We start from the raw sequence: 124453 nt of genomic DNA, 5'->3' as shown, positions 1-124453 counted from the left end.
CTTATGGTCTTAGAGTTTCACTATAAATAATAGAATCATAGAATACCAGGTAGGAAGGGACCACAAGGATCATCTGATCCACTCTTTCTTGGCAAAAGCACGTTCCAGACAAGATGGCCCAGCAACCCATCCATCTGAACCTTAAAAGTGTCCAATGTTGGGGAATCCACCACTTCTCTGGAGAGATTATTCCAATGGCAGATTGTTCTCGTTGTGAAAAATTTCCCTCTTGTGTCCAACTGGAATGTCCCCAGGAATAATTTGTGCCCATTGCCCCTCATCTTTTCCATGTGACTCCTTGTAAAAAGGGAGTCTCCATCTTCTTTGTAGCCACCCTTTAAATACTGGAACAAAGTTATGAGGTCTTCCCTAAGCCTTCTTTACTCAAGGCTTAACAAGCCCAGTCTTCTCAGCCTTTCCTCATATTGCAGCTTCCCATTCCTTTGATCATCTTTGTGGCCCTTCTCTGGACATTCTCCACCCTGTCCACATATTTTTTGTATAGCAGGGACCAAAACCGAGCACTGTGTTCCAGGTGTGGCCTGGTGAGCACTGAGTAGAGCAGCATAATGACTCCTTTGTCTTTGCTGGTGATGCCCTTGCTAATGCAGCCCAGCATCCCCTCAGCCTTTTTTGCCACAGCAGCAGAGTGTTCACTCTTGTTGAGCTTATTGTCCACCCGGACCCCCAGGTTCATCAGCATGCAGGAATTATTAAGAACTGGAAGAGCTCTTCTCCACCTATGTCTTGCTCCATTTACCTCAATCAGTTTCTGCTGCAGCTGGCTATGCACCAGATTCAGGCAAAAATACAGAAGATTGTTTGCAGTCATACAGGGTCAGATTTCCTGTTCCACCTGTAACGCTAAGCCTCAGGAATCCTGTTTGGAAAGTGCTGCTAAAACTCCAATCCAGTGGGCTTCTGTCGGAAAGAAAGGTGACATCGAGTTGAACACTGCGTGGAGCCAAATTTATTCCTGGTTAAACACAGGGCATGCCAGGGAAACTAAAGCCAAATGTTTGGTCCGTTTAAAGTCACCAGGTATCTCTAGCTGTTCTTAAAAGGTGCCCTTAATGATGCTCATTAGATTATTAGAGAGGAACTTGCAAGAATTCACGTCACTGCTGAGTTTGCAGACTCATATCAGCGTGGCATTGCCAAGGTTTGCTCCAGAGCCAGGCTGGCTCCCTTTGCAGGATAGCTGGAGTAGTTTCATTGGCAAACGTCCTCTCTAAACAGCATTGATAGTGAGCGTGTTCTCGTGATGGCATATGCAACTCCTTTTGCTACTAGTGGGCTAAGAAACGGCCATTACTTTCAGGTACAACACATAAAGTAACAACTGCATTCATGACCCTTAACCTTATAAAAGCACTTAAGGATTTGTTTCGTATGAATATGATTTTAAGGTGCTCAGCAACTCTGGGAGTAGCTGACTATGCAATACACTGCGGAATATGTGATCGGTGAGAGTTGAAGTTAAAATTGTTCACAGATCCTAAATTCCTTCCCAGATTCTTTTCTTCATTGTTTGCATGCTGCTTTACTTAATTGGAGCAGATCTGCATGCTGATCAGCGCTGCTATGGGCACAGTTCACTAACCACAGCGTTTCCCAAGAGTTTCGTGACTTTATCTCTGCCAGGCTGATGTTTTACTAGCCAAATACTTGTCTGCCACACTTAGGAAGCCTTCAGTGAAGATGATATAAGCTTTGCAGGTGTAGATGAAAGCTGAATTGAATTTGACTTTTAGTTATTCCTTGTTGGGCAGGACTGACATGACTGATACGCTGAGGGGGGAAAATATTGGGGAAAAAAAGAAACCTGTTAAGTTTCCTTCCAGTCAATCCCAGCACTTGAACCCGTGCTGTCTGCCTTTACAGAAACCAGCTGCAGTAGGCTGGGAAACGCTGTCTCTCACATTGCCCAGGGCATAGCTTTGATCAAACAACCTCAGCTTGTCTTTCACAAAGCTTTCTTCATGCACCTGATATGGGATCCTGCCTGAGATAATGAATCATGATGCATTTAAAAAAAAATTAAAGGATTCATGTCAAACTCTGCCTCTAATCCAAACCAGCGCCTTGGTCATTTGTCCCATGTGCAGTGTGACAGGACAGCGGCAATCCCGGGTGTCCGCTCGTGGGCTGAGCACCCGCAAATGTAGGTCACTGCCATCTGAGAGGCAGAATCAATATTTCAGGGTGCATTGCACCCTCTAGCTTACGAGTTTGATTGAAGGGGCAGGAGAGCTAAAATTAATTTTTAAACAACCTGACTGGAGGGCAAAATCATCTTGATTAAATCTCATTTACTCTTCCTCTGATCCAGCAGGCAGATGGTGCTTCCCTCCTGCACTTTGAAGAGGTGAACCCAGAAAGGCTTCCAGGGAAAGCAGATCTGAGACTGTCAGAGCTCACTTTCAAGCAGGTTTCCACTGCAGAGATCACTGACATTGCCTGTCTGCCCACAGACCAGAGAATTTGAAGATGACAGGCACAAGCAGAGGAACATGCTCCCAACCCTATCCTTCCATGGTAAAATAAGGGAGTCATATCTTTTGGAAAATTTTTGGTTTTTTCCCTTTATGCTTGTGCTGCTATGTATTTGCTGAGTTTTGAGCACAATTGCCTATACCCCGGGCTGGCTTTCTCAAGAGGACGTGCTGGGAAAGGTCCGCAGGGCAGGGGGCTCACACAACGCTGGCAGCACCTGGCAGGTGTATGCACCCACAGCACCGCTTTGCATTTGGCTTTGGCTATGGTTCATATTTCAGGTTTTGCTCTCTGGTGAGTAAGCTAGAAATAGGTTGGTTGTGTGGGTTTTTTGGTGTTTGTGGTTTTTGTTTCGTTTTGTTTGTTTGTTTGTTTAAAAAAGCTGTGGCTTTCTTCTCTTACTTGCCTCTACAGAACTGGAATTCCAGGGGGGCGGAGTGCAAATGCAACTGTTAGGAGACTGTGATAAAAAAGGTAAAGATTTGCTTTTCTCAGAAAACAGCTTAGTTCTGCCCACCCCTTTCAGCTTAAACATTTGTTCTGTGTTGCAAACACAGCTGGCAGCTTGGCTTCCTCAAACGCCGTGTCCTCCAGACCCCAGGGTAGGAGTGGGGCAGAGGCCAGCAGCAATAGCAGGGTGTCCTTCTGCAGGGCTTCTGGGCCAGAAGAGCTTGCCAATGCTCCCTGCCTCTCTGCTGAGGCCCCTGCTGTGGTGGAGATGCCGGAGGAAGAAGGAACACATTAGTCCCTGCCTCACACTGGCAAGGTGAGGCTGAAAGGGCAGCCGCACATCAGAGGAGAGCCAGGCGAGCAGAGCAGCAGAGACAGGGAAGGGCAGGTGGAGGGAAGCCGGAATGCTTCCCCTCAGGGGCAGCAGCAACTTTCTTTTGAAGACCTGAAGCAACGCATCTTTGAAGTTAGTTTCAAGCTGAGTACGTAAGAGCTCTGGGGGTGTTCACATAGCAGAGATGCCTGGCAGTAGTTTCAGGGGTTGTGCAAGGGCTGCCATGAAGCCAACCAAGAATGAGACTACGGAGCCGCTCCCCAGCTGGAGCAGAGCAGTGGGACTGCCAGCCAGGACTGGCTCCCTAACCAGCTGCAAGGGTGAGGTGGAGCAGCCAGAGAACCACTCCTCCCACTGCAGAGGGACCTTGTTCCCACAGCAAAAGAGCCTGCCCACCGCCAGGGGAGTTGCTGTCCACCTCTAGCAAATCATTAGAGCCTCAGGCCCCTGGAACATGGGACGTTAGCCAGCATTGTAAGGGCCCAAGACAGTTTAAATGTTGCTTTTTTAACCCATCTGTAGAACATCTTTAAACCCTTGCTCTTTATGGAACACCAGATGTCTGCGGGAACCTCTGGCCACGTCCAGCCATGAGCATGGGAACGCCCTTCTGGCATGCTATGGTTTCTGTGCCTGGACAGGAGCACTTCCACCATCCTCCCGTAGCGCTAGAACACACTTATCCCAGGCCACCCACCTGGGACCCGTGATAAGCAGGATGAGTATGTGGGGCACAGGGACAGACTGGAAGGGCCACCTGCGCTTTGTGTGTGGCATATGCTGACACGAGTACCCACAGCAGCCAGATCCCCATCTCCCTGAGGATGAGGATCTGTCTCCAGAGCAGGGGAAAAGCCAAACTGGGTGTCTGTTGTGTGGGTGAGACACAAAGCAGTGTGTGAAAGCTGTTGGCAGACCACCAGCCAGCTCACGTGGATGTGGAATTACTCTTTATTTTCATTATAATCCAAATTTTTGAGAGCTGTTGTTATGCCTCATGTGGATTCACCACCACTCAACGTTACCAGCACTGAGTTACACCCACATAGATTTTTGGGTATCTCCCCTGATGATTATCAAACATGTGTCCTGAATGCAATGGCAAGACCAGAATGTTCCTAAACTGCTGGTGGCTGCAGCCCGGGGAATACATGGGTGAAGTTTTATGTTGTTTGTGGCACACAGTCCTCCTTCTGCGTCAGATAGACACCGCCTTGATGATACGGCAGTCAAGGCATGTCACATATATTGCGTAAATAAACATGGAAAATGTGTTTTCTGAGGAGCACTACTGCACGTGCCACAGCCAGCTGGACCTACCAGTTACGGAACATGATGGAATGTTTTCCTGCCGGTTGTTACCCAGAGATATTTCAATACCATTTCCCTGGCGATTCAAAACCTGTTTCTTCATGCTTCAAAACTACATGCTATGTGTTGGGACACTTGCAGAATCTGTTTCCAGTGACAGAATTCAAACATTTCTGATGCTTACATGAAGAAGAATGGATAAGGTTTCATGTTTGCTAACACCACACCTCAAACAGCTGTGCTTAAAAATAGTGATATATTTGCAAAACAACAAATATTGGATTCTTGTTATCTTTGTGTTCCTGATTTATGAGTCTTTAGGATATGGCCACTCTAAATTTTCCTATTTTCTTTGCAAATAGGACTGCTGGATACTTTCTTATTTAGAAATCAGGAAGGATTTTACTCCTGCATAATTATGGGTGTACAGAAGCTCAGGCATTATGGAAAACATCAAATCCTTGAAATTCTTAATCAAATTAAAAAAACTGACAACACCGATGCTTTATTAAATTAAAAAAAAAAATCTTTTATCTTTATGTCATCTAACAAAAATATTTTATACATACATATATATATATGGAAAATGTCAGTCCTCTCAGAAAAGATTTCACAAGATTTTATTAGTAAATAAAAAGGGAGGGTGGGGTGAAGGGGGGAGTGTATCATGGTACATTCATCATAGTATTTGCTACCCAAAAATCAATTTATAAAACATGTTGGGTAACAGTATATGGTTCAGGTTGCCCTGGTGAAAGTAACACAGGTTAAAGTTCAGATTCATTTGAAAGAGCAAGAACCACAGGTTAAAAGAAACACTATGAGTAGCAGTTCAGTTAGAAAACATACAGGAAGGCCAGACCACTTCATTGAATATTCTAGAGAATTATAGATAATTATCCTAAAGACTGAACACTGAATTAGATAGTGGTGGATATTAATGTGTATTAGTATGCATCTGGATTCAGGGTCTACAGGCTTTAGGGACAAGTCTTTGATTATTCTTGTTGCCTCCCACCTTAGGGATTCCGGGGAAAAGGCAGCAGAGAAGTTTTTATGGCAAATCCTGTCTTTCTAATGCAATGGCTGCCCACATCATTGCCTGGCCAAGGCAAGACAGGAACTGCCTCCTAAACTGAAAGCTTAAATACTTTCAGTTTCTACTCAGCTTCAGACCAAACTTTCCATGGATCTCAAGTTGTCTTGCTGGGTGAATGAGCTGCTGCACTGAATTTAGTCAATGTCTGAGTGGTTTACTTGGAGTTTGAAAGACAGTTCAGAAGCTGCATGGACAAGTACCCATAGTGGACAATTTTACAAAAATTTGCCTGTAGGGGAAGTTTCCTGTAATCCCAGTTATTCACTACGTGGCTTGGACTTTGGTATGTGAAGGTTTTATTTATCACTTTCATTATCACTTTTCATTGCAAAGTACAGGCCACTAGTACCACTTGGCTGCTTGTATTATATAACCCAGGAGCACATTGCACAAGGACACAAAAATATCTTGGTCTCTTCTAAACATCACTGGGAGTTTTGGCCTGATGGTATCTCATGGCAGAGAGCTTCACAGTTCAGTTGGACATGTTTCCCGTTTCCAGGCCTGTGAATACATCCTGCACTTTGGCTTGAACAAAAAGGGAAGCAAGACTTTGTCTCACAATTCACTGAGCGGTAACAAATGGTCACTGTTTGAGCAGGTAAATAGGTTATTCAGAGCACAAAAACTGACTTAAGGTCTTCAATCTGAAAACTTCAACTCCAGTAGTGAAAGATAGTGTAGTTGAAATCAGTTTGGAAATCCGATGTGTACAGCCCTGAGCTTTCTTCATGTCCTGCCCCCACCTACCACCTGAGCTAATAGCGACATGGGTAGCAGGCTGGATTTACTGTGTTTTGCTTTGTCAGCAAGGAGCACAAATAATAGTAACCGGAACAAGTTCTCAGACAGATTTCTAAATCACTACTGTGTCAGCCTAACTGGGAAATTTGAGCAGGTCTATGCAGAAATAAGTAAACAGAAACACGAAGTATCAACATATATTCCATATATATTTTAGTTGTGTGCCTAGAACAATAATCAGTTACCTCTTATTTTGGCTTGAGCAAGAGCATTGATTTCCACTCTACCAGCGTGCTCTGCTACCGAGCATTTCAGTCAATGATTTGTTCTTTGCTTTAGTTTTCATAGCATCATCATTTAAAAATCACCTTGCATGTTGAAGCCTTCAGGATGCCTTCATGAAAGACTTCTGTAACAGAACAATATAAGGGCGAAACTGAAATACAGTGATGGCTCAAAATCTGCAAGATGGGTACTTTCCTTGCCCAAGCGTGAAAAGAAGGATTTATTAGATGCCTCCTGAAAATGGTTGACAGTGAATATCTCTATCTGCATTAATGTAATTCTCATTTGTGAACTTCAATGTTATTGTGTTTGCTATAAGGAGGGGCTATGGTGGGTTAATTCAAGAGCTATGGCTACTGTCAATGTTGCAGGAGGTACGATATGTCGCTTTTTAAAGTCCTAAACCGAGACAGTTTTCCACACAGGCCTCCGGACCGTGGGTTTGGGAGCTGTGCTTGGGAAACAGCACCTCTCAAGCCATTGCTCAAGCCACTGAGAACCAACTTGTCCAAGGCGTGCCTTATACACACCCTGTTCTGCTATATAATTCATGGTAATTATATGCTCGCTGAAAACAGAACAAAACTATAACTAGGAACAAATAGACAGTCTGGGAAAAAAATCTTTGATCTGTAACAGTTTTTAAATAGATGCCATTTGTTTGCTCCTGCAAAAGCTGTCCTTAAAGCACAGCTGGACTCCCGTTTCTTGCCTGTAACAAGCCTCACCCTTGACAAACTTTCCTGAGAGTGGGCACAGTGTCAGCATGTGGGAGGAGAAAGAGGTCCCTGGGGAAACCTAGACCTCCCAAACTGGAATTAACACAACTACATTTTTAAAGAGTTGGGGGTTTGCTTCCCTAGACCCTGGCAACATCTCTGGTTTGACGTGTGGAGCAAGCAGGTGAAGGAGGCTTGAACACCTGCCAAGCAGAGCTGAGCGAGGCTTGATCTCTCCTTGCACTGGTGTAAAGGGAGCCCGACAGCATTCAGTGTGAAGGACAGGGTTGGTGACTTCTGCTTCATTCTAAAACAAAAAGCCAAGGTGCCAGAGTGAGGAGGGCAGAGCAGGAAGCCCTTGGTGCCAGCAGGTATCTTACCTGCTGCTGGGTGCCACAAACACACAGCTACACACTCTCTTCCTTGCATGAGGCCATAAATCTGACCTTTAGGCAGTTGCCAGAGTCTCTTATTCTTCCTGGTTTAGTCATAGTGAAGTATAAATTTGCTTTGAATTGCTGGGTTTGGTTTTATTTCTCAGGAGTTTGTTTCCTAAGGAGAAAAACGATGGACTCATAGCTCTCCCAGTTAGAAGTACACAGGCTATTTAATTTACTGAAGTTGCAATACTGTCTTTTTAATAATTATTGTCTACTAATTAGTTAATTACACTGTTACTAGTGTAGCTATGAATAGATGTTAAACTCTATTGCCGAGTGTGATGACAGAATTAAACCCGCACGCAACGAGATAACACTCCCTACAGACTCTCCCACACTCCTCACAGTTGTTACTGCAGAAAAGATGCAAAACCAAAGTAAGCCTTTTCCAAAGCATTTCATATAATGACATCATACTGAAATCATACCCCTTCAGGAGGTCCGATGGCACTGGCTGGTGACGCACAAACAGTGCATCCGCAGCCAGGGCGGTGCGTGTTCCGTGGGCTCGGCGCGGCAGGAGTGTTCCTTCAGCAGTCCCCAGCCCAGCTGGGGATGTTCAGCTCTGCACAGCTCCTGGATCACTGCAGTGCCAGCTCTTGGGAGTCCCTTTGCATGTCCTGTGTGTGTGTCCATGGAGGGAGCAGTGCATCCTTGGGGAATGCGGTACAGCATACCAGGCTGATGGTTCCCATGAACCAGAAACTGACGCACACAGCTATAGGTGTAGGTCCTGTGTATCCATACTCAGATGTACACGTATTCATGCACTGTCATGTTTTCACTTCAGAGCAATGGGATCTTGATATAACGAGGTTGTCTTTCATATGATAGCACACATATACTTTCAAGAAACTGGGAGGAGAAAGTTCCTTTGCTTGCTGAGGTCCGTAGGTGCTGCAGATGAGACTCAGATCCCAAGACCCAGAGAGCAGAAGCTGTACAGCAATTTTACATCTCCACCACAAAGCAGATTAGATCAGTTCAGTGGGATGGGGAGCCAGCATGGTTGCAGGTGTTCTGAATCAGAGTTTTTTGTCAGTCTCCAGGTTGTTGACCCATGCAGCCCTGGCAGGAGCCAGTCACGGTCCTGCCATGTCCCTGGCAGACGAGAGCAGCAGCAGGCCCCAGGCCATAGCCTTTGCAGCTGCACCGGTGACAGTCTGCACCCCTGGAGATTTAAGGTGAACTAAAAACCTGCAGTAACGTGGCCTTTGAAGCATTAGTGCACACCAACCACGTATCACACAGAGGTACTGTGGTCATCTTATTGGTACCCACACTTTGTACCACACTTATTCAACAGCCTGTGCGTATATTCACGTATATGTACTCATACAGGAAAATACTGCTGTCTTTTCAAGGTAAAGGGCATAAATGAGTAAGAATAAGTCAAGATCCTACTCACTAAAAAAAAACCCAACCAACCAAATAAAAACACACAAAAGCCAACCAACCAAAAACCTCACAACCCACCACTATGAAAAAAAGTAACAAAAAACCAAGAACAACAACAACCAAACAACAAAACATTCCTACAAAGAAAAACATCCCGAACAAATCACCAGATGTTTTAGAACGAAAAATAATATTCCAAGTAGGAAATGGTCATTAGGCGGTGGCAATAGTTGAAACAGTGAAGCTACAAATACAATATGGCAAGAAACAGCTGCAGCTAACCCAGAACATTTCAGTTGAAGAATATGCTTTGTGAAGACTGTTTGGCTGGGTAAAAATCTAGAAGGACTATAAAGGACAGAAATAAAATGGTCTATGGGCTAAACTATGTTTTGCAAATCAGAGGATGCAGAAGGAATTTGAATAGCTGAATTTCATCATCTTCCAGTTGGAAGAGTGGTGCAATGGCACTTAGTGCCATGATCTAGTAAGTGGACTGGAGTTGGACCAAGGGCTGGACTTGATGATCTCCGAGGTCTTTTCCAACCCAGTCGATTCTGTGATTCTGTGATTCTGTAATGCTGAGTAATTTCAAGGGGAGAATAAATAATTCCATTATTAGAGAAATTTGACATAGTCATGGTAGCATGGTGTCACAGAAGATCACTAAGGGAACTCACAAATTTAAATGGAGTAAGACATTTAAAGGACATTTTACTATGCACATCTATATGTAAATTAACCCACATAACCAATGCTACATGTATCTTCAAGTCTGAAGCTATTTAAATAAAACATAACGATAGCTGATGCAGAGTCATTCTAAGTTGATTTACCTGTTTCTTGCCTTCTTTTGAAATTTTAATTACATCATGACAGAAAACTCAATTCTGTGAGACAAAGTGGAAGACTTTGAAAACCAAAAATGTAAACACTAATATAATGTGGACTGATAATCAGAAAAGAACAAAGCTAGTGGATTTAAAATAGAGGATTTAAACCATAAATGCTTTCACATTTGTAAGAAAAACTTGAAAAATTTATGTGAGTGTAGAATCTGAAGGTAAATGCTATGAATCCCCATTTTTAAAAGTGCAAGCATTTGAAGTTTTGTCGTCTTCTTTCTTAGGCCTGCCCTATAAGAGGGATTAACTTTCACTCCAGTGACAGCAGTGAGACTTATCTGTGAAGCACAAAACTCCACTGGGTGACTAAGGGTAGCAGAATCTGGCCTGGGTGAATCAGACAAATAACCATAATTATGTTAACTAGGTGCCTAAGGCATTAATCTTAGTGTGCACAGAACTCTGATAGATGTTGAGCTCTAGATGAACCAGCTGCTCTCCCTGGGAGCTGGGATGCTCCTTGCTGCTAAGGATTACTTCCTCTGTGGCTGGATAAATTGTAGGAAAACACTAAAATAAAGACAACCAGAAGACAGAGCATATGGAGACACTTCAGCATCAACAAGTAGCATTTAGCACTAGGTGGTGCTCTTTTCTCTACTAAATTACTATTCAATGGCTGCAAGAGGAATGTTGTTTTTTTCCCCAAAGACACTGTGCCCCATTTGTTACTGTAGGACTTCACCCAAAGAACAGAAAACTCAAAAACAAAAACGTAAAGCCAAGCAGAATGCTTTCCTGTGTTGATTAATCATAGTTCATAAGCCCAGAGATACATACTGGATCATGCAGCCCCCTTCTGCGAGTGCTCACTGCCATTGCTCATGGTCCTTTTTTTCCCAGTATTATTTGCAGTGTCATTGTGATGAGGGATTTCTTACATCCCTAAAGAGATTCTCTTGGATCTGCACACAGGTCACTGTAATGAAATTTATTTTTGAGATCTGTCATGTTTCCTTTACTTTTATATTCTTCCCAATCACAGACTGTTCCATCCTAAGTCATTCTTCATTTATTCCCTCCATGTATTTATGTTCTTTTGTTATGCGTTCTGTGGCTGTCAGGGATACATATATATATTTAATGAGCTATTTTAAGTCTTTTCATTTGTATCAGTCTATCAGTCATAACAAGCCTTCCTCATACCTGTTATCTTTCTACAATGTCAAATTCATCAATGCTTTTATTAGCAGAGCCTCATAAGAATCCTTGCTAAGATTTAGTTTTCCATGAAAAGCCAGACAATGAGATAATAACTTTAATAGTTATGAGAAGATCTAGAATAATCTCCTAACATGAAATGACTCAGTGATAACAAGTGGTAAATGAAATTCAGAGCACAAAAATAGAGGAGAAAATGGTCTTTCATTTTGTGGGGGAAAAAAAAAATCATTATTATCATAGAGGAAGGAGATGTTAGGTGGTGTATGACAAAAGTCAGCTCAGTGCCTGTCAAGCAGACAAACACAATCTCAGGAAAAATGGGAATAATGGAGAACATCCTTGTGCTATGGTAAGAATCCATGGTGCAGCCTAATCTTGAGTGCAGCTTCCAGTCCAGCCGCCTGATCTCAGGCAAGAGGTAACGTAGGTGGAAGAGGCTCAGAGAACAGCCATACAAGTGCTCAGAAGTGGTATGAGGAGAAATCAGATGGAGTTAGAGCCTTCAGCTGGAAAAAGAGACAGCTGCACACTCATGGTTAGTTTGCTGTCCACTCTTCCTTTCTGTTTCACCCCTGAAATTAAGGAATACCTGTTTTCATGTAATTTTTTTTTTTTTTTTTGAGGGTGAGCTCTTTTGGTGCTATCCCAAACAATTATCAGACTCACACTGTAGTAACATAATCTTCCGTCTTCCTCCATCTCTATTTCTCTGGGGCTCGGTGAATGGCTGGTTAAAGCCAATTCCTTTTTGTTCTTTATAACTGCATTCCAAGTCCACCATGCTGGTCACTGACCCCATTGGTGTCAGCAGCACCACTTCATCCATCAGAGCACTAAAAAAGGCCCTGCCGGGTCAGACCAACCGCCACAAATGCTATTGCTGCCCAGTGTCCACGGTGGCACTGGGCTAGCTGCATGGGTGCTGGCCATCTGCTCTGATCAAGCCATGGGTTTGGAAGGTCCCAGCAAACCCTGCAAAGTTCTCCAGGCTCCCAGCACAGCGTCATCTGAGACAGGGCAGGCAAATCCAGATAGCAAAGCCTGAGGAGTGATGATAGGAGATGCTGTTTGAAGAGAGCATGCATACTTGGACTCTTCCTCTTGTCCAGGCTCCTAAGATCACAGTCATTGGAACTGCCTGTTCCGTTTACTATCTGTTAATAGAAGCATTGTTCACAAATCTCATCTAACCCCTTTTTATGCTTGCTAATAGCCTATTTCCCCAACATCCTGTGGCAATGAACTCTGGAAGTTCATTACTTGCTGTGCAAAGTGCTCTTTCATTTCAGAAGCAAACTGTATCTATCCCCCTGTCTATAAATGCAAATTTATATAAGATTCAGCCTGCCACTGTTCTGAGTATTATCCTTTGGTCTAAGTGTTCCCAAGTGATCCATGCACAATAAGTGTTAGGAAAATTACTTCAAATAAGTATTAAGGAAAACAATGCTCAGTTTGTTGCATTTTTCCAGGGGAAGGTGAGAAATGGTTGTTTAGCCATGGCTGCTGCCCGAATAAGTGAACGCCTCTTCTCCACCTACACGTGGCCCAGCACAGACCTACAATCACATGTTTTCTTGTGAAAAGGGGAGGTGAGGCTTGCAGCCTGCTACTGCTGCCATGGTACAGCCTGTGGTACAGCAGTGGTCCTGCTGCAAATCCTGTTTGGGAACTCCCGCTTCTTGCTTCTCCCACCTGATTGTATCACCATTTTGACTACCCTTTTTTTTTTTTTAATGGGTCCGTGTGACAGTGCCAAGTCAGGCTGCACACATAGAGAGTAAAGCAACTTGTACTGTGCTTAATCTACAGCTGTCATCCCTTAATTTATAAATGCCTTGATGCTATCAAAATACTCAGTTTTGTCTTGCAAGGCCTGCCCAACCCTCTGCTACGCAGATGACTCTCCACCCACTTGCTCTTCCCCAGGCACCGGTGCTGCCTGTGGCTTGTGGTCCCAGTATTGTTTAGGTAATTAGTCATGTCTTCACCCAACTTCCATCCTTATTTTTTTGTTATTACTATTTATTGTTTTCATTGCGGTAATGCCTAAGGATGCCAATTAGGAAATAGGATTTAATTGTAAAAAACTGTACAACAAGCCCTAATCCCAAGAACTCACCATCTGGGGCTTAGGCACACCGTAAACAAGTGGGAGGAAGCCTCAGAGAACAACAGAAGAGGACAAGGTTTTTACACAGAATAATCACAAAGCTGGTCACCAACTAACCTCTACTAATAGTCATTAGCAGGCTCTGCAAGGAAACAGAAAATTTCCTCACCTCATTGGAACTAATTTAATCCGAGTATTTTACCAGAGATGGTGGAGTTAAATTACATTTCATCTGGAATGTGCTAGGGTTTTGATGCTTATTGTTTAAACATGTAAACTCACTTTTTTCTGTCTTATCTAGGATAGATCGGCAGGGCTGCCCACGGGCGGCTGCTGATGTTGTGCTCAGCACATACACACAGGACTCCCGCCATTCAGTACCTTCCACAAGGCTGCACCACAAATTGGAAACATGGTGGTGATGGGGAAAGGGTGAAGGACAGAGGAAAGATGAGGATACTATTAGGAAGGACATGATGAAAAATCCATCATGTTGGGTAACTGCATCTTTAAGGCAAAATTTGTATTGTGCAACTGTGACACATTCAAGTCTGAACAGCTGGTTCTGGTGAGAGGCAGCAGAAATAAATTTCCCGTGCAGCTTTTGTTTTAATAATTCATCTCATTAAGGTGTGGTCTAATGGTGTTTGCACAGGGAGTCAGCACTAATACTGGTTCTGACAGCCATTTTTTCTACAGGCATCTGCAAATCTCATATCCTTCTTGCCTCAGTTTCCTAGTACGAGAAAGGGGAAGAGCTGTACTTGCATTGGTTCAGATCTGTAGAACAGTTGGCCTACTACTCTGTTCCTTGGGAGATAATTTGTAGTCTTTTGCAATAGGACGCTACACATTCAATCATCCTGATCTAGTAGCATTCTGGGTTTATTTCGAGGCATTAGTGAATCAGGCCCAAGGACCATGTTTAGAAACACAAGTTTCTGACCCATGGGACAGAGCCCTTTGCAAAAAACTACAGGACCTTGCTACACCTCAGGAGATGTTTAATAACCTAATGCCACTATGAGGTCTTATCCTGCTAAGACTTATTTTCTTCTTACTCTGCTAGATTTGAATAGTATTATCATAAATGATTAAGCTAAATTATGCTATTTTAAAGATCACTTCCCACCCCTCATCTCAATTTTTTGTATTCTTCCTGTAATACCTGAAGGCACTTCCAGTTGACAGAGTGAATTTGCAAGATTTTGCTGCAGAACAGCTGACCACGACTTTCAGTTAACTGACAAGTTCTTAAAACACAGTGACATAAAAAGCATGTTCATCCTTAGTGTAAATCCACTGATTTGAGTCTTGAGTCTGTTGAGATCATATACGGGAGGTTTTTCCCTGAGATTTTTAGCCCCGTTCTCTTTCTTACACTTTCTTCTAGTCTAGCAGTGCTGGTTTGGTGGGGATCTAATATACACGTGTACTACATGTGATCTAATGCAATGTGTATATTTAAATCAAAATATTTATCTTGATATAATCATCTTAGTGTAGACAGTAGTTATAGTAATACAAACTACAGCAGTCCTTAGGCCCAGGAAAAAAAGAAGTGTATGGGTATAAGCACATTTTTGTCATATAACACAAAAGCTCTGAGCTGCCAGGAGCAGAGGAAAACTGTACCGCTTTGTTAACAGTGGTATAGTTAACACAGTACAATTTTTGTGAGTAAAAAGAATTAGTACATAAAGAAATTGTCTATTTTTTCATCAAGTGTAGTGATGTATCTAGCAGCTCTATTGCTGTTGAATCCTCTGCTCAGTTTCAGATACAATCCCTTAGTCATGTGGCTTTTTCTACTATATTTTCTCCTTTACTTCATTTTCTGGAGGGTGGATGGAAAAGTCCCATGTCCTTTCTTCTCACTTTGCAGGTGCCTGATGCTGCTTTTCCTCCTATGCTCACCAGAAAGGACCCTGCAGAACTGTTGCTTGGCTTTGACTCCAGAGATCCCTCTTCCTTCTCCACCCTGTCCTTTCTCTACCGTCTTTTCTTCACACTCATCTGTATTAAACTGGCTTGTTTCCTTTCCTTATCTGGTGTTATTCTGACTATATAAACCTCATCTCGCACTCCTTTCTTCCTTTTCAACTTTAAATTATCTTCTCCCATCCCATCACAAGCCAAGCGGTTATTTCCTTCAGCAGCCTGCTTTCTTATCCACAGTTACTGGAAGCAATGGCTCCCCTGTTGTACTTTTTATCCTGCCAGTTTAGAGTAGCTTAACACTTTTCTTTCCTCATTGTTATTTAATCAAAAGTCTCAGTGAGTGTTGGGAAGAAAATGGAAAGCATGTGAAATGTCTTTTATAAGCCTGACTGGTTTCCAAGACCTGCAGTTAGAAAAGAGAAGCCAGCCAGAGAAGAAAAAAACTACTTCTAGAAAGTCCTTAAAAATCAAGATGCAACTGGTTTTAGAAGTTTAGTTCAGTGTGTAGTGAAGATTTTTCAAAAGATGACTATGGAAAAGCCTTAGGTTCATGTAAGCCCAAAGCATTTATACAGAAAATGCAAACAGAAGTTTCACTTTGCCGAGTAGAAACCGTGTAACCTGTATACATTAGTGTTGAAGAGTTTAGTGTTCATTAGATAAAATGCAGTGATTATTGCTGATGAGTGAATGTCGCTGACTTGATTTCCATCAACAACAGCTCATGAAACCACAGGAGTCCAGTTACCCTTCCTGTGTCAGAAGATACTGGAATACAAGGAGTTATTGGATCACAGAGATCATGGAATTATGACAGACATGGACAAGGGAAAAACTATAGGGAAAATCTGTGATTACTTACATGAGCAAAAATCTCCATATTTTTCAAACTGTTTATTCAGTAACTAGGAGTTAATAATGATCTCCCATACCACCTGAATATTTAGTATTTCTCTGTCTGTATACAAAAGAATATCTACCTTCAATAGCAGAAGGCTGGATGCTTAACTTGGCAAAAACCCACTGATTTTGCTTGTAGCATTCTACCAGTCATGGTGCAATCAGTCTCATTGGTACAGATTAATCAGAAATTAGTGATATCATATATTATCATCTGCCTCAATAAAATGGTGTCACCTTCACTACTCAGCAGAAAAAGCACTAGAGAACATCACAACTGTATAATGAATGTCAGGTTGTTACCTGATGAGGTTTTGTACAGTGAAATCTTAAATAAAAGATCGTTAGCAAAACATGTTAACTAACAAGTTGAACCGTTGATTAAATTGGCTTATTTAGCACTGGTAAGTTATCACAAAGAAAAAAAGTAAGTAAGGGCTCTACTATTTTAAGTGGTCCATTTTAACTAAAAAAATAATTTCAAACCCAACTTGTAGAGCATAAGCATGGCCTGAACAACTTGTCTGCAAACATACAAATGTCAAAATGCAGGTTCTGACTCCTAAGTGGAGTCAGCTTGGCTCACTCAGGTTGCGTACAGCTCTGATTTTAGGCAGCTTCTGATGCTTAAAGGAACTCTAAGAGCATCTTTGAATCTGTGCAGGTTGTGCATGTGTCTGTGTGTCACTCAGAGCCCCCACCCTTCCAAATGCAGGTCTTTGGTTGCCCCAGTGGATGAAGCTTGTAGTGCTGAGTCATTTGGCAGGAGAATGGAGGAGGTGAAAGTGTAACAGCCGGCACCTGGGACGACTGCCAGGCAGGGATGTTCCCAGCCATCCTCCCCGAACAGTGAGCAGGCACCACGGTGGTAAAGCCCACTCCAATCTCCAGTGTTGCGGTTTGTTGCCTCTCAGACAATGTCTGCAGCTGATCAGGGGTGGCCAGAGGCAGCTGGTACCTGTGGATTTGGAGCCACACCAGGTAATCTACTGCAGGTCCTACCTGTAGGCACGCTGACCGAGAAGCATGAGGAGAGGGGACCTTCCAGGAAACATCACTCATTAGCTGTGAGGTTGGACAAATCCATTAAATGTTACCGTACAGCTTTATTAAAGATAAACAAGACGTCGGCCGTATGGTTATGTACTTAGACAATGAAAGAAAGGGAGCGATTGTGCCCTTATTTATTCAAGTTGAATGAATAGAATGCTGGAGAGCAAAGGTCAACCACATTACAAGAAATGAAAAGCAGGAGAAATTATTAAAGTTTCCTAGGGCAGCCATGTTAACAGTACAGCAGACTGCTCCTTTATATTGGATGAGCTGGGAATAAATCAAGAAAAAATGGTTTATTTTAGCAAAAGGATTGTATGCTTTCTGGAAATGGGGAACACAGAGAAAAATCTGTCATTAAAGATGCCTATGTCTTTTTCCTGTTTTACATCTGCATGATCACCAATCAGGCAATTTGCATGACACATGGCATGAAATGTGACTTTCCATATCAATTTCAGAGGAGTCTGGCACTGAAGTGAAATATTTGGGATAGAAGATACCTATGTAATACTGTAGTATTTAAGACCAAAACTTATGACTTCCTGTTTAGTCCCAATGTGAATAACAAATCTTTGTCATTAAGGTCCCAAACCTGTAAATACCAACCCATTTGTATAAATAACATCAAGCTCACGGCAGCTTCTGCCAGAGATTTTAGTCTGCTAACTCCATTTTCAACATGTAGGAGAGAGGGCTGGATGTCGTCAGGCTGAGAAAAAATGTCTAGGGGCACACGAGGGCAGAAGAGGAACAGCCCTGGCAAGATCTAGATCATGATTTTGGCTCTGAGCAGCTGGGACTGAGCGAGTCGCAGGTCCTACGGCTGCTGCTCCCCGCTGGGTTTACAGCACAGCTCCCATCTGAACTGGAGGCACTGACTGAGCAGGGTTTCATACGCATACTCAGGGTGATGTGGGTGAGCTTTGCTGTACTGCAGCCTGCCCAGCAAAAGATGCCGTGTGAGATAAATGCAGATACTGCCAGGGTACGAATTTGGCTGGAGTGCATTTGTTACATTAACCTTGTAGCTTTGACAGCTGAAAAAAAAAAAAAAAAAAGGTATTCGATACTTTTGGATAAGAAAGTATCAAAGTTACTAAACATATTACAGCAAAAAACATACTGACCTTTGCATTTTCCATATTTGCTCTTAGCTTTGTTGTTAGCTTGATTTGTAAATGAATTATGATAACCAATTTGGCATAAGATAACACTGGCATAAGATTTCACTCACCATGAATGGACTACAGGTATTTTTAAATAACTCAGTACAATAGAGACAGATGTATGACCCAGTCGCGGGTGTTCAGCCCCACTAGCTGGAAATGCCTTGAACTATGAGCCTTCAATCACTTTCATTTTGAGGCTATTTCACATGAATGCTAACATACTTCACCCGCAAGAGCTTTTTATCGGCTGTCTTGCTCATTCTATAAAACATGGCGGAAAAAAAGGAAAAGAAAGCACCTGGACGACAGCATTAAATAGAGGATAGCGAGCTGGGAAGCCCAGGAAAATGTAGACTTTGCTCTGCCTGTAGGAGGTTTCCTTGTTGACTTCAGACCGAGCTATCTGGCTACCAGGCGGGCCATTTTCCAGCAACAATCCAATTTCTTAATGAAGAAACAGAAAAAGGTGAGAAAATAACTACAAGAAACAAGCAGAGTATCAATAATACAGTCATTTTCTTCTGAGAAGAAGAGATTTGTCTTCAGAGAGAGGCAGGGCAGTGGCTGGAGGCCCCATCCTGCCAGCAGAACTCACCTGCCCATCTCTGACAGAGGCTGGGGCCTGGGTGTGAACAGCCTTCACTATCAGAAGCAAAACAACTTGAACTGCAAGTTTTTTAGCATATCATTACAAATGCAAACCCAGGCCTATTCTGACGGAAAATCTTCCTTAGGAATGTGAATTGTTTTGGGCAAAATAACCGGGCTTGTTTCCTGGCAGGGATATTATTTGCATCAAAAATTAATGTCATCCACCCACTCAGTTTCCAACTAAAAATCAGGCATTTCATTAGCGAAGTCAGAACAGTGATGCCTGGCTGGAGCAGTTAGGGCAAACAAACCTGCTGAGTACAGCCTGAAAAATGGAAGAACTGCGTGATCCTGCAGGTGTGAGGGTCCTGACACCGCCAGGGCCAGGGGAGGAGGAAGGAGGAATGAGGACATCCCATTCTTGCTCAGGAGAGGGAAACAGGTGGATGAGCAAAAACCCTGCCCTGACAGGGGGTTAAGCTGCTCTTTCTCGGCAGGGAGGTCTGGAAGGCTGGATGCAGAGGCTTTGTGTCTGGCTGCGCATGTGTGCGTGCAAGAGCCATGTGTGTTGATAGCACAAGTGGAGCATTGTGGGGGGAAGAGCTGTGTGTGTGGAGCACTGCATGAGTGTCGTGTGTGTGGGGAAAGAACTGCCTGTAAACCAGACACTGCAAATGGTGCTGTGTGTGCCCACAGCTGTCAGCGTTTAGGTGTGTAAGAGGCATGTGTGGGGCTGTGGCTGAGTGCACATGTGAGGAGACCTGTGCGGGAATGGTAACACCACACGTGTGTGTGGATGGCAATGCCACACGTGTGTGTGGAAGGCAGCACCACAGGTGTGTGGAAAGGCCTGCGTGAGGAGGGGAGCGTGCAAGGTGTGGGAGAAGGGCTGTGTGTGAGGAGTGTGTGTTCAAAGATTGTAGTCCTGAAATGAGAGTTGGTCTCTTCTCCCAAGTAGCAAATGATAGGACAAGAGGAAATGGCCTCAAGTTGCGCCAGGGGAGGTTCAGATTGGATATTAGGAAAAATTTCTTCACGGAAAGGGTTGTCAGACATTGAAATAGGCTGACCAGGGAGGTGGTGGACTCACCATCCCTGAAGGTATTTAAAAGGTGTTTAGACGAGGTTCTTAGGGACATGGTTTAGTCCTAGAGTCAGGTCACGGTTGGAGTCGGTGATCCTGAGGGTCTTTTCCAACTGAAATGATTCTATGAACAAATAAGAGGTCTGTGCGTGAAGGAGGTGTGTGAGGGGGATGAGTGTGTCTGTGCAGACGGGTGTAGCAGAGAGGGGTGTGCGTGGAGCTGTGTCAGGGAGCCCTGTGCCCGTGTGTGAGCCGAGGCCCGTGAAGCGGGCGCTGCGGCGGCGGCCCGGGGCGGGCCCTGCTGACGCATTGCGGCTGCAGCGGGCGCGGGGCGGCCGGGGCGGGGGACCGGACCGCGGAGGGGCGGGGGCCCAGGCCCATCCCTCCGCCCGCCGGCGGGCTGACTGACAGCGCTCTCCGACCAGGCACTGGCAGGGCCGGGGCGGGGCGAGGCGGGGGGTGGAGGAGGAGGAGGAGGAGCAGCGGCGCGAACAGCCTTGCGCTGCCGCGGCCCCTACCTATTCATTCAGGCACCTAAAATGGCTGGAGAGAGGAGGCGGCGGAGCAGGTGAGGGGGGAGCCGCAGCAGTGCCCCCTCCTCCTCCCGGCGGGCCCGTCCTCGGCCCGGCAGCGTTCCTGGCAAGCTCGCGGCCGCCCCTCGCCTGCCCCCCGGCACCATGTCGGCCGGCCAGGACGAGAGCTCGGTGCGGGTGGCGGTCAGGTAAGCGGAGGCATCGCCTCTCCTGGGGACTGGGGGGCCGGCGGCCGTGGGGAGCGCACCCGCGGGCCCTCACGCCGCGGGTGACCGCGGCCGGCAGTGCCCGTGGGCTCGCTGCGCCGGAGCGGGCTGCGCGCTCCCCGCCCGTGGGAAGCGGCATCGCCGCGCAGGCACAGCAGCGAGGGACAGTAAGAGTGGATCCGCTCGGCTCCTGCTGAGCCTCTTTTTCCTTACAGCACTGGGAAACAGCGAAAGGAGGGGCGGGGGGGAAAGAAACCCAAACGTTCTGAGGTCTTTCTCAGTCATTTCTCTCTAGTTTTCAGCAATGACCCTAAAAATATTCCGACTAATTATAGCCCGGTGCTGCAAGTGCTTACTCATGGAAGTAAAGAAGTCCCTGGGCTGTAGCGATGCGTTTGCATCACGGAGCTTTGCCAGAGCGGAGCCCGGCAGACCGATATTTTTAGAAAGATAAAGGCTTTTATCCCAGGCAGGCTGTGTCTCACCTTACGCACCGGGGGGAATGGATGGAGTTCCATGAGGCTGCTCACAGTAAATAGGAATACGTAAATATAGAAGTCATAATGGGAGTGGAGCAGAAATAATTTTAAAACATCAGCCAATTCAAATTACTCTTTTATCAGAGATCAAAATCTGTTGTTCATCGGTGAACTCTTGGCTCTTCTCAGTTTTCCATGTGAAGATATAATATTATTGTTTGATGAACTTCCAGATTAGCCCACGGATGCCTTGATTTTTGAGATGTCTTTTACATAATCCAGACATGAGAAATATATATATATATATATGTGTGCATATATATGTCCATATGAGTGTGTCAGTATGTGGGTTTTAATTGCGATACTGAATTATGATTTATTTCTTTCTTTTAAAGAAGTTTCTTTATATGCTGATGTGCTTCGAGTGATATACTACAATAAATAAGACCTTAGGGCAGGGTCTGTGTCTGCCAGTGCGTCCTTGGAGCCGCTACATATATCTCACTTTCTCAGATAATTCCAGTGTTGTGCAGGAAGACAAAGAGAGCGGATCACTTTTTCTCTAAAGGATGTAGGAATAAGCTATGTTACTGTGTGGTGTTGTTGGTATGTGCATGTGGGGGGGAAGAGTTCAATAACATTTTCAGTAAACAGAGGAACAACGCCCCTGCATGATAACATGGAGTGTATCCTGCAGTTGCTCATTGAAGTCTGCTCAATGATTATGATAGCATTTTCTATGGGCAGAGATACTTTTGTGAGTGTTGTTATCTGTTGAAGCATTTTTCAGGGAGGTATTATTCCAAAGCATAATTAGGCTGTGTTTTTAAAAAGGAAAATATGAGGTAGGTGTGATCCTAAAAATAGGGTGTGTTACAGGTTTACAGACTGTTCTGTCATTTGAAGAAAATATTAAATATGTTCTGAGCCAAAAATAATAGTTATGTAGAAGTTCATATATAAATACAGAGGTTTGTTGCAGCTGGGAATTAACACTTATTGGTGCAAATATGTTTATAGTTTGTGGTAGTATGTTTATAGTGTGTGGTAGATTAGAAATAATATATGGCAAATAATTAGTAAAAGTGTATTAAAATAATCCAGTTGTAGCTCTTGAAAACAAATCGCTAATGTTACAAGGCACATTTCTGTAATGTAGCTGTCTAACTAACACCTTAGTGCAGTTCACTAGACATGAAGGGTTGCATCTTTCCTTCTGTCTGCTTTCTTCCTTTTGGCAGATTACTATTCATGTTCAGAATTTCTCCCTCTCTGCTTAGCAATCATGAAGAAAAGCATGCACTATTTTTTCTTCCCTACCAGTAGCTCTTCGTAGGTGATTTTCTATTATTTCTGGTTGCACAGCCCTATTTTTTTTTTTTTTTTTTGCACAGTCCTATAATTCAACTGGTGTGGGAACTCGCTGTGTATCAGTGCCATCCTGTACCGTGCATTATGAATATTACATTGTGTTCTTGTTGGGTTTGTCCTTCAGCTCTTTTTGGGAACTAGAGCTTAGTTCAATGATGATCTCCAGTGTTGAGATGAATTAGTTGTTGTTTTCGTCTGTGCTTCCTGAACAAGGCTTGCTCTACGCCAGGACCAGTTTTTAGTTTGCAACCCCTGTGACAGTAACTGAAGTAAGATACTGCAAAGGCATGTTGGGCTGAATTTACTGCAAAGCTGAATTTGTTCAAACTTTAAACATAGGTTATGCAATAGACATCCCTGAAATTGTTTAGCAAATTGTTTTTCCAGAACCTGGTTATCTCATTTAATTGTGTACAACTGGATTAAAAGAATACTTCATTCTATCCAATTAGCACCACCTTTAAGCTATCATCTTGTAGGCTAATTGCTCCCCATTTTCTTCTGTGTAATAATGGGTTTTGAACGATTAGCTAAATACTCCAGTTTAGTGAAGTATGAAAGCTGAAAATAGTTTGGCAGGTAATCCAGTAGCTAATGTTAAATTCCTCAATTAAGAAAAAAATTCTTTCTCTATTGTCAACCACCACTGAAAGACCTGTGGAATTGCGATTTTGATGATGATGTGCAACTTCAACAAAGAACTTTGCTCTCTGTATGACTGTGTACACTGTGTGGTTTTAGATGGAATCAAAGAGCCTCTATGATAGTTATCTAATCAAGATGAGGATTTTTTAAGTTTGAAATTGCCATCTTGCTTCTATAAATGTCTTTTCAGCATATGAAAACTTACCATTTCATAGCATACTCAGAAAAAGTTATAGTTCATGTTTCTGGAACCAAGACCACAAAAAGGATATAGGTTATACTTTCTAGTTTCCTAGCTCTTGTGTGTTTTCCTACGTTAATGGTGTCTGCAGCCAGAATACAACGTGTAGGCTTCCTGCATGCTGGATAGATAAAGTTCTCACCTAAGACAGAGACCCTCAACAGCCAGTGGTCTGTGTCAGTATTGTGTTTTAGAGAGTCGTTGTATGAGCTATCCTGAGACTGGATGGGGTCGCTGCAGTCAGAGCCCAGAACCACTAGGTCACATTTACACTTTTACCAACTAGACCTGAGCTATCATCAGAATTGAAATGACTCCAACAGGAGAGCTGACAGTTAGCGCTTGTCCTCATTCCATATGGCCTGGAGCCATAGGTTAGGACATCCAAGCAGTGATGAGGAAAGTTGAACTTGGGTCTGCTGCATTTTTGGATACCTGCTAAACAAGGGAACTCTTGGAGAACAATCATATTTGGATGGAGCTCAGCAGAAGGCTTTCATGGGGGACTGCTATCTGATAGAGCATGGAATGATGTCTGTTGTTTGGATCCTGTTATGGAGGAGACATAACAATGCAGAACATTGAAGTAAACACCTGTCCAAAGGAGGAAGATGGCCTTGATTCACTCTGAGTCAGTGGAGGCCCCAGACATATAGATTATAAGATTCAGTGTTGATGTATAATATCGCCTTTTAAAATGCTATGTCAAAACAGAAATAATGAAGAACAATGTGAAAAGATGAATAGCTGTGGAAGCTGACCAATAGTCAAGAAAAGCAAGATGGTCACTGTCCTGGTTTTGTTAAAAAACAAGTTTCTCTTTTAGTGAATTTGCCTGTCAGCTAAAGCCTTCATATTAGCTGCATTTTCCTGGAGAACCCGATACATGTTTTGGTAAACGCAGCAATGGAATGCAAATTTATTGATAAGCACGGATGGACATCTCGCAAGAGGGGCAACAAGAAACTGGTGACCAAGAAACTGACCAACTGTGTATAACATTCCATTCATGTGAATACTTCATATAAAAGTGGGAGATCACGAGGATCTCATCCCTTTTTCCTTTTCCCTTCTGCTTATGGCCGACATTAGGAGAGGACCTTACTGGTTGTCCCTGCGAACTGAGGCCTAGCGACAGACTGAATCCAGCTCCGGTTGGCTGCAGAGTCTAATCCAGGACTTTGGGTGCTGGCTCTGCACTTGCTGAGACATTCAAGATTGGTTTTGTATATTTTGTATTATTTTCTCTATTCTTATTAGTAGCATTAGTAAAACAGTTTTGATTTTTCCAACTCTCTTCTCTCTGTCCTCCTTTTCCTCCTGATCGCCTGTCCTGAGTGGGAAGGGGGAGAGGGAGGGGCAAAAGGGGGAAGTGGGGGTGAGAGGAGGTTAACAATACGTCTGCCAGGGTTTTTGTTGTCACCCCGCAATCTTAACCCTCGACAGTCACTCAGACAGGCTTGGGTGGGACCTTGGGTGGACTGGACAATAGTAGGACATGAAGTGTCAGTGGAGAAGCTAAAGGAAGTTGGGGTTTGGTATTGGGCACGTTGGCATTGTGAAAGATGGAGCCCAGCTGAAACTGTGTTAGGGCAGGGGTGTCAGGCTTGTTTTCACTGGGGGGTCACATCAGCCTCACGGTTTCCTTCAAAGGTCCAAATCTAATTTTAAGACTGTAAAATATCATCCCCTACTCCTACATTTATACAATCAGTGAGGTGTAAAGAACAGAGCTGTGAAAGTTTCCACTTTTCATCATTCTTGGTGTGTTTGTGTGTATGTACCTTCTTCCCCGCTTGGGCAACAGTACCTGACTGCTGCTTCAGCTACCATGATTGGCATCTGCTCTGGGTCTCATCCCTTAAGCAGAGATTGGGGGTGTTGCTGCCTTCCTCTTCACACGAGCAGACATGTTGTGGGGTCTGGCCACCTTCCCTGAATCTTCTAAAGAATTTGCCTCTCATACCCACCTGGGGCATATGTGATATGTTGTGACACTGCTTCACAAAGGTGAAATGATGATGTTTGCCAAGCATGGAAATTACTCATGCAAAATGTAACACATCTATTGGGAAAGTTTTTCTAATAACAGCAGGAGTAATAAGTGTAGCTGGTGAATTAAAACCACCCAGCTTCTGTTTCTGGTATTCCGAAAGGGAGATGAAGTACTCTAAAATATGTATTGATTACAGATTCAATTTAGGAACAGAGATTTTTGCAACTGATCAAGCTGCTTGGGGCATGAAATAAGGATACAGTGTTAACTTTTTATAAGGCAAATGGGTTATGTTAATCACTTGTAACCTTAGCTTTCTGCTGCATAAGTGTGTTGTGGGAACATTGGGTTTCTTCTTCTCATACCCCCAGTTCTTGAAATATGTGATCAGTCGGACCTCTTCTGCGTTGTTTTCTCCTTTGCTAGTTCTGTGTGTTATTTCTCCCATAATCTGCTGTTGGTTGTTGTTGTGCCTCCTGCTACCTTTTAATCTTTTGCGTTCCTTTTTTTAAAATTATTTTTATTTTATTATATTTTTCTAATAGCTTTTACACTGAAGTTCTCCTCCTCTGTGCTAGATCCAGTTGCTGTTAAATACACTAGGAAAGAAGCAATTGAGTGGAAGGAACCTTTTTGATAGACATGTTTCAAAGCACTTTGGCTATAGAAATGTATTTTCTTTTTTGTGCTGCAGTTCTGCAGATGGTTACAGCTGTGTTTAAGCTTCCTACCATGAATAGATCCTCAAATGTCAGATTAGTGGCCACGTATGCTGTGGTATATATCCTAAGCTCTAGACGGCAGCGATGCTCATTTCATGCTTCCCATACAGTGCTAAGCATTCTCATAAATCATTCGGTAAGTAGATAGGCAACAGTAATAGATCATAGTATTATCCACTTGCGCCTTAAAAGTAACTAGTTTTCCTTTTATTAGACAACAGTTATAACCTGTCTGTGATTGTGTGAAGCTCTGAAAGTTTGTTTGTTTGTTTGTTTTTTGGGGGGGGAAATGTCTCAGAGTAACTGTTTAATGAAGTTCAGCAGTCTATCAGTATGCCTTACCAAAGACAAAATAATTTCTTCAGCAGTATTACATAGTAAATTTTTGGGACATGTCTGATGTTGGGAAATACCTCTTTTGGAAAGAGAGTCTGTTAATGGAAAGCTACAAAAGAGATCTTGTTTTTGGAAAGCTCATATTTCATATATTTTGTTAGTTTTTATGTTTCTCTTTGCTCCCTGACTTAAACAAACATTCCCTTGTCCTTCAGTGAAACTTTACCCCATCCATATGTTTTGCATTTTAGCTGAAAAAGAGACACAACACCATCTGCTGCTGAATTAATTCTGGTTTCGTCATCTCTGACTTGATCATCTGTAACTGATATTGCTTGGGGCAGGCTGAAATCTGTGATCTTGCTTTCTAGGAAATAAACTTCCCTTTCTGCCACTCCTGATGTAAACACAAATTCATTCTTTGATGGAGGTGAAATAAATCCTAGTCGGATATTTCCCATCCTTGATGGATGTGTATTGAATTTAGGAAGAAGAAAAAGCAACAAGTGCTATGCACAAGTGGTCTGTTCATGGTTGTGGATGAGTTATATTTTTAACCTGGCATTTCCCAAAGTTTGTAGAAGACTTGGGAGTTTGCTTTGAAAATCCGTCCAATTAGTCTCCAATCTCCATTTAGTGGTATTTTCTTTACTACTTAAAGCTCTATGAAGGCTTAGGTTTGATATTGTTGACCTAGACATTCCTTTATTACAGAACTGAGAGCTTCACATTTTCAGTTTTTCTGTGTGATTTCTGCAAATTCTTCTATAGTAGTTGAATGGCCCTTGTGCTTGGGATCAAGGGAGCCTTGCTCCCTCCCTCTGCTTGTCCTTTATTTGCTTTACGTGCTTTATAGATTGCCCCTGCTGCCCACTCAGAGGTGGCTGCTGAAATTCTTGCTTTCATGTTCTGTTGCCTGATTACTGCTGGGGAAATAAAGCCACTTTAGGTGCCTTTTTTTTTTTTTTTTACTGTTAAAGGAAAAGATTCAGTGTCCTGCTGTACCTGTGGCTGTCGGAACAGAGAATTTTTTTTGTTGTGCTAATATGATTGCCATGTAAGATACTTGCAAGAAGTTAAAAGTATGATTTGAACTGGCAAAAAAGAAATTTAATTAGAAATCAAACTAGATCTGAACAAGTTCAGCAGGAGTAACTTCGTGAGCTGCTCCTTTTTCTTGTGCTTTCTTTTTTGTCTCTTATAAAATTATTTTAAGTATTTGGTAATTTTCTTCCTGTCCTTCCTCCTTTTTTGTAGTTCCCCATGTTTATTTCCAGCTTTCCTTGGTGAAACTTTTCTGGAATAAATAAGTCTGTTCCAGTGTGACTAAAGGGAGAAATGCAGCCTAATTTTTCAAACATGTTCTCTTGTTTGATGTGTTTGCCATAGCAACAAGACACAAATGGAGAACAGTGAAAGGATTTCAAGATCACTGTCACAATGAGTTTGATGCACAGAAAAGGTCTTTTCAATATGTATTTTAAAATGTGAAAAACCGCTGATTCAGAGTTAATGATTAATTAGCAGAAAATATTGATTGAATAGACCCTGTATGGAAATAAGGAGTGAGGAGGGAGTACCATCTGGTCCTTTTGATAGTATCCTCAACAGGTTTGGTAAAGTTTGCCACTGCTTTAATAATTATTTTTTGTTTAAATAACTCTTTTTTTAATCAACTGAGAAATGCTAGGCTTGCTGTTTGGGACAATATCCTTTAAGCATTATTAGGTCTTTAAATGAACCTGTTTTTTGTGGAGTTTCAACACAGAAAACTGAGAGCAACAAAACCTTAGTGCAAGGTTATGATATTATTGTTTTACTATATATAGCAATTGAAGTTGAATAGTGCTTTTCCATTGTTTGATTTTAAAATGGATCAAAGGATTTGTTGTCAAGGTAATTTTGGTGTCTCACTGGTGGTTCTTGCATTTGTGCTGTTACAGGAACTCTGCATAGTTCAGTTGCTTAGCCAATAGCTCTTTGCATGACATTTTAGATTAAATGTAGTTTTTCAATGCTTGGTCTTAAATACTCCAGATTTTTTTATATGATTTCTCTTGCATACTGTAGCTTTGAAGGACACTTACTTTCCCTTTTGTTTATATTCAACATAGTTGATCCTTTAAAAACATAAACAAAACATGATTTTAAAGATGGAGAAGAGTTGAAGGACTGTAGCATTCTGTAGCATGATGGCTCAACTATCACAGCCGAACACATGGAAGGTTGTAGCTAATAGGACGAGACAGAAAATGTTTCTCTTTTGTGAGGCATCTCAAAATCTGACACTTTCTTTTCTGCCCTTCTTTTTTGGTAATGGAAGAGTTTGATCAAACAGGCTTCTCTGTTTGTCTGGTCTAATTTCATTTGGGGTTTTAATCAAAGGTCTTGCACATCTTGGGTCAATGCTTCAAGCACTTACTTGCTTATTGTCTTTAAGTCTATGTATTTTTTTGTTATTTTCATTGACTTTTATATTTCTTTCATTCTGTATATTTCTAGCCATGTTAGTTGTATTTTGCTTAATACTGCTAAAATGAAGTTAAGGGGTCGTCTTAAGCTGATAAGCTATGTAGCTGTGGAGTATTAAAGTCAAGAGATTATACTGAAGTATGTGAGTTGTTAGCAATGTTGATTAAAAGGTTTTGCAAGTCATCAGTAATAGTTTAAAACATACAAGAAATAGTATCCTCTAGAAATGCATTGCAAATAATGAAATATAGTCCTGCATAGTGTGGAGTCACTCAGCAAGCCTGCTAAGAAATGTCCCATGTACAGTATAACCCTTAGTATTGTATAGAGTGTAGGAACCCAGGTAAGCCACTTTCTTTGAGGCATTTGATACCATGTCGCCTGTGAGACTGGAGTAAAGCCGTAGGGAGGTAGACTGACTTAAGTAAGATGTCTGTTTATATAACTTGTTCAAAATATTGAAAGTGAAGTTACTTACCTAATTAAATTTGTTTTTCAAAGCCAGTAATTCTTAGCATTCATTTTGGTGGACAGTCCCATGCTAAGGGGAAGAAATAATTAGGAGATGAGTCCTGAGACTTTTTATGATGCTCTGACTAGCTTGTTATCTCAAGATCTTGGAGTTGCTGACCTCTCCCTCAGTAGTACTGATTACATATATATGCCAACTGCAGCAGTGCCTCTGTCTTAGTTTGTGTTTGACTGTGTACTAGGACAGAATCTTTGTGTCCCCATCTCCACCCTTATGAGCGTATGAGAGGGCTATGAGTGTAGGTAGTGACTCTCTTCTCTGTCTTTGTTTTCCTGCTTTTCCCTCCCCATACCCCACTGGCACTTAGTGTGTTGTCATCTCAGAATTGTACCATAAGCTCTTCGGGACAAAGATGTAGCTTCAAAGCGTAATAAATGCTTATGGTGTGAGATAAATAATACATGATGTAGAATCATGAGAAAAGCAGCTTCTACTAAACACCTGAGTTAGTCATTAACTTCTATGAAGTATTACAATTAAAAACTCTGTTTTGCTAAAGCATGTATATGAATTTGTTTCTCCCTCCCCCCTCCCACTTGTTTCTATGTGAAGAGGGAAAAAAAAATGCTTCTACCAGACACTTTGATCTGTAGGAAATAGCTGACTACTTCTGGTGATGTGTGGTGTTTGGTTTTGTTTTTTGTTTTTTTTTAAGCCTGCTAAGCAAACCATACATTGCTTCAGTTTTCACTCCACATAAGCTGTCTGGGTAAGGTTTATTTCAATCCCTGGTCTTGAATGCCTTCCTTTTGAAGTCTGGTCTTTAGTTTTAAGTATGTATGAAATCATTATATTTAGACTTTGTCTCTGTAATGTGATGCCTTTGATTTTTATTTATTTTTTTAAAGACAACTTATCTATGCATGTTATTTTGCAAATTGGGATATTAATACCCTTTAAAAATCACCTTTTTTGTTTTTTTTTCTGGTTACAGTTATATCATGCATGTGAATAACTGGTATATTTGGGAAAGGTTGATTTGTTTTATAAGCAAACTGTTCAAAACACGTTGAAGATTATAAAAATATCTTCATGCTGGATTAAGGGGGAGTAAATATCTGAATATATATTTTCTAGACATGATGGAGATGAGAAGGTTTCTACTTCTAATGGTGTTTGAAAAGGTAGTAGGTCAGAGAGAGGGCCACCTGTTCCATCTATATCACTTAGAGTGAGGCTTATGCTTTTGTCTAATCTGATCAACCAACCCATCACTCAGGAACAATAAAATTGCCATTTTGATCTTCGCTAGCAGAACTTTGAGATCAGTGAAAGCGGATTGATGTTTAGTCAGCTCTACAAGTGAGATCTGAGATAGGGCTGAACTGCTGTTGAGTGGTAAGCTGTTTGACAATTAAACATCAATGTAATTAAATGTCCTCTTATTTTTTTTCTTTTCTACTCCCAAAAGCTTCAGAATTTTTTCATGTATGTTTCTTTTTCTTACCCATGTAACCCCCAAAAGTGACCTACATTGGCCAGTCATCTAGCTGGACCACTGTCTTGGTTCTGCCTTTTAAACCATCACTGTAGTTATACTTTATCACAGAATCATAGAATGTCCTGAGTTGGAAGGGACCCACAAGGATCATTAAGTCCAACTCCTGTCCCTGCATGTGACAACCCCACAGTTCACACCATGTGTCTGAGGGTGTTGTCCAGTCTCTTCTTGAACACTGTCAGGCCTGGGGCTGTGACACCTCCCTGGGGAACCTGTTCCAGTGCTCCAGCACCCTCTGGGGGAAGAACCTTTTCCTAATGTTCAACCTAAACCACGTTGTATGGGAATGTAGAGCAAGAATGGCGAGGGGTTAGTTAAATGTAAATACGCTCAAGTGACTTGCACCTGTCTGTAGAAAAAGCACGTACATCACACTAATCGTTTTACTGACCTTGTGTGCTTGATGAGTAGAACCTCTGTGTTAGATAACATAGGCCTGTGAGAAACTCTAGGCACCTTATCACTATGTCTGAGATTCCTGCTGTGTTGTGAGAAAGAGTGGGAGGCTGCACCTGCCTGAAACCTTGAAATACAGGCGAGCTCAGCAGGCCCAGTGATCTTCCAGCTGGGCTGAACTGACCAGTGCTTGCACCCCCGCTTGTGTCACCTCTGCCTGGGAGCTTAGGTGCAACTTCAGAGATCCCCCAGTAGAGAGGTAACTAAAATAAAACTTGCTCTTTGCAATGCATTCATGGCCTCTGGCTCTCCTTGTGACGTGTCTGCATATGTGTACGCACACGTCTTCCTGCCATTCCCTTGGGTTCTGTCATAGGTTACCAAACAGAAGAGCTCAGTGCCAGCCCCTCCTTCTCTTGTGAGGAGGCTGTAACCGTGATGAGGTCTCCCCTCAGTCTCCTCCATGCTGAACAAACCAAGTGACTTTAGCTGCTCCCCATATGGCTTCCTCTTCAAACCCTTCACCAACTTCGTAGCCCTGTTCTGGACACTCTCCAGCAGCTTTATATCCTTTTTATTCTGTGGCGCCTGGAACTGCACCCAGTGCTGCAGGTGAGGCCGCACCAGTGCAGAGCAGAGCCGGACAATCCCCTCCCTGCCTGGCTGGCAATGCTGTGCTGGATGCACCCAGGACACGGTTGGCCCTCTTGGCTGCCAGGGCCACTGTTGGTTCATTATTATTGTTTGCAAAGCTTTTGGGGGACAGATGGAATTTTCATTGTTCTCTAAATGTCAACAAGTAAAGCCTCTGTAGGCCCCTGAGAGGAATAAACATTGTACAGCTGAGAGCTTCAAATGAAAGTGCTTTGCTCTGTGCTTGCAGCCCTGACAGCAGGGCTGGCCTCTGCCAGGCCAATGCTTCTGGTGATGTTTAACTCTCCTGACTGCTGAATGCCGAGATGTTGCTTTGGGAAGAAGGGACTTGCATAAAATTGTGTTGGCCTACATTTTGGATGATAGATAACTGAAAATAAAGGGCCAGTGCACTCTCTACTGCTGCTGTAGGCAAGAATTCAAGTGATTATGAATAATGCATTAAAAAAACATGAAACCGTAGTGTTGTATAGTGGCAAAAGAAGAAAATTAGTATACATAGAAACTGGAGCTTTATGTAAGGTGCAAAGTAATTCATACCTTTTTCTCAGTACTGCTTATCTCTTGGCTGATGTCTAGTATTTGGTTTTGGGTGCTGCAGATCAAGAAAAATGCGGACTGAGAGGAATTGAAAAGAGGAGGGAAATGACTGTCTAGGAAACATGACCAGTTCCATAGTGTGACAGATGAGGAGTGAAGATTGCTGAGAGATGTCTTGAAATAACTGGAATAAAATACAAAGTAGACCCTTCTACTTTGTATTTGATTAATACATTTTTCTTCCTGTTCAAGGCAAAGTGGATACAAGGTAATAGGCTTAAATTACAGTAAGAAAAGTAACAGATAAGGAGGTCTGGGTGGATGTTCTAGAATGATTTTTCTGTGGAGATGTGGAATTGCCTATATAGGAGACTTTTAAAAACTGTTCAAACTATTTGGAATGTTTTGGATGTAGTCAACATTACCTTGGTCCGGAAAGTAGGGTGGGTGAATAAACTCTATGACCTTTCCAGCCCTTTTCCATAGCAATTATCTGTAATTCTGTGAAGCTGCATGTTGAGTGCCAGGACCTGAATTCAGCATGGCTGAATGATCCCATTCAGATGTCAGAATACGTTTACAGGGGTGTGACGATGTCCACATGAACAATAAAGCCTTACAGATTTGGAAGGGTAAGCTTAGACTAATTCAAGTTTGAAGGGACCTTAGGAGGTTATCTGATGCAACCTCCTGCTCAGTGTAGGGTCAAAACTAAATTCAGGCAAGGTTGCTCAAGGCCGCATCAAGTTAGGTCTTGGAAAAAAAGTTTGAGGATGGAGGTTCCTCAGTCTCTCTGAGCAACCAATACTTGACTGTCCTAATGGGCAATTTTTCCTTATGCCAAGTTGGAAAGTTTCTGGCTTTAGTTTACCTTTTGTTTTCTCGATGTGAATCTCGGTAACAAGCTTGGCTCAGTCTTCTTGGCAATCTTCTGTTTTGGCAGATGGCAGGCAAGACCTAAAAACCAGGAAGATATTTAAGAGCTCCATGCCTGTGATCTGTTGGAAAGGGTGAGATATGGGTGACAGATGTAGCACAGGGGTGCGGTCACTTTTCTGGATGAATTCTGAATACTGTAGATCAGATTCTTGGAGGAATGGCAGTCACCCAGTGGTGCTGGTGGTATGGCTGCTATGAGGAGGTAATATGTTGTAAGCATACAGAGCATGAAGTACTGAAGACTTTTGCATGGTTCCTATATTATTTCTGTCTTAAAGTCTATCCCTTCCCCTTGTCCAACCCTCCCTGGCCTGTTTTGAAGACTATTTCATGGCAGATGTGATGTGTTTGCTGTGAAAGCATTTTTGAGTGTGATTCAGTGATGGGTAACAATCCACTTTCCTCTTCTCCCAGTGGGAATATGTGGTGGTTGCCTTCTGCCTGCAGTTCCTCTGCCACAGTTCAAACTCGCTTATTCTTTTGACCAAGCTGACTAATGAGAATAGTTAACCTCCATCACTGTTAATGTTTCTTTGCTTTTCAGATGTTCATACTCTCCTCAGCCATCTCATACATTAATTGTGTTTGTTTCCCCTTTCTCCTCCCCCCATGAAAGTTCATGTTTCTTTCTTTCAGTTCTTCAGGCTTGTTCAAACAATACCTTCTGTAAGTCAGAAAGAAATGCATACAATAGTTGATGGTTTATCACATGAAGCATGTGATAATCTTGTGAATACAACCCAGAGCATCAGTTACTTATCTTGGAACAGTTTCTTATGACTCTTCGGAAATAAATTATAATTTGTGCATTATCAGGTTTTGTCTTGCCTATGAAAAATTGATTTTAAAATTTGATTTATTTGGGTTTGTGTGTTCATATAATGTGTGTGGAACACAGGGCAAAGTTAACATTCAGCTTGGTTTGTATTGTTGGATGTCTGCCTGGTATCTGTGTAAGAGTTGTCTGGTTGAAGTTCAATCTGTTTAAAACAGTAGAATGTATTGGTAGACTGACTAAAGTGCTCTGAAGCTCATGATATCTGCATCTCCTGAGGATATATGCTTTTGATAGTCATATTGCAGCTAAGAAATGCTACCAGCTTCCAAGTTTTATCAGATATGTCAGGGAAATTTGATTAATTGTAGTCTATTGGGATGACTGACTGCCTTTTTATATGTATATTCTGTAATTCATACTTGCATTTTTCAATTTAGTATTAAACTTCTTTTGGCCAAGGCTATATGTCTAACTGAGGGATATCCAGTGGTGCAGATCATGTGTAATGTACTGTGCTGTTCTAGTGACACTTGTTCTCCTGTTTTGCTGCCCCCTTGGTGCAAAGGGGGATGGTCACTCCAGTACACAGTGTGTGTCAGAGGTCCTCTCCTTTGCTCAGAAGTTACATGAATTGGCACTGTGTTATTTTTCCATTCTGAAAATAACAAATAAATGGTAAGATCCTGACTGTTAACCCACTTTCTTCTCAAAAGAGCAACAGCACTACAATTTGAATTTAGTGTATTAATGCATTACATGTTTTGGTGATAGTAACTGTGTTTCAAATACTAAATTTGTAAACTTGTTTTTCTTGAGTCACTCTTGCTGTTTTCTATAGGGTGTAATGTTTTGGGTTTGGTTCTTCCTTGCCAGCTAATAATGCATTTGTCATTTAGTTGCCTCGTCATTTCTGCAAGATCTGCCTCCAGCTTATGAATGTCAGATCCTTTAGAATGGTTCTGGGGGTATCATTCAAATATTCAAAACCAGTCCATTTAAAGCATGATTTTAAGTTATGTTGTAACCCGAGGTTTCAGGTATTAATACATTCAACACATTGTAAGACTTTTTCTCTCTGAGTTACTTTACTTTTAAAGTGCAATATAACTATTAGATTGTTGAGGCTTATTTTCCTGTTTGTCTTTTGAGGCTGAAAGCTCCATCTCTGGAGATGTTATAGTTGGATGAGGGGAAACACCAGAAGGCAAACAGCTAGACTGAAACAAAGACATGAATCTATTAACATGTGAACACTAGTGCTGGTTGATGTAAAGTGATACTGGATAGATAACTTATCAGGCACTTCTGGGAGAAATAACCGAAAGATTTTTGTGTTTAAGGGATCTCTCTCTGCTGCAGCCATTACCAGTACTGGGGGTTCTTTGGCTATAGTGCTGCCAGTCAGGGTGGGTGGTGCCATATACCCTATACACCATATGCATGGTGCCATGTACACCAGTTCTGTGTGCCAATATGAGCAAATGCCCAGTTAGGGGACACTACAGTGGCCATCTTGCTTCCAAAGTTGGTAGCATTTAAATAATCTGTGTGACTTGTATTAGTTGTGGTATTGGGGTTTTTTTTGTTTGGTGTTTATTTTATTTTTTTTCCTTCAGTGCAGGGCTAAGCTACAAAGTCATGGACATCTGATGCTGTTTATAGGGTCAGCTCTGGTGCTGGAGTATCAATGATCCCATCTTCTGAGTATTCATTCAGTATTTAATGTGCTGGGGAGACTCCTGTTGCTTATTGATTGAGGTGCAATTGGAGCACAAAGGTAGGGGGTATATTCAATGAATTTAGAAAGAGCTGAAAAGATTTGTTCCCAGAGGAAACGGACTTTCAAAGCTCTCCCTTTCTTCCCCCACAGCTAGGTAGGAATGGCAAGAGTGTGTAGAACTGGGGACTTTCCAGTTTTATTATGGATTTTGAAAGGTTCAGGAACAGCCAGAGCTTTTTTCCTTTCTTCCAATTCACAAATATTTCTGGATATCCTTATTATGTATATATTGGACTTGTTCAGTCCAGTGTGCTTGTGACTGCTGCGAAAATCAGAGCTAGAGAATGCACAAGGACCTTTCTTATGTGGGATGTAGGTATATTTTTAAAAGGAAAACCAATTTTTTTTTTTTTGGTAAAGTTTTTCTCACTGGAGTCCTGGTCTAGTTTGTTTACTTTAAATTGTTAGCTATGGTAGGTGAAAAAGGACTTAAGAGTATCAGATTTTACTGTTTCTAAGGAACCCCATGGTTCCGGCTAGAATTGCAAGAAGTACTGAATTTGGCGGTTCCTGCTGTGACAGCAGGTTTTAGGTGGAGTGTCACTGCTGTACTATTTTCCAACTGCTGAGTCTTTGTGTTGCTCCATTTTCGCTGCCTTTGCAAGACCCCTCTGCCAACACTGCTGCTGTAGATTAGAGGTCAACAACCTAAATGTGCTGCTTTGCTGCGGCTGCCCGGGAACACAGGGCTGAACCCTTGTTACTTGGAGCTGAAAACTGTGGTACCTCCAGATTAGCATGATGATGGGTAGAATAGGAAAGATGCAAGAGCTTGTGTTCATTTTTGATCCATTTTGATGCTGATAAGATTATCTGACATTGTATAATACCAGCCAACTGGATTTAACTGAGAATCCAATTATGTATTTAGTTAAAAACATGATTGTATGTGAAGTGCAACAAGTCCTGACCTCAAACTTCAGGAGGCAACGAAATCTTGTCCTTCCATTAGTTCCAGGTAATCCAGCTCTCTGCCCTGAATCTGTTGCTCACTTATTGCTTCAATTTGCCTTGCTCCCATTCATCAGTCACTATTTCTTAATTCAGTGGACTTAGAAATGGTTAACTCTGGTAATACAGTTGGGAAATAAGCTATTTGTAGTTTCCTACAGGCCCTGCTAATTATTCATGTGATGAAGCTTACATAAGGGCTGCATTGCAGTTACACTTCATTTGATGACAGAACTCTGTACTTCTGTGTAAACAAAAGTCAAGTGATAAGGCATGGGCAAGCAAAGTCTAGTGGTAACTAAGGAGGAAACAAACTTTTCTGGGAGGATATTAAGGTGGTACTATCTGCTTAATTGTCATATTTCTTTTTAAAAAAAGAGAAAAAAACCTGTCCATATCTTATTTAAAAAGAAAAAAAAAAGAACTGAAAGAGCCTTCATTGCTATCATTATTCATTGCTTTAGCATTTCTTCAGATTCAGTGGTGAAAGCAGTTTAATCATACAATTAAAATTTTATGTAGTGTAAGTTAGCTAAATATTAAAATTTAAAACAATGCAGTGATTTTTCTCTTTAGCTTTGACACTGAAATTGTAAGAGCAGACTATTGTAGAAGAATTCTAAGTACTTATTTTGGGGAAATCTGGGAGTTCTAGGAAAAAAGTGTTAATCTACTAGTACACTCTTTTAAGACCTTGTTTAATACTTCATGGCAATTTCTGTAGAACACCTGTTACCTTAAGATGTTTTGTCTAAATATTCAACTTTACTTTTAAAATATCTGTTATCTTAGCATCTGCTGGAGTAAAGAGCCTTCTACATCTTATCCCCATCCCCCAAATGTTATTTGTAGTGCTAAAGGAAGTTATTTTAAATGGAAACAAGGTTGGCCAAAACACTAGAGGTTTGTTATAGTGGTATGTTTTTTTTGTTGTTGTTTTTGGTTTTTTTTTGTCTTTTGTTTTGAGTTTGACTGTGAAAGCAGGGGCAGTATGTGGCTGAACCCAAGTGCAGCCATGGACTGAAAGTTGTGTGTGTGTCTGGGTGTGGGAGGCAGCTGCCTGATTCACAGCAGTAGATGAAGGAAAGTTTGTAGCTTGTGTTAACATGCGGTCTTCTGACTTCTTGGTGCTGGTGAGGAAACAGTCTAAACAGCTTTAATCATAGAATCATTTTGGTTGGAAAAGACCTTTAAGATCACCAAGTCCAACCATTCACCTAGCGCTGTCAAGTCCACCACTAAACCATGTCCCTAAGCAACCACATCTTAAACACCTCCAGGGATGGTGACTCAACCACTTCCCTGGGCAGCCTGTTCCAGTGCCTGACATCCCTTTCCATGGAGAATTTTTTCCTAATATTCAATCTAAACCTCCCCTGGTGCAACTTGAGGCTACTTTCCTCTCATCCTATTGCTTGTTACTCGGGAAAAGAGACCAACACCCACCATGCTACACCCTCCTTTCAGGTAGTTGTAGACAGAGATAAGGTCTCCCGTCAGCCTCCTGTTCTCCAGGCTGAACAGCCCCAGTTCCCTCAGCTGTTCCTCATCAGACTTGTGCTCCAGGCCCCTCAGCAGCTTCGTCACCCTTCTCTGAACTCGCTCTGGTTGTGAATTAACATGTAGATATATTTGTCTGTAGCTTTTAATAAATGTATGACCCCTTATGAAAGCTTTAAATAAGCCTCAGTGTAAGACTTTCCCTAGCCTTTGGGCACTACCAGTATGCCATTACTCCATTATTTTGTGTGAACTCACACTTTTCCATTTCCAGCAAAGTTTTTGTTAGCTTAGGTATGGATCCTGGAAACCTTGTGTGCACCTTCCTTTGTGCACAGTCCTGTTGGGTGTTAGGTCTCATTTCAACCAAAGGAACTCTTGTCTGATGTTAAGTACTCAGAGGGATGAGATATTTGGTTGCAAGTTTTGTGGCAGGGACCACGGCCATTTCAGTTGGTTTCATCATAGTCCTGATAAGTGAACAGTTACTGTAAGCTTAAATTTCTAAGTAAATTTGAAACTGTTTATTTTATATAACAATAGTAATTGTTTTGAAAGCATCTGTGCTACCTGCAGTGCGTGAGGGACTACAAACTCTAAAGCAGACAAACCACAAGTGATTTGCATTGATGATTTCTGAGAGCAGCTGGGAAGCGCCAGACTTAGAAGTATTATGTGCCAAGAAGAGCTGATTTAATTCAGTCAATACAAAGAAATGGGATTTGACCCTGAAGAAGCTTGTCAGGACAGACTTTTCTTTCTGTCCCCAAGGAGCTGCAGCCAAGGGTTCAGCAGGCAGAAGTGATCCCTGGATCAGGTGTTGCTGCTCTGTGTGCGCTGGAGCTGAGGGAGCCTGGCAGAGCCGGGCCAGCCTGGCAGCTGCGCCCGGCGGGGAGGATTGTTCCAGAAACCGGGGCAGAGTCGCCTCTGCCTGTAATGTACAATTGAGAGAACTGCTTCTCATTTGTATGAGCTACCTTGCTGCGTGATTTATCATTTTTTAAAGTGACTTGGCATTAATGGTTTTGGAGATCTGGTTGGATTTGTAATCTAATCAGGGAACCTGAGCCCTAATGAAAAATTAAGGCTACAGTTAAAAGCTGGAGCAGAAAGTATTTAGCCTCACTGTTATGCCATCTTAGATATTAGTTGTTTAAAGCAGATACAAGTAGCAAGGAAGTAGCTAGTTCTGTCTAGATTTTATTCACAGTGTGCATGTCATGAGGTAACTATGTAGCTGACTTGTCAATGTGTAGGTTTACATCGTGGTGCATTACCAGGGTGCACTTACTTAATGGATGTGCTCTCTCCTGGAGCTAAAATGTTGTTGAAATGTACTAGTATTATTTTTAGTAGTGATAATTCCAAACTGTAGGCTTGCTAGTTCAATGAGGTATGCATGCTGGTAGCAATTAAACAAGGAGAATGACTCTATTTCCACAATGATTTCCACACTGAATTTGTTCAACTTAGCCAACAAGGACTTTGTACCTGTCTGGAGTGGGAGCTCAACTGTTAGAAAAATCAAGCAGCCTCTTCTATTTTACATGCTATTGAAAGTCAAGAATGTGAAATTAACCTATATTTTCCTGATGAGGCAGCAGAGCCCCTTTCGCTTTCTGTTAGGTTAAAATCTCCAGTGATATGTTGGATATTATAGTCAAGTTATTTGGGTAGCTTTAACTCTTAATGGAGAATTAGCAGAAGTAATACTGAAACCTCATGTCTTCAACTTTAGTCAGGTGATAAGCATCAGTCATTACATTTTTAAACGTTTTCTTTGACTTAAGGCATTCTCTAATATGTTTCTCCATCACTGAACAGAAGATGTTGTCTAGTGGAAGTGGGGAAATTTAATGCCTTAGGCAACATGGAAGAAGCCATAGTGGCTGCAGCTTTTTGCCTAATGTAGATATCTTTGCCCAAATCAAATAAATTGAAATATTCCAATTATTCATGTTTAGAAAAAGTTTCTGGTTTATCAGCCAGAAAGTTTTTTTCTATGCAGTATCCACATTTAGGCACAGGTTTTCATTTTAATAAAATTCCTGACTTTCTTCCAGAACTGTTTTATATAAAAAAGCTTAGGATCATGCTGGTTTCTTGCCTTTATTTCGGGTAATACATTCTGAGTGTGCACTACAGGTGTTTACTTCTGTGAGAAGTGAAGGTGTATAAGCGAAGAGAATTATACTTGTCTATGAGAAGCTACTGCCTTGCAATTATGTAGTTCCATGGATAGATGTGACTGGAAGAAAGGCTGAGGATGTGAAATGGTGGCAGCTCAGCCCTCGATGCAGATGTTGCTGCTGTGGAGAGTTCTCTTCCTGCTGGCCTTGGAATGTGACTTTGTGAGTGGAAATTGGCTTTCCTGTGAACTTCCATATTCCAGTGGATTTCTTGCATAGTTGGTGTTGAGCAAGGCCCTTTATAGCAATACCAACTGCAAATTTGTTTCCCTAGTCAGCTGTGACCAGCCCCTTTATTTTGACTTCTTGTTAATTAAGCTCCAATTATTTCAGCTTTCCACTGGTGTTTCTGTATAAATGCTAAATATTCTCTCATTAACATAAAAAAAAAAAATCCTGTCATTTTCCACCATATCTGAAAAAAAAAAAATCAACCTTCAGTTAGAAAAAAGCAGATTATAGCCTGTAGGTTACCCAAGTTTTGCACCTGGTTGAAAATTTGTGGGCAACATAGACCAAGAGACTTGCAAAATATTTCAGCTGTGGGGGGGGTCTGGAAAATGGAGGAAGGGGGTGGGGGGATGCTCAGGGACTGTCAGTTTATATTTGCCTGAAATGCTGCTTGAAACAAAAGAGCATCCAGCATTGTACTGAGCAATCATTTCAGAATGTGACTCAGTGTGGAAAAATGCTACCTCCTGAATTTCTAGCATAGTTTCCTGAATTGCCTTGACTTAACTAACTTTTTGGGGGGCCTTCTTTTAAAGCGTCATGTGAAGCCAGCAAAGGAGAGAGGTGGCCAAGTCTTCACAGGGCAGCTGAATACGGAGTCGCTGCATAGGAACAGAAGGGTGGAAAAATTAAGCTTTAATTTTTGATGCTGTTGCTGCTAATGTGGATGTTTTTGTAGCCTTGCAAATAGGATGAATAGACATGAAGGAAAGAATTAAAATTGCAGATTGGCATTTAGACATGTAAAAATGTGTAGCTGAACCAGAAGGACTGAAAAAGGTGGATAACATTGTTCATTTCTGTTTTGCGAGTTCTAGAATAAAACAGTACTAAATAAAGCAAGTGGGTTATTTTTCCTTACTGCACAGTTATGATTTACCAGCTCAGAGCTTTCAGTCGCTGCTTAAACAGTCTACCTTCTGTTTTGAGACAGAGCAACTTCTGTTCATTAGAAATAGTCAACAATAAATATGAAGAAATTTTCTGCAGTTTGCTTTGGAACTTGGTGGATCGGGTGTTATGGATACAACGCTGCCTTTTTTTTTTTTTCTTTTATAAGAAGTGGCAAGAAAGTCACACGGTGGTTTTTGTTCCAAGAATGTCGCACTGAAAATGCAGAGAGTGAAGGCACTATTCAGAGCACATTATTGAAACTGTTTTTTAGCTGTCTTGTCCAGTTGTGAAGTATCTGCTTGTTATTTTAGTAGTGTTAGCTAAGCAGTCATCTCAGTAATGAATAATGACAAGTTGTAATTTTCTTTTAACTGACCTGATCCTTCTTTTCTTTTGTTGTATTATTTAATGTAATTACTTGGGAAGTGGCTTGTAGCTTTAGCTATAATAAGTAAGTTGGTAACTTTATTCTGAGTTAAATGAGGTTGGTTAAAAGTAATTCTTGGACCTGTGGCTCATGAGTATAAAACAACCAACCGCCCTAGACTTGAGAATATATAACTGGGAAGATAAATTCTCTGTAGGAAGGTAAAACAAATGAAAACAATTTTCAGAGCTACAGTAATCTTGGTGTGAATGTGTAGTGTTTTCTGGGCTATAGCTCTGAGGGCTGGGAGAATAGATGTGTGTATGTGGGTAGGGCAGCGTGAGGGTGTTGGTGAAAAGGGAAACTGGGTAAGAAAGGCAATAATTAAGTGTTCCTTTGCTGAAGACATAGGAAATACTTTTAAATTTGTTTAAATGTAATAACCTAGTTTTTCAAAAGGGGTTATTTTGAAGAAGTAGTGGACTTCTGGCATACATACATTTAACTGTTAAGAGGAAGAAATTGGATGAAGCCTACTGTTGGTATGACTGACAGGTGTTTGGGGTTTTTTGGTCATCTGGACAATCTTACATTTTTTTCTCTCATATTTTAATGTAAAAAAAAAAAGTTTTCCTGTAGTGAATAAACCTTGTTTTGTTTGCTTATTTCTGAATATACTTGTGGCACTTGTTCTTGATTTCCATAAAGGAGCTGGAAACTAGAAATGTGAGAAATCCTGAATGTGTATACTTAAAATATTTTATTTTATTGTGTGGAATGATTTTGTTTTAAAGTTATTCCTTTGACAGGTAAAAAAAAAAAAAAAAAGCAATGGTGGGGGTGTGCAGAAATAACGTCATTGCTTTACAAATAGGAGTGCTGAGTTTTTGAACCAGAAAGCCACTGTCAATTCTATGTCTAATTGAAAATACTGTGTGGGCATTATTAGTTCGTTCATCGGTGTACTGTGTTGCTGTGGGCAATGTTTTTGAAACCAGCTGTCTTACAAAGCTGTTTTTAGTAAAGTTTGACTCTGGTAATTATACAGTAGTTACAAGCGTGCTTTATAAAGAGTTGACACCATCCATGTTCGTGTTGTGAGTGGTGTACCTTTTATGGGCTTGGTGTGTTTGGATGTGTTAGGCTGAGTGGGCTGTGGCTCAGAGGATATACCTGAACGATCCCCAAATTCCCGAAATCTATATGTGACTGAGTTTAGGTTTGCAGGCACTCGGACTGTGTGGTTTGTGTGGTGGTTGTGTGTAGTTCATGTTTGTTTGGTTTTTTATGTTATTCTGTAGCTTGATAAAGCAGCAGTGACCACAATGTATTTCTGAGGAGGGGGGTGTGTGCATAGCCTATGTTCACCACATTGCTTTTGACAGTACTGTCTTATCTCAGTTGAATTCTTGCACTCTAAAATTTCTGGAAACAAAGTGTATGTAAAATATCAGCAGCATTTGCTACCATGACTCATTGCTACGCTGCTGGGCTGTGCCCTCTTCAAGTTTTCCCTAAACTCACTTTTGATTAAGTTATGTATAATGACATTTGTTTAGCAGGTTTAATCTCTGTTAAGTGTTCAGCCGTATAGCAGGAGGATACCACAGAGAGTGTACACCTTTTCTTGATTCTGCCCTAATTACATAATTAATACCAGACTCTGGTAAGCTTTACCAGCAGCATGACTCAGTCACTCCTCATAGTTACGCGCTCCAGAGCAGGAATGATGAGTGCTGCTAACTTACATGTTAAAGCTAAATTTTGGAGGAAAAAAACCCGTAATTTGCAAAAGAAATATAGAGTGTGATGCTCTTTCTTTCATATATGCTTTCTTCATGAAGCCTTTTCCAAAAAAAGATACACTTGGTTACCTAATCGACCCCTTTGTATCTATGTCTGCGGTAGTTGTAGAGGGTGGTCCAGGGACACACCAGAGACCTTTCTTTCTTCTTTCCTTTTTGAATTTGTGACGTCTTTGTTCTTTAAGCACTGTGACCATCATTTGTTATTTCCATACATTTTTCATAAGCTTTACTAGTCTTTGGTATTGTCAGTGCTAGTAATTGATGTGAAACACCACCAGTGAAATGAAGATGGCATTTAACTCTTCTGTGCATGAGCAAGTGCACTCATGAGACACAGATTTCATGTGCAGTTTAAGGCAGTTCTTCTCACCTTGATTTGTTTTTTGGATATTTGGCTTGGTATATAACTATATGCAGAGCACAACCATCAAACTGCAGACTTCTTGCTGGTTGAACCCTTTGGGAAACTACAGCTTTGGTGACTTGGAGCAGTCATCCTAACCCAGAGCCACACATGGCTCTGCTTCCTTGTGGTAAACTTCTTGGTTACATATTTCCCTTGTTCCTGCATTTCCTTTGGCTCTGAAGACACGTATTTGATTTATGGCAGGCCTTTTGGAGATGTTAGGTTTTTCAGACCACCTGGGGCAGGGACTTGCCCTTCCTGCCTGAACTAGGCATTTGGGATGTCTCTGCTGTTCTACAGACTGAGGGCTGATGTCCAAAAGTGCAGTGTAAGCGGACAAACAAACTGAAATTATACATAGGGTTTTCTAAAAGACTAGAAGCTACCTCTCAAAATAAAAACTGGAATGAGTTAGCAGCTTCTGGAGTTCCTTTTTGCTCCTTTTTTAGAAGGTGAAAAAGATTCCCATGGATTATATTTTCAGGGTTGATTCTTACAGGACGAGTAGCCTGTGAGTGACTTGAATATTTCAGGTTATGTCCACACATTTTGTATAACATGGTGTCCAGACCTTGAGCTAATGCCAACCACGCTAGTAGTACAGCTGAGCACTGTGTTCAACTGTGCTGTAACAGCAGAGATACTTCCTCATACCTCTTACTCTCTAAAATTACTTTTTTGTGCTCCTTAATGAGGAGAGGCAGCTTCTCCAGACTAATTGGCTACCTGGAGATTAGATGTCTGCAGTCGCTTTCCACACCAAAGTATGTTTGACCATGATTACTGGGACTGAGGTCTATATTCTGCAACTTTATTGCATGATACAGATGTGCCTACATTCCTGTATTGTATGAGATTAATTTTGAACTTTAATTTTAGGAATGCATAGCTCCATGTTTCAAATATTTCAAGTCTTAATTTGTAAATTAAACTTTGCTGCATTTGTTTAGATCTCATTTTCTCCAAGATATTATTGTTATTTCTCTTCTAGCTTTGAGAGTGGGGAGACATAACATTAAATGTTCATAAACAAGGCAAGTAGCATAGTAGAACAATTTTTAAAAATCTGTTTGCCTTAGAAATGTCACTTCCAATATCGGTTTAGCTCTAATCAAATTGCACTTGGATTTGGAGACGTGCCAGTTCTCTGCTTGGCAGGCACCTGGAAGCTTATGGCAGTGCTGCTTTTCCATCGCAGCTGACCTTGTCTTGAACTAGAAATAATCAAGGCCTGTACAAATCCTGCAACACAGTGCCCCCTTTTCTCTCTCAAAAGCCAAATTGTTTTTCAAAACTGGGTTTCTTCACTCACTGGAAAGTAAATTAGTCCAGGAGAAATTGCAAGGAAGAGGTTTGAATGAAAGCATGTGTTCATGTTATAAAGAAAGATGTTGGAGGTCTGTTAGATCTACTGGAGGGTCTGTTAGCCATTCTCTGGGAGGTGGGGATGGGAAGGGAGCGTGTGGGGCAGCAGGAGGTCTGTGTGAGGACAGACTTGGGTCTTTCCCCTCCCTGTGTTTTCTTGGCAAAAACACAGGACTCTGCCTGTCAGTGTGAAGATGCCATCTGCGTTGCACAGCCTGCCAGACTGTTACAGAATTGCACAAGAATTAATCTGAAATCATACTGTGAAACTGTTTTCTGGCTAGCTGTGGCAGCTGCCCAGGGATGTGGTTATAATACGGTATGTCGGGAACCAAGGGAAAGCAGCAGCCTGCAGAACCGCCTCAGCCTGGCACTGTGAATGTAATCCCCAATGCGAACAGTTAATGGGTACATGAGCTCCTGAAAAGGGTAATTGTTTTATGAAATCAAATTAGTGTTAAAAAAAAAAGGTAGCTGAAGAGGTAGAGGTTGACTGTAGAGGAGAACTGGACAAATCTAATTACACCAGTAATACATTTCCTCAACTTAATTTAATTCCAGTTTTCCATTTGCTGTCTTCTCATTATGAGCAAACTGGAAGTGACTGCAGCACTGAAAAAAAATATTCTGCATGTGTATTTTGAATAGGGTGGGATTTTTTTGCTTGCGGTAAAATAAGTTAGCTATTGAAATGTAATATCTTGGAGCCCATTTGGTAATTTAGTGGCTGATGTTGCTGGATAGCCAGCTATGGGCTTAATAGTTATATTTAATGGCTACACATGGACCGAAGGGGTGCTAATACCATTTTATCAGTATCTTAATAGGACTTAATAGTAAAATCTGGACCACATGTATCCTGATGTAGTTTCTGCCACAGTCCTTAATAATTTTTTATGCCCAGCTCCTGGGGAGTTTTATTCTTTGGTGCTGCTAAACTTGCGCTGAGATACCTACCTGGTGCTACTGAAAGTTTCCTGATGTCTAAAGGCAAGCACTGGTACATGTGCAAAACATCTGCCTCACTTGCCCAGGGAGCTGGTGTAAGTTTAGGCCGAGTAACACCTGGAGTCTGCCTGGTTTCTGTGGGCTCTGGGCCCACACAACACCTGCTGGCAGTGCTGAGCTTGGCCTAAACCATGGCAGCCATGGCAACTTCAGAGAAACATTGATGGGATCGGTGCCCAAGTCTTGCATAAGGGCGATTGAGTTACAGTTGCAGCAAGCTGGTGCTGCTTACCCTGGCTGGGTGACTGGTGTGTGCCCCTGCTTCTCAGCACCGAAGCAGGTTCATGGGATGGGAGCTGACTTGTGGTGGGAGGAAAGACTTGGCAACATGCTGGGTGGCCAGTTGCCACAGGTTGACTGCTGGGCAGCATCTCGTGTAACTGCTATAACCTGAATATCTGTAATTGCATGTCCTTTTCAGATCTTAATGCAAGTGACTGGTACCGTTAACATAAAATTATACCATTAACTGATACCGCTGAATACTAGTGTGCATCTAAAAATAGAGTTAGTCTTTCTGCAGAAGTGGCACTGTTGTACCCTGAATATGTCTTACACTTTCTTTGCTTTTGTTTATACAGGTGGTTTTTATTCCATTATTTATTCAGTCACTGAAGTATTTTATGAAGGCTTGGGTTTTCTCTGCCATAGTAGGCCTTTGAAACAAATGGAATCCACACTGAAGGCCATTAAGGGCTACCAATAAAACAGTATATTTATGACTTGCTCAGAGGCAACTGCCTAGCTGGCTCTTTAAATGAAAAGCAGAAGACAAATAGACTTTACCTGTAGTTTATCATAGAAGTGTAGGGGGTTATTTCTTTACTAACCTTAGGAAAGAGTAGCATGTGGTATTATTTGTAGACATTGGATTTTGTGTCATTCTGAAGTGGAGTTAAAAAAAAAAAAATAAAAATTGAGATTTCTTCAAAAGGAGTTGGGCTGGAAGGTGTAGTACTTTTACACTTTTTATGAACTCTAGGTACGTGCATGTGTTTTTGGAGGAAAAAGCAGAGTGAAAGCATACTGAAACTGTTCTCAGACTTCTGATGCTTGTTTCACTGGCCACCAAAAACCTCTTTGAAAATGTTGAGAGCAGCATTGCAGAACTACATCTGTACTAAACGTACTGAATGGTAACTCACCAAATATGAACATTTTGTTACCTGTCAGTGTTATTTACCACCACAGACCGTGTTGCCCCAGGCAGCGGAGGTGCGGGGGCCATTGTGCTGAGATGTGCTGGCAACCGAACAAACTCTTAATGGGTGACGGTTGCTGGCAGGAGCCACCAGGTTTGTTCCTGTGTCCTTATTGCTGTATTAACAAGACGTAGACCTGACGTTTGTCATATGCCAGCTTTTTTCATATCCCCAAACCTCATTGAGAAGTAAAGAATTAACATACTGATCAGCTAGTTCAGATAAATGCATACAGATACTATAGTTATGGTCTCATTTGGAGGTGCTGATAGTGATAGAAGCAAGCAAGCTTCCAATGTGTGCTAGCAAAAGTACTGAAAAGTTTATGCAAACAGTATTTAAATCTGTTTAGCTTTCTTTATTCTCTACTTGTTGTGAAGGAGTGTGTTTGGGAATGGTTTCATAGAATCACAGAATGTCCTGAGTTGGAAGGGACCTACAAGGATCATTGAGTCCAGCTCCTGTCCCTGCATATGACAACCCCACAGTTCACACCATGTGTCTGAGGGTGTTGTCCAGTCTCTTCTTGAACACTGTCAGGCCTGGGGCTGTGACACCTCCCTAGGGAGCCTGTTCCAGTGCTCCAGCACTCTCTTTGGGAAGAACCTTTTCCTAATGTCCAACCTAAACCTCCCCTGGCATATCTTCTTGCTGTTCCCTTGGGTTCTGTCATTGGTCACCAGAGAGAAGAGATCAGCACCAGCCCCTCCTTCTCCCCTTGTGAGGAAGCTGTAGCCACAGTGAGGTCTCCCCTCAGTCTCCTCTTCTCCAGGCTGAACAAACCAAGTGATTTTTAGCTGTTCCCCTTATGGCTTCCCCTCTAAACCTTTCACCAACTTCTTAGCCCTGTTCTGGACACTCTCCAGCAGCTTTATATCCTTTTTATTCTGTGGTGCCTGGAACTGCACCCAGTGCTGCAGGTGAGGCTGCACCAGTGCGGAGCAGAGCGGGACAATCCCCTCCTTGCCTGACTGGCAATGCTGTGCTGGATGCACCCAGGACACCGTTGACCCTCTTGGCTGCCAGGGCCACTGTTGGCTCATGTTCAACTTGCCGTTGACCAGAACCTGCAGATCCCTCTCCACAGAGCTGCTTTCCAGCATTGTGTTTCCCAGTCTGTATGTACAGCCAGGGTTGCAGTGTCCCAGCTGCAAAATCCAGCACTTGCCTTATTGAACTGCATACAGCAATTGGTGATTGTAAATGTAATGGAATAGAATGGAGAGGGAATTGTTTTGTTTGTTTCTCAGTGTATGTTGCCTGCTATATTTCATTAAATGTTTTAGTAAGTGCTCTTGGACTTAATATTTCACATACCCACATGTGAAACTTAATTGTGTGAAATTTAATAACATTTGTAAGAGAGGAGTAATGGAGCATCTTGGGTTTACAGGTTAACTTGTTTCAAGAACTGTACGTGGTTTGAGTGATGTTTGAACTTATGCTTTTCTGAGCAAGGTGAAAAAAAGTGCTTTCCTCACAGCAGAGTTTTTAATGAAAAACAACTTTTTATTTTTTCCAACACACAACTTCTGGCTAATTATTGCTATCTGAAAGATTAATCTGTGATTATTTTTTTAAAAAATTGTTTCCTCTTTTCTTTCTGTAAAACAAGAACAGAATAACTCAATGCTCTGCCCTTTATAGGTCACTATTAGAAATTCTTGTTTGCTTATTGCTGTTCTGAATGGGTGCTGAGAAGGTAAATGTGATGATTACCCTGTGTTAGAGTAGTATTTGCAATGCTTCACATGGAGAAGCAAAATTTAAAAAAACACTGGTCTCATTTTATTTAGTATATGAAATGGAATTAATGGATGGTTTGATCATAGATGTGTTGAGATTTCTGGGGAAAAATTAGGTAATGGGGAGGTTTTTAAATGAACAGACACAGATAAATTTTTTCACTAGCTGAAAGGAAATGTGTGTATGTATATCTGTATCCTTATATATCCATATATATATATAAATAACATATATTTAAATCCCAGGGACAATTTTCCACCCCTAGAAATAAACTAAGATAGGACGCTTTTCAAAGGGATACTATGATATTATCTAGTTTAAACAGGAATAAGTTCTAGGAAGTTTGATGTCTTGCAGAACACAAGGTATTGACCTGATGATTGCTGTAGTCCTGCACTATATTTTCTGAGTCTGTTCTAGCTGACAATATTTTTAGCAGAGACATTGTGCACCTATTGTACTGAGAGATTAGTCCCAGTAAAATACAGTGCATTACTGTGCCATCACTGGCTATTTTAGCTTTTCCTAATTAGACAGCTTGTCCTAGTGCGCTGAGACAGAATAGATTTAGGGGATTAAGTTCCACGTGTGTGGCCTGGAGGCTCTGCAAAGTGCATGTAAACAAAGGTTGGGTGTGTTCGCTTTGGAGTGGAGGAGCGGGAAGGATTCAAGGCCTAATGCTGTTTGGGAAGTTGCCACATCTAAAGAGATGTGATTGGAAATAGGTAGAACACACATGATTGTATACAATTAATAGAGCAGCCTGAAAACCAGATGAGCTAGAGCCATGTAGAAGACAAAACGGGTGAAGTCAAGTTGGTCTAGGAAAAAGAAACCAACCCAGTGGCAGACTGCCAGGTGGGTAACTGGGCAAGGAGAGATGACCAAAATGAACTCTTTCACATTCTAAGGCATGGGCAATGCCTGCTTTGCTGGCAAAAGTGGCCACATTAAGTCATGAGGGAAAGGTTTTGCTGTAAGCAGAAGAAGAAAATCACTTTGTCATTTGACGTGTGGGGTGGGGGAGGAAGTGTTCCTATAGCCAGTGCTGGAACAGGAGCAGACTTGCACAGGGACCGCAACTTGCTGGACCTCACATTCAGTGTGGATGATAATATATTTTGACAGCCATGAAGTTCAAGTAATCCACTCACACTGTTCAGAAGTGGCCAGAGATTGGGTTGAAGGCATTTATTACTTACTCCTTAAGGTCATCACATTAGTTTGGGCCTAAACTTATCAAGAGAACTGTATGGATTTCAGGGCATGAACTGTCCCTTGAGCGACCTCAGATTGGGTGATGAAGATCTCCTGTCTGCATATAATTTTTAGTTGTCAACTTTCATTGTATAAGTCATTGCTAAAAGCCTTTCAGAACTGGGGGGAAGTTTGGTTTTTGGGTTGCACAAAAGGTTATTTGATTTTGAAAATGTTTTCTATCTTGATTTTTAAGAAAAGATCTTTCTAGTCTTCCTTGTACTAGAAAACAATGCGAGCAGTACCTCTGGAGCTTTAGAAGCCCTCAGAGTTCATGCTTGTAAGAACAATTGATTGCCTTTGTGCTGTCTGCACTGGATTAGTGAAAGAATGAGAGTGCTTAGTCTTAAGAAGGAGCTTGGCCTCTGATTTCATGGCATTAATCTAAAGCAGTAAAATAAGGTACCAAGTTTGTATTTCCCAAATATTAAGTGTTACAGGCAGCATGCTACAATATTTTATTTGCTCAGCTTTTCCAGTTGTGTGGAGTTCTTTTAGGATAGGCGTATGATTGATTTTTGAAGACTTTTTTTCTCTGTCTGGAAATAACAGCTATTTTATTATAAAGTGTTGTTTGGTCTGGAATAAAATAAACTTCTTACAAGTTTAGGTATGTGTTTGTCAGGTTTTGTGTCTAGTGGGCACAGGTACTAGTGGATCAAATTGTTAGTGAGGAAGCTATGTAACTCCTGAATTATTTTTAGCATTCTTATTTAAGGAAAAAAAAACCCTCATGATAATTATTGTTATTAGAGAGAAAAATCTGTAACCTATATTATGCATTCCATGTTGTTAAATGCAAATACTGTTTGTAGAGTATTTGTACCTATTTTGCATATCATATGATCATTCCTTTTATTGATAGTTTTCAAAAGTTTTCTGCAGAAAACCTTACAAATAGAAAGATACATTGTGCTCTGTGTGATTATTTTTTTTTTTACAGTACATTTTTTAACTTGAACAAAACTATATGTGTGCTGATATAATTTGAATTAATCTGCAGCAGTCCGCTCAGAGTTGTTGGAGATGAGCTCTCTGAAGCATTGGCATGGCCGCCCTAGACCTGTAGGTGGTTTTGGGTCCTTATGTTCCCATTAGATTTTGGAACAGGTTTGATGTCTGGAGAGGAGTGTTTTTGGCTTAGTTTCCTATGAAAGGAGTGTAATTTGTGCACACTGAAACTGCTCTCTGATCCAAACCAACATGTGATAAATGGAGATGTTGGGGGAATTTGCTTTAGAACAGCGCAGCTACTCCAAACCGAACACTAATGTAGACATTGCCCTTAAACCATGGAGTATGAAATGACTATGTGCCTTTAAAATGTTCTCTGTATATACAAATCTTTGACTTTGACACTGTAACATAAAGTAGCTATACCAAGGTAAATATAGGTGCTTGAAGTTTTATATAAATGGAGAATTTATATAAAATATTCCATGACTCTGTGTGTAGCTCTACTGCTGATTTTATCACCTTTATATATGACCTTACTTGTCCCCTGTCTTTTAAACTTTAATTGGTGCTGCTTTGAGAACTTGGAAACACTTAAAAAAAAAAAATAGTAATTTTGTAAACAAATTATTAGTTAAAGTTTTTCTTCCTGATAGTTAACCATTAAACCAATTGAATCACAAACTTCCATGATATTATTTAGTCACTGAGCTAGTACAAGAATTCAGTTTTTACAAGACTGCAAGAGTATGAAGAATGCAGAGTAATTAATAGAATGGTAGAATATAAGAAGTCTAAGATGGTTGTGTTGTACAAAGTAGTTTTTCAGAAACTGAACAAACTGAAATAAAAGCTGGAATTTGTCTCAGTGGGGAAATAATGAGGAATGAGACACTCTTACCTTTAGGATTTGTTAGGAACAGGTGTGTGTGTGTGGTGTGGTGTTTTTTTGTTTTTGTTTTTTCTCCACTCTTTTTCTCTGAAGATCAATCACTTTGCTGAAATCAACATTTCACAGGAATGTTCTGTCTGTGTCAAAGCTCCTTTCCTCTAGAAGGAAAAGCAGCAATGTGAGTATTCTCCTTCTTCTTGTAGCAAGGAGGCTTTCATTTAAGATGGCATGTAGGCTTTGGAGGTCTTTGGTCCCAAATTACTACATAAACTATGCTGCATTTTTTCATATTTGTTACAATCAAAAAAATACAATGAAAACAAAGAAATCTGATAAAATTGAAAAGCATGATTTCAAGGTCAGAACTAGATCGTGCAAGTTAGTCATTAATAATGCATAGTGTACATACAGAAACACTTTTCTAGGGAGGTAATCACCTTGAAATTGGAAGGTGACCCTTCAGGGAAGAGAAGATGATCTGCATGAGCATCTGTGTGAGTGGGTTCTGATGCCATCAGTACTGTGCCTCAGACTGCTGCTTCCTGGCTTGATGCAAAATTCTCATTTTTCAGCCACTAAGGAGTCCTTTTCACATCTCTTATTTACATTGTTTGTATGCTCCTGTTTCTGATAATAATTTCTAATAGTTCTTTTTGTCTCTTCTGAAACAGAATTAGACCACAGCTAGCCAAAGAGAAGATCGAAGGATGCCATATTTGTACATCTGTCACACCTGGTGAACCTCAAGTGTTCTTGGGAAAAGATAAGGCCTTCACTTTCGATTATGTCTTTAACATTGACTCGCAGCAAGAAGAGATCTATGTACAGTGTATAGAAAAACTGATTGAAGGTTGCTTTGAAGGCTATAATGCCACAGTCTTTGCTTATGGCCAAGTAAGTTTTACAATTTTATTTTGAAGTATTTCTTTCAGAATAAACAATTTCTTGTAACTAGTCTTTCTCTTAAATTTCAGAATGCGTAAACGTGGTTTTTAGTGTCTTTGTTTTATTTTAAATGACATATCCTATAGGAGACTGTTTAGGAGTTTGTATAGATTCTGTGCAGAATGGCCATTGAAACACAGAGGATGTATATAGGCCGTAGCTCTGAATTAATAGTAATGTTGAAAATAGCATGAGTCCGTGTAATTCCTGAATTCACCCCAATGCAGCAGTACGAATTAGTGACTTCACTGGTTGATATATAGAGAGAGGTTGTACTGAGATTTCTTTCTGAGCAATTGTCAATCCCTCTGCATTTTCGCACGCTTTTTGGGAAGAGGAACTTTAAAAAATAGATCCTAGGGAACTTCAGGCCACATTGTTTTTTTGTGGGCAAACTGTAGAGATCAGATTCCAAAGTCAGAACTTCTCGTAGAGGACACACCTTCTCAGTACACTGGGCACAAATTGAAGTTCTCAAAGCTGAAATATCATTGAGCACAATGTAGAGAATATATTATGGTCTTCTGAATATTCCTTCAGGAATTGAGAAGAATTTGGTTTTGGATGGTGAATTTCACCACTGTTAAACAAGGTATCTCAAGTTAACTAGGTGAAGTCTAGTCCTAGTGAAACAATGCAGTTTGCAGATCCAGTTTACTAGATTATGTTCAGCTCTGTGATACTATCTTCATCTTAGGCTTGACCCACTAATTAAGTGAAAACACAACACTTATACAGCTTATATAGGACTTCACATTTAATTATTTTCTTAGTGAAGGTACAGCTTGTATTCCTCGGTGCTGTTTGTAAGCTGAGAACAATGGCAATATTGTACCTGAAATATTCAGACATCGTAATTAAGGGAATCATTTGATCTGCTTCAGTAAAGAATTGCAAATGCTGCTCCTACCACCAAAATATATCCTTTAATTAACAGTCTGGGTTAAAAACATTAGCTATTCTTTTGACCTCAGAGATGATAGCTCAAGGCTGATGTAAGCAGCTTAGTGGAATTTTGCAGGGGAAAGGTTATGAAAGATTGAACCGGTCCCTGCCTGCTTGCATGTGATCTGTGGATAAACAGCAGTTTGTCCAGCTTCTACTGTTTTATCTATTTTTCAAAATGACCTGTTGTTGTGCATGTTAATAGTGTAAAGATCACAGACTGACTTAGTAGTTGCTATATCTAGGACTAGGGTTTACAAACTGCATTTATCTGTGATGATTTGGTACTATTAATGTGTTCTAGTGACTAGTCCTTTCTCAATTTAGACAGGTGCTGGCAAAACATACACCATGGGCACTGGATTTGATGTCAACATAACAGAGGAGGAACAAGGCATTATATCACGTGCTGTTAAGCATCTCTTCAGATGTATCGAAGAAAAAAAACAAGCTGCTATTAAACAAGGACTTCCACCTCCAGATTTTAAAGTGAATGCACAGTTCTTAGAGGTAAATATGATCTGTGTTTGTGTGTGTAACTTAATGAGGTTTTTTAGAAAGAAAATTAAAGTGTTGTTTTTTCTTCTGCTACTTTTACATTCTTTTCCCACAAGATGTTTTGAATTAATCTTCAAGATTTCAAAAGGAAATTTCATGGAGTTTGCTTCACCTCTACAATTTATGAAAAACAGCCTTTTTATCTTATTCCAATTATTTTAGTAGTTCCCTTTACAGGGTTATTTTGAAGTGTAGAAGTAGGTTTTTAGTCATCATTTGTCTCTTTCTGCAGCACATATTTGCTCACAGAGCCTGTTGCTCTTGCCTGTTTGAAATTCTTTACAAAACCTTTTAGTAAAAAACAATTAAAAAAAATCAATTGTACTTTTTGCCTTTGAATTGTGACTGTACTTCACCTGCTGTTGTCACTTTGAAAGCTGAAGAAATCTATGGCAAAATCTGTTCAGGAGACTTGTTCTGTTCTTTTCATCAAAGGAGAAACCTAGTATAAAAATAGTTTTCTGTGGTCCCCAGTGGTTTAGGATCGAGCTTCTGTGTCACTATTCCCTCTTTCATTAGACCCAGAGAAAACCTGTGGAAGTGCTATGGAAAAACTGTTCCCTTTGTGTTTTGTAGACACAGCTACTGGTCAGAGAGGCCAGAAGATCTTTGATCTTTCTGATCTGCTGCAACTGTTGGTTTAAATCTTGCAGCTTTTATGTTGTGTCTGCTGCCCATGGAATTGTGTTTTTTTTTTTTTTTAAATGGATTGATTTGGGTGTGACATGTTTACATTTGCCACCAAGATGCAAAATCTGATGCTTTAAACACAAGAAGAGGAAGAATCAATTTAAGGAAGAGCAGGTGTAAATGTGTGTTACTTAGTTCAGTATTTGTGACTTTACCTACTTTGTGGGGAGAAAGCTCCGCTTTTATATGACCCAAGAGAAAAGCTGTTGGTTTCATTACTGCTGAAGTAAACTGAGTCCTATAGTCATATGTTCCTATAATTGTTTTAAAGTTTAACAGGCTGTCAGTAGTTTTGCACTGGTTTAGGTTTGTCGCTGCTTTTGGTTGCTCTGGCTAATGTTTGCCTAGAGAGAGCCTGGGCCTGAGTGTGTTACGTGGGAATGCCGGAGTCTTCTGTTCTCTCTGAACATGGAGAGCTGCAGCTCCTGTTCTGCTTAGGCAGCTGCAACAGTAGGAGTGTAAGGAGTAGTAGCCAGTGTAGCTTCTGAATTCCTCGTGGTTTTTTGACACGACATTACAAATGTGACTGTGAGAGTCTCAAAATACAGTGCAGTAATTGAACATTACAGTGATAATATGTGGAATCACAGCCATTATGACGTATTTCAGATGAAATGTACATCCTAAAACCTCTCATCTAATTTAGAGAAAGGTTGTTACATGTATAACAGCTTCTCCCTTAACAAAATGTCACTTTTTAAAAATTATACTGAGGCTAAATAGGAGCTTTCCCAGAAAGAGCTTTTTCTGATTAGTTATGTATCATACACTCCTGTGTCAGAAAGTATCCTCTTCCTCTCTTCCTCCCATCCTATCTACCATTAGGGCTGGATTACATAAATAATAATTTAGTCATTGAACAAGCTGAAGCAACATTTTATTTTGGAATAACTTTGAAGTCCGACAGCTGGATAACTATTGGGAACAGTGACTTCTGTTGGCTACTTGCTTGGTTTTCTTAGTTTGCACTTTGTCTCTCTTAACTCCTTGCTTTCCTGCTGGCTTCTCCAAAAGACAGGCATATACAGTCCTATGCAATTGCAGGGGCATTATCAGGATCCTCTCTAAATTGTGGCATCAGTTTGTTTGCACATAGCAAGGTAAAGCATTAGTGAGAAGGCTCCTACTTAGTGTATTTATGCCTAATAATTAAATTTACACATGCAATAATTAAGTTTAACATGCAAGGTTTTAAAGGCATCACATTCGCAAATGGTGAGCCTTTTCTTCTCAGGGATGGATTTTTACTTGTGAGAGGAGAAAACCTGTAGCTTTTGGTGTATGAGAAAGTACATTGGGTGAATACAGATCTGTTGCAGTGGTTCTTTGGCTTTTACCTAGAGACTTTGATCAGGGATTTGATCAGTCTGGCCTAAGCTCTGCTAAAGTGAATTGGCATAAGCAAACTGAAGACACTGGGATGCTGTCTTTTCTGCCATTGTGTGCTTTTTTGGTTGTTGTGTGGTGGTTTTTTTTGTTTTTTTTTTTTTTTTTTTTGGTTGGTTGGTCTTTTTTTTTGGTTGGTTTACCCTGATATCTTCAGTTGCATCTAAATATCTTTCCTATAACTTAGAACATTCCTATGAAGTGATAATCCATCTTCTCTAACACTGGTAACTACATAATAATTTCTGATGTCTTTGCTGGTTCTGGTATAATTTATTGACCTAACAGGCTGATGTGCTTAATGACACTGGGTTGAAAGACCACTAAATGTACATGTACTTGCCTTCAGGACACCCAGGGAAACATGCAGTAAACATTAAGCAGCCTGAAACATGTAGTAAATAGTTGCTGTTACTCATATGATTGTGCCTGAAAGTTATAACTCAATCTGGGGCACCAAAGCGTAGGTAATGTACACAGGAAAGTACAAAAGCCCTGCTCAAGAAACCATGACATTATTTTTGGCCTCCTGGTTGGTGTCTTTAATAAGCAGCTTGCACAGAAGCTATTATATGTTAAATTCCTTCCAGGGGAGGAACAGTTTATCTAAATGAAAGAGAGATGTAGGATTATGAAGGTGTGAGAGAGGAGATGAGAAAAGGTGTGATGGCAGGGAGAGCAAGTGGAGTGAGCTTGAAGTTTTTGGAGGAGAGTGCAGCCAGCTGAATCAACAAAGCAAAGTCAAACCTGAGGACAGCAGGTGCCTGCTGCAGAAACCACTGCTGCCCTCGTTCTGTGGGCATCCAGTGCCACCCGTCGCCTGGTACCACCAAAGAATTTTCTCCCAAATCTGATGATGTGGAGGATGTTGCTGCTTCTCTGGGTGGCATAATAGCAAAGCGGGCAGATGGCTGCTCTGTCTATCATCCTATTGTCCTTGTAAGTTTGGATTCTTCACAGTATCCTTTTTTGAGAGCCTTGGCATTTGCATTTTTAGAATCTTTTGTATGTGCTGTGCACAAATTTATTAGTAATTGGAGGAATTCCTAAAGTAATATATATTTTTTCTTTTTTTTTCTCCTCAGCTTTACAATGAAGAAATTCTTGATTTGTTTGATACCACACGTGATATTGATGCAAAGAATAAAAAATCAAATATTAAAATACATGAAGATTCGGCAGGAGGAATTTATACAGTGGGAGTTACAACCCGAACTGTGAATGGAGAATCAGAGGTGATAACTGGAAACAAATTGCTCTGTAGCATACCAAGTGCTTTCCACAAATGTTGTCTGTTTTGATATGCAGTTAGAAATAGAGGTTATGCTTGCTAACGTCTGCATCTCAGACAATTTAGGTATAAAGTTTAGTTGAAATGTTTTTCTTTGATTTCTGTACACTTGAAACTGATAAATGTCTGATGGTGAGTGTGCACCACTTCCACTTAGTGCTAGAAATACACTTTTGTTAATAGTGTAGTTCTGCTGGGAGAAAAAATTTTGGCATGTGTAAATCTAATCTCCCAAATCTTATGTTATTTTTCCTGTGCCAGGAAAGCTTTGCACGATGATTGATGTGATATAAATTGCTCTTCGTGAGTGTGCATCGCAAATACGAATAAAAATTTTATCGTACTGTTATTTTTGATCAAAAAGTGCGAAAGTTGTCCATTTTTGCCACAGGTGAATGGAAGGAAGATTGCTGTGTTACTACCAGGGAAGAATAAGAAGAGCAGTACATAGATTGAAGTGTTTTCTTTCAGAAACCACAAAACCCCCCAACTTTTAGTTTGCTTATTTAAGAGTCTTTGTGCTTTTGACATATAGGAACAGAAATCATAGCAAATGGAAAAAACTTATTGGTTTGGGTATAAACAAGTGTTATAGGAACACTTTTTATTTAAACTTCAAGCAATACAGTGTACTTCTTGTCTGTTTTCTAGATGATGCAGTGCTTGAAGCTGGGGGCTTTGTCTCGAACCACTGCCAGCACTCAGATGAATGTTCAGAGCTCACGGTCACACGCCATCTTTACTATACACTTGTGTCAAACCAGAGTCTGTCCTCCATTTAACACCGTATGTATCTTGACTGTTATTAAACTTCACATTAGTAACTGTTTTTCAAAATGTGAATATTGTTTTGGCAGCCACTGCTGTCTGAATTGCACTTAAAGATGCTACAGTCATCATCGTGCTTGATGAATTTGCTAAGCATTATAATAATTTGATTTAATCTGTGCATGTGTAACCATCCTCTAACCAGAGGCAACAATAAACTGCAGTCTCTTACATTAATCTGCCCATTCTCCTCTAGCATTTTCTTCAGTATTTTGTTGCAACGTACACAAGCAAGAAAGTTAAAATATAATTTTTCTTTAATTGGGAAAATGTTTTTCAGTGTCTTAGTAGTTAGTGGGTTTAAGATTGCAGTCAACTAACTGACAGTGCTTGTGTATTCCAGATTAAGTGCTTATGTCCAACAAGGAGCAAGTAGAAAAGCATTAGATTCTGAAATTTAGTGTATTTATTTCAAGTGGATATATATTTGGGATTCAGATGTGTTGGTAGGTCTATCCACATAACCCAAAGTCTAAACTATGAATATAGATGAAGCTGTTCTGTAGAAGATTTTTTTCATGTGAATGTTGCTGTTAGTTGTTAGGTGCTGCTGATGTATCTTGTAAAGAGGAGAGTTCTGAATAAATGTCTACTACCCAAAACTACAGTAGCTTCAGGGGGACTTGATTTGGTTATTCTAAAGGCATTGAAATTAAGTATTTCAGTGAAGTTCTAAGTAGCTGGTTAGCATTTTCACATAGATATCACATTTGTAAGTGTGTGGAACAGTGAATTGGATTTGTAGTGCTGCTTTTTTTTAACGCTACAAATAATCATTTTCAGGCAAAAAGAGAGTTGTTCTCTCGTCCTTTGTAGTATGTAGACCTGCTTTATGCACCTGTTTTAACGCTTCTTCCTGCTTTCCATGCTGAAACTGCAGACCTGGTGGTGTGGGCAGTGTTCTGTCTTCTCACTCGGGAAGGACTGGCATTCTATCCAAAGCCCAGACAGGGCACTTCGGTCACTGCATGGTGACACTGTCCCCTCGGATGTTTTGTTTAATACTATCTGTGTAGCTGGGGAGTGAGAGCTCATCCAGGGGCCTTGTTTCCCACAGGCTGCCAGCCCAGCAACCCACCACGCTGGTGCCCTTGTGGCCTTCCCCGCCTACTGAGCCACCCACTCTTGCCTGGTTTCTAACAGAAGTTTCTGTTAGAGAAACAGGTGGCTACTTTCTGCCCTGTGTCAAAACATGTTTTGTTATTTTTTTTTTTTGAGTTATGAGCAAGATAATTTGACTGTCTGGAGCAGGACATTGCTAGATTCTGAATCTGTAGGCAGCACCCTCTCCTCTCCCTGCAGTGTTTGGGAGAGCAGAGATTAGACCTGACACTGGCTTCTGAACGCTCCTGGAATGTAAATTAATATGAACTCTTATTGGGTGACCAGGAGAGGTGCAGCTCAAGTTTCTGTCGTTGGTGCTGTCTGGTAGACAACAGTTTTGGGAGGCCTTTGTTACCAGGGCGACGCAACGGCAGGGATGAGGTGACTCTGTGCTGGTCTCTCCCTGCTGGCCCTGGGCTGGGCAGCCAGCCAGGGCTGCAGTGCATGGACACGCTGCTCCTTGTGCTGCACTGCTCAGGAGATTCTGTACATATATTTGGTTTACTAAATAAGCAAGAGAGAAAGAAGGATGCATTAATCATTGCTTTGAGGCCTAGGAAAGAGGGTGTGATCCACCAGCAGCATAAATGTCAAAATAGCTGAAAAGGTGTGATAGTCCAATCTGGAAGTGGCACAATTCCTGTTGTCCTCTGAAAATGCTACACAAGGAGATTGCTTAAGAGGTTTGGTCTGCAGCCACACACATTACCCCTTGCACTAGTGAGGGAGCTGTGGGCTAGCTGACTAAGGACATAAACATCGTTGCCACAGAATATTTGAGGGTTTCTTTTAAAGACAAACAAACCAATCTGTGGTTACTGTAATAGAAGATTCCTATAATAACAAAGCCTGTAGACTGGGCTGTGTGAATATAAGTCCAGTATACACTTGCTAGATGCCTATTACATGCTGCCATGGCAAGCAGCAAGAAATTGCCCTGCGATGTTTATTTTAGTAGAAATGTCTGGAACTGAGTGATTTCAAGATTTTCTCTCATTCAGCATTGCTTTTGTGGCAACAGGTCTAACCACACAGAGTAAAATAAATCTCCACAGCATGTGGTACAGCTACAGTAATTGACAGAGAAAAAAACCTTGGTATTATCTAATGAGAAAGGATAGTTTTACTGCTGTGCTTTGGGATGTGAAGTGGAAGAGGCTGAGACTATGGAACCTGCCCAGGAACACACTGCACTACAGGCAGGTGCCCCACACTGGTGGAACTGTGTGTCAGGTGCCAGTCATGGCAGCTTACCTGGGGGGTTGAGGGGAGAAAGGAACCTCTTCTTCCTCCAGCAGTTCTTGTGCTCTCCTTATCTCCTGCTCGAGTCAGAAGTGCTGGTGTGATACTTGTTTCTGGGGAAACTGACTTAAAAAATTAATTTCTAAAATAAAGCTGAAGAGTTGTGCCACAGAGAAGCTGATGATAGGGATTAGAGAGGTATAAAATCAGAATATCTCTTGAGTTATTTGGCAGGCTTATGAACTTGTAATTTAGGAGGGAAACGCTCATTGTTTTCTAAAAAAAAATCTATTTCCTTTGTCAACTGATTTAAGACTTGCATTCCAGGTGAGGTACAAATTTCATTGCCCAGCTTGCTGCCCTGAAAGAATTGTAGCCCATATTTAGAAGTAATTTGTACGTTGCTATTCATGTGCATCTATAGCTGGGTCTTAAAGAACTATGTGTTAGTGGATATGACTAAAATGGAGAGATGTTTTTGAGAGATACTGATCTTGTTATAAGAGAATCAGTAAATAAGGAAGGAAACGGACATGACAAATAGGTAGTCTTGTAAATAATTGTTGATTGAACTTTACAGTAGAAATGTTAATGTGAAAGATCTTACCAAGCTTTATGGGTTCTTTTTTAATTTCAGGATAATGCCACTGATAACAGGATAATATCTGAATCTTCTGAGATGAATGAATTTGAAACTCTTACTGCCAAGTTCCATTTTGTTGATCTAGCGGGATCTGAAAGATTAAAGCGAACAGGAGCTACAGGAGAAAGGGCGAAAGAGGGCATTTCCATCAACTGTGGACTAGTAAGACACTACGATTTGTTTCCATTGGCTGTTGGTACCATCTTCTCTTTCTTTTTTGAATCACTTTGTTTTCAGGAATCCCTAAGGAGAAATGCATCATGTGCAGAACAAGGACTGTAGTACAAGATATAACAGCATATATTGGTGATTACTGGGTTATGACTTGCTAACATTTTCTTGGTTGTACCTAGACCTTAACTAGCAAATGATGGTACTTATAACTGTCATGAAATACGGAGTAAATAACTTCTAAAAGATATTGCAGAGCAGGGGTGACAAAGTCATTTTCACTGGGGGCCACCTCAGCCTTGCAGCTGCCTTCAAGGGCCGAAGGTAATTTTCGGGCTGTATCAATGCAGGAGTTTGCCAATGAGTTTGACACCACTGTTGTAGAGGCTTCGTTTTTATTTTCATTTTAACTTTGTCAAGACAATGGGAGAACATTACAACCAGTTTGCAATGAGTATTGGCATGTAAAAAGTGGACAATGAATTAGAAATGAAATTTTTAACTTATAGTGGTCACTTTTTTTGCTTGTGTACTGGCACTGTATGCGGGGTTTTTTTGATAATGAATCATATTACATTTTGTAATTTAATTATGACTACAGTGAAAAGTAGAGCTAGTGATTATCTATGGAGATTGTAGTTTCGTGCCTTGATTTTGAGCTACTTGGCTGTGTAGTGGTTCTGTGCAATTTTCTTTTAAAGATTCAAAAATACTGTTCGTTTTATATATGAAAACATGGCTTTTCCTCTGGTCTAGTTTGTCGTACCAGAGAGGTGTTTTGCATCTAAACGTTCTTAGTGATTCTTTTGTTATCACAATGGTGATTCCGTAGATGTAAGAAAGAGAAGGAGAATTTAGTTCATCTTCATCATTGATGTAAGCGTAGAGCCAACAGAAGCTTGGGGGTTTAGATGAGACAGATGTGTCCTTAACAAACAGGATACAAAATGCAGGAAGATGAAAATCAGTGTGATAAAATTAATATTTTTATATGATCACAAAACTTTCATTTACAGTAAATTCCAGCCCAGCTTTGGGAAACAGATTGAAGATGACTTAAACGTGATAAAACATTCACAGAATGTGGTGCGTGTGCAGTTCTTCTACTGCTGGATGCAGTAAGACCATTTTCAAGGCTAAGAACACGATGTGCAGGGTGCCATCTAGAGGAACATTCTTTAATTTGGCATGTGAATAATCTGATTAAAGTACATGCAGTTGCACACTAAAACTAATTTTACAGCTTAATGCTAGGTTGTTTATAAGCAGGAATTAGACCTTTTCTTAGCAATGAAGGAGGATAGCCATAGACTACATAATTTCAAGCATTAAATGCTTAAATCTTTGTCAGGCATTCCTTATTTCATGTCTGTAGAGGTAGTAAATTCTACTTTCTTTTCATATTAATACCCTATATCTTATTCTAAATCTAGTATAAAGCAGATTGATAAAATCAATTTTTAAAAGAAAATAGCTAGTGCTTGAGGTAGAGATCAGCTTTAATAATTATTGAAAGTAAATGTCTTTTACATTAAGTATCTCTAACTTAAGTTTGTGACTGACATATCAATAGACAGTGCACACAAATTGTGCTAAGCACTTAGCAGTTGAAGATACCAGACTGCAAGTCATCTGATTCACTGTTGGTAGCAAGGAAGTTTATAGATATCTACTGCATAAATGTAACAATATTTAGAATTTTTTTATTATGTTAACTTTCATGAGCATATTCATTTATTCAGAATATGCAGACCTCAGTTTGTAGCTTTTTTTGAAAGTAAAACTACTCAGGAACCAATTTTAACTTGTGTGTTACATGATTTGGTGTTTTATAGCTGGCACTTGGCAATGTAATAAGTGCACTGGGAGATAAAAGTAAGAAGGCAACTCATGTACCATACAGAGATTCAAAGCTTACAAGGCTACTTCAAGACTCTCTTGGAGGAAACAGGTATGAAAACTGAAATGTTTTGTGTTTTTCATTGTAAATGAACATGAATGAGTACGTACTCTTCAGAAAGTACACTAAACATTAAACAGTGGTAAAAATAGCCACTTTTTTTTGGAGGGAGGTTCCAAATATAAATGACTGTCAAGATAGAAAACACTGGCAATGCAGGGTGAAGATTTTAAAGAGGCTTTTTGCATCGTTCTTTTCAGTTCTATTGTAGCTTTACTAGACATGAGGCTTCGAGTTACTTAGAAGTTACCATTTCCAGGACAAGTCCTTTCCATGAAGACATCTTTAGATTTTAAACAGCATAAATGGTAAATTTTGTTATTGTGTTATAGCCTTATTAATTACAGCATAGTTTAAACCTGTGATGAGTTCTTCTTTTGGACATTTATTTTTTGTTACTTTTTTTTTTTATGGTACTTAATTCTTTGCTCTGACCATCATGCACAGGAGCTTGGAGTCAGGTTCCTGCAGACACTGCCATGTTTTTGTAAAGGCTGTAATCTCAGGGTATTGTGCATGTGTCCAGTTATCTCATGTTGGGTTAGAGCCTAATAAAAACAAACTGTGGTATCACCAGAATTGTTTGTATGAAACTGTTCTGTATACCTACTGCACAGGCAAGAAATGGAGACTTTAGCCTCCAGAAGCTTTGTGTAAGCAAACATTAAGAAATGTATTAAAATAATACAAATTTTGTAGTTTTAATGTTAACATGTACAAATACAAAAGAGAGTGTAGCAATGTGTGCTTTAGCAAGGTAGCATTCTTATCACTCTTTAGTCCAATGCAGCTGACTGCTATTTCTGGAGGGCAGGAAGATTTCTGGGCATTTCAGAAAGGAATAGGGAAATGTGGAAGAGAATTCTTAAATTGTTGCTCTGCTCTTCAGAGATAGAACTTGAGCAACACCTGCAGCACCACAGTGCAAGGAAATGCAAAGAGCCGGACAGCACAACTAAAGTAAAGACTAGAATTTTCAGAAGTGCTTAAGGGAGGAAGAAGCTCAATTATGAAAAATAATCAGCAGAAATCAATAAAATAGCTCTTCTAAGCTCATACTAAAAATAACTATACATAGCATTTCTTGACTAAGTTTTATATCAAATACAATAGGTAATGAGCATTTTTTTTTAAACCACTTCTAAAATTACATATTTGTCGAAGAATTGTTTTGGCTCTAAAATGTTTTCCTGTCTTATAGCTTTGCTGCTCCCTCTGCTGTTCATAAGGAGAAATCACATAGTTTAGTGTACGATGTACAGAGAGCAAATGCTGTCCCAGAGCATTTGCATGGATATTCAGATATTCTTTCTGTCCGTTTTTGACTTATGTTGAATTTGTGGATACCCTCTGCCACCATCTATATTTATTTATGTGATATGCATGCTAATACTTGTCAAGTTAGAAGTTTGCTTTAAGGAAGCATTATACACATCAACATGATTTGAATGTTTTCTTATCCATGCTTTGGCAACCAAAAGCTGTGGAAAAACTAAATTTTAATAAACATGCTGCTTTTCTTCTGGCAAATTATTAGATTTCTGTCAACCTGTTATCTTAGCCTTCCCAATTCTACTCTAGGTATTACAGTCTGCATTATTGTTTCGCTTTTGCAAATAATCAAAAAAGATTTACTTGTGGTGATTCAGGTTGGATTGCAGTGAGTCCTGATTTAATGATGATGAAATCATTGTATTATTGTACTATTGTCACTGTAATCTTGACTTAAAATATAATGCTATAACAGTTATGAAGCAGCATTTAAATATTGTTTCTTGAATTATTTGAATAAGAATACGAAGTATTGGTGGTTTTGGAAAGGATTTTGTCTCAGTCTGAAATTATGGAAGGTGAAAATTGGAATCTGGTCTGCCTAATGCAGATATTGCTCCATTGCCCTGGAGACAGTGCGCTCTTCCTAATGCAACCACCTAAGCTTTCATAGAATTACAGAGTTGTGTATGTTGGAAAAGACCTTCAAGATCATCAAGGCCAACCATTAGCACTGCCGAGTCCACCACTAAACTATGTCCCTGAGCACCACGTCTATGTCTAATGGTGACTCAGTCACTTCCCTGGGCAGCCTGTTCCAATACCTGACAACCCTTTCCCTGAAAGTTTTTCCTAATATCCAATCTAAACCTGCCCTGGTGCAACTTGAGGTCATTTCCACATGGCGTTTAGGGATGTGGTTTAGTGGTGGACTTGGAAGTGCTAGGTTAATGGTTGGACTTGATGATTTAAGGTCTTTTCAAACCAAAATGATTCTGAGATTCTCATAGGAGATCAGGTTGGTCAAGCAGGACCTGCCTTTCATAAGCACATGCTGACCGGGCCTGATCACCTGGTTGTCCTGTACATGCCACATGAGGGCACTCAAGATGCTCTGCTCTGTAACGTTCCCTGCACTGAGGTCAGGCTGACAGGCCTGTAATTCCCCAGATCCTCCTTCCAGCCCTTCTTGTAGGTACCTGTCACATTTGCAAACCTCCAGTCAGCTGGAACCTCCCTGGTTAGCCAGGACAACTGATAAATGATGGAAAGTGGTTTGGTGATCATCTCTGCCAGCTCTCTCAGAACCCTTGGGGGATCCCATCTAGCTCCGTAGGTTTGTGGGTGTCTAAGTGGTGTGGCAGGTCATTGACTCTTTCCCCTTGGATTATGGGGGCTTCATTCTACTCCTAATCCCTGTCTTCCAGCTCAGGGGGCTGGCTACCTGGAGCACAACTGTCCTTACTATTAAAGACTGAAGCGGAGAAGGCATTAAATACCTTGGCCTTTCCCTCATCCTTCGTCACTGTTTCACCCTACATCCAATAAAGGATGGAGATTCTCCTTAGTCCTCTTTTTGTTGCTAATGTACTTATAGAAACATTTATTTTATTGCCTTTTACGACAGTAGCCAGATTAAGTTCTGGTTGGGCTTTGGTCCTTCTGATTTTCTCTCTGCGTAACATCATGACATCCTTGTAGGCCTTCTGAGTTGCCTACCCCTTCTTCCAATGGTCTCTCCTTTTTTTTCCTGAGTTCTGGCCAAAACTCCCTGTTTAGCCAGGTCAGTCATTTTCCCCACTGGCTTGTTTTTTCAGCACATGGGGACAGCCTGCTGCTATGTCTTTAAGATTTCCTTCTTGAAGAACAACCAGCCTTCCTGGACTCCTTTGCCCTTCAGAGCTGCCTCCCAAGGGACTCTGTCAATCAGCATCCTAAACAGACCAAAGTCTGCCCTCTGGAACTCCAATGGCAATGCTGCTGATCCCCTTCCTGACTTCTCTGAGAATCGAAAACTCTTATTTCACAATCGCTATGCCCAAGACAGCTTCCAATCGTTCAAATGCAACAGAGAAGCAAATTTCTCTAAAGCCTGGTGAAGAGGATTCAGTCCATCAAATGTAGATGTTTTCCCCATCTGTTGAGGTGTCATGTAGGCACCTTCAGAGTGTGCTCTGGAGCTGGAACTCTGGTTCTGACCCTTTTAGGTTGTTCTCATATGATGTGAAATGAGAGTGTGCTCCAGGGAATGAGGGAGGGGACCATGGTTCCTCCATCTGCCTGTTAGATAATGAAACCACGTGGCTAGAATGCAGAATTTTTTGCCTTTTACTGCTTTTGTGCCATTGTTTTTTTGCTGGTCTGTCTGCTCAATAATTCATTTGGAGCAGGGAATTTTTTCCCCTGCATATCCTATGATGGGATGGCTAGAGGGTGTTGTAAGAACCTGAAAAGAAGATGGTGTTCATAGTCCTCCCATGCCGAGAGCTCAGGTCCTGCTGCTTTTTGTGTAAGTGCTGTAAGCAGTGGTGGTATGAAACATGGAATAAATAGTTATAGCCAGGTGCACTAAAACTAAGTACCAGCTTTTGGGCTTCTGTTGGGGAACAGAAGATAATTTGCAGTGGAGAACTCAGACAGTTTCAACCTCGGTAGAACCTGAGGTAGGCACTGGGTACCGTAGGCACTTGTGTACATGCATGGATGAGCATTCAGGCAACTTTCAGATTAAGTAGGTAGGAATTAATGAGAGCAGTCAGTCCTGACTACTGTGTGATCCAAATTGCTGTCTAGGACTTCAGGTTGATCTTGAGGACTTGAACTTCAGTTTACCTATGATTACGCAAGCTAAATATAATTTGAAAAGCATTCTAGGAATGCCAGTTAATTGCTTTTATAATTTTGCATGCAGAACAATTAATGGTCTGGTATCTCCTATGCTATGGCAATACAAGATGTAACAATGCTGAATGTTGTGATTGACAGTCTTCTACTGTGAATTAGAGGAATATTTTCACAAATGTTATGAAGTCACTATTCTTGTGTCACCTTCTACCTGAAAACCTGTTAGCTTCTCTCTACTCCTTTTGTTCTTGATGTGTAATGCTGACCTATGTTTGTAACTTGCAGTCAAACACTCATGATAGCATGTGTGAGCCCTTCAGATCGAGACTTCATGGAAACCTTGAACACATTAAAGTACGCCAATCGAGCACGGAACATCAAGAACAAGGTGATGGTTAACCAGGATAGGGCTAGTCAACAAATAAATGCTTTGCGCAGTGAGATTGCACGGCTACAGATGGAACTCATGGAATACAAAACAGTAAGTTTATCCCCTTAGGACTTCTGCTTTAAAATGCTTGTGGTTCTACAGTTTGTTTTTTTGTCTGCTTCCACTTTGTACAGTAAAAAAATCTGAATAGCAACCCTAACTTAAACAACACCTCCAATTCCAGTGATTACCGAACGTTTTTAGATAACTTAGATTGTATCCCTAGAGAAAAGTGACGTCAACAGGTGCTGCATGCTAACTGCTTTTTGTAAGGCAAAAATTGACTTTGTCATGCTCAGCAATGTGAAATAGTCACTTCCAAAGCCAAAATGACCACAATTTAGATTGGTACATAAATGGATGTGAACAGTAATTGTGTATGGCTTTTAAAGACTTAGCAGGCAGCTAAAACATTTTGTGTTTTAAAAATAGATTGGAAATTATATAAGCTGAATACTCATACAACACAATGCCCATTTCTTCCTGAAATTAAAAAAAAAAAAAATGTTTTCAGCAATAAATGTGGCTACCAAAGTGTCCTCCTACATTGTTATCCTTGAGATAGTATCCTAATTTGATAAAGGATTCTCTTTCCGTTTCTTAACATCTTCAAGAGCTTGTATTTCAGACTAAGATGGAATTATACAGGACTCAAATCCTAAAGTGTTGGCCAGACATCAATGATTTGAAAACTATCTATTTATCCATGGTTTTTAAACTTTTTGAGAGAAGATTGTCTCTTGCTCTGAGTGTCTATGTGGAATATAAATTAACCTGTGAATTGCCTTTGCCAATTTGAACATTTTTCATGTGTAGGTCAGCCTTTGTTAGTAATAAAATGCATTTACTTTCTTAAGGGTAAAAGGATTATAGATGAAGAAGGTGTTGAAAGCATCAATGACATGTTTCATGAAAATGCAATGCTGCAAACAGAAAACAATAACCTGCGTGTTAGAATTAAAGCAATGCAAGAGACTGTGGATGCACTGAGAGCCAGAATAACGCAACTTATGAGTGATCAGGCCAACCAAGTGCTGGCCAGAGCAGGTATGTGGCGGGTGCGTTGTGCTTGTGCATAAACTGCTTAGTAAATTCATGAACTTCAATTGGTTCTGTGTTCTTTCTTCGTGGGTCCTTTGGGATGAACTGATGCCTTTGTAACAGTAGTGTGGGACCTGCTTGGGCAGGCATAGGCTCCCATCTGCAGAATTGTATTAATAGAAATAGTTTGGTACCCTGGTCTGACCGTGTATTTAGGACTACGAACAGCATGAAATGTGAAGTAATACTTTTGGATAGCAATTACTCGTATGCTGAGCTATACATGGGCTTAGTTATTTTGCTTAGGGTGAGGACATAGACACAGATAAGTGAATGTTGGCTTGCTTTTCACCTCATAGAATAACTGACCAATTGACTTACCATGACTTCATTGTTCTCTTGTGCACACTGTTTGATTTATGGTACGTGCATTGTTAAAAGTTGCTAACATGGAAAACAAATGTACTAGAAAAAGTTATGTATAATAATCCTGACCATATGGCAAGAGGAATCAAACTTAATGCAGCTTAAGGAAGAAATATATTTTATAAATCAGATAAAATCAAAACCTGTGGCCTATATGACTGTTTCTCTTTGCTGGTACCTTGTAACTGTATTCAGATATTTATACTGTTATTGTCCTTTCTCAATCTTTCTCTTCTGTCTACCTTCCCTTTCTTCTTTGTCCATCAAGGAGAAGGAAATGAAGAAATTAGCAACATGATTCATAATTATATCAAAGAAATTGAAGACCTCAGGTACTTGCATGATATGTATTTGAACATGTTTATTAAACAAACAAACAAAACTTAGTGTTTGAAAGTAAATACTTCAGCTGTTTTCCTGTGTGGGGATGAATTTAGAACAATGGTCTTTCAGTTTCTAAGACCAACTGGTGTTGCTCTTGGCCACAGAAAACTGAGATGTTAAAGATTAAGGTGACATTAAAAATGAAAGAAAGATGTTACCTAAATAAAAATGGTGACTTGATATCGTTACACAAAGGGCAGCAAAACATGGAACAACTGTTTTGTTATCTTTGTAACCTTGTATATAAATGATAGTGCTGAGAAAGTACTTGCTACTTTTTTTTTTTTAAGCACTAAATTGTATCTCTCTTCCTTTCAAATTAAAAAAAAAAATTAAATATTTTAGGTATTTTTATTTCTCTATTTCTTGGGGATGTATCATGCAACAAATATTATCTGGCCTATTCCAAGTTAGTGTTAGAGCTACGTATTACTGTAGCTTTTGTATAATGTGTATATACATACAGCCTATGCAGATATTTATCTGTACGTATGTCTGTGTGTATTTATACAGCCATTAGCATTTCTATATATCCTGTCTCGGGAATACAATATACGTACAGTATACATAACCGTTGTGTAAAATGGTCTCATCAAGGAGTTTACTGCACTTGTATTTTGTAAGACACCAACTTGGTTTGCAGTTTCTTTTTAAACTGAAGTTAATGCATTGCAGTTATAGATGCTAAAGAGTATTTATCTCGTACATTAGCAGTACTTGTGATTTGTGGTCTGCAATTTTTTTCCCCCTTTTTTTTAAAAGAGCAAAATTATTAGAAAGTGAAGCAGTGAATGAAAATCTTCGACGCAACTTGTCAAGAGCTTCAACAAGATCCACATACTTTGGTGGACCATCAGCATTTTCAGCTTCTATGCTTTCTTCAGAGAAAGAGACATTGGAAATCCTAGATATAGCCAAGAAGGATCTAGAAAAGCTGAAAAAAAAAGAAAGGAAAAAGAAAAAGAGGTGGTGTATGAATTTTAATGCTACTGTTTTTTCTTTCTTAGTAAAGAGATCTATTTTTTTAACCACTGAGAATTTAAAATTAATTTGTTATTGCTGTGTGGGTTTGGATCCTAAGCTGCTGTTTCTTCAAACCCTTTTACAAACTGAAATGTTTTGCATCTTTTCTTCCAGTGAAATACGCAGTATTTGTAATGTCTCTGTAATGATTTTTTCTATATAACTATGCCCAATGGTAAAAGCACAGGTGTCCATAAACTTTGATTTTTTTTTTTTTTTTTAAATTTAAAATGCATCTGAAATTCAACAGAAGTTTTCAAAGCCAAAAATTATAAACTTTTATCTACCGTATGTCAAAACTGAAGCAGCTTTCTGAAGAAAAGATATTCTGAATAGCTGGGATTTCTTTGGTAGCCCTTGGAATGGCTTCTTTTCTTTATCTTCCTGCTTTTATGAATGTTTTTAATTTTATGTTTCCTAATTCTCTGCAACATCATGCTTTACTGTTTTTTGCTGTCCAACTTCTCATCTACTAAAATACTCATAGACATGGATATAAATGCCTGTTCAGACAGCAGTTAGTCCAGCAAGGATCTATTTGTGTACTCTGAGGCTGATTGTGTTAGTTACTTTCCATACTTCTATTACTCCTTCTATTAATGCTCCTTCAGACTTTTTCTACAAGTTAAAACTGAAGTAGTATAAGCCTGTAATATAGTAGGAGTATAAACTGGATATGAGTTAGTGATATCTGCAATTTGAGGTCCTATATCTATAAACCCATTCACCACACAAATGTCTGATGCTTGCAGAGAACACTTGCTGTAGTAGCAACTGGAGTCTTCCTTTGTGTATGATTTTTCAGGAAGCTCTTGTACTTTTATGGGTATTTTGATAGATTTTTGCCTCATGTTTATAGGAACTTGAGGGGATGATGGAAATATTAAATGAAATCAGCAGAATGTTCTGACCTCTCTTCAGCTGGACATCTGAATATGTTCTTTAGCTGTAAATGCAAGAACAAAGAGACTTGGTTTTGTATAATGTTTCAACACATTTTAAATTCAAGCAGGCATTTAAATACAACCTTAGATAGAGCCCCGTTCGTTAGGTTGGGGCCTGAGTATTAGGTAGCAGACAAGATTGTGACCACGAAACAGCTAAAGGTTACTAGATATATTGAGTAATGTCTTTTATTGTAGGAGATGATGACTTTAAAAATGTAGTAAGTAAAACACATGCTTGGTCATTTTGTTCTTTCTTTTCTGAAAGAAACTTCTGTGTCCAATCACACTTGCTTACACCAGGACTGTAATCTTATGAGTGGGATATCTGAGTGGTCTGACCTAGAAGTAGGGACTAACTTATCACAAACTATTTTTGAGCTCAGTTTTCTGTAAAATTAGAGGCCGTATAAAAATTTAAGTTGGAAGAGACCTCTTGGTTGTCCAGCCTCCATCTTAAAGCAGGTCTTGTGTTCTTTAGAATGGGATCATACTCTTCAAAGTGCTGGTAAGGTTTGAATCTATCTGCTGGCCCATCTGTAGACTGCTTTGTAATAAATATTTATAAATTTCTGAGGTGCATATATTAGGAGAAAAATTCCTTAGAATTCAAGAAATGTTAGAATTTGAAGGATTATGTGTAGAACCTCTCATACCTGTCACCTACAGAGTGCTTCTATCTAATTAATGAAATGCAAAGCCTGTGTACGTGATATAGCACTGTGAATTTTTATTCTATGGAAATTTCAGGAATTGGCAATGGGTATTCTAATATAATATATTGCAAAGGGATGATTCACCCTGTTGGTAGGAATTCTTTGCTCTACTTCTGTCTTCGACAGGCATTTAGCTGCTTTTACTGTGCTATTTCTTTTTAGGGTGCTGTTCTTTTAGACTTGTTTAACTAGCCTTTTCCTATTAAAATGGGATTGGTAAGCCTAGTTACTAGTTCTGCTCCATCTGCACAGTTCTTGATCTGGTTTTTTCCTGGTTGCGGGTCAGTATGATGAAAGGTGCATAATTTCAAATGCAGGCAACTTATCTAAATAGTTGTGAGCTAGCCTGAAGATCTAAGAGCCAGTTTCTGAATGAGCAGCAGGTATGTACTGTTATATATCTGTAGCCTTTAATAAGCATCTGTCATAAAGTTTATCAGAAACAGTTTACACAGCAGTAATGTTTTTCCTGCTGAAATACTGACATGCTTGATTGGAGTGTCCCACAGTGTGACCTACTCACCAGAAGCCCCACGGCAAACCTCCCATGTCCTTTCCAATTGTTTGTCAGCCTTATATACCTGGTAGCCTTTTTTAACTGTTATCTTTTGATTTCCCTGACCTTTGTTAAACTAAATTAGTGTTAAAATTACATGGGGTTCAGCATGTTAGGTCCTAGCTGATACTGAAAGAGGATGACAGGCAGTATAAGGTCAAAAGGCAGCAAAAGCTCTTGCTCAAAACTTTCTCATAACGCGAACATTAGGAATTTCAGCAGTTGTTGAAATTTAAACCATCTCTACACTTGTATATGTCATGCAGAAAGTTATTTACTGATACATCCACATTTGTTCAACAGGAAAAAGCGCAAGTAAAAATACTAACACTTTATCCATCTCATTGCTTCTGATGCATATTTTTGTTCATTTATTAAAAAATAACAAGCAATCATTGGCATGTACTTTTTTGAATCCCATAAAAATAAACTGGTTTTTGCTTTTTATTTAAAAACAACCAACAAAACCCCAAACCAAAAAATAAATGCAGTTTAAAGATTTTTGTATTAATTATATTCAGAATATATGTTTTAGAATATTAGTATATAAAACGTTCTCATTACTGTTTTCTATTACAATATGTTATCAGCATATATAATAGTAGTGCATTGGTTTTTTCTGATGTATTCCTGAGGATCTCTAACTTTGGTTCAATGGCAGTACTTGCAATTTTTGGTACGTTACCTGCCAATTTTAAGTAGCAAAAGAGAGAGCTTTTTCTAGAACTAAGAGATTTTTTGAACCTGTATTAGAAATAATTCCCAAAGTGAAATATATTTTCTATATTTAAAACTTCTTCCTTAATGTAAATTGAATATACAATACTTGACAGTGACAGATTAGTTAACCTACAAATGCTGCTTCTTTGTTTTCTGTTTACTTTCCAACTGTGCAAAATGTATTGCCTTTTTACTACTCGTTGTCTCTTGATGGTATCTTTTAAAATTTCATTTTAAACTCCACAAGCTCATATATATCATTTTTTTTACCTTCTTATCACTTTTGCTTTTCACTGTCTGGTTTGTCCTTCATTGGCTTGGCCTTCCAATACTGTACCTCGTGCTTTTGAAGGCTACAGAAACTTGAGGAAAGCAGTCAAGAAGAAAGAAGGTTGGAATATTTCCCAGGTTTTTAATTACCTGTCATTTCAATTAACTGGTTGTCATACATGAAAAGAAGTTGGGCAGATCCATAGGTACTTCAAGAGTAGCTAATTTGACATTTCAAACTTTCCTGTGTTTTGACTTTGCACAAGTGTTTTAACTGGAAGAAGCCTCTGTTGTGGGATTGAGGTTGACTCTGGGATTGCAGAGTGTTGAGCAGGCATTTGTGGGGAGGTGGTGCATTTGGGAATTGCAGTAGAATTTCTTTCTTGCATGGCCTGTATGGCATGAAAGGCAGGAGGAAGGCACTGTAGCTCATATGGTATGAAAGGTATAGCAGGCAATATACAACAATAATAATTTTGGCATGTGAGATCAAGAAGGTCTTGATCCTTCACACCTCAGCTAAGTCTGCTGCTTTTATTTCTGAAAGTGTGACTGAAGCCACTCCTTCCATTCAACTTCAGCCAAAGCACTTGTTAGTCAGAGAGAGCAGTGAAGTTGAGGGCTCTTAAAAATGAAATATACTGTCCTTGAAAATGAAAGTAACAGCTGTTATGTTTCAGCTGTCTGCTTTGATACCCACTGACTTCATGCAGATGATGTGAATCCACAGCTTGGTAGCACACAAATTAAGCAGTGCTGTTCTGCCTGGGAGAGCTACTGGCTCTCCTTCCTCCTGTCTCTCCCCTTTATTAGGCAGAACAAAATGCTCTGTGGTGGTGAACTGTATGCTGTGTGCAGGCAGAGGGGAACTGGGGATTTGCCTCAATCTGCATGAAGATTGCAGCTAAGATCTGCTATCTTTTAAGCTTATTAACCAACATAAAAAAGAACCTGTTGTGGGCTGAGACAAAAGTCTGTGGAAATGAGATTGTGTGGCTCAGCGTTCCCTATGGACATTTGTTTTCTGTACAAATCTGGTTATTAGGCTTTTTACTTCCAGCCTCCCTGGCTGTTGTGTGGATTCAGATGGTCTAAGCAAAAGGTGTTTTTTTAGGTGTCACTTACCAAATTACTGAACGTTTCTTGTCACTGCACTGGGTATTGGTTTTATCTAAGAGCTGGACCTTCAGTCTGAGCTCCTTTTGGTGTCAGTGGAGGAAGAGGTGCATTTCTAGTTGCCCTGCCTGATCAGGGACAGCATGTAAATTGCCAGACTTTTACATTGCTGAAATTTGGTGAGGTGGATTCCACATCACGCAATCATAACCACGTTTTTTCATGATTACCCTCTATAGTGTCTAGCCCTGTTTTATCATGATTTCCCATCTGTAGCAGATGGTTCGGGTTTTGTACATGTAGCGCTAAAGGGACTGACATTTGGTCTGTGACTATTTGCAGAATGCCATTTATTTTTGAATTTTGTATTTGCATGTGATATCTCAAATGTGCACTTAAAAAAATGTTAAAACTCCTCCTAATGGCTAAATCACCAAACCTTTAAAACAATACAAAACAAAACCCTGCTGTAATTTCTATAAGCCATCACTACAGTTCAGGTTGCCAAGAAAGGAAAGAATATAGAGATGCTTGACTTTCAAATAAGTTTTCAGCCATAGTCTGGGGGAAAAAAAAATCAGCATGAAAACATACTAAAAAGAAATCTTAGTAGATGGGAAAAGTTTATTTTTGAGACAGACAGTCCTATTGCAAAAAATCAGTATTTCTTGATGGCCTTTGTTGTATCATTGCCTATTTTGAGCATTCCCTTGACGTCAAAGTAAATAACTGATCAAAAGAGTAGATATATTATGATAAATTAGGATAATGTTTAACACTTATACGTTTTCATATTATTGTAAGCACAGTAGACAGGCTCTGTTATAGGTTGGCAGTGTAGTAATACATGTAATGTATGTTGTACTTACACAAGATGTTCTTCACTTGTTTTGTAAAAGCCGTTCTGGGTACACTGCAACTTCCATGCAAAATGAATACTGCTGTAGTTTATGAAGATGTGTATACTAATTGTCCCAGTCATGCAGTATGCCTTAATCCAATGTGCTAATCATCAATATTATTTTGCAAGCTAAGATTAAGAGTAATTAAGTATTGTCTTACTATCTGTGGGAGTTTGGAAGTTGTGTTTTACCCATGCCCAACACTCGTGCCTTTGTCTAACTGCACTTTGGTTTTCATCTTTATTTGGAATTACAATTTATTGGTTTGGGGGATGGGAACCGCATGCCATTTCAGTTTGTGAATATTTTGTGTCTGTGCCTCTTCTGCTAGTGTTAAAGAGGATAACACAGATAACGAGCAGGAGAAGAGAGATGAAAAAGGCTCTTCGGAGAGAGAGAATAATGAATTGGAAGCAGTAAGTATTTAGAAGTGCTTGGTTTATTTGTTCATTGCCTGTTCAAAGATTTACAAGGTTACAGGAGGGAAATTAGGAATGGGTCAGGTGGATGCTGTGGCTTCACAGTGATAGTCACAAGTGATTAGGGGCTGGAAAAATGTGGGTGTGCTTCAACATCTTTCTGTTCCGTACGTTTTGTAGGAGGAAATTCAGGAAGCAAGTGATCGTGAGGATGAAGAAGAGGAAGATGATGAGGATGAAGATGACATGGAAGTTGTTGAAAGCTCAGATGAATCGGATTCTGACTCTGATGAAAAAGGTGATGTCAGTGCAATATTTTGTAGTATTTTGCAAGTACTATCTGTTGTTCCTTGGGTTTTGGTAGGCAAGATAGCATGCTGTCAACCCACTGTCCATAATTCTCTGTGGATTGTATGTCTAGTTGTAGTGCTGAGACATGTAATATACACTGAACAAGTGTTCCTGTACTGGCTTTAAAATTGACCAGAGGCCACTGGGTGTTTGATAACACGTTTCTTCCTTAGTTATAATTTCCAAAGTGTAAGGTTTAAGTACTGGGCTATTTTTATGTCCTAGGACTAATTGTCAAGGTGATAATGTTATCACAGCTGTCTTACATGTGATCTGCAAATTAGAATCACTGGAGTCAGCGGCAGCATCACCAGCAATTCCCTGAGTTGGGCCGAATAGACAGACTGAGTCAGCTGCTTCTCTTGTTTGTGAGTCACACAAACTATTAGCAGGAGTTGCAGGCCCTAAACGGAAAAATCTTCAACTGACATCTTTATTGTGGAGCACATAATCTTAAACCAGAAAAAGACCTAATTGACTAAGCAAATTAATTAAACTTTTATAAATTTGCGTGGGTTAGTAGTTTTTCCTTTTTCTTCCTACTTTTCTCATGCTCTTCACCATTCTACTTCCACGATCAAGGTGGATCCTCTCTTCTCAGAATTTTGCCTGTATTTCTTTAAGAACCAGAGGAAAGAAAGTCTCCCCTTGGAGTCTGCCAGCAATCAAATTTTCCTTTTATAATCTGCTGGATTTATGAATGGCAGTTGTTCTTCAGCCCTGAAATGTGACTAAAGTCTCATAGCCTGTGCAGCTTTTGCATGGTCAGATTGCTGATGCTGAGATTTAAATGTGGGGAATTACAATGTATGGGCAGCTGGGATCCAATGAGTGGTATCTTTCTCTACCTCTTTCCCGGTTCTAGGATGGGGAGAGTGTTTAAGGAGGAGGCTTTATCATGAATATCAGAGAATAGTTCCATTTGCTGCATTGTGCTTTGTGTAGAATTCTCTGATGCATAATTTCCATGTCAGAAAATTACCCTAACATTGCAGGGGGTATCTATAGTTATGTGAATCTCACTGTTACTTTAACAGAAGTCTTAGTTTTTAATCACTCAAATATTTTTATTTTAGAAAATTATCAAGCTGACTTGGCGAATATCACCTGTGAAATAGCTATCAAGCAGAAACTGATAGATGAGCTAGAGAACAGCCAGCGAAGGTTGCAAACACTGAAAAGACAATATGAAGAGAAACTGATGATGCTACAACATAAGATTCGAGACACTCAGCTTGAAAGAGATCAGGTTCTTCAAAACTTGGGTAAGAAGCACAAAATAATTTAAACCTAGATGGTTGTGTAAGATATTAAGATTGAATTGTTTGTTAATTCATTTTGTTTTTTCAAATGTGGTAAAAAGTTGCAGAGAACAGTTTGTAGTCGCAATGCCAGTGAATCATATTTCACTCATTCTAGTTTCTACCAGAACTGACAGTGTTTTTTTTTTTTTTTTTTAAAAAAGATACTGCTACTACTGGGTATTTCATGAATAAACATTTATTTTCAAAGTTCTAGGAGCTTTCATTTTAACATACTCCTTGAGATAGTTCCTGAATTAAAAGTACTTTACTATTCCTCCCTCTCTCCTTTCTTTTGATTTGCATAAAAATAAGAACCAGGATCAGTGACCTTGCAGAGATGTTTTACTGACCAAGCGGCTTTGACTCTGCCATTGTACTGAGATGAAAAACTGACTCTGGCTCGTGGAATCCTAAGCCATAAATAGTTGAACTTTGGGAGAGTACTGCGGGAAGTGTTTTGTTTGTTTGTTTCTTTTTAAAAATATATAGGCCTTATATACTTTAGATGCTTTTACTGTTCCCTTATTCTTTCTTAGACCTTCCCTTTTGACCAGTGCCAGAAAAGGGATACTAGGCTTGATGGCTCTTGAGACTGTTGCTACGATCTTGTGCACATGTGTGTTGCCAAGCATGTGTGTATCTGTGTCTTCAGGTACTCAGATATTTGCTGTCTAGTGCAAAGAAATCAGAAGCAAAGTATTAATACTTGATCTGTTATCCATAAAGTCATACAAGGTGGAAAGCTCAAAGCAGTGCAGGTGACAGGAGCTACTGACAAATTAAATTTTTCAAAGATTTTGCAGACATTGCTGAAAGCAGAGGAAGCAGTCGTTTGCTGTGGCTGCCAAAGTAAAAATATCCTGAACAAAAGAACTCCCTTTTGCTCTAGGTTCTGTGGAGACCTATTCAGAAGAAAAGGCAAAAAAAATCAAATCAGAATATGAAAAGAAACTTCAAACTATGAATAAAGAACTGCAGAGACTTCAAACAGCACAAAAGGAACATGCAAGATTGCTTAAAAATCAGTCTCAATATGAAAAACAACTGAAGAAATTGCAGCAGGAGGTGACAGAGATGAAGAAAACCAAGGTATATTTCAGTATATTGCAGTGTTGTACAATGAGTGTTCGCTGAAAAATGGGTTGAAATTTCCTGTGCATTTATCTGCCAGATAACTCTGTTTTTGCTGTCAGCTGCTCAGAAGTCTGAAAAGAGAAAAGATATGAAGACTAGGCTATTCCAGGGAGAGAGAAAACCTAAAAAGATTTAGTGAACAGAAGTTACAGTATCAGACATGGAGAAGTTTGCACTGCTTATTAGCTGTTATTCAGCACTTAGTGAAGAAGACACTTGGATGGAGGAGGTAAATTGCTAAAAGTGTGTAATATACTGGAAGATGGCAACTTGAATGAGAAACTCTGAGTGAGGGCAGGGAACAGCACTTCAGTGTAAAGAGCTTTTTCTAAGTGATGATGTCTTTACAGGTTCGCTTGATGAAACAAATGAAAGAAGAGCAGGAGAAAGCTAGAATGACTGAGTCTAGAAGAAACAGAGAGATTGCGCAGCTTAAAAAGGAGCAACGCAAACGAGAGGTGATTTGACAGATAAAGAACTTTCATTTAGAATAAGCATCCATCGTTATGATGTGCATCCACTTGCAGGCACACAATGTGTACACACATTCACTGAGACTGGCATGTACCTTTATATTTTCAGAGACAAAAATGCACATAATTGGATTTGATTTCTATGATAGCTTAGTTTCTAGCTTCAGGTGATAAGTGCAACAAAAATTAGGAGACTTATTGAATATGTATTTCAGTATTATTTTATTAGTTAATCTTTGCAAAACTGTTGTTGCAACTTTAAGTGCATGCAGGTATTATTTTTGGTAGAGAACAGATATAGTGAAATGCTTATTTTCATTCTGTCCTAGAAAGACCAAGAAACCACTGTGGCTTGATCTCTTCATGTCATAACAATTTTGCAAACTTGTATTAGTGTGTAAAGGTCTTTTGTTTTGTATTGTTTTTTGGTTTTGTTCACACAATACAGTCCTTGTGGCAGATAATAGAAAAAATATCACGTGCTGCTTGTATTTTTTTCACAGCATCAGCTCAAGCTTCTGGAAGCTCAGAAAAGGAATCAAGAAGTTATCTTGCGTCGCAAAACTGAAGAGGTACTGTGGTGAAACAGTAATGCATCTTTGAAAACAGGATGATATTCTATTGCAATAACTTAGAACACAGTTTTGTGGAGAGGTAATCGTGTCTTTGCACTCTGTTTTAGGTCACAGCCCTTCGCCGGCAAGTAAGGCCTCTGTCTGATAAAGTGGCAGGAAAAGTAAGTCGAAAACTGAGTCTGCCTGAGCATCCTATACAGGAACCAAGTTCTAGCTCATCAGTCGAGCATGATGGTTCAAGAATAGCAGCACAGCAGAAGATGAGAATTCCTGTTGCAAGGGTTCAGGCGTTATCTGTAACTGCAACAAATGGAACAGGGTAAGAATCAAAACTGTTTATACTTTCTTGAGAGAACTGAAAATTGCATGGACTTTCTAGCAGACAAACTTGTGATGATACACATTCCAGTAGTAATTTTTCAAACTGCTGTCATGTAACACTCACAAAACAGGCATTTTACCATTATCAAATACGAGTTGAGTTTTGTGGGTTTAAGACAGTGTGGAATAATGTAAAATGGCATTAAATGGCAAATCACACTAAGAAACCCTAAAATCTCAAAACGGAGTTAATCTGTCCTTAAAGAGAAATGCCTTGCCAGTCCACTGCCTGCAGTGTTCTTGAGTACAAAAAAAACCCTTGTTAGAAAATGCAATTTAATATATTAGGTTTGCTGGTGGTCTTCCACCGTGATTTGAAGCAGATCTCCTTGTTAAACAGAGACAAACTCTTAGGTGGCATCTGATTTCAATAATGCATCATACAAGATGCCACAGTGTTTGATACCTGTTTTTCAAATACAGCATACTAAGTGCAGTACAGTTCAGGGCTGGGTGCAGCTAGCTGTCTAGCGCAATGAAAAACTTGAAGAAATTCTGCAAGAAATTTTTAAGCTGCCTGTGAAAAATATTCTGGCCTGATCATGTCCATGTTCAAATGTGTAATTGGTCTGCTTTAGACTTAATTGTATGTTTCTCTTGAATTTATCACAGAAGGAAATACCAGCGGAAAGCAGTGACAAGTAGAGTTTACTCTTCACGGGCTGCCAGGATGAAGTGGCAGCTACTTGAACGCAGAGTGACTGATATCATTATGCAGAGGATGACCATTTCCAATATGGAGGCAGATATGAACAGGTTACTTACGGTGGGTGATCTGCTGAACACTGGCTGTTTTGTCATATTGAATAGAGAGAACACATTTATTTTTGCTGTAAACTAATTGCTGTGGTGGTGGCATGGGCAAAACAGTTGGAATCCATTTCAGTCAACAAAGAAGCTCTAAACAACACCAGTAAGCACTTGAACTGTGGGATTGCTGTGCTTAGTAAGAAATAAAAAGGACATTAATGGAATAATGTGCTAATATACTCACCTGTGTAAATTATTCCTGTAGAAATCATTCTATGTTAAAGTATAGCAAGGAAAAGAAAACAAAGATGTGTTAAAATGCTGTGAAGTGTTTACTAATTCCTTTTTATGTAATATTATGTCTTTGGGGATAATAGCAACGTGAAGAACTTACAAAAAGAAGAGAAAAACTTTCAAAGCGAAGGGAGAAGCTCATGAAGGATGGGGGTGGCAGTGAAACCGATAGAAATGTCCAAAATATAAATGAAGAAATGGAATCACTAACTGCAAACATAGACTACATTAATGACAGCATTTCTGACTGCCAAGCAAACATTATGCAAATGGAAGAAGCAAAGGTAGGTCAAATATTAATGCGAAAATAGTGAAAAGGAGAAAAGAAAAAACAACCATGTTAGCTTTGAAAATATTCTCATTTAGAAATGAATTTTGTTTTGGCTACATAATTATTGAACCAGGAAATGAAAATCACTGAAAACTTTGAAATCTGGAATGAAGAGCGTTTATACAACTGAACTTTCAGATCTGAGTTTTAATGTCAATAGTGTAATACAAGTTAAGATTGCAAAGCATTTAAGTGTCAAAGCTGATGCTTTCTATTCTGCTGGCATTAAATTAATAAAGTTATTGGAACTAAAGGCTAACAGCTTAAATCATATTCCTGCAGCTGTTGATATACTTCCACTCCCTTGTATTGGTTTTGTATACTTTAAATACATTTAAGTATTTTTGTATGTAAGAATTCATATAAATTCTTTATATTGCATTTTAATATATTTCAATTATGGAACAGTGGCCTTCTGTAACTAAAGACTGTTTTCAGGCCATGTTGCTTGTTTAGGATTTTTTTTTTAATTTATTTTTTTATTCTTAAATAGTAATTTAGTAAAGGGAAGTTGTCCACTACGGTGGATGTAGAAATTTTATGTTACCAAAAGCAGTAAAATCCAAATGTGGAGACTTTTATAATGTGCATCACATCGCATACAATCTAGCAGAAAGAATCCGTCACGTGCTATCTCTCTTGGCACATGGTAGCATGAAATCTGAACTATAATGCTTACCAGTATTTTTATATGGCAGTGCTTGAGTTCCTCCTCTTCCACCTTGAGCTAATATGTGCTTTAATACGTTACATTGCCAGCAGCTTTTACTGCTTTTACTCTCATCAGGGTTTCTTGAATTTTGGACAGCATGGTGCAAGGTTACAGGACTTTACCAGTGAAGTGGTGAGCACAAAAGGCTTAATACTGGAGGCTATCAAAGTGCTTAATAATGACTGAGAATACTTGGAGGAAAAATGAGGAAAAGACTGAGGGAGAAGTCTTCGAATGCATGAAGACTGCAGGGGTTGAAGGAATGCACTTATTTCTGCATCCACTGTGAATAGCTTAGCTTGTAGAAAGAAGGGGTCTGAGTTGGAGGTTGAGAAGAGCTTTCTAATAAGAGAACTGAAGCACTGGAAAAGACTGGGAAGGCTGCAGAGTCTGTACTGTGGGCTGTTTTGGGGATAGTTTGTACAAAAAAATTGTCAGATGTGGTTTACAGGTACCAAGGGGGTGAATCAACTGTTGCAGCATCTTTACTTTCTGTCTTCTCTGATTACCATAATGAATTAAAAAATTATGCATTTTTCACCATCTGTCTTTGTTGTTGCACACCTAGGAAGAAGGAGAGACCCTGGATGTAACAGCAGTGATTAATGCTTGCACTTTGACAGAAGCTCGATATTTGCTTGATCACTTTCTCACGATGGGTATCAATAAGGTAATGCATTAAGGGAAAGATGTGCATGCCAGGAACCAGGAGCAGAGCTGTGCTGCCATCAATACTAACTAATGTGAATTTATACCTGTGAAAAGTAAGCCAGACAAAACAAAGCTAGTCAATGCTACTGAGTCATGCTGGTTCTCAGCACGAAGGCCCTTGAGATCCATTGTCCCCTTCAATCTGTTGCTTGTTTTTCAAACCCCAGTATGGTTTATTTCACTAATTACCTCATGTTGTTCTTATAAGAGCACTAGCTTTTCGCAAACAAACAAATAAAGTTGTTCTATGTTTTTCAACAAGCGCCTGAAGAATGCTCAGGATCTTTTTTTTAAAGACTGGCTCATCCATTTCCATAAAAATATGAGTGTTTCAAATATACCAATGCATGGCATACTTCAGTCAAACTTTTTACTTCTGAGTAGAGCAGTATGGGCTTTTTCTGAAAGCACCCGGAAGCAATATTTTCAAACTGAGTATTTAGCAATTGACAACCCTGTGCTCACATGTCTCATATGCTCTTGCTGCTGTTTTTCTTTCTGGTTAGAGGCCATACTCAGTGGTAATCAAAAAAGTTTTCCTTGCAGCAGAATTAATGTGAGAGAAGTGTATCTAACTTTGTTAACAATTTCTCGTTATCATGATAAAAAACTCCGCTATGTGAATGTGTTTCTCTTCTTTCTGATAAGTAATTATTGTGTAGAAAACCTGAAGCACGTTTTCTTGCAAAACTGGTCATGCATGCTGTCTATTCTGTTGTTGTTTCCATGTTCAAAATGTGTTTATTAATGTTGTTTTAGTTTTTCGATAAAATCTAATTTATAAGTCCATAGTACTGCACTTCTTTCTCAAGTGCTAGTGTTCAAACTCCTCTGTTATTCTACAAGCCTTTGAGAAGAAGTCTTGTACCATTGTTTTTCCCTACTGTTTCTTCTATTTGGAAACTGTTATCTGAAATTTCCTTGGCTATATTTTCTACAACCATGGATCTAGGGAATAGATTCCCTCTGAACTTAGGCCACAATACGTTTCAGCAAAAGCTGAGTGATTCTGTGGGACAGATTACTGTTCTGTGGTTGTTGGTGTTTGGTGGTGGTGGTTGGTGTGGGGTTTTCTAATTTTTGTGTGTGCGTATGTTTCTGGTTTTTTTGTTTGGTTTGGTTATTTTTTTCTTCTTATAGGCTATCATAGATAATAACTTCATTTTTCACAAGTAAGTACTTTTTAAGATGTTGCTTTTTTCTTTCTTCAGATGCTTTCTACTCTTAAATGCAAATAATCTATCAATTGTGCTTGGGACTCGCATCCAATATACTCACTAGATGCAGAGTCTGAGGAACACAAGTTAAATGAATGCTTAATAAGTGACTTCAAAATATTTATTTTTATGTATGTATTTATTCATTTTTTAAAAAAGGACCTTTAGTTGACACCTGATCTTTAGGATGCGAGAGGAAGGTTACAATGTACATGTTGGTTGTCCTTTGTAGTTTTTAAAAAGTTTTGGCAATTCTCATTTGGTAGCAAAAGAGTTGTGATAAAGTGTTTTTCATCTTTCTCTTTCTTATTTTCTCTCTCCCAGGGTCTCCAAGCAGCTCAGAAAGAAGCTCAGATTAAAGTTCTCGAGGGACGCCTTAAACAGACAGAAATTACTAGTGCTACTCAAAACCAACTGCTGTTTCACATGCTAAAAGAAAAAGCTGAATTAAATCCTGAACTTGATGCTTTGCTGGGTCATGCTTTGCAAGGTAATTTTGTCATCTTATATTCTGAATAGTCAACTGCATGTCATGTTTGCCTTTCATGCATGCTGTACTGGGCATTCTAGGCTATTTCTTTCCTGAATAGATGCTGTATTTTAACATCTTACACTTAAACTCTATTTCACAATTGGTGTGCATGTATGTAATTTTTAAGTATATCCCCTCAGCAGTGGAATGTAGGAAATAAAGGTTTTTTTTATTATTGAGACTTTTTAAATGAATCTGCTTGTTTTTTCTACAAAAGACTGCGTTTACAATTTGCTGTGATTTTAACTTCTGAATGTGAAATTCTAAATATGCAGTCCTGTTCAATCACCGCGCTAGTGATTTTTGAAAGTGACATCATGTCTATTACAGCATCTATTCTACTTCTCATGAGATTACATTAAGAAATTTAGAATACGTTTGGGTACTTTTGTTTTATTTCTTTTTATAAATGGATATGTTTTGATTGGAGTGTCGCTTTTGTTTCCTTCTTGCTGTTATTTACACAGACCTAGATAGCATACCGTTGGGTAAGTATGTTTAGCTTTCTGTGTACTGTACAGCTGCATGAGCTACTAATTCATTCATGTTCACTAACTGGTGCATCTTAGAGTTTGTGAGTTTGTGAAGTTTGCATGAACTATTGTGTAAATGTACTCATTATCATGAGCTTACAGAGCATTTCTTCCTTTCTGAAACCACCCATAGCCCTCATATTAGTTAGACTTGTCAGATAATAGGTGAACACAGAAAGCTGAATTTCAAATTTATGACTTACTGGTTATGAACCTGTAGTTTGTTCAGACTACATAAAGCTATTTCGTGATATACTACTGCTGTAGTTATGACATTCTGCTCATCTTTTTAGGTCTGAAAGAAAGTAATTCTTAACACGTAGGTGATTTTGAACCTTTTGCAGATAGCTTATCTTGTCATGTAAATATTTTGCAGAATGCAGATTATATCTCACTTTTTCAATTGACTTTAGTTACTGACTTCACTGATTTTGAGATGAGGTGATTGTTGTTGTTTTTAAATGATTCCCAAATAAATTGTTCCTTTTCTCCCCTCCCTTGTTCCTAGCCACAAAATCAGCTATGTTTGAAACTTGAAAAAAATAATCCTTATGTCAGTAACAATTCCTTTTGTGCTGTCTTGCATTACTTCTAATCCCATTACGCTGTCCTGTGCTAGTTGCATAGGCCTCAGAAACATTAGGAGACCGCCGTAGTGCGTGAAAGATCATCACCTGGTGTAAACTGGTGAGAATTTTACCAGCTTCCTGACAGGTGACACATGAAAATCTGTGTCAGGGCATCTTCCTGCACATGGACAGTATTGTTCAGGAACCTCAGTGGTTATTGATACCATAGTGTATCTAAAATAGACCATTAATGTGTGTGCATGTGTGTGTTCATCCCTGCTGGAGTGAGAGCAATGCCTCTCCAGTCAGGAATATAGCATTGTGTTTCCTTTGGCCCTGGGCAGGCTTTTACTTATTAACAGCATCTGAAGCAGTGAAAAATCATTTGTTAAATGCATTGGAACAGTAGCTCTGTTGTGAAAGCTTTTTAACACTTTGCAAGCATGAACTGAGTCTTTTAAAACACCTAAACCACTCAGGTGTCTGCTATCACTTTATAGGAAGGAAACTTGACTGTGTGTGTATCTTGGCGGATATGCCATACTCAGCTCTGTCTGCACTGAAATCCAGACTGTTGATTGTGTGTTGTAGCCCCTCTGAGCTGCAGGGAGCTCAGACACGGCTGCAGTGAGGCCCCAAGGCTGGGACTGCCGGCTGCTCAGCAGGGACTGTGCGCTGAGGGCTCCCTGGTGACCTGACATGATTCCCAGAGCTGGAAGTGTGGGTGGCAGCAGATCCCAAGGCTCCCTGGCAGCCCAGTGGTACTACCCAGGCAGCCCCGTCCCCAGTAGAGGGGCAGCACTTCCAGGGTGCCTGTGAACCATTCCCTTGATGCCTACTTTTGACTCTACCCTCGAAAGTTCTAAGCCATTTGAATACACTTGGCTTGAAAAAGTTTGGGCATTCTTCAGTGTAGTTGAGCACCTGCATTAAAGGGTAGACTTAAGAAAAGGGCTCAGTCTGCAGAAAAGTACATCACAGGCTCATGTTTTGACCCTCAGAATGGGTTTTGAATGCTCACCTGCCTTGTGTGTGGAGAACCAGCTGCTGTTTGCTATCCCATCTGCTCTTGTGAAGAGTTAACATGACTACAAAATGGAGTCCTGAAGTGTTGCTCCTCCTTTCTGAAGAATTATAGGAGCTGCTTTTTTCCTTCCCACCTGTGACGTCTGGACGTTCATGGATGTGACTTACAGCCATATTTGTACAGATCTTGAGAGGGCTGGTCAAACATAATTTCCTCAGGATGTACCATGCTGGTGTGCTGCACTCTACTGGTACTGCCCAGTTGCATCTGCAAGAGGATCAAGACAAGTCATCAGAAAAGCTCTTCTCTCTTCTTCTGTCACTGGTTTATTAGCAATCACCTCAGCTACTCCTCGCAAGCAGTACTTCTTTTACTAACTTTATTGCTCCTTTCATCTCTTCTTGTTCAGGACTTCTTGCAGAATTTTATTCTTCTACTTCTTCTCATTACACTGATTCTGTGTGCTGGTTTCTACCTGGGGGCTTCCTGCAGTCTTCCTGTGCTGAACTGCAGACATACTGAAGAAAAATATCAACACATGTCAGGTCATGTGCACGAGACCCTACAAATAAAATCCCATCTTTTGTGACCATCCCACACTTTCTACTTTGTTACCTGTCAAAGGTGATTGCAAGTTCTTTATGAGAAGGGGATGAAATAACATCACCCTAACATGAATCTCACATTAAAAAGAAGCATTTCTTTTATTGTGACTTGCTTGGAGCAGTACTTTAGAATCTGCTTCTTCTGCAGAAGACATAAAATAATCTGTATAGAGGAGGTTTAACATTGGCTCGAATCTAGGGTGAAACAAAAAAGGAAGTTCAGAGTGCTTTTCCTGTAACCCTGTTTTCTTTATAATATTGTTGTATTTCTGATAATTAAGTTTATATTGTTAAAACTAATATAGCAGTTGGATACCTCTGAAGTGCATTGTTGGTCCTAAGTCGATATATGGTTTTCACTTTTTGGGAAACATTTTTAGTAGCAGCATACACAAGAAGGTAGCATTTTCTTTTTCTTTAATCCTTCTCAGAATTCATCTGGAAACTATACATCTTTTCTCCTTTTCTCCAAAGCATGGACTTGCACTTTAAACATAAAAATGGACAAACTTATTTTAATACAGGTGCCAAATAATTTGTTTCTATGCAATACTAATGGTGTCTGCTTTATGGTAGAAATTGAGTAAAACTTATAGCATCTCTAATAATAAAGAAGAAATGTAACAATGTCATGAGAAGGTTATTTAATCCTTAAAATTTCATGAGTATGTTCAAAAATAATGGACTTTGCAGGAATGTATTACCTATGTCCTTAAACTATGCTTAAAATATATTATTATTATTACAGAATATTACGCAAGTTAGGGGATTTGGTTTTCCAGCGGTTTGGAACTGATTGTACATTTGCCCTGGATTCGTCTCAGCTTGATTGTTTTGTAGATTTTGCATGCAAACATGTTAATCTGGTGTTTGACAGTCTTAGTGTGACATGCATGCTGGCTTTGTCTTTTGTGGACAGGTTTGTGTACTCATTTTACTTCAGGAGCATTTCTACTGAACAACTTCGGTTTACAGTTAACTTTGCTACAATTAATCCCTGTTTAGGAAGTACTTCTATAGTATTATATAGTGGCATCATCCAGTTTTGAAAGCTAAATGCTGGTATACTAATAAACTGTTTGCTTCTTGTCAGCCCAAATGCTGCCATTCTATATGTGCCGCAGCTTGCTAGATAGTTAAAAATACGAGTCTTTTCATTATAAGCAGGTTGATTCTGTCTTAGAGCAAAAAGAAGCATCCTTACTGTGGATTGATTTCAATCCTGTCTGTTCTATGCCTTGCAGTTAATTTCCTTTGTTTTATCTTCTTCCAGACTTCATTCTAGAATTTTTCTGATTTTCTGTCACCCCTGTTGCTTTGCTATGATAAATAGTGGACCACATTTGGCACAGTATGTCTAGGTGTATGATTTATTTAGATTGTATGAAAAAACTTGGTTTAGATACCAGGAAAATTAATTTGGCACTGTCTAGCAAATAGTCAAGGTATTTTGAAAATCCTTGCCTTTTGTATGCTGTTCATCTACGTTCAACATTGTCTGAGGTGTTTGTGTAGCGCTTAAAACCTGCATGTTCTGTTGAAGGTGGACGGACTAACATTGTTCTCTTGGAAATTTTCTAGACAATTTGGAAGATAGTACTGATGAAGATGCCCCACTGCATAGTCCTGGGACAGAAGGAAGGTGAGCAATCTTTAGATCTGGTTCTAGAAAAATTACTGTGATTTCCTCTTTTGTAACCGATCTTGTATGCCTTAGAAGATACTTCTGACATTGTTTCATTACATTTCACCCACCATTTCAGTAGAAAGGAGGATCAAATAAAAATAGCCTGCAAAAATATGACTATTTTGTTTCTTAACTGTGATGCAATTTTTCTTTCAGTTCATTATCTTCAGATCTTTTGAAGCTTTGTGGTGAAGTCAAACCCAAAAGCAAGGTAGGCTGTACAATGATGATAATAATTCATCTATGTGTCTTTTAAATAATTCTATGATTCTGTAGTAATTCGTATTTTAATGGCAGAACACTCTGGCTTTGCTCTGGAGACATTAATAAATAAAGACATGCAAAAGGTGAATAGACATACTGTTCATGTGATTTGTATGTAATATGCTTTTTTTGTTATACTCTCCCCTGAGAAGCAAATATAAAAATATACTTTTTCAATATTTTGTGGTTGAATTTTTACAGTTTCAGAAAGAGAGATGTTCTCCCAATTAATAGCACTCAGAACTGAAGCAGATTTGCAGCTTAGTATTAGTTAGGCTGCAGTTTAATGCCAGTGGGAACTGTGAACATGTTTGTTTGCTTTTAGCTTCTGTGGTCAGAGGATTGTAAAGGAAGTTTATAAAACAAACATATGTTTCACCTTCAAGCTTTTAATTACAGTTGGCATTGGAGGAATATATCTAGGCTGACTGCAGTTTAATATTAATGGCAGTGGGAACTGGAAATGTGCACTGATTGTGATTTTTGCTTTTATGCTCATGGGAGCATAAACCAAGTTTGCAATCAAATAGAAGCTTAGCCTCCACTCTTCTAACTGCAGTTGGCTTTGGAGGAATATATCGAGGTTGCCTGTTGCATTATTGGTGTCATTCATTGGTGTGCAGGTAAACTGAGTTTGAAAATGTTGACATAAAATGAAGGTGTCATTTTTGTAATGGCTCTGTTCAGACTGGACCTTTGTCCTCCCCAGTGACCTTTCTTTCCCTGAGGAATAGATCTTAATTTCACAGCATCATCACACCTAGCATGTGTAATCATTTTTTTTAGGAAGGACTGTGTTGCACAAAGCTTGGCTCCTTTGTGAGGTTTTCTGTTTTCAAATTGTTGAAACGCTGAGCAAATCCTAATTCACATTGGCTTAAAGTATTTCTGAAGCGACATAAACTAAGAAAGAAGCAGAGTTAGTAAATTGGAAGAAGCATCAGCGTAAGAAGTCACACCAATATAATTATAGCTATTTAAATTTATGTTTTGCTGTATTCCTCTCTGCTTTGTAACATTTCATTTGGATAAACCTTAGGAGAGTAATATTGTACTACTGTATTATTGACAGTCACTTGTACTTGGTTGAAAGGATATCCTTGGAAACCAGTTGTCAAATCGGTATTTCATGCTGTTGAATTTGACTTGCGTCCTGAAATTTTTGCCAAAGTAGAGGTGAACTCCTTGGTTTAGTTTCCAAAGGTAGCAGGATGCAAACTACCAGCCAATGCTACGCTTAAATGTTGTGCTTTTGACATATAGCATGAGATGTTTAAGTCGCAACTTGGTTTTTATTTGTCTGTAGGCCCGCCGGAGGACCACGACCCAGATGGAATTGCTGTATGCAGACAGCAGTGATTTAGTCTCTGAAATCAGTGCTGCAGACTCTACTTTGGCTGGCCCTCTTGCATCAGTTGCAGAAACCCAAGCAAGTGGGATGGCTGCTGACACAAATGATACTTCTGCTAGGGACAGAGAGTTTATTCCCCCACCATCTGGCTTACCTTCTAAAATAGGCAGCATGTAAGTTTGGCCATGCTGTACTAATTATCCTTTGCTTTTAAGAAATGCATGTTGCCAGTTTCTTTTAATCTATTATTTTAACTTTACAAAGGAGATTGATGTACTTGAAGCTTGCCTAATAATACTGACAAAGCTCCTCCTTTTCTACCATCACCACTCTAGAAAATATAAATGCACTGTTGTAAATGTGTTTCTTATTGAATATACAAGTTCTATTAGGTTGCTTTGTTATAGTAAAATTACTGTAGCCTTGTTTCTAAGTAGCTGGAAAAACCCATGTCGTATGTTAGATACTTTGCTATATTAGTGCTATGGGAAATGCACATTCTAGGGAGCTAGTGAGAATCTGCTTAGAACAGCAGAGATTTAAAAAAACAAACACCCCAAAAACCAGCCCAAGGACTTACATAATGCAGTAATAGTATCTGTATACAGTCCGAACTATTAAGTGAAATCTTTCTATGAGTCATCTTGTGGATTGTGCTTAAAATGACTCAGTCTATGCAATAATAGAGCACGCAAGTGTAAAGGTGAAGGAAACGTTGGATATTATGAATTTTCAAAAATAATTTCTATTTGCAGGTGGCAGTTACCTGCAGAACAGATTTACTAATTAAAAGTATTACTTGATGCCAAATAGAACTAAAAAATATTATTTTTGTCTTTTTACTTTTGGACCAGCAGCTGCCTCTCACATGCACTCTTTTTTCACTTGCTCTTGCTGTTCTTTTTTGTATCTACCGGTATCACTGTTGGTTATTAGCCACTCACTGCTAGAGACCCTTTTCTTGGCTTTTTAGGTACTAGCTCATATATTGTGCAAACTCATGCGTAAACTGAATGCGCTTGCCATGTTCAGCAATATGGAAAAGCTGTGCCCCATGGCTATCCTCATATTACAGATCCTGGAATTAGACATCTTTCACTACCCATCTGTCCTATTTGCATAATATTTTTACAGCAGTCTCCTCCTAATGTACATTTGCAGTTTGCATTATTTTTACTGTGTATTTCTAGCATCTGCTTGAGGTGGCAATCATGAACAGCAGAACACTGCTGACAGCAATTATTAACCCATGCTGATGGCTTCAGTGCATTTTACCAGTAGAATCTGCTTGGAAAGAATGCTCTTGGGGGTGAGGATAGGTGGAGAAACCCACTGGTTTCAGCAGTTAGTGTGAGATCACTAGGGACTCTTGAAGCTTCAAGATTAAAAACGTGAAGTGTTATGACCTGGCATCCAAGACTCAGGTAATACCAACTTTTGCCTCTCTCCATCTGCTAGAATGTATCCATTTGTGAAAGTGAGCCAGCAATGAGGCAAAATGGGATTTTCCAAAAACTGTATTCTGTGAGCATGAGAGAGTTATGTGCTATCACTAAATCAAGCAGTTTCATCAGCAGTATGGCTCATGTACATCTTGGTTTGTTATTGATCATGTCTTAGCAGATAGGTGACCAGAAATTCCCACAATCAGTCTGCAGTGGCTTCCTTACTGCAATTTAGATGCTTTTTCGAAATTAGAACTCAGTATACTTTATGCAGTGTTACTATTTTTGCTGGTCACTGGTCATTGTTGAAGAAAGCTTCTCTTTGTCAGCCATCTGGCCCTCCTATAGGGCTCTGCAGTGCTGTCATATTGTGTAATAAAATACATTATTCTGGAGCAGATTGTGGTCTTATCTGCAATAAATATTACCTCCCTTGTGCAACTTGCTGAAGTGGCATTTAGGGAGGTAGAAGCAGTAACAGTGATCCAAAATGCACATTTTCAAAGTGACAGAAATTAGTTACATGCTTAGGGGCAAATCTAGGTGTCTTCATATGTACAAACTGCTCCACTTTGGAAACCCCTCAATTTTCTCGGATCTGTGGTGATTCAGAGAGGTACCTAAATGCACCTGGGCAACAGTTAGTTTGGTTGGAATTCTGTTCACAAAGATGGATAGTGCCATTGTCCTTTGATATTCTAAACTCATCTCCAGCAGCCTCTTCAGAGTAGAGTGACCTCCTGTAGGTCTTGTGCCAGCTCTTCAGATGTCTTATGCCCTGGAAAATCTGAAAGGATAATGGAAACCTGTAATTAGGTGTGTGTCTTGCTCCTTTTCATTCAGGTGATTGACATGATGCACCTGGTTTTTACATCTATGCTTGGGAATACTGCTGCATTTCTAGAATACCTGCATTTCCAGGCTGTCAAAGAGAGTTCATAATATGGGCATGCTCTTTGCACCTTCTTCTGTGGATGTGCCACTCTGGAGTCAAAGATGGAAGACTCAAGGGGCAGGTAGAGTGTGAGCAAGAGGGAGTTGACTCCATGTCTGAGTATGCAGAACGCTGGTGTGAGGCAGAGGAACTTGAGTTCGGGTTTCTGGTGTGATTTATTTAGTCTAATAACTTCACAGAAGACTCATAGGCAACCATGGCAGTGAAGACTGTAGTCCAAGTTTTTTATCCTTGCTGAAAGATCTAGCTGTCAGGCCAATCACAGGATTCGCCTTGTAACCCCAGGACTTCTTGCATTCCTAAATGCATACTGGTCCAGCATAAAGAGACAGAGGTACTGTGTCCTGTTCCCCCTCTTTCTGTGTCCTTTGCATGCCTAGAAGTAAGGAAGCCCTAGAGAGAAAAGGGTGCTCTGGCCTTGAAGAGAGAATTGAACCCACCTTCTCCCCCCTTTTTTTTTTTGTACTTTAACTGCTATGCTTTTGTGCAAAACCAGACAGGTTATCACTTGTCCTCTGTTTCCCACCTCTTGAAGACCCCAGGGGAGCTTTAGGCTCTGCATGCAACTCTTGCCACTAGATCCTACAGGTAGGACTTTCACTTTCCAGTTAGGGCTTGTGTTCAGCGTCCATGTGATTGCTTCAGGCAGCCTCAGCTACTTGAGTCATGCAGCTGTTCTTGGTTGTGCTGTCCTTGTTAAATCATGTTATCCTGCATGCCAGTTCTCAGGAGGATTTCATATAGCACAGACTTCCTCTCAAGGGAACCTGGTACAGCTTCGCTCTTGTAGAGAAGCTGCAGCAACATAGATCCAGAGCCTATAGAGCTCTGAGAACAGACACTGATAACCATGTCAAAGAGGTGACCTGCCAACTGAAGTATGTTTAATAAAGTTGAGTGACACAAAAGCACTTTCAGAATCTGCTTTTTCTCTTTTGGTGGGTATTTCTGGTCCTTATATCCATAGAAACAACTTCAATACACACACATGCACACACACACAGAGTGATAAACCGAAGCCAAAGTTGCTTTTCCAGTTGCCCAGCTAGTGAGAAACAGGAGTTCAGAAGGGAAGAGGCCATCCAGATGCCCTTCTTTTTGTATCTGACTGTGGTGAAATGATGACATTTGGATGTGAGCATTAATATTCTATTCTTCATCCTTTTGCTATTTTTAATGGGGAGTGAAAGGTTGGGACAAAGACCCTAGTGGCTGTGAACTTGAATTATGTCAGAGTAATAACTAGAGAGATAAAGGAAGGGTGGAAAGCAAGAAGGAAGGGAAGAGGTGACAAAGAGAGACAGTGTTGTTATAGTAGTCAGGCTGTAAATGCAAAATACTTCTCGCTACCTGGTTTTGAATTTGATATTGAAACATGAATATGTTAATACAAAGTTTCTGTGTGAAAGTCATCATTATTTTTCTGTTCTCATGTATTTAAGTGGTCTATTGTAGGTGGAAGTTGTGGAATCTGAAATTTTAGATCTTAATCAGACCTTCCATCTTTTCTGTGGTCTGTATTTGAGAAGCATACTCCACTGTGTTTCTTTTAGTCATCTCTTTATTGTTGAATTAGTAGCTCTCCTTTGTGTATTCAGTATCTGGCTCTTCATACATTGATGAACTATGGAAGTCAATGAATTTGGTGTGTTTTCATATTAAAATGTGAGAACAAATTTAGAGTCCATAAATGCAAGAGATAATAAACTGCATTCTGAAATTTGAAATCTGAATGGGAGAATGACAGTTCATGTAAGAAAAGCAAGTTTGTAAGTTAGATAATTATTCCTCTTGCTTTAGTTCTAGACAACCATCTCTATCAGAGAAGAAGATACCTGAGCCTTCACCTTTAGCCAAGAGAAAAGTCTATGAGAAAACAATGGAAAAGACAAAGGCAAAAGAGCAAAAACTGTAAGATTCTTTTATTTTCTGACATAATTTAAACCTTGGGTATATCTTCCTGAAAAAACGAATCTGTATTTTTCTCTCTATTTAATTCTAAGGCAGTTTATATTTTAAACAGTGAAATGATTCTCTGCTTAATTTCCATATGTGGATTTATTTTTTTCCAGAGTACTTTTCTGTACAAAATAAGTTGGGAGCAGAGCCCTGAGACTATGTCCTTTGAAACACTTGCAAATTATTTTTTTTTTAATTATTACTAAATGGAAGTCATCCATTTCTCGAAGAAACTGCAGTTTTATAAGAATGTCTTCATTTTACATATGTGTGCTTTCTGCCTGGAGCTTTCACTGTTTGCACATGAACTATGAATGTTGTGCCACCTTGCACTCTGCACCAGTTTATTGACTTATGTGGGAAATATCTGTAGCTAGCATTATGATTTTATTTATTCGCTTAAGAAAAGGGCATCTAACATTTGAGGCATGTTGCATTTAACTTCTCTAACCATTCATAACCTGTTAAAGAAGATGTTCTTTTTTTCTTGTAGCTCAGATTCTGGAGCCCCAGAGGCTAGTCTGTCACCTCCTACTTCCCCACCAAGCCGGCCCCGTAATGAAATGAATGTTTTTAGTCGTCTTACTGTTTCTCAGGGAAACACATCAGTTCAGCAGGATAAGTAAGTCACAGAGGGAAGCCTCAGCCCCCAACCAGGGAATTGCAAAGTATGCTCAAGTTATCAGTGTAGTATCTGTTAGATATTTTTGTCCTTCTCCTGCAAGACAGGAGGAGACATTTCTTGTGTTTGCTTGTAGTTCTCAAAGAAAATACTTTAGACTTCCATGAAACCATTGTAAAAATTCAAGAAAAGCAATTTCCTGCTGAACCTTGTTTCCTGTTTTCTAGGCTATGTCTGGTATTTGTAGTTTAAACCCCAAAATATAAGAGAACAGTGAAATTCTTAGATGTATGTGTATTTGTGTGTGTGTTTATACCTAAAAATAGAGTTTAGCTGGCAATTTAGGAAATGGTGCTTTTGACAGGTTAGTTGCTCCAGCGTTGCTCTGAGGGCCGTCACAACAGCACCCTGGAGGATGGGATGTTGAGATGGCTAGAACACTGTTGTTTAGAGATTATCCAAATTATTGAACAGACTGACTTCAGGAGGTGATCTGGAGGAGCAGATGATAGTCATACCAGTTAAGGAAAAATGGAGCTGAGTTTCCTTGCGTCTTAAGCATCCGTTAGGAGCCAAATTGCAGAAGACTTGACTTGAGCAGAATCTTTATTGCAGATTTCGGTACTGATACTAATGCCATGCGGCACTCAAGAATTGCAACTTAAACTTAGAATAAACCTTTAGTTTTAACAAGAATTTGCTCCTTTCTGTTTACACTATTGTTTTTTATAAAACTTCACTTTTTTTCTAGTGTTCTGCAGAGTCACCACATAGCAAGCAGTAGTTTGCAAGGCTTTCAACTGTGCTTATAACTTCTTTATCTCTTAGCTATGTTACCTTTACCTTACTGCTAACTCCCACCTAACCCTTTCCATTTTCTCTGGACTGACTTTGAAGTCAAATTGAAACTGCTGAGTCTGTTTGATTTGAGTTGAAAATGAAGGACATCTTAAGACATACTGTAAATATTCATGGCGGGGGGAATTTTTTTTAATGTGTATTTTCTCTTATTTTTAAATGTTTTTGAAAATGAGAGGTGAAGGATTTTGAACTTAGGATCATTTGCAAACTGGTGTTCTTATTTCAGTGGGTTATCAATATGTTTAATATTTATGTTCTATGATTAACATTTTACGTGTTTCTTCTACACCGAACAGGCACTGATATTCAGATTTTTTTTTTTCCTTTTGACATTTTCAACAAGCACGATGTTACAGAGGTTAAATTATGGATCGATCTTCTCTTTATACTTTGTTGCCTTTGCTTCTGTAAGAAAATGTTGGGGAAATAAGAAATGGCTCAGCTGGGGTTATTCAGACTCTTGTGCTGAGACAGTCTACCAGTGTAACTTACTACTGAGAGTGCTGTTTTAAGATTGATTCCCCCAGCCCCATATTATCAGAGATTTAAGATATACCATGAGCAATGCTGCATACTGTATGTGGATTTGCATTGCTTTTCTGAATTGGCCATGCTGTTGTTTGTTCTTCTCCTATGGAGGCTTTACTTTGCTGATACCTATATTCTTTCTCCTCACAATTCCACCACTGTTGATTGTAGGTCTGATGAAAGTGATTCCTCTCTGTCGGAGGTACACAGGTACTTTCTCTTTCTCTTTTCTGTTTTCCTGGCGTCTCTCACTGAAGTTAGTCCAGTTCTTAGGAAATTTCATTTTGCATGACTTTTCCTGATACTTGTGCACTGCATCTCTTTTGCTTTTGCCAGAAGTTTAAAAATCTGCAATCTTGGTCAGGTGTGTCTCTCCCTCTTCGTTTTTTAGGGTGTTCTTTATTGTGTTGAGCATGTCAGTTTTTTTCTTTTCAAATGAACTACGGTGTAAACTCTCCCTTAGACATATTCTTTCTGTTTTTGTTTTCTTTAAAAAAAGAGGAGCAGACATTTTCTTAGGTTTTGTGTGCTTCTGTCTTTGTTTTTCTCGTTCTGTTGTATGCTTTGGTCACTCACTAAAAATGAAATTCTAGATTAAATGAAAACCAGTAGGCCTTTCATTATGTCTTTCTGCCAGAATGTGCAGTGGCTTAAGAGATGAGAGAGATGTTCCTAACTTGTGGCTTAGGATTTTGGTACTCAGTGAAAAATTGGTTTACCAAGAAGGGCAGTCAAAGGGCTCATAATAATATGATGGTGACTTTGTCCTTGTTGTAGTGTGTTTTTTCTGTAGATTTCAGAGCACTGCACCCAGGTAGATAAATAGCTCTGGTACATGTATATTACATGGTTTGTCAAGGGAATGTGTGGGTGAGAACAGCAGCACGAGTAACTCTGCCTAGAGGCAGTGTGATCCACTGGGGAATACTACAGAGAAAACCATGTTAGTTTTCGATGGTGTTAGAAAACAAAAGCATAAAGACCCAAACTAATAATAAGGTGTTCCTATACTCTCGAAAACATAGAAAGATGCAGATTGAAAGCTGAATGCCTTTCCAAACTGAGGCATTAATGTCAAACAATTTAAGGCAATATTAATATAGTAAAATATATAAAAGGATTGTGGAGTAATGAATTATATGAGTGAAGATGTCCTGAGCAGTAAAAATGTATTATATAGTAATTTTGAAGACTCTACTAGATAAACCAGCCAATTGCCACAAAGTTAGATAGTATTGCCCAGAACCTTCCTGTAGCAAGGTTCTGGGCAATATTATGGAATTTTTACATTTTCTAAAGCATCTGACACGTGTGTGTGTGTGTGTGTGAGAAAGATAGGGCTATGGCTTGGTTCGTTTTTCTCACAGTTACATGTGTATTATGCAGAAGAGCATGACCATGAGTCTTCTCTGCAAGCAGATCAGGTCACAGCGTTGTGTTGCGTGTTTGTGGGCGTTACCTTGAGGCTTTTCTACACTTCACAGAAATCAGCGGGGTCCGTGTGTGTGCAGCAGCATGCATGGGATTTTAGACTGCTAAATAATTTTTATTTGGGGATGAACTCTGGTGCTTTTTTCAGGCTGATTTAGTCTTTTGGCACCACCACACAACTAGCTACAAATCCCCAGGAAGATTCCCCTGGGCTGTCTGTATTCAAACCACAATTCTGTTTAGCTGTTTGAGTACAGGAGTGGCATTGGGTCCAGGCACAGTAGGAACCTTCCTCAGGCATACAGGTTAGCAGCAATTCCCCAGGTCTTCCTCTAGAAGGCAGCTGATGTGAAATGCCTGCTCAGTTTGGAATTGGCAAGGTACCATAAATTGACACCATTTTTTCAGATGCCCTATTTAGATTGAGATGTCTTTATGCAATTTGCAGTCGTAAGATTCGTCCTAGGCATCCAGGAGCTTTAAGCATCCTGGATCTTTCAGCATTATACAGACTCACCTGTGTACCAAACATTAAGGGTCTTGTCTTTTTTTCATTTGTTTAAGTGATAGTCCAGAGTTGACACTTGTTGAAGCTAAAAAGTAAAGATCCTTCCATAGTTTATGAAAGGCATTCAGCTGTTGTACCCTCACATGTAAGAAAATTAGATTAATTTTTCCCCTGCATTTAAATAAAATAATTTTATTTGTGTCTATTACTATGCCCAACTCATGTTTTCTTCTTTTCTTTAGGGGGATAATCAACCCATTCCCTGCTTTAAAATGCATCCGATCATCCCCACTTCAGTGTATCTATACAGCTGAAGGCCATACCAAGGCTGTGCTTTGTGTGGATGCAACTGATGATCTTCTCTTCACTGGATCTAAAGGTTGGGCAAGCTCCATGTGTCTGTGCTGCCTACAGAGGCTGCTTTGACAGCATGGGGTGTTGTGAAATTCTCCGTTTGTGGTCAGGGCTGTAAACACAGTGGAAATTGCGAGGATCCATTTTGTAACATAAGCACAAGAAGTATTTACAATAATTATCTACAGGTTTTTAATTCCAATGGGTAGTAATTGGCTGTTTATTTGTAGTGGAAAAAGTATCTATTGAGAAAGACATTAACATTTCTTGAGTGATATGATAGAAACTATCAGGGTAACGTGCACACCTGATATGCAGTGCAAAGTAATAGCCTCAGGGTAGGGACAGAGGTGGGAATTAGCACATCTTTGGCTGTGTTATCTACAGAGTTGAAGAGAGTCTTCACACCATAGTTGATTCTTCTAGCAGAACTAAGGGCATTTTCTGCTTCCCCTGTGATCTTGTTTCCTGTCTATTGTGGACGTAAGAGTTGTATGACTGTTGTGGGAGGAACGGGGTTTTTAGTAGTCACTAAATTCTGTACTGGATGGTGCCACCAGTCTATGAACTCCTCAATGTGGTAGAAACAGTGTTTCGGAAGAAAACATTTTCTTCCTGTCTGACTTTCCACTGTAATCACCCATTTTGACTTGAAGATAACATAACCAGACCTCAATGGTCATTTTTCATGAATACTCTTTTAAATATATCTCAAAGTGTTTTTTTGCATGTTCTTTTTCTCTAGGCCTTTTCATATAAGACACTTATGATAAAGGACTTGTTATATTCTTAATTGTGCAACTGAAGCTATAGCAGACTATTTCTCCCAAATAGAACCTGTGTGATAATCTGTGATTTTTATTTCTTTTTAATTTTTTTCCTTTTCTTGAAGTACCAAAAGCTAAGGTGAGCTTGAGTGGTGGCTGGAAGAAGTTAACGCCTCCTGACAGGGAGACTCCCCTTTTCACCTGTACAGATAATGAATAAATTCTGAAATTTCAGGGCATCCTTTTTAACACAGAGAGAACCCGATCCAGATGCAGGTTTTCCATTGCTTGTATTCATGTGGCTATTTCCCTTGTGGGCTGTTAAAAATACCAAGGCACGCTCTTTTTTTTTTTTTTTTTTTCTAGATGTCTGACAGTTCTTGGTATACTTTCTTTCTTTGTGCTATTATAACTACTATCTACACTCTTCATCCTCTCTATTTATTTGAGTAACAATGTACTTCTGAAAATACATGGGATGATACAGACGTGGTAAAACAAAGTTTCCTGTGCTCTCCATTTGTGTTGCAAAATTCTTGAAAACTTCTGTGCATTTGGGATTTTAGTACACAAAAGGTCACAGTACTTAAATACCTTTGCTGCTGAATGAAAACTGTGACTAAAGCACTTATGCTGTGATTTTCAGAGGGTTCTAAAGCACTGAATAGTTTGGATCGCTTACCTTTGTAGTTTTGTTGTGGCAGTCAGTACTCTGTCCTGTTGAGCCTCAAAGTGCCTCTTGAACTATGTCCTTGAATTCTTGAATTAAAAGTTGGGGTCTCCTCTTGATCTGTCATCATCCAAAATTTACAGCCTCAAAACTGTCTGTATCTTCACTTTTCTTGAGGTGGAGTTTTATCCTTCTGAAATGCTGTGGGAGGTAATACACACATCTTGAATGCACAAAATTGAATGGTTAACCTTGCTTAGTTTTGATGATGGATGATGATGCCCATGTGTATTCTTTAAGGTCTATTTAATTTAGCTGTTTTCTGTAGTGCCTACATAATGGGGGAGTGGGGGGAGGAGTGGGATATGGATGAGTAAAAATGAATGCATGTACTGATTTCTTGAATTACTGAGTTTCAGGAAAACATGAATTTTCTGTGGAATTTTTAAATACCTTCCCCCCCTCCCTGTTTGCTTGTCTTTATTTAGATCGTACCTGTAAAGTCTGGAATCTGGTAACTGGACAAGAGATTATGTCTCTAGGGGGTCATCCAAATAATGTTGTTTCTATAAAATATTGCAACTACACTAGCCTGGTCTTCACAGTCTCAACCTCCTATATCAAGGTGTGGGACATCAGAGATTCTGCTAAGTGTATTCGGACATTGACGTAAGTATGCTAAACCTCAAATGCCAAGAGTTTAAATCAGTCTCAATTTTAGGTAAATTTTGTTAGATTTAATTCAGTAATGCAGCGTAGTGTAATTCAAGTACACGGAGGCTGGAAGCTTTCTGTATGTGTTCAGGCTAGGTCACTACGGTGCACTGCTAATATATGGAAACACAGAACAATTTGCATTCATGCCTCTAGTGTTTTACCAAATATTCTGTATTCATAATTGGCTTGCAGCCTCTTTGCTCAGGTAAATAGACTTGGTTTTGAACAGTACGCAAAGCAGGAAAAACATCATGTAGTGGTTTGGTTTTTTTTCTTCTTCCTGCCTGTATTCAGATCTTCGGGCCAAGCGATGCCTGGTGATGTGTGCTCGGCAAGTACTAACAGAACAGTCGCTATCCCAGCTGGGGAGAACCAGATCAATCAAATTGCGCTAAATCCAACTGGCACGTTCCTCTATGCAGCTGCTGGAAACTCAGTGAGGATGTGGGACCTGAAAAGGTACTGAATACTAGCAGAAGAGGATGTTCTTTAGGTGGTTACATGCACATACAACGCAAAGTCAATGAAATGTTTCCTGTTCATGGTAATGTCCATAACCCGGGCAAAATATGGTCAAGGTATGGATCGACTCCACACGTGTGGAGGTGCTCATGATTTCCTCATGTGTTAAGGTTATGGTGAATTGTTTCAGAAAAAAATAATTGGAAAAACCCAAGGTTTTGTTTAAGACAGGCACTATAAAACAGACTCTTGTAAGGAGACGGATGCATGAATCCTGACTAATAATTGGGGATGAGATGATGAAAGCCAGTTGATGTTATGTTATATAATATGGAACTATGACTGCCATACTATAATAGCAGTTTTCCAAACAGAACCCACACCTAAAGAGTGCATTAAAAATACAGAGAATACTTTGAGGGGTCTGATTTGTCTTCTAATTTTTTTAAATTATTTTACATAAATATAAGCTTTTGTTTACATTTAACATAGATTTAACATCTACCCATGGATACAAGCAATAGACCTGAATAGTGAAGACATACGGGAAAATAAAAAGATCCAATCTGGCAGAAATTGTGCTATAGACTGTATTGGATGTATGGACAAATAACAAATCCTCATTCATTCTTTTTCTTGAAGATTTCAATCTACAGGAAAGTTAACTGGTCACCAGGGTCCTGTTATGTGCCTTACTGTAGATCGAATTTCCAATGGACAAGATCTTATTGTCACTGGTTCGAAGGATCATTATATAAAGGTAAACCATTAGTATTTGCTTATTTCTTTTAACTCTTCACATCAGCATGGGATGCAGGATTCAGCAGAAGTGACTCACATCTCTGTATCTAAAATGTGACAGCCAAAATGGAAATTTTTTATCAGTTATAGATTATGAATAATGTTCAGCCTTAATCAATGCTTATCATTTCAGTGTGGTTTTTTTTTTTTTTATTTGGATGGCTTTCTGTAGTTAAACTTTTTCTTAATCCCCAGTAAAGTGGACATCAGGTGCAGGAAGTCTTGGAGAAATATTCATAACTCCTACTCTTAAATAACATTTAGCTCTTGGAAGTATCTTATGTCAGTGTTTTGTTTTGAGTGCAGACCTAATTGCCTCAGAGACAGCCTGTTTGGTCCCACAGAGGAGAGTCTGGAGTCCAGCCCAGGCTCTTGTTTAAGTGTTCCCTGAGTTCTGGGTAGTGAAGGACAGGGAGGTCAGCACATCTCAGCCAAGGTGCCCAGTCTACTTGGTGTATGCATGAGCACGCAGGTAGCTCCAATTTGTGTTCACAGCATAGCCAGTGGTGTTACAATGCTTTCCTGCTTCTTGGCGTTGTGATTAATTCACTCAAAGATAGGCAATCTGTTTTTTGGGGGAGGGGTGTTCAGTTTTGTGTGTATTTTTTTTCTTTTATCTATCTTTTTCTGTTTCTGGCCCACCTCAGCCAGGGGTTATGTGAACCCACAAACTCGTGTTTCTCAGGAGTACGCTTGGACCACCAGATTATGGGAACTATACATCAGCTGCCCCTCGCACTGCAAAGAACATGTGATTCATGAGGCCACAGAGAGAATGAGCAAGATACTTTGGCTTGTTATGAGGGAGTGCTTTCATTCTGATCTTTATGCTTCTCACACACTGGAAAAAGTGTATAAACGTGTCTGGGAGTGGAGTGGGTGCCAGAACCTGAGTGAGCTTTCTTGCTGAGCTGGACTTTCTCTTTTTTATATTATCCTGCAATTCTTGGATGCTTGGTTGTGCACTGGCCTCACCTTGGAAGACTGTCTGGGAGCTTGACTGTTTGGGCCATGGGTTTGAATCCTGTCAGTAGTCCCTGTGGTTAGAGGCCACAGGGTTCCTAGGCAGTGGCATGACAGAGATGTGCTCATTAATTACTTCTCTGCACAGTTCAGAATATTGGGTTAGTGAAGAGCTGCCTTCCTGGCACAGTAATGAGTATATAACCTCAGTGGGGACGACAGGCTGTGATCATGTAATGCAAGTTTGTCATGATACCAACCCATGTGACAGGCAAGGACGTGGGAGGGCTTTTGGAAAACACAGCTGTCAACGGTTGGGCAAGTTCATCTGCCATTGCGTGTTCCCTTGCTGTGGGCAGGCTACAGAAATCCTTATGAGGTGCCTGCCTCTTGGCTTATATCACTGGAATATCCAGGGATATTTTGGCCACGTGTATGTGCTTCAGAGTAGCATGTGTTCTGCAAGGTGAATGCCTCCATAATAATCAAACTGCTTTGGATATGATTTCTATGGTTTAGAAATGATTTCTATGGGCACGATCAGTTGCAGCAGTTTGGAAATTCTCAGGGTTCCTCCACATGGGAAGGTCCACTGGGAACAGCAGGTCTGGTCACAGCTGCCACTTTCCCCTACCACAGGAAACTACTGTCTTGTCTACTGAGCCAGGACTAGTCACCTCTAAGTGCCTAACTTTTCTGGTGTATCACTGAACTCTTTTGTTACAGCTGAACTGATGCATGTTAATTGAATGTGGTAACTTTTAAAATACCTTTAAATAACTTAAGGTATTCTTTTACATGACCAAGCTGTCACTTTTTTACTGCCAAGCTTATTCATTTTAAAAGGTCGATGAAGAGCAAATAATAGGGGATGAAGTCTGACATTTGCTTGTGAAACAGAGGTAGCAGTTTAAAGAGTTAGAGCTCATCTGTTCCTTCTCAGCTCAGTCTAACTGGATGAGTTCTGACCTGTTACAATGCAAAATGAAACAGGGTTGCTTATGCTGCTGCTCTAGGGACAAAAAAACCTGATGGGATTGATTATGCCTTAGGTTGTCAAAATGACCTCACTTAAAGAATCTGTTTTGAGATCCCATTGTTGCAGCACTGGCAAGGAGAGAGGTGTACCTAGTCCATGGAAAACATCATAGTGCTATGTAACCCTTGCCAAAACACCTTGTCCAGAAAAATATCTTACTGCCTCTTCCTGCAGCTGCCTGTGCAGTTCTCCCAGGGTGAGTCTTGTTTCCCATGCTCACTCATGAGCTTTGTCCCTCTAGCCCACACATGGTGCATATATAGGCTCTGACTTGTGAAGATACTGTATTTCATAATCAAGTAGTAGCACCTCTTCCCAGAGCAATCTTCTCAGAAGTTAGCGAAGCATTCCTGATTTGGGCAAGAGGTAGAAGAGTAGAGATGAATGGTTCTGGTAGATAAATATTGTTGAAGGTACATCATGATATGGTGGTCTGCAACAAGACTTTGAGTTTTTCCCCTGAAGTTATTCACTGCACATCTTCCAAGCTGGTTAGGTGGCAGATAATTTAGATTAACATATTTGATCTTTTATCTGTTGTAGATGTTCGATGTAACTGAAGGAGCTCTTGGAAGTGTAAGTCCTACACACAATTTTGAACCCCCTCATTATGATGGCATTGAAGCACTTGCTATTATGGGAGACAACCTTTTCAGTGGATCCAGAGATAATGGAATTAAGAAATGGGATTTGGCTCAAAAAGACCTTCTTCAGGTAATGTGAAAAATCACACAGCTAATGTGATAGTCATGCTGTAGAACTGTTTTGAGGTTGTGTAAATGTTCAGGCTCATATGATGACTGTTCACTTAGATACTGACGTTTTTAACAGGAAAGGCACAGAGCACCGACTAAAAATCAATAATGTATTTGATCTTTACACTAGGAATGCAGTTGTTTTTCTTTTCAGCGAATGTACTGTCAGCAAGTTCTGATGAAGTGCTCAGCCCCTCTATTTTAGCTTTGAGTGTGTGAGGTTCGGTTTTTTGCTTTGGAATGAAGGCAGCACTTGCCTCCTCTGTGACTGGAACCATTGGATATCATCCTTGTCATTGACAAATTAGTAAATTCTGGACTGAGGACTCATTAATGACAAACAATACTTTAGATCAGGCTACAGAGTATTTTCTTGTGAAGAGGGTTTACAACCTACCTTGCTTCACCCAGTCTTTTTTTTTTCTAAAAAGATCATTGAGATCTCCATTCATCTTGTTATACAATGCATATGTTAAATAATTTATACAACACACACATAATAATCTGTTTGCTGGTAGAAAATATTGGCTGTAAATCAGGAGAAAAAAGTGGAGTGCAAAAAGGACCTCAAATGCAGGGAAACTTTGAAGTTCATTGTAATTTGTTTGACATGGAGAACTTTGATTATTGGCTATTGCTATAAATGAGTCTGTTATTTTAGGTCAAATGAGAGGTTGTTGAGATAGAGATACAATTATTTGAGACCGTGTGAGAAATGGAAGGGAGAAAAACAAATGCCAGAAGATACTGCTGTTTTTGTAGAGATTTGGTTAGATTAGACACAAATCATTTAATAATTTTTAGAGGGAGGAGTAGTGTGTCTTTTTTGCATTTAATGTGCAGATTCATAGTAAGGAAACAAATAGAATATTGATGTTTTGAGACATGAGAGAATAATGGACTGGTCACATGTGGCAGAAGAAAATTTCCATATGGGCATACTGTGTATTGCATAAATATACAAACTTTCTTGACCTTCTTTCAAAGTTGTCCAATTAGTTGCCAGTTCCTTTTCAGAATGCTAAGACTTCACAGTTAAAATAAGGATTCAGAAATTCAGCTGCTTACAGAAAATCTTCACTTGGCCATACTAGGCCATCTGCCCCCTCATCTGTCTGTCTAGGGGAATGCACTAAGCAGCTTGTTAGTGAAGACAAGAGAACTGCAGGAACAGGGAAGATTTTGTATTTTCAGGGTGACTTTAAAGCTGTAAGAAGCATCTTCACTCTTGCATTTTAGGCTCATTAAAATATTATGTGATGTGCATTTTTGCCATTGCAATTAACGTCAGAAAGAATAAAGGGGGAAGGGTGAAGTAGTATGTAACAGTGGACTAGTTGCATGCCTTTTCTTATCTTCCTTGTGGTATATATACATTTCATAATCTTTATACTTAATATTCCCCCGTTTGTTTGTTGGTTTGAAAAGTAGATCTTAAGAAGGAAGTGTGAGATAATTTTTATTTCTATTTATTTCTGTAAAATATTTGGTGTTTTTCAAGGAAGTGAGACCAAAGTGTTTGACAAACCAATATAAAGAATTTTTATTCGCTGTCTTTTTAGGCCTTGCCCAACTGAGTTTTCAAAATCTCCAGGGTCACAGATTGCACAGCTGCTCTGTGACCCATTGCACTCCTTGAACTACTCTTGTGTGAATCTCCTCCCACTCATATCCAGTCAGAATTTCTGTTGTTGCAGTTTTTTGTGGTGTGTACACTTGGTTGTTTTATGTTAAGGAAAAAAAATAAACCTGAAACAGCTGAGCTGCTTTCAAGTACAAATGCTAACATTTCCATAGATGTCCTTCTTTGTCATACGTGTGTTAAAACAAATGTGATCCTCTGGAACTGGTGAAAATCACTTAAACATGCTACTCAAAATAATTTGGAGATCATCAACATCCCAAGCCACAAAGCACTGCTTGGCAAAATTTGGATGTATGAGAACCACCCCCCTCTGTTTCATGAAGTGCTGCAGGACCAGACCATCGGTGTTGTGATCGCAGTGTGTGTTATTGGTGAAACATCAAGATGATCCTCAGAAGCTGAATGTCCTCCATAACATGAGAAAGGCAGCAAGCCAAAGCAGTTCCTACCAAACTGAACTGAAGAAGAGCCACTTTTGGTCCCCTTAAAAGACAAACTGGGGCTCTTATTTCCCCAGTGCTGGTACCAAATGGATGGTGTTCTCAGCTGGTCTGTGCAGCATTTTGCTTTCTGAATTAATAGTAAAATGTTAGTGTCCTTCCTCAATAAAGAACTAATGTATTTTTGTTAAGTGCTACATCACAAAATAACTTATGTGTAATGGGAAAAGAAGAAAGGAGGAATGCAAATATAGAAACAGTTTCTGTCTCCCTGGTGTATTTTCTGTGCAGTATTTTGGATTTTCTTTTTAAGTGTTTTATAGCTGTTTTACAGACAAACTCGAAACATACACAGGGACCATATGTTCAAATATGCATTTGAACATATGCAGATTTAACATTATCCTAAATGATTCTTTGTTCCACGTCAGGTTGGTTGTGCATATTGGATTTTCTTGTTTTGCAGTACAATTCCAGAAAGAGAAACAAACTCATGATATAGAAGTAGCCTCATAGAAGATATCCCCCTCCTTGCTCTAAAGGAGAAGCAGCCCCAGGGCTGGGATACACCTGGAGTCATGTAGCAAATCTACTGCAGGACAGGAATCAGGCTTTGAACTTGGGATTTTTCCATTTCTGCGCTTGTTCCTCTAGAATTTTTTTTGCAGTCCTGTGAGACTTACCTGCCTTCTCTTTTTCAGCAAGTTCCTAATGCTCACAAAGACTGGGTGTGTGCTCTCGGCCTGGTACCTGGTGCTCCGGTTCTGCTCAGCGGCTGCCGAGGAGGAAACATCAAACTCTGGAACGTGGAAACCTTCGCACCCATTGGGGAGATGAAGGGACACGACAGCCCTATAAATGCCATCTGCACCAATTCCAGCCAGATTTTCACAGCAGCAGAGTGAGTTTTTCTTCTCCATGAATATTTTTGTCTAGCTTTTGCTACAATTCTGCAGGTGCTAATGAATTTAGGAGATCATCAGCTCTTTAAGTCACTTCATAGCAAGCATGGGGAAACAGGGCCCCTAAATGTGAATAATATACTGCAGTGGTCTTCAAAGTAGGGTGTGTGTGTCCCAGGGCATGCACAAGATGATCCATTGAAGTACAGGAAGAAAATATTAGAACTTCAGTAGTACATGTATATAATTTATAGATTAATATATATACAGTAACGGTGAATGTTGGTGTGTTGGTTTTTTTTTGTGTGTGTGATGGGGTGTGTATCAAAAATGTTTGAAGACCACCACTTCACAGGATGTCAGGGAGAATTTGGCAGCAGTGAGAATTTGACCGGTTTTTATTTATAGTTGGACTATTTAGTACTAGGACTGACTCCTGACCTGTGGGAATTTTTCTAAAAGCCGTTTGATGTGCTGACACACAGCAGCAGCTTTGCAAGCTGCCCCAGTGTCCTTGAAAAACCTGGTTTTGAATATTTGCTTCCTCAGTAAAAGTGAGCAACTTTAGTACCTGAAACTCCAGGAGACTTGACCAAGAAAAATACCCAATTCTGGAGAAAGGACAGGAGACAGCAACAGAGCCCACTTACCAGAGCAGTCTGAGCGCAGGAGCTGTGAAAGCTGTCGTGTTGTCTTCTGGTGCCAACCACAGAAGCTTCTGCCCTTCTGAATACAGGCAGGACTTTCTGAATCGAAGCAGGACTACTTCCCATTTGGGAGTTGCTAAGTTTCTCCATGTGGTGGCCAGTTTTCATGGTTAAGCATTCACAGATGGCGTGGAAACATTAAGCAAACAGAAACATGAGTTTTGAAGATTATCAATGAGTTCAGAACATGCATGAATGTTAAATTTCTTTATTACTAGTGAAAGAAAATCCCAGCCTTTTGGCAATTACAACATTGTGGTGAAAGTCTACAGAACGTGAGGTATCCCTGACCATTTAAAGCGCAGTGAAGGCCCAAGCCAGAAAACCTCTGTGCTCTGCTGAGGTCCATCCCAGCTGCTGCCTCCTGGCCTGTTTGGGGCAAATATAAAGAATACACGAGTCAGTGTTTGCTGGTCACATGACTTGGTGTTGATGAGAAAGTTGTTACTTCTCTTTCACGGTATAAGTTGCTATTTAACAAGGCTAATTTTTATTTTACTTTTTAATTATGATAGAGTTTTGTTACACATTCCATGTGATACTTTACTTACATGTACTTCAGCAACAATCACTATTTGCACAATTTTAAAGTACAGAATTACAACTTGCCTCTCCTGGGCTTCTGAATGCCAGCTCATTGGGGAAGGGATTTGAGTTTTTTGCGGTTGTTGTTTCTTCAGGGATTTTTTTCTTTAGGACTTTGTGTCTTGTGGTTCTGTGCTTTTTTTTTTTTACCTTTTCTTATTACACACTGACACCTCTCATGAAAACTGAGCACATTTCAGATCCTGTTTGATTTAACCTATTATAATTGTTCACGGGTTTTTTTAGGACAATGTCTTGTCCTAGTGAGTCTGTCTCTCCAATTCTGTAGTACACTGGCTCTTTGTGGTCTTCTGAGTTGCAAATAGTTGCATCGTGGAAGCTTCTCTCTGATATCAGTCTACTTAAACCTGTTATTGTTATTAATAGTTGTATCTAAGAGAATGAAGTAATAGGTTTTTTACTTTCCTACCTTTCCTACTTTTTTTTTTCTTCATACTTGCCTAAATAGTTAAATGTATTAGCCAGTGTTGTGATAAGGTTTGGGAATCTTAAATATTGTAAGTCTTGGATTTCAAAGTCTCCTGGAGGTGGAATGACCGTTGCGTATCCATTAAGGAAATCTTATTTCGCCAACAATACCTTCCAGAAAAAGACACCTGAGCTGTCCCTCTTCCTCCCCAGTTTCATTACCCAGCTCTAATACTGCTTTATTTTGTTTTTCAGTGACCGGACTGTGAGGATCTGGAAAGCTCGAAATGTATTAGATGGACAGAGCTCAGATCCAGGCGATGCAAGTGAAGATCTTGCCAGTAATTGAAATGATGGGCATAAATGAATATATTGATGAATTTGAGGTACACTCTATGCAGCTTGCTGCATGCTTTTTAGGTAAACACTGATGACTGGAATGAACTGAAAAATAAGAGTGAACTCTTCTACTTAGACCTGCTGTCCTTAAAAAATGTACTGTATTTAAGAAAAAAATAACCCTTGGTAACATGCTTGTGTCTCAGTGGTCACATATACATGTATATATATTATGGCTGAATGTGTGTGTATATGTAACACTTGCAGTTAAAATTAACTGGAAATCAGTCTTCTCTAATGACCATCTCAAAATTATAACCTAGAATGCTGCTCTGCTGTATCTCACTCACAAGTATGATAAGCTGTTTTGCATTTTAGGGTAGCAGGGGAATGATGGTGTCCCAATAATGAGCCTTTGATTATGACAGACATTGTTTCAAGATTCTAAAGGTCACTGACACTGTTGTTAGGAAAGTGGAGTGAATATCTGGTGGGAAGAAGCTGTTGATGACACATCTGTCTGACGTGGCCGTACCCTGCTAACAGTGAACGCCGTATGATTTGTGTTAATGTTGGCATATAATCCTTGTTGACCAAAGTTGTGCAGCTATGTATACTATGTGCTCAGGACTAGAACTCAAATGCTCACAAATTGGTATGTTTTATTAGTGTTTTGCCTATATTCTGTAATGACTAGGTGTTCTTAATGTCATGACAGAAATATATCTTAATCTATTTTTCTTACGGATTTGTTTCTATCATCTCACATTTTCTTTTTTAAAGCAAAATGTCTTTCCTTTTTATCTAATTTTATATGCTGCTAAATGTATTTTAAATACACTGTTTTGCAAACCTTGGCAGTTACTTTGAGAACTGAACCACGTGTATTGGAAAAAGCTATGTAAATAGTTGGTTGTACAAAGAAAATATCTTATCTTGTCCCTGTATGACTTTTAAAGCTCTTAGAGTGTGGATATTGAGGGAGGATGTATAATTTACCCAACTGCTCTGAATATTAATTTGTAAATTCTGCAAATTTTTTAAAATTATGTAGATTCACTTGCAGTGTTTGGATATTGAGGTTGGTTTGGTTGTTCTTTTGGGTTTTTTTTGCCTTTTTTTTTTTTTCTCCAGAAATATCAGTCTGTAAATTATAGCTTATGTAGGTAATGCAAATAAAGATGTGAATGTGAACTACTTTTCTTTGCCGATCTCATCATTCTTCCTTATTAAAAAATCACTTCCCTTGCAAAGGCCCTGAATATAAAATGCACAATTTTAAACAATGCAGTAGAATAGCTTGCTGAGTAACGTAGTCCACAGGTTGTTCTGGTGTCCCGCATCTGTGTTCTTGTTGGCCATTATTTGTGTTTTGATAGTCCTTAGGAACCCTGGTAGAATTCTGCCGTACAAAGTACGGTGCAGACTCAAAATGAAGCAGATGGCTCCTTTTCCGAAAAGATGACAGGTCTTACCATATTACATATGGTCTGTCAAACAAATAAGGGATCTGATGCCTCTTACTCATCTTGGAGGAATTATTTCCTTCATAGCTCAGCTTGAAAGGAGATGAAAATGCATACGGCTTGTGATTTGAGGCTACCGATTTATTCCAAGTTGTGGCAGAAATGAGTAATGATGCATATTGTTCAGAAACAATGTATAGGTTAGTTAAACAGCAGCAATCCCAATTAATGTTTTTCTATCATGCTTTTTGACCGCTTAGGAGGTGTACACACAAAAGATCTGGCACCCTGTCAACAACTTTGAGCAAAACTCCCAGTGTGGAGTAGATTTATGTGCAAGACCCATGCGAGAGGCTTCGTGTGCCTGGTGGAGGGTCCCTGTTGCACCTGGCCTGGTGGCTGAAGGCCACTTGCTGTGCTGACCTACACAAGTGATGCCAACAGCTCGGTGACCCCTAGTTTTGGAGCTGAATGCTCCTGCCTCTCACCTGGGAACACTGAGTAGCTGTGGTTTTTTAGTGTGTGTGCAAGATTCATATGAGTGTTGCTCTGTAACTGCAGGACAGAAGTCTTTATGAGGCTGGGAAATGACCTGCTCTCAGGCATCAGGCTGCTCTGATTAGATAATCCATATGGCGAGGGGCTGTTGTGGCAGTGGTCTGAATTGCAGGTGTTTCTCTCTGGTGATGCTTTACAAGGCAGACATTTCATTAGACAAAGCTGTCTCCTGATAGAACTTGGATAATAAGTGTATAGAAAGATATTTTTTTTCCTCTAGGAAGACATTCCACCTAAACCAGATCTTACTGCAGAACACAGCTTTACTCAAAGTTTTTACCATTGAGTATTCAGAAGAAAATTGTCATTTTTGTGAAGGTCACATTATCAGTGTCTTGTTTTAATGGAGAGTTATTCAACTGGGGTTTTTTCTTCTCCAAACTTTTAGTTTGTACTATAAGACTACATATATGAAAAAAAAGATATGTAATCAGAAAAAGGTAAGCACTGGACTCAAATTGTGTGAAAATTTTTTGTTTAAAAAAAATGAAGATGATCTCTGCAAAATTAAGTCATCATGGGAAAGTCTTGTTCTCTCTCAAAGCTGGAATTCACAAGTTTGTGGACGACTTAGTAAGTACATCACATCTTATCTGCTTAGATATGTTCTTAAATACAGGCAAGGCCATGCGTTATAATTAATCTCATGTAAGATATGAATGCTGAGAAAATATTTGCAGTGTTTCTTATTGCGTATCAGAACAAGTGCTTATCGTGCTGATGCCTCGAATAAAAGGCTCCGTGCACCTGCAGAAGTTGATGTTCAGCCATGAAGAGGAGCAAGGGGCTGTGTATCTTGGCTGCTGTACTCGCAGGTAATTGTATGAAATTTGCATTTTCTCATGGGATTCAAAAGCAAGATGCAAATGTGAAAACAACAGAAGAGCTATTAGGAGAGGGGATCTCTTTCCACAAAAATGGAGAGAACAGGAATGGCTTTAACCCCACGTGAGGTGACTGTGCAAAGACAACAGGGCTGGCTTGTTCAGGAAGACCCCCCCAGTCCAACAGCAGATCCAACTCCTGTGCACCAGCACAGCTGCACTGGGGTCAATGGGACCATTCGGCTGCTGAAACGTGCCCTGTGCTTTGCTATAATAGTTTGTTCGCTGTGATTTTGCCCCAGTATACCAGAGGTTAGTTAGGCCTAGAGTTTAGTAAAGGAACAATGCATCTTATTATGTTCAGAGGAGGTGACGAAGCTGGTGAGGGGCCTGGAGCACCAGTGTGATGAGGAGCAGCTGAGGGAACTGGGGCTGTTCAGCCTGGAGAACAGGAGGCTGAGGGGAGACCTCATCGCTGTCTACAGCTCCCTGAAAGGAGGGTGTAGCATGGAGGGGGTTGGTCTCTTCTCCCAAGTAGCAAATGGTAGGACAAGAGGAAATGGCCTCGAGTTGTGCCGGGGGAGTTTAGATTGGATATGAGGAAAAAATTCTCCATGGAAAGGGTTGTCAGGCATTGGAACAGGCTGCCCAGGGAAGTGGTGGAGTCACCATCCCTGGAGTGGTTCTTAGGGACACAGTTTAGTGCTAGAGGCAGGTTATGGTTGGACTCCATGATCCTGAGGGTCTCTTCCAACCAAAACAATTTTATGATTTGATGTTGCTAGAAAAAGGAAGAGGGAACCTCTGCAGAAAATGTCTTTGAAATGTATGAATAAACATAAAATGTAAAGGCTAAGGCTTGTGGTAATATTTTAGTTCCTTGCTTACATCATATTGCAGCATTTTCTAATCTAACTTTGCAAAATTGGAATTGGGGTTTTTAAAAATTGGGATAATTTTTCAAATATGTAGTTCAAACTGCTTCTCTTAAGCTTCTGTTCCCATGGAAATTATCATGAAAAGCAGCAAGTAGCCATACCTACTGCTAAATTCAACTGCTGGCTTGCATTTCATACTTTGCATACGTTTATAGACGTGGTCCATAAATGCAGTGAAAATGATGTGGAGATATTAAAATTAAAATGTTTTTTAAAAGTAGAGAAGGAAAATTGCATCTTCTCCCTTGCTACTATCCCATTTGCACTGTAATAGAGGTAAATCCAGGAACAAGACAAGTGAAGTTATAGACTTCTTCAGTTGCTTATACCTCCAAGGGCTTATTTTCAAAATTTGCTGGAAAATTTAAGATTCACGGTGATGATGGAAGAAAAAAAATTTAAAATGTCTTGTCTCCTGCTGGGGTAATGTTTTTTCCCTTGAACTAGCTTTGTCATTCACAATGTCCCTCTTATTAAGTATTTTGAAAGTATTTTATTATACAAATGAGTTGATAAAAGTCTCCTATGAACCTATGTTACGTAAAATGGTGCCAAGTTAATAATATACTGTAGTGCATTCAGTCGTATTCTTTGATTTCAGCATTGAAAACACCGATGGTGTGTTTGACTCTCATTAGAAAAGACAAAACAAACAAAAAACCCCACCAAAATCTAAATGAAATGTGGTGGGTTTACTCTGTTTTGTGCTTTGCCTGCGAAGGTGTTAACTGGAAGGTGTGGGGCACAGCAGGGCAGAGCTGCTGGAGGCAGAAGCCGTGCGTTGACTGCGGAGCCGGGGCTTGGTCTGTCGTTCCTTTAGCCGCTGTGGTTGCACAGGTTGACGGATTTCAGCATCCAGAGGGCTGTGGGAAGCCTTTGAAATTCTTTCACTTCTCCCTCGATAAGCAGGAATATTTGGTGCATAGTGGTACAAAGGCACGGCAGTTATGTCCAGGGTACCTGTAATCTGTGTGTCTTTCTCACTTGGCAGGACCCAGTGTTTCATTAGACCATTGATGAATTCTCTCTGATTTCTGCTCCAAGAAGAGATAATTTAGACTTTGCAGAGGAATGCTCATATTGCTGTCATGCATTGGATAAGAATTTAGGGTTTTTCTATGTGACAGATCATGGTCGGGGGGAACACTAGACAGAAATCAGCCTGCCTGTGGGTCATGACTGCCCACTCCAGAAAACAAAGGTGGGAGCCAAGGCTGCCTGTGTGGCAGCTGGCAGAGGTTAGCAGGGTATTACCCGTTAATTCCTGCTTTGTGAAGGTGCCACAAGGTGTTGTGGCAGGGAGGAGCCAGCTCTGCTGCGCAGCCCCTGAGCCTCAGACCTGAGCAACAGCTGCTCCTGCATCCAAGGGGATGGAAGTTTTCTCTAAAGACACACGGAGACAGACAGCACTCAGCTCCTGCTTTGCTGCATTCCCATCCCCTCTTTAGAAATCAACTCTGACATCGCAGCATGAGGGCATTTGCTAGTAAATCTACAGTTTTATTCTGTAAATTTTCCCACTATATATATTTATTGGTTGTGCACATCTGCTTGTAAAGTTCTTTATTTGTCTAAGTCCAGACTGCATCAGCACTCACATTTTAAGCTTTTAAGCACACAACAGTCCACATTAAAAAAAAAAAACAAAAAACAAAAAACAAGAACAAGAGGTATTAGTCATTTTATGCACAAGAGCAATTATCTTTCAAGTAGATTTTTAATATTTGAATGTTTCTGTAATGACTAAAATGACATAAGTTAACTTCAAAATAAGGATGCTGCCTGCAATATGCCTGCTCTCTTTAAGAATAGTTGATAAGACAGCATTTTGTGGGCGTAGCGGGGAGCCGGTCTCACGGTCCCCCGGCTCTCCGGAGGCTCCCTCCGTGCGGGGCAACCACAGGGCTCGATCTGCAGCTGCAGAAAAACAAAAAGATTCAGCACCTTACTAAGAGGTTTTTGTCAGGATGATTCTGCAAATGACTAATTTGTGCCTTTTACTGCTCGCATTTTCCCTTTACTCATAACCACAGCTGTATGAATGCAAGATACTAATGCTACCTAGATGTAGTAGTCATATAATATAGAAATTAAGGCTAATAAAAACATATATATAATCAGTATTTTTATATTACATATCATACAGGTGCATACTTATTTCACATATTTGTAGCTATATCTATAGCCTCTGTGTATAACTCGAGAGAGAGTAAGTACACAGAAAATGTAGTATTTTAATGTCTATAGCAGTTCTAGTCCTTACTGAAGTACATCTCCTGTTCTGCAAGTCTGAAGAGTTACTCTTGTGCCATGCTAGTGGTTTAATTAGCAGGCTATTTAACTTCCCATGAGTATTTAGAACCATAATATTGTTTTGGTTGGAAAAGACTGCTAAGATCATTGGGTCCAAGTGTTAACCTAACACTGCCAAGTCCACCTCTAAACTGTGTCCCTAAGAACCTCATCTACGAGCTTCAGCTGAACACCAGCAGCTCCAAGCACTGAAGGATGCAGCTCCACTGCCTCGGCTTGTAAAAGGAACCGGTTGCTCTTGTCTTGGTCACAAGCAGATGAGCTGCTCTGCCACCATCTGGGTCACAACAATCATGCATATTAGCCCCAAAATAGGAAAAAACACAACCAAAAAAAGGATAACTTTAATGTTTCCAGGGATGGATGTGGATCTGAGCAACCTGATCTAGTTGAGGATGTCTGTGCTCATTGCAGGAGTGTTGGACTAGGTGACCTTTGAAGGTCCCTTCCAACCCAAACTATTCTGTGATTCTTCATTGTGGGTTGTTTGTTTAACATGGTTCTGTGCTGCTCTGACTGCTTTTTCCCGTGCCCAGCCCTGGGCGGGTGCCTGGGCCAGGCTGAACAATGCACCGGGGCTGTGCAGAAGCGCATCGACTGCCACCCCCAGCCGGGCGCTTCCCAGGAGGCCTGCGAGGTGCAGGGCTGCACCTGGTGTGCCACCGACGTGGCCAACGCTCCCTGGTGCTTCTTCTCTGAGGACAGTCCCTACGGCTACTCCCTGGGTGGGAACGTCGAGTTGACAGCCAAGGGCTGGAGGTAAGAGTGCGTGGCTGCTTCGGTGCTGTGCTCTGGCACTGCCCGGCCACCACCTCTCAGAAACCTTCCCCAAGCTGCTTTGCTGCGGCGTGCTCAGCTTGCAACTAGGAGGATAAAGGTGTATTTTCCCTGTGTGTAAGCCACGTGGAGCTGGGGCCATGCACTTAAACCATGTCACTGGTGAGGACACCAGGTGCTGGCATGGGGTAGTCCCTCTCCCTGGGAGCTGTGTCCCAGGAGCCCATGAGGCATCCTTGCTTCAGGAGCTCCTATTTCATCCAGTAACAGCAAGGAGAGCCTAAGCTAGACTCACCTCAGAGATTATTTTTCTCAATAGATTGGTGATTTTCTTTTTTTAAGAGCTGAGGGAGAACAGCCAAGTTGTCCGCTGCCCGCCGTGCCAGGGTGGTGGCAGACAGTGAGTGGTGGTGGTGGGTAGCAACGTGTATTTCTGCCACAGGGTAACGCTGAACAAGCGCCAGGCCCTCTCCCTCTTTGGAAATGACATTTCCCCCATCGTCTTGGAAGTGGAGTTCCAGACCAGGGACAGGCTCCGGTTCAAGGTGAGTATTTGGGAGGTGATGACCTAACCAAAGCAACGCACGCTGATGGAGCTCACCTGCCACCTCTTTGCCTTGCTTTAGCTCTATGACCCCAACAGTCAGCGGTTTGAAGTCCCACTTCAGATTGACTCCCCAGGGGTTGCTGCTGATGAGGCCAACTATGATGTGGAGTTAGTGGAGGGCTCCTCGCACTTCAGGATCAAGAGGAAAAGCACTGGCACAGTGTTGTGAGTACCAGATCTCGTTAACGTCACCTCTTGGAGAAATTAAGGGACAGGGTGAGCACTGTTTCCTCACACCGATGGTTCAACTGATGGTCTGTGTGATACAGGCGCACACATTAATTGGACGTGGCTTAATACAGATTTATGCTTCGACCCTGGAAAACGCTCGTTATTAGTAGAAGTATGTGCCTGTATAATGGGAGATTATCTACATGCATGAAGGAAAGATTATTAAGCAAGTCGGCTTTTGAGGCTACAGTGTTACAGCTTGGGATGCTGGTAGACTCAACTTGTCTACCACTGAACTAAGATTTCTGAAATTTAGGGTGCCAAAACATGTCAGAAATTGAGCACCAAATGTCCTGACACTCCCCAAGATGTAGGCCTAGGAAACCAAAACTCAAACCCACAAAGGCTGTAAACATCTAGCTTCCACTTAGAAAAGGACATCTGAGGGTCTAGTTTGTCTCTCTGAAAAAATGCCAGCTGTATGTATTCTCAAGCTGGTACCATGAGTTAAATTTCAGCAAAAGCTCCCCTCACCAGCGAGTGTCAACAGCTTGTCATAATTTTCCTATTTTCCTGGCTTCCACTAACACGTCTCTAGTGTGTGATGCTACTTAGCAAGAGAGTATTTTGCAAGGAGCAGCTCCATGTGTCCTAGTCAAGGTGCGCTCCTGCCAGTTGCATTCGGGGATGCTACAGCGTGGCATTAGCAGCAGTCTGTGGCTGTCTGTGGTGACAAATGACAGGGTTACAGACCACTCTGAGTTATCACTACTTGACACAAGTGAGCGAAGGAGAGGCACAGAACAGAGGAACATGGGTACCATTCCCATCTGGCTGTGGTTGTGTCTATATTAGCACTTTAATTCAGAACAGCAGCACCCTTTGATGTGCATCTCCTGACTACACCCACCTCTTGTGTGTTGGCTGACCTTGCTATGCTCCTGAGGAGTGTGGATTTCGGTCCCTTCCGCATCACCTCAGCGGGGCGTGTGCCCTGGGAGCACATGGGTGGGCTCTGGCTGCCAACAGGCTGCTGCAGAGCAAGTCCCCGAGACCTGTGCGGTTGCTGGGTGCTCAACACCAGCTCTGCCCGTCTTGCAACCCACCGCTAGTGCAAGCACATTCCCAGAAGGCCATTGAGATCCAAGTCGTTCATTTCATGCATTAGAAAATCTAACCACAAATCAAGAAATTAAAAAATCAGCTCAGGTTTCCCCCCTCCCAAGAACCTCACACACTTAAAATACAAATATTATCTTTGAGAGCAATGTAAGTTTGGCTTAACATGTGTGATGCAGCTTCAAGAATGGTTGGAGTCTGCAGATGGAACCACCACACTGTATTTTTAATTAACTGCGCATCTTTTTAAATTACAGTCTCTTTGCATCTCTTTTTATACACGTCACAGCCAATTCTGTAAAGTTTTCTTCTTGCAGGCTATTGTAAATGGATGTATTATGAATTACTCCGATAACAAAAGTAATTTAATTCCTTGTTAGACTTAACAGCTTTGTGAAAACAGTGGGCTTATATTAAAGGCCCATTTTCTCCTCTTGGTAACAAGAGATTTTTGTAAAGGCTCATTAATTGGAATAGTGATGCAGGAGGTGAATGCATAACGAGACATGGTGAGCAGCTAGCTCATGGCCTGTTCCTGTTCAGCCATTCTTGTCTTCGCCCAAAGGTTTAGCCTAGCCAGGACATTCTCATATTTAGGACAGCCTGGTTAAGGGAAGGGGCCTACCATAAAGCAAACGCAAGGTTTGATCTGCCGAGCTGCCAAAAGCACAACTCCAGTGAGAAGCAGAGGAACACGGGCTGGTTCCCGCTGAGCAGGTTTCCAGGAGGGCACATTCCCCAGACTGCTGTGGGCCCTAGGAAGCCTCCTCATTCCCCCAGCAGCGGGGCACCCCTTGTCCCGCAAAATCTGCACTCAGCAGCAGCTCAGGCATGGGGTGCAGCAGAAATGTGCTGCAGAGCCTGGGGAGGTAGAGGGCAGTCTTGGTTAGCAGCATCGGTGCAGCACTCAACAGTGATGCTCTGCCATCGAGCATCGCTGGTGTGAAAGCATATGCTGCCTCCGGACAGGTAAAGGAGTTCTCCTGAAACCCCGCTGACCCTCAGAAGAGGAAATTGCAGGTGAATGTAACATGCAGCTAATGGATTTTTATCCTGCAAACAATGGCAGTGCTGCTACTAAAGGATTCTTATCAGCAGAGACACTGAATTTTGCATATAAAAAGGGAAATTATGTTTCTGGGAATTTTTGTTTCATGTGAAATGGCACAGCCGGTACTTATAGACTAAAGGATCGCATCCTGGCAGGGAGCCATTCCTCTCACAGCTGAATCATATTTGGAGTTAAATTCCCTGTGTGGGGAGCAAAAATGCTTCCCTTTCATTTGCTTGACTGTGTGTCCTGTCAGAGTGAGTGAATGCAGATGCTCAGGGATACTTCCACAGCCTGACTGAGAGGGATTTGCAGCCTCCCTAGCCACCAGAAGAGAAGTGCAGATGGACATCTTATTTCAAAACAGGAAAACAGGTTATATATCTCCTGGCCTAGAAGCCGTGGGCGGCTGCATTTTCTTGAGTGGGGAGGATGAACCCTCATCAAGCAGCACTACTGAAGTATCCCCATCGGTGACACCACTGGCTGGCTGGGTCTGGGGAGCACTGGTGGCATCTGGCACTTTAAGTGGATTTTCATGTTAGTCCAATGTGCCCAAAGGCAGGTGCGCATGCATGGGAGGTGGGTCTGTGTGTGCTCAGTGGCTGCGGCAAGGGCTCAGCAGGAACTGCTGCTGAGCATCTTCATTATTGCCTGTACGCCGGCCCAGGAGCAGTCTACAGAGACCGTGCAAAAACCCAAATATTTAGGGCTTCTTCCAGAGGTGAGAGCTGCTGTGCCGGGGCACCCAGCGTGGCTGGGCCAGGCACTGAGCTGCACAGCCGGTGGGCTCCACAGCTGTGCCAGGTTAGGCCAGGCTGTGTGGGCAAGTGAGAAATGGGCAAGCACCCAACACCTGGAGGGATGTCAGTCTCCTATTTTAAGATGAGAATGGCCATGGCTTTTCTGTCTCAAGAAACAGCTGAATCAATTGCTAATGTTCATGTGCACACAAATATTGCTCAGAACAGTTGATGTGGGCAAATAAAGCCTCTTCAACAGTTGCACTCCCTCAGTGTGAGCGGATGATATTGTCTACACCAAACTATGTCCAGTCACTCTGCTGGACCTAAGATCTCTGGGAAAGTCTTTCCCATTGTAAAGCTATGCCAAATCCTCAGAAATCTGTTTTACATGATGCTTCTTATCCCTCACCAGCAGCTTCTCACTGCTGGATGACCCACTCCGCAAAAAAAAAACTAAAATCCCTCATGATACCCAGAGTTCTCTGGCTCAGCTGACTCAGCCCATGTGGGGAGGGAGCAGCTTGTCCTAAGCAGAAACGTGGTTTGGTTTTGGGCTGTTCTTTGAAGTCCACACTTGCGTTTCTCTCACCTGCTTCCCGTGACACAGTCTATAGCCCATCAGTGTCCGGGTGCTGCAGACTTTGCAGTGACGAGGTTGCTGCTGGCAGGCTCCCCGCCTACCTGCTTGATTTAAAACCCCATCCCAGCTCTGCCACTCATGCACACAAAGCCTCCTCCTCTTGAGGAATGGTTTAATACCATGTCAGAGACATTTCAGGGGAGAAGCAGCAGAGACTCTGAGATATTCCTGAACGTGCTTTGCAGGCTTTTCTTCCGCTCGCTGCGCACGAGGAGCATTTGCAGTAGCTGAGCTACCTGAGCACTGGCTCGAGGAGTGCAGGAGAATCTCGAAGCTCCGTGTAATCACAATAACAGGGGAGAGGAATGAATTATGTGAGGGGAGAGCCATTAGCAGCTGATTGCAAACCTCACTGTGGAGCCAGGAGCAAGAATAAAAGGCCAAGTCCCACTACATTTTCAACTTGCTATGAGGTAATCAGGCAACAGCTGCTGCTTCGCCTGTATGGGGTCATGCAGGGAAATGATCCACATGCTGCTGGGGGTTCCAGGACCAGGAGCTCCTGAGCTGTCTCCCTTTCTCATCCCGGTAATGCTTCTTGGCTTACCCCCTCTTACCTCCGCTGCTGCCCTTCTCTCTGTGCCAACGAGTCCTGATCCTGCCCCTCTTCTTCACCCTCTCTCACACTCCTGCTGTTTCACT

General features: G+C 40.3%; 1 protein-coding gene across 11 annotated transcripts; it reads left to right on the top strand.

Moving 5' to 3' along the window:
- Nucleotides 1–20666: 20666 nt before the first annotated feature.
- On the top strand, nucleotides 20667–113798 carry KIF21A (kinesin family member 21A). Of its 11 annotated transcripts, XM_065836986.2 has the most exons (37): nucleotides 20667–20920; nucleotides 53762–53984; nucleotides 55308–55490; nucleotides 58700–58849; nucleotides 59557–59691; nucleotides 62717–62884; nucleotides 64729–64844; nucleotides 69255–69450; nucleotides 70257–70446; nucleotides 71135–71198; nucleotides 72013–72216; nucleotides 75562–75600; nucleotides 77829–77913; nucleotides 78097–78214; nucleotides 79344–79532; nucleotides 80461–80660; nucleotides 81056–81163; nucleotides 81682–81750; nucleotides 81861–82072; nucleotides 82747–82900; nucleotides 83262–83462; nucleotides 84790–84891; nucleotides 86474–86639; nucleotides 87149–87169; nucleotides 90997–91057; nucleotides 91259–91313; nucleotides 92673–92890; nucleotides 96918–97028; nucleotides 97570–97698; nucleotides 99259–99297; nucleotides 101269–101405; nucleotides 103306–103486; nucleotides 103829–103993; nucleotides 104639–104756; nucleotides 107343–107513; nucleotides 110341–110540; nucleotides 112518–113798. In XM_065836986.2, the coding sequence occupies exons 1-37, from the start codon at nucleotides 20877–20879 to the stop codon at nucleotides 112609–112611; spliced, it is 5016 nt and encodes a 1671-aa protein (XP_065693058.1). In that variant the 5' UTR covers nucleotides 20667–20876; the 3' UTR covers nucleotides 112612–113798. The 11 variants fall into 11 exon arrangements, with proteins under 11 accessions (XP_065693058.1, XP_065693076.1, XP_065693067.1 ...); XM_065837004.2 differs by lacking the exon at nucleotides 75562–75600; XM_065836995.2 differs by lacking the exon at nucleotides 87149–87169.
- The last annotated feature ends 10655 nt before the right edge of the window (nucleotides 113799–124453 follow it).

The sequence above is a fragment of the Patagioenas fasciata genome, chromosome 1, assembly GCF_037038585.1.
Source record: "Patagioenas fasciata isolate bPatFas1 chromosome 1, bPatFas1.hap1, whole genome shotgun sequence".
NCBI lineage: Eukaryota > Metazoa > Chordata > Aves > Columbiformes > Columbidae > Patagioenas > Patagioenas fasciata.
The sequence above is the reverse complement of the archived record's forward strand: the minus strand, read 5'-3'. Positions and strand labels throughout refer to the sequence as shown.

Excerpts from the sequence above, each read along its gene's own strand:
- KIF21A (XM_065836986.2), top strand. The coding sequence starts at position 20,877 with ATGTCGGCCGGCCAGGACGAGAGCTCGGTGCGGGTGGCGGTCAG. Across the intron at positions 82,073-82,746 it reads ACTGCAACAAATGGAACAGG|AAGGAAATACCAGCGGAAAG; the intron begins GTAAGAATCAAA and ends AATTTATCACAG. Across the intron at positions 99,298-101,268 it reads TCTCTGTCGGAGGTACACAG|GGGGATAATCAACCCATTCC; the intron begins GTACTTTCTCTT and ends TCTTTTCTTTAG.